A 125,059-nucleotide genomic window follows, 5' to 3' on the forward strand; every position below is an offset into this window, starting at 1 on the left:
GTGATACCCACATCAAAAAAGATAATTTGGTTGCTTACCATCACTATGAGTGTTTGTGTATGTACGAGCACTGGGGTAGTCACTGAATATATTGTTGCAAGTGTAGGGGTTGATTACTGCTGTTTTTGGCGGGGAGGTGGGCAGTCACTGCTGAATGCAGACTGAAGAGGCTGAGTCACTAGTTTTTCCATCTCCTCCCCCGTTTCTGTGTCCTTGGATGGCACCCATAGTATGAGGGCTTGTGACTTTGGGTTCTGTAAAGCTAAATTTATAAATGTTTTGACTATGCACTCCTCCCCTTGAAATATTTTTGAACTATCCATAAAAAATGTATATTCAGTTATATTATGCCTACATATATTAAGGAACCTTGGGGAGGGTAAGTTATGAAGGCACAAATTTTGAAGGCAATGCATTGTGAGGTACAATAAATATAATGTAAACACAATTTTTTTTCCTGGATGTCACTGGATTGTTTGCACACCTCCTAGGTATCTGAACACCACTTTGGGAACTACCACTCTAAAGGAAAATTTTCAACTTATAATATATCTAATTAAAAGCTGTGGACAGCTCCCTATTATTATATGCATAACATTCCCTAATAAAGCTTCTGGTTTTGTTGATATAACAGTTTTTTTCCTATTCATTGATTGTGTTACAAAAGAAAGGCGGAGTGGGTGTGGGGACTGCGTAGGGCAAGCTGTCTGGTCTCTTTTTGAGGGCACTCATCCCACAATATGGACCCCCCTCACGAACTCATCAAAGCCTGATTACCTACCAAAGACCCCATGTCCAAATACCACCACATTGTGGGCAAGGATTTCAGCACATGGCTTTCGGGGGCACACAATTCAGTCCCTCGTATGTGCACAGCCCAGTCCTTTAAAAGCTTCTCTTTCTTTATTCGTCCTTTACAGTCTTGGGTTGGGGAGCATGCGTGAACCACTCTCCAGCTCCAACTTTCATACTTCTTCCACTCTCCATTCTCACAGCATCCATTTCAACTTTGTATGTACTTTCCTAAATAGCTTTAATAACGTTTAAACATCCAAATTATCCTTCTCTCTTTTGAGTTTGTTTTTTTTTTAACCATGCTAATATTTAGTCTATACGCTTTTGTTTCCTTCCTGAAATAACTGTGTCTCTGCCAGCAGGAATCCTCCCAAGGTGGAAATTGGGGGGGAAAAGCACACATGGCAGAACCTAGAGTGCTGCCACACAGGGACTATGAAGTTTTACTGACAATAGTAGAACTTAAAGGAGAAGACTTGCCCAGGCTTACAGGATAACCCAGTCAGGCCTCTAAGACTCTGAGTGAGGCCGGACATCTTGATCACTCACTGAACCGCAGGCAAGTCGATCATCGACTCTTAGCAAATGAGCTTAGAGCTCACGATGACGGAATCGGCCCTTTGTTGACATTTCCAAGCTCCACCTCCTATCACAGGCTGGCCAGAACCTTTCCTACCTATGTCCTCCCACCCCCTCAGATGCAGGCTCCCTCCCGCCTCCCCCATCCCACCCCCTACCCCTGTCCCTCCAATTCCTGTCTCAGAGTCATTCTCACAGACTGTAGTCCGGATGGTGGCCATCTTTTCTGCCGTGCCCCTCACCTCCCAGCAGGCCCCGCTTCGAACAGTGCCCCCTCGGCGTCATTCACCTCCTCGGCCGCCATCTTGACTGAGTAGTCATCCCGAGGTGACAACTGCTCCCTTGAGGCACTGCCTGGCACGTGTCTCCTGCTATGTCTGCCCCAGGAAAGCGAGCCCCAGCCCCAGGTCATAAAGGCAGAGAAGGCGGTGGGAAAGGCAGTGACCTCAAACCCCTCAGGGTTGGGGTGGCACCTTCTAAAAGGGTGGAAGAATTTGAGGGGCCCATGGCCCGTCTGGATCTCCGGGGGCTCTCCCGAGCCCTTGGAACGGCAGATGGGCAGAAAGCCGCCCAGGCCCCAGCAGTGAAACAGCATACAGAGCTGGTAGAACAGAAAGAGTGGTGGGAGGACGAGGACGACGATGATGACGATGATGACGAATTCCTGGACGAGTTCGGGGACGAGCTGGACGATGAGTCCGAGTCTGAAGAGGATGAATACAATGTGGAAGAAGAGATAGAAGAGTCGCTAGAGGAGGAGAGAGCAGCCAAGAGGGTGCACAAGTCCATGAAGGCATCTAAGTCCAAGAGGCCCCCGAAGTCATCCCAGCCACCCGTGAGTGTCCCATGGTACAGTTTCAAACCCTGTTCCAGAATGTGGTCTATTCCTTTCTGTGCTGTATCCATTATAATGGTCATGTCCAGGGCCAGCCCCACTCAAGCCCTGTGGTGGTCAGGCACGGCTCCCAGGAGCCAGAGGACCCCGGAGAGGGGCCGGTGCCTTGGGAGAGGGAGGAGCCAGGAGAGGGACCAGCAGCGCCCCAGAAGCAGGAGGAGCCAGGAAAGGGAGCACGTGCATGTAAGTGTGGAAAGGAGGGCGAAGAGGTCCAAGAAGCCTGAGGTGAGGAGGAGCACCATGATGAAGAACCAGAGGAAGGGCGTAAAAAGGATTTGGACCCAGAAGAGGGGCAGACCTGGAGAACCCAGATCTCTGTGTAGCTTTGGGTATCACCCAACCATTCCTGACATAGTGCCTGTCATGGTTGTTATGTTTTTAAATATTTCTACACAAAATAAATAACAATTTTTTGAAAACTGGTTAAAATCTATTTAAAGGTAGACAGCTTAATGGTATTAATTTCTTTATTCTAGGTGATATACAATGCACCATGCTCTGAATGTACTTCATTCACAGCTATAGGTCCTGTGATCTCCAGCCATAAGACTTATACAGGGGGGAAATTTATCAGGCCTGGTAGCCAGGACCACTCTTGGTCAGGGTCACAGTTACCACAACAGGGGGCTAAAGCGACTGGAAGGTACACTAGCTGGGCCTTCATTATTTAGCTACAGAAATATGGTCGCTTGTACCAACTGGGAGAAAAGGCCTGTGAGAATGTGACCATTTAAAAAAGACCAAGTAAGTTAAAAGTTGTGAGTAGGCACACATTCAGTGATGGTAACTCTTTGTTCTATTGCAATTTTTTTTTTATTTCCCCAGGACTATCAGAAGAAAAGGAAATGAGTTATGTCAAGATTGTTAATCCCGAAACTGGTAATTAGGTCAACTTACATCCTGCCTATCCTTTACTTGCTTTCTTTGCTTTTTTTCTGTCTTTCTCCTAACTTTTTAACAGACATGGAAATTAGGGGCTGAGAGGTTAGGTGTGTGATTGATGGGTAGAGCACGGGCTTTTCAGGTGGAAACACTCATTAGATAAGTCCCTCGAGAAAACAAGGACGGCAAAGCATGTGTTTTTGGTGTTTGGCAAGTGGGAGAGGAGTTGGGTATGGTGAGTTGATGGAAGACCTATCTAAAGGTCTGTGCTGCAAGAGGAAAACGTGTTGAGACCTCCTGTTGGTAAAACAGGCATCCACAGGAGTGACTGTTTTCTTAGATGTAGAAAGTCACTGTTGCATGGTATTCATGTACAATTTTGAATTGTCTCTTCTTTCCTCCTACAGTTGTAAAGCGTAAAAAGAAAGGATGGAGGAAGAAGCAATGAATTTGTCCCTTGCGGATTTGAGATTGTTCTGATTTCCGGCAGCCGGTGGTCCTGCTGCGGATTTTGTCACACAAACAGTGATAATCCACGGACACCAGGCTTTCCGTTGTTCGTTAGACATATTTGACAGCATTTTTCCAGTTTAAAAATAAAAGTTTGCTTTAAATGAACATGCTGCAGTCATTTTAGCTTTAACGCTGACACACACCTGTCTCTGTAACGTTTCTTCTCGATTTGGCCCACCATGCTGCTGTCAAAAGGGATGGCTCCTAGCCGTGTTTATGTTCTTTACTGCAGCTACAAATTAATTAAAATGTCAAGTTATTAACAATTTCTATGAAGGGAGAGACGGAGGTCTAGCCTCTACTGCATTTTATGGAAAGCAAGCGGTAGCTGACCTAGCTTATCTGGAGACCAGGTGGTGCTGCTGGGAACTTGTTAGACATGCCCATTGTCAGGCCCCACTCTGGACCTGCTGAGTCAGAGTTTCTGAAGGTGGGCCAGCCATCAGAGGGGCATGTCCTTCAGGTGATTCTAAAGCACACTGAAGTTGGAGCGCTGCTGGTTGAGAGCAGCGATGGGGTGGGGGAGTTGTGAGGGACGGAGCTTCTCCCATGGCACGACCGACACTGATTCAGTATCTTGAGACTGTTTCAGGCAAACTGAACAGGACGGTAAAAGTGGCACTGGGGATGAGACTGGAATTCTCAAGGGCCTGAGACACAGAGAGGCCCTCCTTGGGGGGCCAAACATTGGGTGGTGGTACTGGAAACAAATAGCTGAGGTGACAAGCTAGTTGCAGAAAGTTAGAAACATTAAGATGCCACATGTGTGAAATTTAACAAGGTGCCAAACAGTCACATATCAGTTAATGGGTATTTTGGGAGGAATGCATGCGTGTGTAGCCTGCGTAAGGGATAAATACCTTACTAAGGATAGCAGTCACATCTTGTGGAGGGGGCAAGAGAAGAATTCAATGGGGAAAGGTGACTCTTAGTGTCCCCGGGCTGCTGTAGCAAATTACCACTGGGTAGATGGCTTAGAAGAGGATAAAATATATTCTCTCGTAGCTGAGGAGGCCTGAGTTCTCAAAGGGCAAACATCACAGATTCTACCCACTCAGTGCAGTGCTCTCTCTCAAAGTGTGAGGTCACTAGGGAATCCTGGAGCCAGGAGCACTGTTCCTCGAGGACACTGTCCCTCCAGCAGATTGCAGGGCGAAGGGGTATGCTAGATTCGCTTAAGAGCTGCCTCCCCTCCGCTGGGGATGTCCAAGTGGTGCTGCTTGGGCTCTGCACCATTGATCGCAAGCCTTGCCCTAGTCAAGTACTAGGGCTCCCTGACCTCACTCCCAGGCTGGGTCTAGATACATGGGAACTGACAGCAGTGAAATGGTTTCACTTGCCATCATGACCGCACTGGACGGAGACATCCAGTCCAGAGCACTGTTCGGTGCTAGACCACACCCTCGGCCAGTGGGTGTAATGACCCCGAGATGTCAGACTCTCTACTCACTAGTCCTTTTTCCCATTCATTCTAGATGGGGAACCAACACCCAGTTCCGTGCGATAGTCCCTCAGGTTGCTTCCTCTGACACTGGGAACGCTTGAAGCCCCCGAACCCAAGCCTCCTATGGATGGTGTGGGTCTAAGCATGCTCTCCATGGGAGACAACATCCCCGAACTGAGCCTTCTACAGAGGGTGTGGGTCCAAACAGGTCAGTGCCCTCAGAGAAACCTCTACCCTATCCTACTTTGCCCCATACCTGCAGCCCTCTCCTCCAGACCACAACCCCCTGGGGTCTTCAGCCCTCAAACACCCTGCTACTCCCAAATCTGCCTGTATCCCAGGTCCTCCTGATGCCCCTGGATGCCCCCTGATCCACAGGGCCACACTTTCAAGGGAGGGCAAGGATTACCTCCACAGAGGGTCTGCCCCCTTGTGGAGGCAGCCGGGGAGTTTGGCCCCACTTGTGCATAAACCCTGCTCTCACTGAACTTAAACAACTTCAAGTAGACCTGGGAAGGTACAGTGACAACCCTGATGATTATTATTGAACCAGAGGGTCCTACTGAGTTCCCACCAACCAGACTGACTTTTGTCAAAGGCGGCCCACCGCCCACACATTTGCCAGTGCGCTCCCGAATCGGTCATGTACTAACTGTTCATCCTGTTCAGGTGAGCCGATGACCAGCTACTTCGAAACCCAGCCTGAGACATTTCCAGGCCCATGTACCGACCTAATCAAAACATAACCCACCACCCAATTGCTTCTCCCCTCACAACAGCCAGTGTATTCACCCAGACTATTCAGCTTTGAGGGCAGAAATTTCCAAATGGACGGACGGGGAAACACCAGCACCATACCTCCCCTGGTCATTACCTCTTTCACCTCCTGCTTGTCCCCTTCTTTGGGACTATACTGGGTGTGTGGACATAGCGCCTATTTTGAGGTCCCTCCTGGGTGGACTGGATGCTGCTCTTTGGGTTTTATAGTGACAGACATGTACTTGGCTATGGCCAATACATCCTTCCCTTATCCAGTGCATCACCAATCAACGGGGACCAAACGGGTGCGACCCCTTCTCCCACTAGCAGAGAGGCTTGTTGCTCTCCTGGTAACTGTGGGAGCCACCACTGGAGGCTTCTGCCTCGGGATCCAATTCCAGTTATCCCAGGAAATAGCCGAGAATTTCCAGGAAATGGCTGCTGCCTTGACAGGGCTTCTGAGCCAATCAGACTCACTTGCTGGGCTGGCTCTTCAAAACCACAGAGCATTAGACCTCCTCACTGAGAGTGAGGGAGGACCCCGCCCATCCCTAAGGTAGGAGTGCTGTTTCTACCTCAGTCAGTCTGGCCAAGTACAGGAAGACATCCTAGACTCTGTAGATAAGATGCAAACTTTGGGCCCAGCAGCATCAAGCTAGAAATCATGGCTAATGTCCCTCCTTCTGCTAGTGGCATTTTCCCTAGTTTTACTAGTCATAGCTCTTGCCACTGCACCCCCTTTACTTAAACTCTTTATTCAGTTTCTCTCTTTCCACCTTCAGTCTTTACATCTAAGAATAATGATTCAAGATGGCTACGAATAATAATTCAAGATGGCTAAAAGCCTATTCAGACATCCTTACCCTCCATCTGTATGGAACGTCTGAATTGACCAGAACCTTCATCTGGTCATGGTGTCCCAGATCCAGGGCCTCACAGGACTTAACCAGCCAGTCACAAACCTGAAACCCCGACTGACCGAGCAGGCATTGAGACCCAGTCCATGTACACCATCCTTCCATGAGCAGGAAGGAGCCAGAACGGTCGTCACCCCAATGCCCAATGAATCGGATCCCACCTACTGCAGGGGGGAATGTTAGGTAGAAAGCTAGGCATGAGCATCCGGGGAACTGGAAGAGAAGGTTCAAGGACAAAACACCCAGTTAGGGGGTCCCACCTGAAGACAACAGAGGCTTTGCAGCATGATAAGTTCCTTGCCTATGGGGACTGTCAGGAAGGAGTTCAGTTCAGCAATGCAGGGCAATCAGATAGAGTGAGATGTGAAACCAAAGTCAAGAAGGCAAAGCAAGTTCTATTACATTCCGTAACAGTGTGGGAATAAACAATCAGAGAAGAATGCCTAAACAACCAGGGAACTTTTAACAAAATGGCAATAAGCACATACATATAAATAATCGAAAGACAATACCACCTATTCGCTGCCAACAATAGACTCCCTTTAGACATAAAGTCACACAGAGACTGAAACTGAATACATGGGAAAAGGTATTCCATGCAAACAGGAATGGAAAAAAAAAAGCTGGGGTAGCAATACTTACAGCAGCCAAAGTGGACTTCAAGGAAAAGACTACCAGGAGTTAAAGAAGGGCATTGTATAATGACTAAGGGTACATTTCAGCAAAGAGCTGTAATAACCATAAATATCTAGGCACCCAACAGTGGAGTACCTAAATATATAAGGCAAATATGAACAGACATAAAGGGAGAGATTGAGAGTAATACAATAATACTATTGACTTTACCACTCCACTTGCAGATCAATGGACAGATCATCCAGACAGAATATTAATGAGGAAACCATGAATTTGAATGACCCATTACACTAGATGGAACCAACAGATATACACAGAACACTACATCCAAACCCAATAGAGTACATATTCCTTTCAAGTGCACATGGAAACATTCTACAGAATAGATCACATATCAGGCCACAAAGCAAGTATCAGTACAATTTATGAAGAATGAAATTATATCAGGCATTTTTTCCAATTGCCACACTATGAAAATGAAAGTCAGTTACAAGAAAAAATGTAAAAGAAAAAAGCACAGATATGTGGAGGCTAAATAGCATACCACTAAATAACCAATGGGTCATCAAAGAAATCAAAGAAAAAATTAAAAAATACTTGGGGAAAAGTGAAAATAGAAATACAATGGAACAAAGACTAGGATGCAGGAAAACCAGGCCTAAGAGGGGGAGTTTAAGCAATACTGTTCTACCTCAAGAAACAAGAAACATCTCAAATAAACACTCTAACCCACCATCTGGAGGAACTAGAAAAAGAAGTATAGACAAAGACCAAAGTTAGTAGAAGAAAGAAAATAACAAAGATTAGAGTGGGAATAAATGAAATAGAGTCAAAAAAGAAAAACAATACAAAATATCAATGAAGCTAAGAGCTAGTACTTTGAAGAAATAAGCAAAATTGATAAACCTTTAGCTAGACTCATTAACAAAAAAGAGAGAAGACTCAAACAAATAAAAAATGAAAGAGAAGTTACAACCAACACCACAGAAATGCAAATGGTTGAAAGAAGGTATTATGAAAAATTATATGCCAACAAATTGGACAACTTAGAAGAAATGGATAAGTTCCTGGAAAAATCTTCCTAGACTGAACCAGGAAGAAACAGAAAACGAGTAATGAAATTGAATCAACAATCAAAATACTCCCAACAAACAAAAACCCAGGATGAGATGGCTTTACAGGTGAATTCTATGAAACATTTAAAGAAGAGTTAATACCTCTCCTACTCAAATTATTCCAAAAAACTGAAGGGGAAGGCAGTAAAGCACAGAGAAGACAAGTGATGACTGTATAGCAACTTACTATGCTGCTGGACAGTGACTGCAATGGGGTAGGGGGGCACTTGGTAATATTGGTGAGTGTTGAAACCTCAGTGTTGCTTATCTGAAACCTTCATAAGGTTGTATAGTAATGATACCTTAATTAAAAAATATATATATATATAAAGAGGAAAAGGTGGAGGGCTGATATTTTGGAAATGAAGAGTAGATGCCTCCCTTGCCCAAGGCATGGTGTGGGATAGAGCAGAACAGCCTCTGAGAATTCCTTTCAGACCCAAGATCATGTGCTGTGCCATCAGGATGCACTTTCTCACTGTGGTTGTCTCTGTAGTGACTGCACCAATCGACATCTAGCTGATTCTAAATTGGGGTAAAATAAAGAAAATTCCAAATGAAAAATAAAATTACTAACTGACCACTAAACTAATGAGGCAGAGATTTCATTGATCATTGTAGTGTAAGCCTTGACAGCTGTTTTTTCCCTTTTTCTTGGTAGTGCTGCTGTCTGACTTAAGCTTTGATTGCTGATGCACCCATTTCAAAGAGACAACCACTTCAGAGAGAAGTACCCAGAATAAACACCTTGCCAGCCACATGACTAAAGAGCCATGCCATCTCCACCACTAGGGCTCTCTTGTTTTAGAGACTGTGGTTGATTTCAGTAACTATTTGGGCCACTTGTCTTTTCTCTTCCCCATATTTTAAATTGCCACTCTTATGTATGTTTTCAATGGGCCAGTAAAAAGTGAGCGTGTGAAACCCCAGACCCCACCCTTGACTCCAATAAAAGCAGAACCTTCAGTGTGTGCACTCACTCTCTCACTGTCCTTCTCTGTCCCTCTCTCCCCCAAAGACTTCACTGTGTGGCCCTGGGTGTGCTATGTAATTTCCAGGTCTTGTAAGTAATAAACCTTTATTTTTTCAAAGTTTCTTGATGGTTGTTGCTGAAGGGCATCTTGCAGTTCATAATAAGAACAAGGGTTGGTTCAGTTGTAACACTGGTTTGCAAAGGAGTGATGTCTGTGGGTATCTCACTAGGGCCCAGATGAGTGTCGCCAGGCAATTTATAGCCCATAGCGTTACTATCAATAGGATGAGATTAGCACAAGACAACCACACATAACAAAGAAAACAGCTTTTGCAGAAATAGTTTAGAAAAGTGACTAGAAAACAAGCAAAATCCCACAATGAGCATCAGAAGCATGCCCTGAGAAGTTTTTCTTTCCAGACCTGCCACATTATAATACATAAAATGCCCATTTTTCAGCAAAAATTTATGACGCAAATTAAGGGCTCAGTCCTCCACAAGACTGCCCCACTTCAGATGCCAGCCGTATTTCAGGGGTCCCCAGGTCATCCACACTTCTGACTGACTGGCTAAAAATTCATGGGTTCCCATCACCACCTCAGGTTTGATAATTCACTAGAATGGCTCACAGAACTCAGGAAAGTGCCCTAACTATTACTGCAATTCTATTAAAAGAATGCAAACCGGGAGGGCCAGCATAAGAGGAGATGTGTAAGTCAGAGTCATGGAAGGAATGCAAAGCTTCTCTACACTCTACTTATGGAATCAGTGTGTCACCATCCCAGCAAATCAATGTGCTCATAAATTGAGAAGCTCTTCTAAACTTCAGTTTCCAAAGGTTTTAATGGGGGTCTCATTGTGTAAGCGTGGTTGATCTAATCATTGGCTACATGATTAAATTCAACTTCTAGGCTTCTCCCCTACCTAAAGATTGCATTGATCAAAAGTCCTAAGCCTCTAATTACATAGGTGGTCTTTCTGGAGGCCAGCCACCATTCCAAGTCATCTCATTAGCATAACCTCAGGTGTGATATAAGGGAGTTCATGAATAACAAAGACCCTTTCATCACTTGGAAAAATTCCAAGGGTTTTACAAGCTCTAGGCCAGGAACCTAGGACAAAAGCCAGGTAAATGCTTTCTTATACAATATCTGTGTAAAAACTTAAGAAAACATATGCAAAAATCTGTATGCTGAAAATTACAAAATTCCTATGGAAGAAACCAAAGACCTAAATAAATGTAGGGACATAAAACAAGGTTCATGAAATGGAAGACTTAATTAACATAGTAAAGATGTCAGTGCTCTCTAATGTGACCCATAGGGTAAAGCAATGCCTATACATATCTCAGGGATTTTATGATATAGTAGATATAAACAACCTTACACTAAAATGCTTGGTGAGTTTATGAGCATGTATGTGTGTGTTAGTAAATAATGAGCATGTTAATGTGCCAAGTGTGGCTGAATGTGAGAGTGTATGTAAACGATATGCAGGACAGTCTGGTGTGTAAGTGAATTTACAAGTATGTTTGCACGTGAATGAATGTGAGTGTGTGAGCAAATTAATGTTGAGTATGATCATGTGGGTGGGTGAATGTCTCAGTATATGGATGTGAGTGAATGTGTGAATAACTTGGTTTATGTGAGCATATTTAGGCATATGAGTGGATATTTTTCACATATACAATGTATGAAAGCAGGTAAATTTGAGTGTATTCATGTGTGAGAGTGAACATGTGAGTATGTGTACATGCATGTTAATGTGTCTGAGTATGAGTAAATTTGTGAGCACATTCACAAATGAATAAGTCAGAGTACATGTATCTTTATATATGTGTATGAATTTGTGAGCATGATCATTTGAGTGTGCATGCAATCATGTTCACATGAATGAGTGAAGGGGTAGACATATGTGTGGTATGTGTGAGTGAATATGTGAGCATGCAGATGTGAGTATGCCTAATTTACATAATTTGTCCCTGCTAACTTGAATGAGCGAATTGAATTATAAGTGGGTTAAGGTGAGTCAGTGAATGTGTGAGCATGTTTATTTGTGAGAGTGAATATGTGAACTTGCTTGGAGTATGTTTTTGTGACAATATTTGAATGCTGAAGTAAATGATTCTATGTGTTCATGTATACATGTGAATTTACAAGCATGTGCATGCACATTAGCATGTTTCTGTGAGTGAATGTGTATTGGATTTATTTTTGTGAACTTGTTAATGAGTGACTGTTTGAGTATTATGTGAGCAAATGAGTGTCAGTATATGTGTATGTGTATTCACTTGAGATTGAAAGTTTCAGAACTTCAGTTTCATGATGCCAGTGAGCATGTTTGTGTTTAAGTATATGTTTGACCATGTTCCTGATTGTGCATATACATAAATGTGCCCATGGGAGTGAATGGGTGATGAGAACATCTGAGTATGTTTATTTGTGTCACTGTGGGAGAGAATTTTTGAGTATGCTCATAGGATTGAATGAATGTTTGAGCATATTTGTGAGAAGGAGAGAATGTGTCAGTGTGTGTGACTGTATTTGAGTAGTTCTATGTATGTGGGTGAGTCCTTCGAAGCCAGGTTAGCAAGAATTCCCCATCCTTCATAAGTAATCAAGTTTTTCACCCCTCCCCTTGATATCTAATCAAATTCTCCCCCTACAGACACCTGTGTTAGGGTTCTCCAGAGAAACAGAAAACTAGTAAGATATAGATCTATAGCTACCTTATATATCAGTAGCAATAGACTGATATCTGTATATATCTGTATCTATGTAGCTACATTATAGATATCTATATATCTGTATTAGTATATATAATACATAAAATGTGTTGTAAGTAAGATACCTAGATATCTAAATATTATATATATATATATATATATATATATATATATATATATATATCTTACAGGTTGTTTCTCTATGATATGGGGATACAGATATAGTTATATAGATATGAGATTTATTATAGGAGTTGGCTCAGGCAATTATGGAGGTGCAGAAGTCCCACCATCTGCTACCTGCAAGCTGGAGAACCAGGAAAGCCAGTGGAGTAATTCAGTCTCGGTCTGAAGGCCTAAGAATCAGGGGAGTAAATCCCAGTTTGAGTCCAAAGGCTCCAGCACTGGGGGGCTGATGATGAAAGTCCTGGTTCAAGTCCAAAAGCCCAAGAACTAGGAGTGTCAATGTCTGAGAGCAGGAGAAGATGGATATCTCAGCTCAAGCAAAGAGAAAATTCATCCTTCTCCCACCTTTTTAATTCTATTCATGCCCTCAGTGGATTGGAATGATGACCATTTACATCAGTGAAGGCAATTTTCTTTAAACATTATGCCAATTCAAATGCTAGTCTTATGGAATCACCCTCACAGACACACCAAGAAATGTTTTCTAGCTACCTGGGCATCCCTTAGCTCAATCAAGTTGACATACAAAATTAACCAACGCAGTACCTAACCAAGTTCCTCTGAGTATTATTTTATGGTCACTGACTCCCTCACGCTCTCTGTTGGCCACAAATCCTCATCTAGCTCTGTTGTATATGGAGTTGAGTTTAATTTATTTCCTTCATTGCAACAGTCTCTGTCCCCTATAGTCTTGAATAAAGCCTTTCTTGGCTGTTAACCTCCATATGGTGCAGTTTTTTACTGACAATATGAGTGTCCCCTATAGTCTTGAATAAAGCCTTTCTTGGCTGTTAACCTCCATATGGTGCAGTTTTTTACTGACAATATGAGTGTTAGCATGTCCGTGTGACTGAAATAATGTGTATTAGGTTCATTGCTGTGAGCTAGTTAATATGTGTGTATTTATGTGAGATAATGTGAGCATGCAAGTGTAAATACATATATGTATGTTTTCTACTATGAGCGAATGTTTGAGCTTTACAGTGGATGTGAGCATGTTTGTGTACAAGTGTCTATGCAAGCATGATTTTAAGGACGGGCATGTGCAAATGGAAGTGTGAGTGGAAGCATCCGAAAGCATCAGAGGGTATATATTTGAGTCTCTGTGCAAATGAACTTGTGGGTATGATCACGAGATTCAGCGAATATATTCAAGCATGCTTATGTGAAGCAGTGAATGTGGCAGTGCACACGTGTGAATGTACACAGGCATACCCCATTTTATTGTGCTTTGCTTTATTGAGCTTCACAGATAGTAAACTTTTTTACAAATTGAAGGTTTATGTCAACCCTGCATCAGGCAGGTCTATCAGCACCATTTTTCCAACACCATTTGCTCATTTCATGTCTCTGTGTCACATTTTGGTAATTCCCAATATTTCAAGCTTTTTCATCATTATTATATTTGTTATGGTAGCCTGTGATTAGTGATTATGACTCGCTGAAATTTCACTCATGATGATGGTTAGAATATTTCAGCACTTATTTTCTACACATTTAAAAGTTTACAGTATAATGTAAGCATAACTTTTCTATGCGTCAGGAAAACAAAAAGTTCATTTGAGTCACTCTATTACAGTATTTGTTTTATTGTGGTGATCTGGAACTGAATCTACAATATCACCAAGATATACCTGCATGTGTCTTTGAATGTGATTGAATTTGTGGGCAGATTAGAGAGTGTTTAGGGGAGTGAGTTAATGTATGAGCATGTGTTAAAAGTATGTATGTCTCTGTGTGACACTGTATATGTGAGCGTGTTTATGGATGAGAGCGTTTTTTAGGTGTAAATTTCTGTGCTTAAAATGAATATTTCAGTGTGTTCATCTGTATGAATGAATTTGCAAGCCTGTGATTGCATTTAGCCTACTTGTGAGCAGTGAGGGAGAAAATGTGTTTTTTTGTGTGATCTTGTTTATGTGTGAATGTATCAGAATAACATGATTTGTGACCATGTGTGTGGGAGAGAATGTAATGGTTTTTAAGTAAATAAATGAAATTGTGAGCTTCTTGGTGAGTGTGAGCATATTCATGTGCAATTCAATATGTAAGCATGCTACTGTCTATGACAATGATATGCATGGGCAAGTGAATGTGTGGATGTGCCTGTCTAAATGAAATGAGTGTATCTGGAGTGTAAGTGAATTTGTAACCATGTCTTATGTTTTTAAGTGAATGTGTGATGATTTGAGTGAGTGAGGTAGGAGCCAGTATTTCAATATTTGAGTACTGCCATAAATGTTTGTGTGTTCAAGTGCATCCTTGAATTTGTGGCCATCTGCATGGGTGTTAGCATGTTTGTGTGAGTGAGTGTGTTATCAGGCTCATTGCTGTGAGCTTGGTAACAAGTTATTGTATTTGTGTAAGTGAAATATGAATATGTGTGTGAGTGCATGTGAGTATATTTTCTATGAGTGAATATTTGAGCTTCATAGAGATTATGAACACGTTTGCATATAAATGTCTATGTAAACATGTTTCTGATTTATAGAGTGCTAATGTGAGTGTGTAAGTGAATGTGTGGGTGGGATCATCTGAATATATATATATCTGAGTTCCTGTGTGAGTGAATCTATGGGCATGGGCATGTCATTGAGTGCATGTTTGAGATTGCTTGTGTTAAGGAGTGAATATGTCAGTATATATGTGTGAATGTATATGTGCCTGAATGAGAATGAGTTGGTGGGCAACTTTGAGAATGAGTGCTCTGTGAGTCAGTGAATGTGTGAGTGTATGTATGTGAGCACACCTAACTGTGTCAATGCATGTACAACCTGTTCATGGGTAAGAGAGTACTCTTGGATATGAATCTGCATGCTTAAAGAGAATACTTTATGTATGCTCATCTGAATAAATGCACTTGTAAGCACGATTCATATTAGCGTATTTCTGTACAGTGGATGGGTAGGTGTGTTTTCTTGTGACCTTATTAATAAGTGACTATTAGAAAAAGGTAATTTTGCCCATGTGTGGGTAAATGTGATGTTTTTCATATAAAAGAGTTAATTTGTGAGCTTCAAAGTGTGAGCATGATTGTGTGCAGTTATATTTGTGAACATCTTATTGTTTATGGCAGTGCAAACTTTCATGAATAAATGAATTTGTAGGTTTGTGCTTACAAACACAGTAAGCATGTCTGGAATATGAGTGGATTTGTAATCACTCTTATGGGTGAGTGAATGTGTGAATTTGCTCCCATCAGTAAGTGAGGTGTGGGAAACTTTGTGTAAGTATATGAATGAGTGTCTGAGGATGAATGCATGTTAATATGTGTATAGGTATAGGTATAGGTATAGGTAAAATTGTCACTATGTGAGTTTGAATAATGAATTGTGTGCATGCTAATGTTAGTAGATGAATGAACATATGGATATATGTGAGCTTATCCACTCATACAAATGCATATGTGAATATGTACATCTGAGAATGTGTTGCTATGTGTACTATGTGTTAGTATTTGAGGGTGATGTTAAATGTTTGTTGTGTGTCCAAGTTCATCCTGGCATTTGTGACCATGTACATAGATGTTAGCATGTTTTGTGAGTGGGTGAATATGTGAGTGAATACTGTTTTGAGCTAGTTAAGTTACTGTGAGCATATTTGCATGAGTAAAACATGAGCATGGACATGTGAGGACATGTGAGTGTATTTTCCTCTGTGAGTAAATGAGGCCTGAGGTGGATGTGAGCATGTTTGTGTGCGCACATCCATGTGAGCACATTCTGGATTTTGAGAATGTGAATGATGTGTAAGTGAAAGTATGAATGGGAACATCTGAGTGTATATATTTGTATCCCACTGTGAGAAAATCTGTGGGCATGGTCACTTGAACAAATATTTGAGCATGTCTGTGTGAAGCAGTGAATGTGTCAGTGTGTTCATGTGAATGCATATGTGATTTTGAATGTGAGTGAATTTTTTAGCTTGAGTGTATAAATATTTGAGCATGCTTTGTGAGTGAATGAATATGTTTGTATTTATAAGTCGGTATGTCTGTATGATGCAACCATAAGCACGAGACTGTTCATGGACAGGATTGTTTTTCTGGGTGTAAATCTGCATGTTTAAAGTGAACACTTATGTGTACTCATCTGTATAAGGGAATTTATAAGCATGTACATGCATGTTAGCATATTTCTGAGTACTGAGCCAGTAAGTTTGTTTTACAAGTGATCTTGTTAATATGTGAATGTATTTCAATAAAGTAACTTGTGAACATGTGTGTGAGTGAAGGTAACTGTAGTTATGTAATGTAATTGAATTTGTGAGCTGCTTGATGAGTGTGACTATATTTGTTTGCAGGTGAATTTATGAGTAATTGTGACAATGATAATTTGGACAGGTAACTGAATGTGTGTATTACTGCAGTGAGTATATCTGAAGTGTGAGTTAATTTGTAATCACTTTCATGAGTGTGAATGAACATGTAATTGCTCATGAGTGAGTGAAGTGTGGAAATTTTTGTGAGTGTCTGAATATGTGACCATTTGGATATGAATGCATGCATATGGCTAAATATATCAGTATACACATTTGCATAGTGAATTGCATTACTGTGAATAAGTGAATGTGTAAGCATGTGCATATATGTGAGCATTTGTCTTCTTTAGGTGAATATGTGAATTTGTACATCTCTGAGTATGTTGACATAAATGTGCGTTCAAGTGTATGTTTAAATATGTGACTGTGCATGGATGTTAGTGCACTCAAGTGAGTTAATGAATGTGTATCAGTTTATTACTGTGAATCAGGTTAATGGGTTGAGTGTATTTCTGTGAGTGAAATATGAGTTATAAGGGCATGTGTGTGTTTTCTTCTCTGAATGCATAGTTGAGTTTCATAGGTGATGTGAGTACATTTACGTGTGAGTGTCCACATGAGCATGTTTCTGATTTTCACAAAGTTAGTGTGCATGTGTGAATGGTAGCATCTGAGTATACACACTTGAGTCACCATGTAAATGAACTTGTTGGTACGGTCACGTGATTGATGTGAATGTCACCACGTCTGTGTGAAGGAGGCAATGTGCCAGTGTATGTTTGAATGTATATGTCTCTGAATATGAATGACTATGTGGACACATTACAAAGCACAAATGCTTAAACTTGTTTTGTGAGGGATGAATGTTGAGTATGTGTATGTACGTGAGTAAGTCTCTGTGTAACAATGCATGTGTGAACGAACCTCTTCATGGTGTTTTGTTGTGAGCTGTGAGCAAAATTTTGCGTTTAAGTGAATATTTTGTTGTACTCATAGTACATATGGGTTGTGAGCGTGGGCAGACAGGTTAGCGAGTTTGTGTGTAGTGAGTATACAATGGGTTTCTTTTGTTATCTTGTTTAAGTGTGAGTATATTTCAGTAAGATAATGTGTGTAAGGAAATTTAAGTGTTTAATGTATTATGTGAATTTGAGATTCTTGGTGACTACGCATGTTTGTGTGCAAGTGAATATGTCAGCATGTTTCCATTTGAGACAATGGCACTGCATGTGCAAGACAAGGTGTGACTATGGATCTATAAACCTAATATCTAGGGTGTGTGAATGAATTTTTTATCATATTCACCTGTGTGAATGTGGAATACTGCTGTGAGTCAGTGAGCTGTAGACATGTTTGTGTGAGTGAGTGAACGTACGTTTATGTGCAAATATGGGAGTATGTCTATGTATGTTAGATATTTGTCAATATGTTCATTGGAGTGAGTAAATTATAATCATGTTAATGTCAGTCAGTGTATGATCCTGTGCATATATGTGAGCATGTACATTTTTGAAAGTGAATATGTGAACTTGTACATGTCTCAGAGTATGCCTGTGGAAGGATATTTGAGTGGTGAAGTAAATGTATATATTCATGTGTATGCATTAACTTGTGAGCATATGCATGGCTGATAGCATGTTCATGTGAATGTATGACTGTGTATTATGTCCATTCTGTGAGCATATCAATGTGTATGTATACTGTGTGTTGGCAAAATGTGAGCATGTAACAGAGTGCATGTGAGTTTGTGTATTAATGAATGCTTGAACTATGTGATGAGCATAAGCCTATTTGTGTGCAAGAGTATATGTAAGCATGTTCCTGAATGTTAAAAGAGACTATGGAGGAGGGGCAGAAGATGGCGGCGTGAGTAGAGCAGCGGAAATCTCCTCCCAAAACAACATATATCTATGAAAATATAACAAAGACAACCCTTCCTAGAATAAAGACCAGAGGACACAGGACAATATCCAGACCACATCCGCACCTGAGAGAACCCAGCGCCTCGCGAAGGGGGTAAGATACAAGCCCCGGCCCCGCGGGAGCCGAGCGCCCCTCCTCCCAGCTCCCGGAGGGACAAGAGCAGGCAGAGCGGGAGGGAGACGGAGCCCAGGACTGCCGAACACCCAGCCCCAGCCATCCGGGCCAGAGTGCAGGGCGCTCGATACTAGGAAAACAGGGCAGCAAGAACAGTGAGCAGGCACTGGAGGCTGGGCGCCAGAGGACATAAGAAAAGCGCGCGACCATTTTTTTTTGCTTTTTTGCTGTTTTGTTTTGGCGAGCGCTTTTTGGAAGTCTTAAAGGGATAGGGACCCCAATACTAGGGAAACAGGGCAGAAAGACCGGTGAGCAGAGGCCTGAGGCTGGCACCGCAGAATAAAGAAAAACGAACGACCACCTTTTTTTTTTTTTTTTTAATTAAAAACTTTTTTTTTTTTTTTAATTAAAAAAATTTTTTTTTTCTTTTTTTTTTGGTGGGCGTTGTTTTGTTTTGGCGGGTGCTTTTTGGAGTTCTTAAAGGGGCAGGGCGGGTCACTTAATCCAGAGGTAGGGAATCCGGGATCTCTGGGCACCCTAACCCCTGGGCTGCAGGGAGCAGGGAGGCCCCTTGCGGAGATAAATAGCCTCCCAGCAGCTCCTGCTCCAACGCGACTCCACCATTTTGGAGTAGCTGCCCGAGCCAGGCCACGCCCACAGCAACAGCGGAGATTAACTCCATAGCAGCCGGGCAGGAAGCAGAAACCCTGTCTGCGCGCAGCTGCGCAGCACAAGGCACTAGAGGCCGCTGTTCTCCCAGGAGAGGAGGGCCACAAACCAAAAAGAAAGGAAGTCCTTCCAGCAGTCACTCGTCCCAGTTCTGCAGACTATTCCTATCACCATGAAAAGGCAAAGCTACAGGCAGACAAAGATCACAGAGACAACACCAGAGAAGGAGACAGACCTAACCAGTCTCCCTGAAAAAGAATTCAAAATAAGAATCATAAACATGCTGACAGAGATGCAGAGAAATACGCAAGAGAAATGGGATGAAGTCCGGAGGGAGATCACAGATGCCAGAAAGGAGATTGCAGAAATGAAACAAACTCTGGAAGGGTTTATAAGCAGAATGGATAGAATGCAAGAGGCCATTGATGGAATTGAAATCAGAGAACAGGAACGCATAGAAGCTGACATAGAGAGAGACAAAAGGATCTCCAGGAATGAAACAATATTAAGAGAACTGTGTGACCAATCCAAAAGGAACAATATCCGTATTATAGGGGTCCCAGAAGAAGAAGAGAGAGGAAAAGAGATGGAAAGTATCTTAGAAGAAATAATTGCTGAAAACTTCCCCACACTGGGGGAGGAAGTAATCGAACAGACCACGGAAATACACAGAACCCCCAACAGAAAGGATCCAAGAAGGGCAACACCAAGACACATAATAATTAAAATGGCAAAGATCAAGGACAAGGAAAGAGTGTTAAAGGCAGCTAGAGAGAAAAAGGTCACCTATAAAGGGAAACCCATCAGGCTAACGTCAGATTTCTCAACAGAAACCCTACAGGCCAGAAGAGAATGGCATGATATATTTAATACAATGAAACAGAAGGGCCTTGAACCAAGGATACTGTATCCAGCACGACTATCATTCAAATATGATGGTGGGATTAAACAATTCCCAGACAAACAAAAGCTGAGGGAATTTGCTTTCCACAAACCACCTCTACAGAACATCTTACAGGGACTGCTCTAGATGGGAGCACTCCTAGAAAGAGCACAGCACAAAACACCCAACATATGAAGAATCGAGGAGGAGGAACAAGAAGGGAGAGAAGAAAAGAATCTCCAGATAGTGTATATAACAGCTCAATAAGCGAGCTAAGTTAGGCAGTAAGATACTAAAGAGGCTAACCTTGAACCTTTGGTAACCACGAATTTAAAGCCTGCAATGGCAATAAGTACATATCTTTCAATAGTCACCCTAAATGTTAATGGGTTGAATGCACCAATCAAAAGACACAGAGTAACAGAATGGATAAAAAAGCAAGACCCATCTATATGCTGCTTACAAGAAACTCACCTCAAACACAAAGACATGTACAGACTAAAAGTCAAGGGATGGAAAAACATATTTCAGGCAAACAACAGCGAGAAGAAAGCAGGGGTTGCAGTACTAATATCAGACAAAATAGACTTCAAAACAAAGAAAGTAACAAGAGATAAAGAAGGACACTACATAATGATAAAGGGCTCAGTCAAACAAGAGGATATAACCATTCTAAATATATATGCACCCAACACAGGAGCACCAGCATATGTGAAACAAATACTAACAGAACTAAAGGGGGAAATAGACTGCAATGCATTCATTCTAGGAGACTTCAACACACCACTCACCCCAAAGGATAGATCCACTGGGCAGAAAATAAGTAAGGACACGGAAGCACTGAACAACACAGTAGAGCAGATGGACCTAATAGACATCTATAGAACTCTACATCCAAAAGCAGCGGGATATACATTCTTCTCAAGTGCACATGGAACATTCTCCAGAATAGACCACATACTAGGCCACAAAAAGAGCCTCAGAAAATTCCAAAAGATTGAAATCCTACCAACCAACTTTTCAGACCACAAAGGCATAAAACTAGAAAGAAACTGTACAAAGAAAGCAAAGAGGCTCACAAACACATGGAGGCTTAACAACACGCTCATAAATAATCAATGGATCAATGACCAAATCAAAATGGAGATCCAGCAATATATGGAAACAAATGACAACAACAACACTAAGCCCCAACTTCTGTGGAACACAGCAAAAGCAGTCTTAAGAGGAAAGTATATAGCAATCCAAGCATATTTAAAAAAGGAAGAGCAATCCCAAATGAATGGTCTAATGTCACAATTATCGAAATTGGAAAAAGAAGAACAGATGAGGCCTAAGGTCAGCAGAAGGAGGGACATAATAAAGATCAGAGAAGAAATCAATAAAATTGAGAAGAATAAAACAATAGCAAAAATCAATGAAACCAAGAGCTGGTTCTTCGAGAAAATAAACAAAATAGATAAGCCTCTAGCCAGACTTATTAAGAAGAAAAGAGAGTCAACACAAATCAACAGTATCAGAAACGAGAAAGGAAAAATCACGACGGACCCCACGGAAATGCAAAGAATTATTGGAGAATACTATGAAAACCTATATGCTAACAAGCTGGGAAACCTAGGAGAAATGGACAACTTCCTAGAAAAATATAACCTTCCAAGATTGACCCAGGAAGAAACAGAAAATCTAAACAGACCAATTACCAGCAACGAAATTGAAGCGGTAATCAAAAAACTACCAAAGAACAAAACCCCCGGGCCAGATGGATTTACCTCGGAATTTTATCAGACATACAGGGAAGACATAATACCCATTCTCCTTAAAGTTTTCCAAGAAATAGAAGAGGAGGGGATACTCCCAAACTCATTCTATGAAGCTAATATCACCCTAATACCAAAACCAGGCAAAGACACCACCAAAAAAGAAAACTACAGACCAATATCCCTGATGAACATAGATGCAAAAATACTCAACAAAATATTAGCAAACCGAATTCAAAAATACATCAAAAGGATCATACACCATGACCAAGTGGGATTCATCCCAGGGATGCAAGGATGGTACAACATTCGAAAGTCCATCAACATCATCCACCACATCAACAAAAAGAAAGACAAAAACCACATGATCATCTCCATAGATGCTGAAAAAGCATTTGACAAAGTTCAACATCCATTCATGTTAAAAACTCTCAGCAAAATGGGAATAGAGGGCAAGTACCTCAATGTAATAAAGGCCATCTATGATAAACCCACAGCCAACATTATATTGAACAGCGAGAAGCTGAAAGCATTTCCTCTGAGATCGGGAACTAGACAGGGATGCCCACTCTCTCCACTGTTATTTAACATAGTACTGGAGGTCCTAGCCACGGCAATCAGACAAAATAAAGAAATACAAGGAATCCAGATTGGTAAAGAAGAAGTTAAACTGTCACTATTTGCAGATGACATGATACTGTACATAAAAAACCCTAAAGACTCCACCCCAAAACTACTAGAACTGATATCGGAATACAGCAAAGTTGCAGGATGCAAAATCAACACACAGAAATCTGTGGCTTTCCTATATACTAACAATGAACCAACAGAAAGAGAAATCAGGAAAACAACTCCATTCACAATTGCATCAAAAAAAATAAAATACCTAGGAATAAACCTAACCAAAGAAGTGAAAGACTTATACTCTGAAAACTACAAGTCACTCTTAAGAGAAATTAAAGGGGACACTAACAGATGGAAACTCATCCCATGCTCGTGGCTAGGAAGAATTAATATCGTCAAAATGGCCATCCTGCCCAAAGCAATATACAGATTTGATGCAATCCCTATGAAACTACCAGCAACATTCTTCAATGAACTGGAACAAATAATTCAAAAATTCATATGGAAACACCAAAGACCCCGAATAGCCAAAGCAATCCTGAGAAAGAAGAATAAAGTAGGGGGGATTTCACTCCCCAACTTCAAGCTCTACTATAAAGCCATAGTAATCAAGACAATTTGGTACTGGCACAAGAGCAGAGCCACAGACCAATGGAACAGACTAGAGAATCCAGACATTAACCCAGACATATATGGTCAATTAATATTTGATAAAGGAGCCATGGACATACAATGGCGAAATGACAGTCTCTTCAACAGGTGGTGCTGGCAAAACTGGACAGCTACATGTAGGAGAATGAAACTGGACCATTGTCTAACCCCATATACAAAAGTAAACTCAAAATGGATCAAAGACCTGAATGTAAGCCATGAAACCATTAAACTCTTGGAAGAAAACATAGGCGAAAACCTCTTAGACATAAACATGAGTGACCTCTTCTTGAACATATCTCCCCGGGCAAGGAAAACAACAGCAAAAATGAACAAGTGGGACTATATTAAGCTGAAAAGCTTCTGTACAGCAAAAGACACCATCAATAGAACAAGAAGGATCCCTACAGTATGGGAGAATATATTTGAAAATGACACATCCGATAAAGGCTTGACGTCCAGAATATATAAGGAGCTCACACGCCTCAACAGACAAAAAACAAATAACCCAATTAAAAAATGGGCAGAGGAACTGAACAGACAGTTCTCCAAAAAAGAAATACAGATGGCCAACAGACACATGAAAAGATGCTCCACATCGCTAATCATCAGAGAAATGCAAATTAAAACTACAATGAGGTATCACCTCACACCGGTAAGGATGGCTGCCATCCAAAAGACAAACAACAACAAATGTTGGTGAGGCTGTGGAGAAAGGGGAACCCTCCTACACTGCTGGTGGGAATGTAAACTAGTTCAACCATTGTGGAAAGCAGTATGGAGGTACATCAAAATGCTCAAAACAGACTTACCATTTGACCCAGGAATTGCACTCCTAGGAATTTACCCTAAGAACGCAGCAATCAAGTTGGAGAAAGACAGATGCACCCCTATGTTTATTGCAGCACTATTTACAATAGCCAAGAATTGGAAGCAACCTAAATGTCCATCAATAGATGAATGGATAAAGAAGATGTGGTACATATACACAATGGAATACTACTCAGCCATAAGAAAAGGGCAAATCCAACCATTTGCAGCAACATGGATGGAGCTGGAGGGTGTTATGCTCAGTGAAACAAGCCAAGCGGAGAAAGAGAAATACCAAATGATTTCACTTATCTGTGGAATATAAGAACAAAGGAAAAACTGAAGGAACAAAACAGCAGCAGAATCACAGAACTCAAGAATGGACTAACAGGTACCAAAGGGAAAGGGACTGGGGAGGATGGGTGGGTAGGGAGGGATAAGGGGGGGAGAAGTAGGGGGGTATTAAGATTAACATACATGGGGGGGTAGGAGAAAAGGGAGGGCTGTACAACACAGAGAAGGCAAGTAGTGATCCTACAACATTTTGCTATGCTGATGGACAGTGACTGTGAAGGGGTTTATAGGGGAGACCTGGTATAGGGGAGAGCCTAGTAAACATAATATTCATCATGTAAGTGTAGATTAGTGATACCAAAAACAAAGCAAAAAAAAAAGGGCAGTTCCTGTGTGGTAACCTCCAACGACTTCTACACAAGGGTATAAAGGGCATATAAAAGTGTAGGCAAAGGGTCTGTTTGTGTTTATACAGAGGATCAAAGCCTAATTGGGCTACCCCGAAAATGAACTATGATACGATATGAAAAAGAACTTCCAACATCTGCACTCTCTGGAAGACTCATGCCAGAAGATGATCATCAAAAAACCCCAACAAAGATCCACGCACTGCTACAGCTGTAGATGCACTCATCCCACCAGTTCCTGGACTTGCCATGGGAATGAGGAAGGAGATATCTAAGCTGGCCTGTGCATACAGTAAAACAACAAATTTGACTGGATCTATACTGTTGGAACTCAACCAAGAATTTGGAGAAGTGCAAATTGTAGCGCTCCAAACTCTTACAACTACAGACTATTTACTGTTAAAAGAACATATGGCATGTCCCAGGAATGGGTTGTTTTAATTTGTCTGATTTCTCTCAGACTGTTCAAGTTCAGTTGGACAATATCCACCATATCATAGATAAGTTTTCACAAATGCCTAAGGTGCCTTAATGGTTTTCTTGGTTTCACTGGAGATGGCTGGTAATTACAGATATGCTTTGGTTATGTAACTATACTCCTATTATGTTAATGTGTGTGCGCAATTTAAGTAGTAGCTTAAAACCTATATATGCTGAAGTTACTCTACAAGAAGATATGTCAAAGAAATAATCAATCTTCCCATGTTTTCTTCCGTCTGCTACTTCTATAACTTTTCTTCTTCCTTCCTAATTACAACCCTTAAATAGAATTCGTGCCTCATATCAAATTTACCGAGTATCATAACTCCTCCAAGTGGTAAAGATACCTCAAGACAAATGCTGGGCATAGAAGCCACAGGGCATAAATATGCAAAGAAGTAAAAAGCTAACCTTTTCAAACAATAAGGCTTCCCTCTCACTTACCAACTTCACATTTCCCTGTATGGCCCCGGAAGATGACTGGTTAGCCAGAGACGGGTAAGATTCCTCAAGGGAGGAACAACCTAAGACAGGCACAGTCGCAGGGGGGCCATCAGGTGAGAAATTGGGGATCAACAGAGGTGAGGCTTAGAACCTCACCCCCCCTGTTCTGAGAGAAATCTTCTGCATACGTGGATGTTTTATTGCCCTGCACTAGCTTGGATTAACACATAGTCTACAGGCACACACCTGATCATCTACATTTGCTCTCTTACAACACTAAACTATGTTTTCTACCTTTATCTTGTATCTACCTACCACTTCAGCATTTTATTAAAAATAATAATAATAAAGAGAGAAATGTGGTATCCACATATAAATCAAGTATAAAAACCAAATAAGTATTCATATTTGAATTGACTGTTTAGAGTTCATAATGCATGAGCAAAACCGAAAGTTTCTGTGATGACTGCCCTTGTACTGTTCACTATGTAACTTATTCATTATGTAAGAATTTGTTCTACATGTAAGAACTTGTTTGTTATGCCTCAGAAGATTGGAGACTGACGAAAATTAGGCTTGGGGTGGATTAATGATTGTGCATTGAGCATTGACTCCCCTATACAGAATTTTATTGTCGTTAACAACCATTTGATCAATAAATATGAGAGATGCCCTCACAAAAAAAAAAAAAAAAAGACAGACTTCCAATGGTAAAATAAATAAGTAACCGGGATGTAATGTATAGCATAAGGAATATAGTCAAGATATTGTAACAGCTTGGTAGGGTGATAGCTGGAACCTAGAATTATGTATATAAATGTTCTACCACTGTGTTGTACACTTGAAACTAATGTAATGTAATACTGTGCGTCAACTACCCTTCAATAAAAAATAATTATTAAAAAAAAAAAAAACGAATTATAAATAAATAAATAAATAAATAAATAAAATAAAAAAAAAGAGACTATGAAAAGAGACTGGGTAAACTGGAGCATTGCAGTGTGTGTGCATATGTGTATTTATCTTTGTGCCCCATGAGAGAGTTTGTAATCACGGTCATGTGATTGTTTCAACTTATTCTCTTGAAGGAGTGAATGTGTCAGTGTATAGGAGCATCTCTGCATACGTGTGTCAGTGAAATTGTCAGCATGTTCGGGTTAAGTAGTCAATGTGTGACCATGTTTATGGAAGTCAGTGAAGCATATCTGCGTGAAGGTGTGAGCATGTAGGTGTAAATGTGAATGTGTCTGTATTATTGAGTTTTTAGTCAGAATGTTTATTTGGCTGAGTGAATGCTATGGGTGTTCACATGAGTGAGTGACCATGTGTGTATATATGAGCATGTACACTGTAAGTGTGACTATGTGAACATGTAAATGTCTTAGAGTGTATTTGTGTTTCAATTGTTCATATGTGAGTATTGAATAAATATTGCATGCACTCATGTATATTGTGATTTGTGAGCATGTGCATGGATGATGGCATATTCATGTAAGTGTGAAGGTTTATTGTGTTTGTTTATGTGAGCTTGTTGAAGTCTGAGTATATTGTCTGAGTGAAATGTGAGCATGTGAGTGTAAGTGCTTATGAGTCTATGTGAGTGGATGTTTGAACTTTGTGATGAGTGTGATATTCATGTGCAAGTATATATGTGAGTGCGTTCCTGATTATGAGTATATTAATGTACATGAACAGTGAGTGGGTGTGTTAGAGAATCTTAGTGTATGTGTGTGTGTGATATATTTTTTAATTTATATATATACATATAATTTACTAACATACACAGTCATATATGTATTATTTATACACATATGTAAACATTTATTCATTCATTCATTTATGACTCCATGTATGTGAATGTCAGCATGCTCATATGATGGAATCTGAGCAATGTTTGTATGAAGAAATGAATGTGTCAGTGTATGTGAATGAGTGTATCTGTGTTTGTGTGTGAGAGTGAATTCACATGCATGCTCCTGTGAATTAATGTGTGAAAGTTTTCCCTAGTTAGTGAATGTGTGTGGGGGTGCATGTCTATCAGTTACTGAGTATATATGAGCCTTTCATGGGTGAGTGTTTTATTGTGAGGAAATCTGTATAAGTGCATATTTTGTGTGTGCTTATCTGTATAACTGAATTTGTGAACATTTAGTGCATGCTAGCATATTCATGTGTGATCATTGCATACATTTGTTTTTATGTGATATTTGATATGAAAATATTTGTATAAGGGAATATGCAGAAGTACGTGTAAGTGAATACACTACATTTTTTAGTTTCAATCATTTGTAAGCTTCTTCTTAAGTGTGAGAATGTTTGTTTTGATGTGCCTATGACATGCCACAAACTTGTGGCAGAAACAGAATTCTGTATAAACTACAGATGCCCTATACATAAAAAATTTTACTGGAGTTGCACTAGTTCTAAAGACTCTTCTCTTTTAGCCTACCTACTTTGTGTATTCATTCTGAGATGTATGAAGTCTTTCTGTGTAACCTTGATTACCACTGGCATCAAAGATAAGGAAAGTAAGATGGGGTACAAATTGCAAAATTTTAAGTAATGACAGTGTTTTCGTCTAAGTCCAAAAGGACTCTGCATTCTCTCTCCCCTCAGTGATTTGACAAGTCTCCATATTTAATCTGGGGACAGCAAATCATGCAAGCAAAATCTTCCTCTAATGTGAGGTCAAACATCTTCATTCAGTTCTACAGTCTTCTCCAGAAATGGAATCAATTTAAGTTCATCGACATTTTTGTCTATAAACTGGCTTTTTATAGGGATTCTGTTAAAAAGCTGTTATGGAAAGGCTCATGGTGAGTTGTCAATTATTATAGTTTTTGAAAGATCTCTTCCAAGGATATTTAAGTCCTTTGTATAGTTTCCTTATACATAAACACAATATTCACAAAAAGGTGAGTGCCTGACAAGTTATCTTTTATAGGATCTAATATGTTCAGTAACTTACCTGCATTTACATATTAGCAGCAGTGAAGAGAATGATCTTATACATCTGAGAAATTGTGTTTAAGAATTCCCTGAAGCAAAGTCTTAATTTCACATATATCTGATAAATCTTATCTTTGAAAGGACTGGAAAAGTAAGTGTTGCATCTTCTAGCTCATTTAGACTACAGTGTACTAGGGTTTTACACAGGTTTAAAAGTGGGCAGAATTATGGTTTGCTCCTTATTTTCAACAGAAAAGCAGATTTCCTGTTTAGTTGTTCTGTTAATAATGGAACATGCTTTATGAAATGTAGGAGTCAAATACTTTCCAGTCATATTTATAGGTGGCCTCTGCAGGAGCTGATGAATAACCACTACCTAGAGTTGCTGGTGCTTAAAGGATGAGATATCCTAATGAACTGTTTCTGATGCTTCTTCTAAACTATTATTTATAAATACCTCACTTAAACTATTTGACTTGAATAAACCATGCCATTAGTTGGTTCAGTAGTGTTGGTAGTAGTCTCATCCACTTGTTCTGTATCAAGTGGTTTTACTATATCTTCAGTTTCCACAACCTGTCCTGGAGAGTCTGATTCTGATGTGTCATTTTTATTCACTGGTAAAAAAAAGTTGACAGGAAAAAATATGGTCTTCAACCATGTAGTCCTCAGCAGACTGCCAGAGGAAGGATTATATTCTAATTTTCCACTTTGTTTTATGTGTTGATTTACCATTTCATAGCCACCAACTTTCAACATATTTGTTTTTTAGTTTTTTGTCTTGTTCCTGGTGTTGATGTGATCAAATTATCCATACCATCTCTAATTCTACTGTTTTGACACATTTTCTCTCTCTTGAATGTGCTACCTTTAATGATTTTATAAATTGAAGCCAGCAAGCTGGTTTCATTCTTCGATGGATTTTCTCCTGAAGGCAGGCCATCACCAAACTGAATATTTCCTCTTTACTATGACTGTACATTGTGTTTTGATTTGACCTGATTGCTAAGAAGTTTTCCTTGTTCTTTTATGGATGTTTTATGTACAACTGAAATGACAGGAAAGTATCATCAGGCTCAGGATGGTCCTGACCATTAAATATGGGTTGTCTTTCCTGCTTAGCCTGCAGCAGCAATAGAACCAGCTTCTTTGGCCAGTTGCAATTTCTTACCTACTGACCTGCTATGCTGCACAAACAGAGGCCCACATGGAAAACCAGGCAGTTTCTTTTGACCAGTTTTTTTTCCCCACTGAATGGGCTTGTATCGCAATGCTTAAGATGTCATGTGCTGCCTTGACGTCTTTGAGCCTCATATGGCCTCAAAAGCCTACATATGACTTCCTTTGCTCTCGCCCAGTAAGGTCCCCTAGCCAGTGAGAAAGCCTTTCCACCTAGCTAGTTCTCTTTTGGGCCCGACCAGCTACTCCATCTAGTCCACAGCCTGATGGGTTTCACTTCCTTAACAGACTGTAAAATTATTCAAACCAATCACATCCTCCTGAAGGAACTAAGGGTCATCTCACCCTCTTGCTACTACAAAGCCTGCCACTCAGAGTCCATGCTTGTTCACTCTGTTTCCAAGTGCAACCCTCATGTGGCTCTGTGTGGACTGTCATGCCCTCCTTTGGGGCTGTATATTTGATTAATAAACTTGTTGTTAACTTTCTGGTGTCAGGTATTGTGGGTTTGGCCATCACATACTATTTAGGGTGGAGCATCCCTTTCTCACCAATGCGGTAAATAGGAGTAAATCAAAACCATGGTCAGACTTTCCTGTTTTTTTGCATGTCTCATTTTTTTGGGGAAACTGCACCTTTTAGACACTATATTGTAGCAACTCTGGGTACTGGCCCTTCCTCTGGTGCTTGTTATTATTATTTGTTCTTTTGTTTGTTTAGTGATTGGTTGGATTCTTTTACTGAAGTCTATCCTCCTTCTTCAAAGCATGAAACATCTGATGTTGCTGTGCAGAGAACAAAGTACAGGCTTGGATACATCTACAGGTGACCTGGGATGGCTGCTTTTTGTGGGGCTCTCTTTGATTGTTTGTTTCCCTGACCAAACTCAGCTGTTAATCACTAACTGCTGGCTATGGAATAAATTGCTCAACATACAGAGCCAATTAAATTTGGGCTCCTTTGATGGGTAGTTTTGAGGTCAGTGTTTGAGATTTGTTTGGATCCCAAGAGGGGTCTTCTTAGTTGTCCCTTTTCCTGATTGTCTCTGGTTAACTAGCTTTCCTACAGTTTAGCTTTTATTTCTAATGATTCTACCAATTTCCTCTGAATTGCTTTTAACCACAAACTCCATTATTTTTGAGAGAGCCTATATAGGTTTCAACTTCATACTTTGCTGGAAATTGATTCACTTCCTTTGGGAATTAACACTGAGCCCTGTTTTGATAGGCAAAAAACCTCTCAGCTATGGATCGCAAGCTGTGAATGGTGAGCTTTTCAATGAGTGACACCCCTGATAGGAGCTGGGCAGTCAGTTGAAAAGGGGCAGTAGTTTCAGGTCTCTTGTTCTGCCTCTTCCACTGTGGAACCTCTTACCAAGTTGGGGCTCCATATTCTCAGCGGTGCTGTATCCAAGGTAATCCTGAGTGGAGACTGCAGGGAAGATGGGAACCTTTGGACAGTACTCACCTGGAACTTAGTGTCAGCAAAAGGTAGCTGGGGACAATATGAGAAATACTGATGCTTTGCTGTTTCTGGAAAAATCCCTCAGGGAGCTGGGGGAAGAAGGAGCCCTGTTTCCTTAATTGCAGCAGTCTGGAGTGGAGTTTCTCTCTGCTTACATAAGAATGGTGAGGGAGGGTATAGGTCATGGTTCAAATGCCACAGATTTTCACTGTCTCTATCAAATTTTAGTAGATTTTCTTGAATAAATATTTCTTCACTTGATATATGCACTTAGGACCATTTCTAGACAATTTAAATGGTTAGGTGTTTTTTAAAAATAATTCTCACCATTTTTTACTGGGCAGCAGATCAAAAGAGTTCTTCCTGCTATCATGCCAGAAGTGGAACTTCTAACAATCTATATTAGTCAGTTCCTTAAATACCTCTGTGGGGAAGTTGGGGTTCCTGTGGCCAGGATCCTCACTGAACTTAAACCACCTGATGATGTAACTGGCCTGTTGCTGGGCTGCCACTTCCACACCTGTAGGCAATAAGCTATTATTGTGCTGTATAAAGGGCTCGGCCCAGTGCTCTGGGCAGAGGTAGAGACATTAGTGCTCGACCTACTGCTGGGAGAACAATCCGGGAAATAAACCCTTTCACCTCAAAGAACGTTCTACTGTCATTTCTTTGGTCACACTGAATCCATAGCAAACTTGCTGGGGGATGGAACCCATGGGCAAGGTAATTGGCAAAGTTGGCAGGGTTCATTGGTGACCAAGGAAAAAGACAGGCTGCCCTTATGGGAGGGGTGCTTCAGTGGGCTGTCCCTATGAATGGGGAGATAGTGGATTGTCACCCAATGCATATGCGGTCTGAGCTGGCTTGCCTTCTAGAGGGCTGGGCCCCACCCCAGGACTGGAGGCAAGTGGAAGTGATAGCTGAGGCAGTAAGGATAGCCCTTGGTATAGAAAGTAAGTCTTTTGAGAGACAGAGTGCCAGTGAGGCAGTGGGGACTGTGGGTTGACTGCTTCTCACATTATTAAAAAAGTCTACAGAAGAGGACACATTCCTGAAAAAGGCCCAAGAAATGGTGGCATGAGAATGTGAGCTGCAAACTGATGTGAATTCACTGAAGAAGGAAATAGCATTGATGCGAGAGGAGGCAGCACGAGAACACCAGCAGTGAGGTGCCATTGAAGAGGTGAAAGATTCCTTGCAGAACAAGATGGCAGCACTGCCAGGTGCCCTGAAGGAGGAAAAGGCCATCAAGGAAAAAGACAAACTCCTGAGGGAAGCACAGGTGGAGGTGGCACGAGAACACCAGCTGCGAAGCATTGAGGTGAAAGTAAGAGAGCTGCTGAAGACTGAGCTAGCATTGCTGCGAGGCACAGTAGAAAAGGTAAAGGATGTAGCAGAGGAGGCACTCGGGAGAGGGGAGAGAAAGGTGCCATCAGCCCTGGAAATGGAGGCATTGGGGAAGGATGAAGGGGTGGTGCCAGGGGCACTGACCCTTCCCCTATTGAAAGCACACACAGTGGTTGTAAAGAAAATAAAAACCCAGCATCCAAGAGTTCCCTAAGGAGAGGCACAGACCCTCCCCAGGTCGTAGAGAACTCTATGCTCTCCCCCTATGCTCAGGCTGAGCGGGTGGATTTGGGCTCCCGGTTTAGGCAGAAGCCTTGGAGTCAATATCAGCTTGGCTCCTGTGTCTGTGGGACTTAGGGGTGGATGGTATTGTTCTGTCGGGATCAGAGATGGGAAAGCTGGCTTCCCTGACAGTGCAGCCTGCCTTGAGGCAGTGATTATAAAATGCACATTAGACCCCAGGGAGTCACTCCCTCCTCGATTGCCTTATGGCTGCACTTCATGCTGTGTGGCCCAATCTGGGTGATCTACCATCCTCTCCTGTCAGATGGCAGATGTATGCTGAGCTCCAACAGGTGTTACAAGAGCTAGGCATAAGAAATGCCATCTGTAGACCAGAAAATCATGATTCAAATGAGGAGCCTGTTACTATAGGTATAAGAAATCTTGTGCTTCAAATGGCTTCCACATCCCTCTTTGGCCATTCTTGCCCCTCACTGAGAGCAGCCCATTAGCGAGGTTACATGTACAATAGCAGACTTAGGAGAGGCTGTAGCAATGAAGACACAGAGAGAAATAAGATCTGCTACTCATAAGAAGAATTTAAAGGGCTCCATGAAGGTTGTGAGGACCGAGATGTGGGTTTTAATATGGGCAGGAGCAGATAGAAGGAAATTAGATGGGAAGTCAAATAGGATCTTACTGGAGCTATGGCAACAACTGAAACCAGAGCAGCAGTTCCAGCCATTAAGAACAAAGAGTCAGAGGTCAGAGACAGAGCCACAAGTCTGACCTGTGTATTTGCAAGACTTACTGCTGGAGAGCGAGCCAACCTCACTTGAGCCCACACAGGAAGTGATTGGGGAACATGGTTTGACTGAGGGGAAGGTCAAGGTATCTTCCCTGAGGGACCAGGGTGCGCTGGAGGCCACCTATTGAAATAGCTATCCATTGGACCTCAGTGAACATACATTGTTTCCTGGCTCTGGTGGACACATGGGGCTGAATGTTCACTGATTTATGGTAACTCTGAGAAGTTCCCCAGGACCCCCACTATCATAGATGGATATGGGGGTAAGGCTATCAGAGTGAAACAAGCCCAAATCCTTTTGGGAATAGGGCATCTTCCCCCAAAAGCGTATAATGTGTATATATCTCCTATTCCTGAGTATATTTGGGGGATTGATATCCTGCAGGGTCTATGGTTGCAGACCACTGTAGGTGAGTTCAGACTGAGAGTATGTGCGGTGAAGGCAGTTCTGATGGGACATGCTAGGCACCCGCCCATAGCTTTGCCGTGCCTCAGTGGGTGACTAACACCAAATAATACAAACTGCCTGGAGGGCATAAAGAGATTGGAGAAACTCTCCAGGAGCTGGAAAAGGTGGGTATTTTAAAGCCCACTCATAGACCTTTCAATTACCCAGTGTAGCCAGTAAAAAAGTCAGATGGCTCCTGGAGTATGCCTGGATTACAGAGAACTGAATAAAGTCATACCCCCTATGCATGCTGCTGTCCGCTCTATTGCAGGCCTGATGGATACCCTCAGCCACGAACTAGGAACATACCATTATATGGTAGATCTTGCTAATGCCTTCTTTTCCATTAACATTGAGCAGGAAAGTCAGGAACAGTTTGCCTTCATGTGAGAATGCTGGCAATGGACTTTCACCATCCTTCCAGAGGGATACCTCCACATTCCCACCATGAACTTGTAGCCTATGACTTGGCTACATGGGAGAAACTGCCAATGGTGCAGCTGTATCATTATATTGATGATGTCATGCTCATGTCTGATTCTCTTTCAGATCTAGAAGGTGCAGCACCTAGACTGCTGCAACATTTATAGGAGAAAGGATGGGCTGTGAACAGCACCAAGGTTCAGGGACCTGGTTTGTCTGTCAAATTCTTGGGGGTTGTCTGGTCAGGTAAGACCAAAGTTATACCAGAAGCAATTACAGATAAATTCCAGGCCTTTCCTACCCCTACAACTGGAGCATTGCTACAGGAGTTTCGGGGTCTTCTAGGTTACTGGAGAGTATTTATCTCCACTTGTCAGGTTACATGTTCTGAAGCCCTTATACTGGTTGATATGAAAGGGTATCAGGTAGGACTGGAGTGAGACATGTGCGTCTGCATTTACTGCAGCAAAATGGGCTGTCTAGGCCATGCAGACCTTGAGTGTCATAACCCATCGAGGCCCTGTAAGCTGTATGTTCATGTGACTGAAGACGGTTATGGCTGGGGACTCTGGCAGTGGTTTGAATGAACTCACCAACCTATTGAATTTTAGGCACAACTCTGGAAAGGACAGAGGTGTGAAACACTTTGGTAGAAAAACAACTGTCTGGAGGATTAAAAATGGTGGTGTGAGAGGTGAGACAGAGGTTTCCTCGTAAAACTGCATATAATATGAAAATATAATTAATACAACTAATCCTGAAAGAGCAACAGGAAAGAGGACTGTGCCAGACTACATACAAATGAAGAAAAGAGGAGACCTCACAGAACAGGGTAACTTTCCAAAGCTGTGGCCCAGCGGGACCCAAGCCCTTCTCACACCCCAGCTCACCAGCAGGAGGGAGAGAAACATAGTGGGGAAGGAGTGGAGGCCTGGGACTGCTGAATACCTAATGCCGGAGATGTGCTCTGGGAGCAAAACCTGCATTTCATGGTGCTTGCATGGTACTCTTATGATTAGGGGGTTGGAAAGCTAAGATAGGCAGAATTCCTAGAAAGACTGGAAAGCAGGAATCTATATCTGGCTGTTCTGGGACAAAAGAAAGGTGGACAGTCTGAGAGACTTCCTAACAAGGAAGCCCCTAGCAAGAGGGCTGCTAAAGGGGCAATGATTGGACAGAGTTTACTGCTCAGGAGAAAGGACAGGTAGACAAAATTGTCCAGGTGCACTCTGACCAGCAGGTTGATTAGCTTTCATGATCTTCAGGTGCTCCAGCTCCCTGGCTGGCTACACAGCTCCTAGGACCCCCTCTGTGATATGCAGCCTACTTTGCCTTTCTCCCGGCCAGCCCCACCTGGCTCACAAACCGGCAAACCTTACCCTGGCATTAGGCCATCCAGAGGGAAGATCTGTCTACAGCAACGACAAATGCAAAGCATAGAGGCTTATACCTGTGTGCTCAGCCCACTGGTTCAGGCAGTGGAGACAGGCAAAGCAGCCTGGAAGCAGGAAACAGTTATTTCCTCCCCCCAGGCAACAACACCACTCCCTGCGACCCCCGACATTGCTTCAGGGGCTGAGCAGCTCCAGAGAGTAGAGCTTCTGGACACTAGAGGGTGTCATATACAAATATGAAATGCCAGAGGAACCTGGTTCAAAGTAAAATTATTAATACAACTCCTGAGAAAAATTTAAATGACATCAACCTCATGAATCTTCCTGAAAGGGAGTTCAAAATAAAAATCATTAACATGCTCATGGAGGTATGGAAAATTGTTCAAGAATTCAGAAATGAATTCCAGTCAGAGATCCAATCATTTAACAGCACAACAGAGGGTATTAAAAGCAGATTAGATACACTGGAGGAGATGATAAATGAAATAGGAACTAGAGAAGTGGAATACAAAGAAGCTGAGGCACACAGAGAAAAAAGGATCTATTAGAATGAAAGAATATTGAGAGAACTGTGTGACCAATCCAAATGGAACAATACTTGCATTATAGGGGTACCAGAAGAAGAAGAGATAAAAAAAGGGATAGAAAGTGTCTTTGAGGAGGTAATTGCTGAAAACTTCCCCAGTCTGGGTAAGGAGATAGTCTCCTAGGCCATGAAGATACACAGATCTCCCAACACAAGGGACCCAAGGAAGACAATACCAAAACATATAGTAATTAAAATGGGAAAGATCAAGGATGAGGACAGACTATAAAAAGCAGCCAGAGAGAGAAATAAGGTCACATGCAAAGGAAAGCCCATCAGGCTATCATCAGACTTCTCAGCAGAAAGCTTATAGGCCATAAGAGAGTGGTTTTCAATGATGTATCTAATGCAATGAAGCAGAAGGGCCTTTAACCAAGATTAGTTTATCCGGCAAGATTATCATTTAAATTTGAAGGAGAGATTAAATGATTTCCAGATAAGCAAAAGCTAGGAGAATTTACCTGACACAAACCATCTCTACAGTGTACTTTGGAGGGACTGCTTTAGATGGAAGTGTTCCTAAGTTTTAATGGCTGTCACCAGAGGTAATAAAACCACAGTAAAGAAAGTAGAACAGCTAATTACTAAATGAAAAATTAAATTAACTATCCCCAAAGTCAATCAAGGGATAGACAAAGAGTACAGAATATGATACCTAATATATAAAGAATGGAGGAGGAAGAAAAAAGAAGAGAAAAAAATAAAGAAACTTTAGATTGTGTTTGTAAGAGCATATTAAGTGAGTTAAGTTAGACTCTTAGATAGTTAGGAAGTTAACCTTGAACCTTTGGTAACCACGAATCTAAAGCCTGCAATGGCAATAAGTACATACCTATTGATAATCACCCTAAATGTAAATTGACTTAATGCAACAATCAAGAGACATAGTGTCACTGAATGGATAAAAAAAACAAGACCCATCTATATGCTGCCTACAAGTGACTCACTTTATACCCAAAGACATACACAGACTAAAAGTGAAGGGATGGAAAAAAATATTTCATGCAACTAATAGGGAGAAAAAAGCAGGAGCTGCAGTACTTGTATCAGACAAAATAGACTTCAAAACAAAGAAAGTCATAGGAGACGAAGAAGGACATTACAGAATAATAAAAGTGTCAATCCAACAAGAACATATAACCATTATAAATATGTACCCAACACAGGAGCGCCTGCATATGAGAAACAAATACTAACACAATTAAAGGGGAAATAGAATGCAATGCATTGATTCTAGGAGACTACAACACTCCACTCACTGTGAAGGACTGATCAACCAGACAGAAAATAAGTAAGGAGACAGAGGTATTGAACAACACATTAGAAGAGATGGACCTAGAAGACATCTACAGAACTCTACACCCTAAAGCAGCAGAATACACATTCTTCTCAAGTGCACATGAGACATTTTCAAGACTAGATCATACACTATGCCACAAAAAGAGCCTTGGTATATCCAAAAACATTGAAATTGTACCAACCAGTTAATCAGACCACAAAGGTATGAAACTAGAAATAAATTTTCAAAGAAAATGAAAAACCTCACATACATATAGAGGATTCACAACATGCTCCTAAATAAGCAATGGATCAATGACCAAATAAAAACAGAGATCAAGTAATATATGGAGACAAATGACAACAATAATTCAACACAGCAAAATCATTGGGATGCAGTGAAGCCTGTGCTAAGAGGAATGTATATTGCAATACAGGCCTACCTCAGGAAAGAACAACAATCCCACATGAGCAGTGTAAACTCACAATGAACAAAACTAGAAAAAGAGAACAAATGAGGCTCAAAGTCAGTAGAAGGAGGGACATAATAAAGATTAGAACAGAAATAAATAAATTCAAGAATAAAACAAAAGAAAGAATCAATGAAAGCAAGAGCTGGTTCTTTGACGAAATAAACAAAATAGATAAACCCATAGCCAGACTTGTCAAGAAAAAAAGAGTCAACTCACATAAACAGAATCAGAAATGCGAAAGGAAAAATCACTAAGGACACCACAGAAATACAAAGAATTATTGGAGAATACTATGAAAAATTATATGCCAATAAACTGGATAACCTAGAAGAAATTGACAACTTTCTAGAAAAATACAACATTCCAAGGATGACCCAGAAAAACACAGAAAATTTGAACAAACTAATTACCAACAATGAAATTGAACTGGTAGTCAAAAGCCTACCTAAGAACAAAAACCAGGACCAGATGGCTTCACTGCTGAATTTTATCAAAGATTTAGTGAAGACCTAGTACCCATCGCCCTTAAAGTTTTCCAAAGAGTACACGAAGAGAGAATACTTACAAACTCATTCTATGAGGCCAGCATCACTCTAATACCAAAACCAGGCAAAGATACTACAAAAAAAGAGAATTACAGACATATATCCCTGATGAACATAGATGCAAAAATACTTAACAAAATATTAGCAAACCGAATTCAAAAATATCATCTATCATGATCAAGTAGGATTTATTCCAGGTATGCAAGGATGGTACAACATTCAAAAATCCATCAATATCATCAACCACATCAACAAAAAGGACAAAAAACACATGGTCACCTCCATATATGCTGAAAAATATTTGACAAAATTCAACATCCACTCATGATGAAAGCTCTCAACAAAATGGGTATAGAGGGCAAGTACTTCAACATAATAAAGGCCATATATGAAAATCCCACAGCCAACATTATACTTAACAGTGAGAAGCTGAAAGCTTTTCTGTTAAGATCAGGAACAAGACAAGGATGCCCACTCTCCCCACTATTATTCCACATTGTTCTAGAAGTCCCTGCCACAGCAATCGGACAACACAAAGAAATAAAAGGCATCCAGATTGGTGAGGAAGAAGTCAAACTGTCCGTGTTTACAGATGACATGATATTGTACATAAAAAAACCTAAACAATCCACTCCAAAATTACTAGATCTATATTTTAATTCAGCAAATTTGCAGGATACAGAATTAATACACAGAAATCTGTGACATTACTATACACTAACAATGAACTAGCAGAGAGAGAAATCAGGAGAACAATTCCATTCACAGTTGCATCAAGAATAATAAAATACCTAGGAATAAGCCTAACCAAGGAAGTGAAAGACCTATACTCTGAAAACTTCAAGACACTCATGAGAGAAATTGAAGAATATACTAATAAATGGAAACACACCCTGTGCTCATGGATACGAAGTATTAATATTGTCAAAATGGCCATCCTGCATAAAGCAATCTATAGATTCAATGCAATTCCTATCAAATCATCAATAGCATTCTTCAACGAACTAGAGAAAATCATTCTAAAATTCATGTGGAACCACAAAAGACCCTGAATAGCCAAAGCAATCCTGAGAAGGAAGAATAAAGCTGGGAGGATTATGCTCCCCAACTTCAAGCTCTACTGCCAAGCCACAGTAATCCAGACAATTTGGTAGTGACAAAAGAAGAGACCCATAGACCCATGGAAATGACTAGAGAGCCCTGATATAAACCCAAACATATATGGTCAATTAATATATGATAAAGGAGACAAGGCCATACATTGGGGAAATGACTGCCTCTTCAGCAGCTGGTTTTGGCAAAACTGGACAGCTACATGCAAGAGAATGAAACTGGATTATTGTTTAACCCCATACACAAAAGTAAACTCGAAATGAATCAGAGACCTGAATGTAAGTCATGAAACCATAAAACTCTTAGAAGACAACATAGGCAAAAATCTCCTGAATATAAGCATGAGCAACTTCTTCCTGAACACATCTCCTCAAGCAAGGGAAACAAAAGCAAAAATGAACTCATGGGACTACATCAAACTAAAAAGTTTCTGTACAGCAAAGGACACCATCAACAGAATAAAAAGGCATGCTACAGTATGAGAGAATATATTTGTAAATGACAAATCTGACAAAGCATTAATATCCAAAATATATAAAGAATTATAACTATATAAATATATAAATATACATACCTCAACACCCAAAAAGCAAATAACCCAATTAACAAATGAGCAGAAGATATGTAGAGACAGTTCTCCAGAGAAGAAATTCAGATGGCCAACAGACACATGAAAAGATGCTCCACATCACTTATCATCGGGGATATACAAATTTAAACTACAATGAGATATCCCCTCATACCAGTAAGGATGGCCAGCATTGAAAAGACAAAGAACAATAAATGCTGGCGAGGATGCAGAGAAAGAGGAACCCTCCTACACTGCTGGTGGGAATGTAAGTTAGTTCAACCATTGTGGAAAGCAATATGGAGGTTCCTCAAAAAACTCAAAATAGAAATACCATTTGACCTGGGAATCCCACTGCTTGGAATTTACTCAAAGAATACAAGTTCTCAGATTCAGAAAGACATGTGCACCCCTATGTTTATTGCAGCACTTTTTACAATAGCCAAGATATGGAAGCAACCTAAGTGTTCATCAGTAGATGAATGGATAAAGAATAGGTGGTACATATACACAATGGAATACTATTCAGCCATAAGAAAGAAACAAATCCTACCATTTGCAACAACATGGATGGAGCTGGAGGATATTATGCTCAGTGAAATAAGCCAGGCAGAGAAAGACAGGTGCCCAAGGATTTCCCTCATTTGTGGAGTATAACAATGAAGCAAAACTGAAGGAACAAAATAGCAACAGACTCAGGGATTCCAAGAAGAGACTAATGGTTACCAAAGGGGGTGTGTGTGGGAGGGCAGGTGGGGAGAGACAGAGAAAGGGATTGAGCTGTATTATGTTTAGTACAGATACTGTGGGGGATCTCAGGGAAAACAGTGTAGCACAGAGAAGGCAAATAGGGAATCTGTGGCATCTTACTACACTAATGGACAGTGACTGCACTGGGATATGGGTGGGGACTTAATAATATGGGTAAATGTAGTAAACACATTGTTTTTTCATGTGAAACCTTCATAAGAGTGTATATCAATCATACCTTAACAAAAAATTTTTAAAAATCTGAGCCAGGGGTCTGAGACCCTCCTTTGGACAAACCAACGTTCCTTGAGTCCAGTGGCCATAGAAGACTATTGCCAGTGAGCAGCGGGCTTCCTGAGGCAGGAGTGCAAGGCAGAGGCATGGGGGTTGAGGAGACAGAAGGGCAGGGCTGTCAGGGGCATGGCCCCTCCCTCCACAGGTCACATCATCCCGCCTGGTCCCCCAGAGGGGCTCCTGGTAGCCCAACACGGGTATGTTTCTTCGGTCAAGAAACTAAGACAGGCACAGGTTCACAGGGACCATTGGGAGAGAAGGTGGTGATCCTGAAAGGGGGCCACAGACCCTGCACTCCATGCAGAGCTGGAGCCTGACCCTCTACTCCTCTTGGGCAAGATCTCCTGCCCCTGTGGATGCCTGAAGGACCAATCCTGTGGGTGCCCTGGTCCTGGCACAATGCAGGCCCCCAGTGAGGTGGCCGAGTCCCAGATTCCCACCTCATTTTCTCTCCTCTCTGGGGCCTTCAGAGGCCACCTGGAGGAAGGAAGGGAGGCAGGGATGGGGAGGCAGCCTGGAGCCTCAGCTCCAGATGTGGCTCCTTGTGGCCCTGGAGGAGGGACCCAGGGCTGTCTAGGTGGGAGCTGCCCAGGAGGAAAAAGAGGTAGGAGGGCAAGAAGGCACAAATGGAAAGAGGCTTGGCAACCTGGAACTGTCAATCCCTTCTTCCTATTTTTGGCTTTGCACAGTGCCACCAGGAAGTGCTTCCCCCAGTTCTTGCGCCTGGTAAGGTCCTACGTTCTCCATCATCTCCTCCTGACATTGACGACCACTGCCCCTGTCCTCAAGCCATTTGGGCCTTGCCTGCATTATATGTTTGTGTCACACCCTTATCCACCTTAAGGTACATGAGCTCTTGAAAGGTACATGAAAATGTCCATACAACACACATACAGAGCACACACATAGACAAAAGTTGCATATGATAGAGACTTTCCAGGGCTCCGTGATGAAGATGCCTACTATAATCCTGCCTATGGAATTCACAGGGCCCTTTCATACCTGACCTCTGACCCTCACCCTCTCCTGGGCCCATCCTTTTCCCTGATCATCCTGGGCCAGCTCCCTGGTCTCCACTGCTGACTGCCTCTTCCCTCTCCAGGATGGCCAGGAGTTACCCCCAACACTTATCGCTGGCATTGACAGATGCTACTTGAAAAAGCCCTGCAAGGTGAGGAACAGTGTCGAACAACATTTGGGGTATGGCAAGGGAGGCTTCATCAGCCCCATAGTCTCATCTCAAATGGAAGCTTCTTTAGTTCCAGGGAAGCTATAAAGGATCTGATGCACTGAGGAGTCTGGTCCTGCCATTCCTGCAGCAGTAAGTACCCCTGGGACCAGGAGGCTGGGGTGGGCAGGGACAGGAGGGGCCTCCCATGCTCAGGACTGCTCACTGCATCCTTGAAATACCATGTGGGGTCCAGACCACAGAGAGACAGACTGTCCTTCTCGCTCCCCACAGTTATTACGTGATCTATGACTGTGGAGACTGAGAAGGTCTCCTTGGCGCTTACCACGTCGAGGCCTGTTTCTCCCTGACGGTTCCCTTCCGCTCCGAGGCCCCAGCCCTGTGAGTACCACAGCTCAGACTCTGCTCTGAGGCCAGTTCCTGGGAACACCCAACTGGCCAAAGCCCCATTCCTCTTTATTCTCCCATAAGTGGCTTGTGCGAGTATGCCAAGGACAGCAGGAATATAAAGGAGCTCAAGGATCCCTGTGCATGTGTGGTGGGCAAGACTGGAGGTGCCAGGGGGATGGGACAGGCCGGTCATGGGCTTAGGGTGTGGCCGCCCCAGCCTTGGCTAGCTTCTCCTCCCCCACAGTTCTGAGGGTTCAGCTGCTGAAGCACACACAGCCTGAGGTCCTTCGCTCCCTGTGCATGTTGTCCCGAACTCAGCATGACCTCAACTCCTTAGTGATGGACATGTGGCTCCATACGGTGAGCGCCTGCCCCCTCCCTGGGGCCGGCCCAGGGAGCCTCAGGTGGGTGGTGCTGAGCACGCAGGCACTTCCCTTTCAGGAGACCATGCTCTGATTCTCTGTCAACGGGGTCTTCCAGGTAGGTGAGCCTGTGCAGGGGGCTCTCTGCAGATGCCCCATGCTTCCTCCTGTTGGGCAGGCTCTCTCTCAGAGCTCTCCCAGCTTCCCTGTCCCCTTCCCTGTCCTTCCTATTCCCGCTGTTGTTCTCCACCTCCACTCTGCCCTCAACCATCCAGGTCTGACCCGCATCCATGGCTGTCGGGCACCCACAGCTTGGGCACCAGCGACACAGGCCGTGCGAGTTTGCTGGCTCTCATCCTAGGTCTTCACCCTGTGACTTCGGGCCCAGCACCTAACCTCCCAGTTTCCTCGTTTGCACACTGGGGCTAAATGAACCCACCTCCTGGGCAGCTGTAAAAAATGAATTAAATGGGCTTGTGAAATGGTTGTCACAGGGCCTGGCACACTGTAGGGGTCCTATTGCCCTCCCCTTTCATGATGCCCTGACTCTCAGAGAACGTTTATCCCCTTCAGTGGGAATACCAAGTCTGACCCTGACTGGGGGGAACTCTGTGAGAGCGTGGGAAGCGTGCGGGCCTCTATGGGGTTTTGTTGTTTATTGCCTTTGAAGTGGAAGGAACGTCTCAGGACTCAAACCCAGGTCAGTCTGAGTCGAAAGCCCAGGCACTGCCTTTTGCCATCTTCTCTCTGAGACTCGGGTGATGGCATGGACCTCTGAACGTGGATACCCACGCAGTCTGATGTGAGCCTCCCTTTTTAGTAAGCCCTTCAATAGCTTGATCTTTCTTGAAAGGCTTTATGATCAGCTCACAGGGTAAAAGCAAAAGCCTCAAGTGGGCCTTCCTGCAAAGGCATACAAGGAACCCGATTTTCTTGGGCAACTACCGGAGAAGTGCTCTCAAGCAGCAGTTAGCAAGTTTTCCACTTGCCATGCTCAAGTCTATACTGCAATAGCTGTCTCAAGCATGTGCAAAACCGTTCCATGTTCCGTAATTGTGTCCAGTTTGCCATGCTGCAAATTGGTGGGGGAAAGGGTAAGAAGCAGAGAGGGGGAGAAGACTTCATGCTGGGATAGCCATTACTTGGTGACCCGCATTCAGCTCTCTATACCATAAACATTGCTGCATAAACCCGAACGCTGTCCTCACACATAGAATATGCAGCTATGGATCCGAGGAATTGGTGATCCCGTCAATCAGTGTCCTTGCCGCTAATTAGTTACCACATAGTTATGTCAGTATCCTTTCCTTGCTCTTTATAGATGTTTCCTCACCATTTGGTATTACTGGGGAGAACAAAATATTCAGTGCCACAGCAAAGCTGGGGGCTTTGTTATGGTTATTATTCCTGAAAATAACGGTCACTCGAACACTGGCAGTCTATGGGGCGCATATAATCAGAAGATCAAATAAACCAGAACTGACTCTACCTCTAACCTTGCCAGCTGATTGCACGTCCTTTCCTCGCCACCCTTATAACGGACACTGCTTTGTCAGTCAGTGTTGCTTAAACCAGGCATTGCTAAAGTACTAAAAGTCCCCATTGACTGAACAGCAACTGTGCCAGACACTGTGCCAAGCACTTCATGGGAGGAACTCGGTTACTCTTCATACCATGCCTGGGAAGTAAACAGTGTCATTTCACTTTTTATGTATGAAGAAACTGAACCACAAAAGAGCATCATGTGCCCAAGGTTGTACAGATAGGAAGCTGGGTAGCCAACAATCAAATATGTCTTGACTAAATTACCAGACTAGGGGCGAGGTTCTCCTACCTCTTGCCACTCAGTTTCCAGGCGCTCACTAACAAGCAGCGTAGGCGGGGACTTTCAACCTCTTTCACTCACTACTTTGAATGAGGACATTCAATACAAGGTATCAGGGAGCCACCCCATATCCTCCAGAACAGGACAAAGGCCCCTGGCATTTTCTCTTCAGGTAAACCATGTCTTTGTCAACATCCCATCTTTGTCATCCAAACTCTCAAGAACCATGGAAGGTGTGTTATTTTCCTCTCCTTGTGAGTTAAGTTAGCCTGCCACAGTTTCATAGATTCTGGAGAACACAAGAGACTTCTGGGTCAGAGAGGAAGGAACGTGCTACCCACAGAGCAGCTTGATGTTTGTGCTGTTGACCTTGCTTTCTTCTCCCCCAGTTCCCACACAGGTGCCATGCTGTCAAAAAGAAACGCAGTATAAGCCACACCAAAATAAAAGTGAAAACCTCTTAAAGTTAAAAGAATCAGGTGAGTTTAATTTTAGTGACTTTTATTTAACACAAAAGTGAACAAAAATGACAATTTCAACATGGAAACCAAGACATTGTTAGGTTTTACATTTCTTAGTAAGCCTTTTAAGTGCAGTATGGACTTTCAACACATAAGCAATATGGACAAACTACTGATCGTCCATTCTCTTTTTCTTACAAAGTCTTTGAAATGCCATCTGTTACCATTTCAACAAAGAAACAGTACACACAATTCACTTACTAGCTCTTTTAACAGGTTCGTCTTAGTCCAATGCTGTGTATTGTTGCCAAATATAGATAAAAATATTAACTATTTTTGTTCATTATTAATTTTTACATTCTTTTCTCTCAGTCTTTGAAATGCGATTTGTTACATCAGGTGGAAGCAAGAAGAATAACTCAAAATTACTTTTTACTGAGTATTTACCTTTGAAATGCATGTGTTGTCATTTCAACATGGAAACAATATAAGTATTCCATCAATTACCTTTCCATTCTTCTGTCTTACCAAGTGTGTTCTCATTTCAACAAGAGAACAGTAGGCACCAACTACTAATTATTTTTCATTCTGTTTTTGTTATGAAGTCATTAAAGTTCAGTGTGTTATTTCAACATGCAAGCAAGAGGAACAAGCAATTTTACATTCTTTTTTCTCAATGTCTTTGAAATACAGCATTTTGTCATTCTGATATGTAAGCATAAACAGATCACTCATTAATCATTTTCACTCTTTTCATACTAAATCTTTTAAATACAGTGCTACCATTTCAATAGGTAAATATAAACAACTTACATTCTTTTTTCCCTGTCTCTGACATGCAGTGTGTTATCCTTTCAACATGTAAGCAATATAAATAAACGATCAATTAGTTATTCTACATACTGTTTCTTACTAACTGTTGGATATGTGGTGTGTATTTAACACCTGGAGTACATCACATTTCAGAGTAGCCAGATTTCTAGCGCTCAGTGGCCACGTGTGGTTAGTGTGTACCATCGAGAGCACTGCAACCCTAGTGGAAGATCACAGGAAGCAAACATATGAAATAGCATATACCATGAAGGAATATTCATGCACATGGCACACTGAGACCAACAGCAAGTAAAAACCTACTTAAATAAGGAAGTAAGAGAAAACCTAGCTGAGGAGGTAACATAGTAGCCATGACCTGAGGGCTGAGCAGCTATATGTAAGGGAAAGAGTGAACAAATATCTAGGACATGGAGGCATAATTTTCCCAAATGCCCTAAGGAAGAGTGGAGAAACAGACAAAACATAGGAGCAGCTGTTACTCTGAGCGGTTTGAGATCAGGGACTTGATCTTTCTTATCACCTGGAACAGTACCTAAAGCACAATAGACACGGGGTGAGTGCATGTGAAGTAAAAGTAACTGAGCCAAGGGTCTGAGACCCGCAGAGGAAGCTAGCAGCATGAAGACACCAGCAGGCAGTGGGAGTAGTTTGTTTGGTTCCTTTCCCTTGCATAGGGTTTCTCATAAGCAACCTAAAGCTATCATACATACAAGAAGTATTCAGGGCCCTCGAGGGTGAACTTATTTGCTTCAACAACTACCACAGCCAGGGAGAGTTTCAGTTCCTGGGACTCGTGCCAAGGGCCTATAAGACGATAAATGGACCCACCCGTGTGCACAGGGAAGTGATGGTACATGACTGGGATAGCTTCCATCACGTAACCAACACTGTACTTAGCAAGCAGAAGAGGATGTAGAGGGCAATGGGCAACAGATCCACAGGAGCTTCCAAATTCCTCTCCTTCCTTCTTAGAGTTCCTCTTTCACAGAGGTCAAGAACACAGCCAATCTCCCTGAGCCTCCTTTACCCGAACAGTACAATTATACATGTCTCTACAAATTAAGCCTTCAAGCAAAACACTGAGTACTTTTGTGGCCACACATCAGTGCTGACACGACTCCTTGTACTACGGGAATCACGCAGAACGAGAAGTCCAAATCATGTCGTCCCGCTGTACTGCCTGCAGCATTGCCTTCAATTGGGCCTGCACTTCAGCCAACTGCCATTGGTTCAAACTGCCAGGAACATCCCATTGTCTGTAGCAATGGCCAGGGATGGGATAAATCACGTGCTTCAGCTCCACCAAGGATGTCAGGTGCTGCAGAACGCTCATGAGCACAGGCATTGTAATGCAGTTGAAGGCAAAGCTAAGGACACAGAGGCACAAACAGTGGCTCAGAGCTGGCAGGAGAGCAGAGAGAGTAGAATCCGTTAACACGCAATTATTTATTTGCAGATGCTGCAGGGTACCTGAGGCCCTCTCCAGCAGAGTCTGAAAGGCTCATGAGCCTCTGAGAATATCTGGTTGTGACTGAGATTCAACTGCCTTAGGTGGGTGGCCTGAGAGCTCCAAGACAGGATGGTGATATCTATGCTAGACAGACCACAGAAAGACAGATTCAGTGTCTTCAGCTGAGGTGGCAGCACTCTGCAGAGAGAAAAAAGAAAGGTTGTTTCAGAAGAATGAGTGTTGGACCAGGGCAGTGAGCTGTAAATAATACACACCTAAGGTCTAGAATAAACTAATCTGGACATATCTTATTCTGTTTGGTTTGGTTTAGTCCCACCCCAGCCCCTCCCCCGTGGTCACTTCTGTACCTATTTTGCAAGTCCTTAGTCATGTGTGCTTGACTAAGACTTGAATCAGACTAAATATACTGGTGACCACGACAAGTAACTTTCCCACTCTAAGACACATGTTCTTAATCTTTAAACTGTGCACATGAGTAATTATCATTACAGAGTGTGCTGCAGATTAAGTGAAAAAAAAATTGTATGCACAGAGTATATACATCATCATCAATGGCCACTCCTGTTCACTTACAGAACAAGGACAGGTCTGAGAAAGCAGCCAACTGAAGGCTCCCTTTGACTAGTTGCCAGATGACAGCTTCTCCATTCAGTGTCTAAGCCTTGGGGAAAACACAGGAGCAAGAGGATCTGGCAGTGTTAACTACTGTGGCCAGTCCAGGGGGATGTGCAGCAGTGTTACAGCATAAGACTTTTTTCCATATGAACGCCTCCTCTTGCTCTCTAGAGAGCTGTAGACACCACTAGGACTGAGACTTTTACTAATATACTTACAGACTCATCATAGAGTCTACACATGGTTGGCTGAATGAATGAATGCACGAATGAGCACAGCTTTCTTTTCTAATCTTGTCTTTCTCCTCACCATGAAGTACCTCTCTCTAGCCTGGCCAAATGCTAATTCCCAGCAGTTCCCATGCTGAGGTGGAAGGAGAAATACTTTATAAGGAGCTTAGGAATATCTAAGCATGCTCTGTTCTCTTCTCTTACTCATGGGGTGTGCAGGAAACCCAGGTTCCTCCCACCCGCTCACCTGAGAAGTCTGTGCAATTGATCTCTGAGGTACTGGGTAGACAAGTCGAGCCCTTGGAGGCTGTCCAGCTTCCCAAGACAGTGGAGAAAAGTTGGTATGTGTATCCCCAGAAAATATCTAAAGCGGATGTTAGACAGACTAAGGCTGTACAGGTGGGCTGTCTGAGCCAGAAGAGTCTTGACTTCCCTCAAATGAGCCTGATCCACCTGCAGGTGAGCAATGCATTGTGGATCCAGAAACTGCAGCATACTTCTGTGGGAAGATATGTCAACAATTTCCAAATCTCTGTAGCAGAGGTGCAAAGACCCAAAGCTCTGCCTGAGTTTACTCTAGAGAAAGGAAACAAATTGCTGGGTTCTTAAGGTTCCATCGAGGGAGAGGTCCACCAGTAATGCCACAGTTTCCGAGGGTGAGGGATGCTCTGACTCTGAATTATCAAATCCGTGGCACCTGACATTATGCCGGGCTTCTTCTGTTCTAAGAGTAGAGTTTTGAGAGTAAGCACAAGACCAAAAGCAGGGAGGGAATGTGGTTCTGATCTCAGGGCATATTATCCTACAGTCCAGGTCCTGCCTTAAATCTAAGAGCCTCAGTTTTGAGCCCCTGTAAGGAGAGGAGACAGAACACATGAGAGGTAGCCGATTGTAATGTAATCTCCCAAGATCAGTGTTGAGAAGAAGGCACAATACCCTTTATCCCTGGTCTTTCACAGCATATGTCATTCACCAAGAATTCCTTTCCTAAAAATTCAGTACCTTTCATTCTTTACCCCCTACTTTGTTCACCTCTGGTCTGTTTCCATATAAATGCCCATGTCCTTCTTCTATGTAATTACACTCAGGAGGTAAATTCACCCATAGTATCCTCAGTCACCTCTATTCTGTATTCAAGTCTGTGAGATGTTAGAGTCGTTAAGGTGACCCCAAGCTTTGGACCAGTAGCCCCAAAGAGATCCTACTGGCTACTTCTGGAAGACTGCTATGTAATCCCTTGTCCCAGGCTCTGGCACACTCTCCTGCTGACTCACTCTATAGCTACTGGATATAGTCTTACCAGGAATAAGAGTTCTGGGCAGAGAGGAGCTGCAGACCATCAATCATGGCTTCCAAGATGTCATAGTCTGACCCTTGTACACTCAGTGTCCCGATATGGAGACAGCGAAAGGGCCAAACCCTCACCATTGCCTTTAGTATCTCCTTATGCCTGCCCACGAAGGCAGGAATGAACAGTGGAACCAAGAGGGCTCTTGGGAGCTCATCCAGGGCATGGATAGCAGCCAGCTCATTACTCAGCAGACTCTTTGCAGCAAGCTCTAGCAGAGTGCCTGTGGGCTTCTGGTCCATCTTCTTGAACCTGCTTCAGGGTAAACAATATTTAGAAATCCTAAGAGGACATCAAAGCCTCCAATGTTAGTTACAGAAAAAATATTTATTGAATAAATATATGGTGACCTCTACTACAGGGATAGAATACAAATAGGCTTGTTTGTTTAAGTATGTGTGTGTGCACACACACCCACGATATAATGCCCCTAGAAATCACAGGTAAGTCAGCAGAATATGATGTTGACTACGGTGCTATCTTCCTCCCAATATATTTCCTCCCAAAAGGATACCGACCAATCAGAAGGAAAATGTAAATCTACACAAAAGCCACACTCTGATCATTACTTTAACATAGAAAATGTGCAAAGTTCAATGTAATTGGGAGTAACAATAATCGTGAAATTCCAGTGCACAGGCTTTCACACTCCCATCACTAGGCTTTGTGGCGTGCAAAGACAGACCTAGAAAAGCTGCAAGACATACAGAAGGAGGAAAATGGTGAGGGGCTTAAAGTTGATACAACACTGCAGCAGAATACGTCTGAAAATACCAAAACGGTGTCCTGGAAGGTGAGATCTGGACCTACAGGGAAAGGAATCTGGAATATGAGCATTTAAAGGGGTAGGGAGGGCATAAAGGTGAAGTCATTGAAAGACATAACTTCTAGGGAATAATAAAGTCAAGGAGTAAAGGAGAAGCATCCCAGGCACTTGGGTAATGGGGAAATGAAGGATTTTCCAAGACATAAGAGAACCACAAATCAGAGCAATCACAGCTTCTCCCTCCTTCACCAAAACAAAATAAATTAAGGATCTGGACTTTGCTATACTGACAAAAAATGACATCACTAAAGTAGGAGACTTGGCAAAAAAAACAAGATCATACACATGCGCAAAATGAAGGGGAATCCCATATGCAACCATTGCAAGAAAAAAGATGAGGAAAATAATTTTCACACATATGAAACAACCATGAAGCAGGAGACTGTAAGCCAACACTCCAAACAGAATTGCACTCAAGCAAGCATTTGAGGATATGAAACCTGCTTGAATAAAAATCCTTTTAAAACTACAAAAACAGAAGTGACCCAAAAACAAGTCTGAAGTTGAGATTTTCCATCCCAGTTAGAGTGTCCTTCAAATATCACAGCCTATAGAGAAAGTTTTTCAACACATAGGAACTTGAGAATTCGGCACCCCTCAGCGTTTTCTGAGGTATCTAGTAGAACAGGGCTTTGCAAACTGCACACCATTGTGCCAAATCTAGCCCATCGCTTGATTTTGTAAATAAAGTTTTGTTGGAACAAAGCCACAATCAATCATTTATGTGTTGTCTATAGACGCTTTTGCACTGCAATGGCAAGGCTGAGTAGCTTTGACAGAGACACTGTGGCCCACACACTTAAAAACATTTACTATATGCTTCTTCACAGGCTGATTGCCAAGAATCTTCTAAAAGATGAATTGGGATTCTGATCCCCTATGTGATGATGGAAAAAGTCACCAAAATATCTGATGGTGAGCATGTTACAGCTAATACCAAAATCTAGGTGGTGGAAAAGGGGGGAAGACTAATGTAAAAACGCTTCAATATTGTGAAAACACAGAAGTGGTGCAATTAAACATGAGATAAAGCAGAAGAATAGAACAAAAGGCAGTTAAACGTTTTGTCATAACGTTGTAGGTGAGTATTAAGTAATACTGGGCAGTGCAGAAGAATGGACCAGATAAAGTGTTCAGAAAACAGGGTAGTTCAGGATGAGTTTTTTAAAAGCATTTAACATGACAAAGGACACATGTTGATGATAAATGCCAACATTCACAATGAAGATGTAACACTTAGGAATATTTATACCCTAAATAACACAGCAAACACTTTTATGAAGCAAAAAGGCAAGGAGACATAGATAAAAATATGGTAAAAATGGGCGATTTAATACACCAGTCTTAGTATAAGACAGATCAACTAGTATAAAAAATTGGGACAGGATGAAGAAAATCTAAACAGCATAATAAAGTAAACTATATGTGTATATATATATATACATATGTATATATACAGTATCTATATACATATGTGTGTGTACATACTCTGATAATAGAGAATTTATTTTGTCAAAATTGATGCAAATTAAACAGGGACGGCACCATCTACTTCCATAAATTAGAAATAGACCAAATAGTCCTCTCTAATCACAAAGCAACAAAAGTTAAAATTACTAACACAAACTGAAAACAGAAAGGCTTTTCTACCAGGAAAGAGTTTCTGGTTTAAAATTTTTCTGCGTTAAAGAGGAGAATCAAATTAAAGTTACACAAACTATGTATCAGGATCTATGGGATACACATAAAGTAGTGATCAGAGGCAAATTCGGAGTGCTAAAGACTTTTACAAGAAAAAGTGGAAGAATGAAAATAAATATTGAATAGAAAAAAGAAATTCCTGGGCAACCTCTTTGCAAATAACTTTGAAAATCCATGTAAGTAGGTATTGTCCTAGAGAAATTCAGACTAACAAAATGCTAACTCTAGTGTTAAAAACCTTAAATTTGCCAATTTTCATAGAAGAAATAAAGTTATTATGCATTTACCCCCAAGTAGCATTTTGCTCAGGTGGTCTTACAGGTGAATTCCAGTAAAGTATCAAGGATGCCACAGGACCAATGGCCTCTCTATAAATTATTCAGTAACATTAGAAAGGAAGGAAAAGTCCCTAACTCCTCCTATGAAGCAAGTATGACACTGAAAGGTAAAATGTAGATATGAAATCCTAAATAAAACATTAGCAAACATCCAACAATAATACATTAAGAAACTAATACACTGTGGCCAAGTGGGATTTATTCCATTAATACAAAGTTGGCTCTATATTAGGAATTCCATTTATATCACTCACCATAGTAATATAGTTAAGGACAACCACAGCTGCTGAACAAGCCTTTGGGAAAGTTCAACAACAGTACATGTTAAGAAAAGAAAAATGCCTAGAAAATAGAAGGCAGGGGATTTTTTCTAAACATGAAAGAAGATACATAATTAATTCTTAATGCCATTATTTTATTAAATGGGGGACCACTAGAGCTAAAGAGTGGATGCCCACTCCTTCATTCCTACTCAGTCTTGTACTATAAGTATTAGTCAATTGACCAGAGAAAGCTATCAGATTTATAAGAATGGAGAACAAGAGGTAAAGCCGTCTCTGTGTGCGAATGACATTACAGTATACCTGCACATCCAACAGAAAAATGACACATTAACTGAAACAATAATCAAAATCAGTACGGGAGCAGCATATAAAGCTAACATAGAAGAATCAATAGTCTTTGTATATAACCACACAAAAACCCGGTGGGGAGAACACATCGGGAGAGAAGATCCCATCTATGACAACAACACATAAGATTAAATGTACCGGTATAAACTTAGAAAGAACATCGATACAAGGAAAGGTTTTTCCAAATGACAAGGAATTGTCATTACATCTATACAAGGAAAACTTTTTCCTTTGTGACAGTGAGTAAATGAAAAGACAGTCACTGTCCATGGGCAGAATAGTTCAACATTAAAAATATGTCAATTCTCCCTAAGTTAATTTATAGATTGAATAAAATCTCAAAAATAGTAGCAAACATTGTTATGGAGTTAGACAAGTCTATAATAAAGTTCTGACTTCCAGAAGCCCTTATACTCACACTCTGGACAATTTCACAGAGGTCTCATGGTGCTCAAGACAATGATTTCTCACTAGAAAAAATAATGCTAGCAGCTGATGATACCCTGGTGCCTGCTCAAGCCAGCATACTGAAGAAAGATCAGTCACTGAAAGACAAACTGTGGGCCCACTGGCTTCTTCTCAGCTAGTTACAGGATAAGGGCACACGACCGGTGTCCAGTTGTAACACAGAAGGAACCAAGGTTTCCCTGCAGCCCAGAAGTTTATTGATGAAGGGGGTTGGGCCACTCAGTGTTTACATGCCTGTGCCCTGCGGTCCTGCATCCTGGATGTAGTGAGGAAGACTGTCTGCTCTGCCAGCCACAGGTGATCGCATCCCAACAACATGCTGAGCCCTCTCTTCTGGATCCCTGTTGTCAAGGCCAGGGGTCAGCACTATCAGATAGACTCCACTTGTGTTCCCTGTGCCTGAGCTGACAGAATGATATGGTTTTAGGATTTCAGCATAGCAGGGGCTAAACACCTGCTGGTTGGGATGCATCAGGTTGGGAAACGTCCAGCCCAGTTTTGTCAGCTCCCCCTCAGCGACAGTAAGGCCTCCTGGGAAGTCTACCCGAGATTTCTGCGTGTCGCGAACCAAACGGCATTGCAGAAGTACATGGGTCCACTTCCTGTGAACTAGCAAAAACTATGGAAAGGAGAAGATCAAAGGGGTTTGAGAAGAAATGCACAATGCCTTTGTGCTCTCTGCTCCCCAAAGTTTAAGTTACCTGAGGTATTTCACTGACCTACACACCCATTTGGGTAAACCAATTAAGTGAGATCTGCTTGGTTTATTCTGGGGGAGGGAACGTGACCAAGCTCCCCAACAGAGTGCATGATCAAAATATGTTAAGCTCATAAATTTCTGTCTGTTAATGAGACTATGTGGCTGTAAGTGAGCTCCTGGAGTGCATCTGACCTACTAGGAGGCTCCCAGATGTTGTACGTGAGATTCTAAGGTCCACATGTTCAGGCCAATGCACCAAATTCAGGCCCACACACCCAAAGCAGCTATGTAAAGATACGAAAGTTAGAAGCTGGTCAAGTTCAGTGCTTCCATTCCAGCATGGAATATGTCCTGCAGCCTAAGTCAGCATCAGTTCCTAGGAGGGAAGTAGAGGCCTGCTTGGTAGCTTAAAGCATGAGATACACAAAGGGTTTCCTACCATAGGTCTTGGGCTGCAGTCAGACAATGACCAGGGATGAATTAGTAGGGTTGGTGGGACAGTATCTCACACACCTCAAAGTCACATATCCTAGCTGCAGATACACCTCAGAATTATGCATTCACTTCAAACTGCAAGAGGTCAACTGCAACCCTGCATATTATAGATGAGGAAACTAAGGCCAAAAGAATTTCCCAGTGATCATGCTTTTCCATTTCTATGTGGTGTGGGAGCTGACTTCCAGGGCTGTGTCCACCAGATCATCCTCCCCATTCTTGCCAACCCTTGCCACCACAACCTGGGGGGGACTCTTACCGATGATGCTATGAACACAGTTATCCTTCTTAGCAATGTTCTGGAGTTGGCCTATAAGAGATGCTGCGTTTTCACTGCTCAGGGCAGTGAAGCCCCTGTCTCTGATGCCTTGATGGATTTCCTGAGACACTTGTTCACTCACACTCAGCATCCCCTCTTCAGACCTAGTGATGAAGGACAGAAAAAAGAATGGCCCTGGAATCGCAGCAAAGCACAGAGAGCGCCATTCCTGAAGCCAGGCCCACTCAAATGAGAATCCCAGCCCCCCACCACTAGTAGACAGCAGGACACCATGTGCAGGTGAAATACCTTCACCGTTAGACTCAAGGTGCCAACCAATTCAGACACATCGCGGTACATTCCACTTCAAAGGAAAGATAAATTGGACAAGGTCTATCCTTGCACCCACTCACTATTCTTTAGTCCCATACACTTTATTTAAATACTGTTTTAAGACTTTCTTGGGTATTTTCCGTGGTTGCTTTTCCTGTTTCACCAATTAAATGGTAACTGTGTTAAGAGACCTGCACTGTGTTTCCTCTTTCCACTTTGGCTTTAGTTCTTTGTAGGCCATGAATGATCAATGAATATTATTGACCAACTGATCAGCTTCTGGACATACACAAATCAAGTGTCACCTTTTCAAGTACAGAGTGACTCATTTTTAGGAAACTGGCTCCCATACTCTCCTCTTCAGAAAGAAGGTCTGTCCCCCCACCCTCTATCCCAAGCCTCAATATGACTTATCAAAGGACACCAACAATCTTTGCAGGTGGTTCCCAAGGTCCCCTGTGTGGCTTGTCATGAAGAATGAGCAATACCACAGTTACCTGAAACTTCCTCTTGTGTCCCTAACAGCACATAGTGTTTTCAAGGCTAAGCTTAATCTATGAAGTTTACCTGCAGTTAAATTCTTCTGTCAGGGCTTTGGTTATGCACCTGAGTTTATCCACAAATGCAGATGAGCTGAATAAGACATTACCATCGAAACTTCTGGCCACTCAAAGGACTCAGGCCAGGACGGTTCACTTGTGCAACTGGGACTCCATCTCCTGCAGCCAGGTTCTGTCCATCAGCAGAGTCTGCTGAGGAAGGGAAGAGTGGGCCTTCGGGAGAGGAGAGTTTGGGTGGGGGTGTTGAATACCAAACAAGAAGGTGCAGCTTTCACACACATTCCCAACCTCAGGGACATCTTCATTGTCAGGATCCCAGGGAAGAAGGTTCAGGTAACCCTGGGATAGCACCATTGTAGAGCTGCCAGCTCTCAGTTTTCATCCGCCCAATTTGGAGATGAACAGGCTGTGCTGGAGGAGGGGGGAGGATTGGGAGAACTCGGAGATGGTGGAGTGAGTCTGCTGCTGCTTTGATCGGCCATTTTGTGGTGCAGGCAAGGACATCTACGATACATAGGAGAAATATGCAATTATCTTCAAGCTCCCAGGCTTGAAGACTAAGGCTTTTAGACACACTCTTCGTCAATAAAGAAGTGACTTTGGAGGTCTTTCTGTCTCAGGGAAACGCTCCTACTTCCTACAGCCTCTCGTCCCCTCCCCCTAATCTTTTTATTTTTAATTCAAGACCTAGAAGATACACTTATCACAGTAAGAAGGCAGACCCAAGGTCAACTCTCTCTCTCCCTCTCCCTCCCTTAAATGTTAAACATACTGGGCTGCTCGTTGAGGAGTTCCTGGGATTTATTTCCTTCATCCTAGACAGAATGTTCCTGCAGATAAGGTTGAAGGCTCCGGAGAGTACAGCTCACCATGTCCATTTCCATCACATCATGGAAGACACCGCTGTCATACGAAGCAACCAAATATTTACATTATGAGAGGAAATCTAATGTGCATGGGTGGAACCCAAGTAAGGAGTCCTAAAATCACAGTATTTTAGACTTAAAGGGGGCCTTCAGAGCAGCAGTCCTCCTCCAATTTACAAATAAAGTCACTGGCCAGGAATCCAAGGCTACCAAGCGAGTTTCTGGCAGAACTAGGGACAGATACATCTCCTGACCTTTTTGTCACCAGTCTAGAGTTCTTCCCACTGTAGCCACTCTCTCACCTCCCAGAAACAGCAGTCAGTTGAAGGAAAATGACCAAAGTCTTAACCACTATCTGGGAGTAGTTATAACGATGGTGTTGGGAGTTTCTAGCTCATTGGGCATATCACTTTACCTTTCGGGGTCTTGGTTCTTCTAGCTGCAAAACAAGGATAATCTTCACTCCCATCCCTTCAGAGGGTTTGAGTTAGGACACATAGGGGACCATCTGGGAAATCTCTAGAGGAAAGAATTACTGCACTCCAAAGTTCAACGGCATTACTTCTTAAAGGGGGTCCAAGCAATCTGAAAGTCATCCAAAGGGCCCTGAGAGACTGTCCTTGGAAAACAAAAGCCAACAGTCCAGGGAGGAACATAAGAGCTACTGGTCAGTTCTTTAGTATGGGAAAGCTAGGAGGAGCAGCTGCTACAGCATGCTATTTGGCTCAGAGTTTTCTGGCACAATGCCTAAGGCAGATTTCAGGGACAGTACATTTGGTTTCTCAGTTCAGTAACTGCACAGGATCTGTTACATTCTCTAGTTTCTGCATGGCTTCATCTCGGACTGGTGCACACAGCAGGTTCATCAGGTTGAGGATGTAGCTAAAGAGATGAGGGATATCCAGGGCCCCATGATCTGTTTCCTGCTTGAGGAGATGCATGTCCAGAGCTTCTTCAGTCTCATTTCTTATGCAGTTCTGGCGTGGCAAAAGCAGTGGTAGCAAGATCTGCCCAGAGAAGAAAATCAAGTGGAGCCAAATTGTTAGAACTCCAAACAGTCTCCGAAGGACAGCCCGTTCAAGACAAAGCATCCCACCTCATGTATTTTGGGAGTCCAGAAACTAGGTCCAACATTTTCTTCTACAGACTATTATTTTTCTCTGTTTAGGGGCTGATTATAACTTAAGGCTTCATTGGGATCAGTGATAACAGTAGTAGTGCCCAATCATTTTCTGGGCAGAATGAGATAAAGGTGTGAAAAAAAAGGGGAGATAATGGGGGCAATTTAGTAACCACAAATGTTGTTCATGTAATGGTATATTAATGATACCAAAATAAAAAATAAAAATAAAGGGGGGGTTAAAAAGAAGTGCGTGAGCCAAACATATAAAATACATACCACCACGAGGTGATGAGGCATTCTGAATGAGGGATAAGGACATCTGCAGGTTGCTCTGCTTCACAGGGCAAAGATGGGATAGGGAAAGGAACCATTAAGGGCCACTTGAAATAGCCTTTTGGCTCAAAAGTGTATGCTCCTTATGTGCAAGGGCTCTCATTCATCTAAGCACTTCCAAAACACATAAAGCATAGTGGGGATTCAGTCAAAACGTTTAATTGAATGATTGTGGGCTCAAAATATCATGACTCAACTGTTCTTCTCTATTAATCAGTGATGAGGAATGTGGTGTGTGCCTTAAAAGAATGCTGTATCTTAACCAAGGCCAGATCCCGCAACATAGTTATCTCCCCTATTGTGTTGTGCTGGGGAACGTTGCAGAGGGAGTTGTGCACTGAGATCATGACGAGCCAATGGTTGTATGCATGAGATCACCAACTGTCCTTGGATGAATTTGTGTGACTAATAAATACGAGAGGTGCCCTCTCAGCACCACTCTTGAGCTGGTATGCCTTGAGTCCCCTGGCTGGCCTACTCAGGTCTTCGATATCTCATCACATCACCTCCTTTATCTGCGGGTCGGAGATGGGGAGGAGGCCGACAAATGATATGCAGATATTTTGTGTTGTCATAGCCAGAACCCAAATTTCAAGCTTCATCTCATACAAATAAAATGAAAGCGTCTCCATATTATCTATTTAAGTAGTGGACCTTGCTCAGAAAGGAAGTATGCTACTTGGGATGTCACTATCTCCCCACAACCCAAAGTTCTGGGATGTGCAGGAACTTAACATCCACAAATGGAAGGTTGGTTACTCATCTCCTGAATTTCTTTTAGAAGTTCAAGAGCACAGGTGAAGTCGGGGGAAGTACACAATAGCTGCTCTATCAGGTGGTCCCAAAAAGCACTGGACATTTTCTCCACAAACCAGCCTTCCGGACTGCAGGAAGGATGAATGAGAAAATCACTCTTTGCCCAGAGAATTGCTATAGGATCATAATCTCCTAAATCCCAAGCAGCATTTAACATCATGAAGTACCGTTCAACTGACAGGCCAGGCACTGCATTTAAGCTTGAGCAGAGTTGGATGAACTAAGCTTAGTCTCAGATGCAAAGGCCCTAGCCACACCCTCTCAGAAGTGTACCTCAGGCTTCCTAAGAAGTTCTCTTCCTGCAGTGGGAAGAACCGTGAACCAGGGATTGAGCTCTTGAGCTCTAGCCCTGGTTCTGCATCTAACCTATATGTGTGCCTTAGCTTCCGTTTCCAAAGACACATACTTTGAAGTGGGTGGTCATTTATAAAGAATAGATCCTTTGAACTGGATGATCTTTTTACTTCAGTCTCAAAATCCAGGAAAGGATTTATTTTCCTTCTTGATAACACCTGAAAAAGTCTTACATACAGCTCAAACTCAGCAAGCAGAAAATTGAACTCACCTTCCCCTTTCACACCTGCTCCTCGTTCACGGAAACTAGAAAGCAATTTTCACCTCAAAAAATACAATAATAATGCATGCTTTTGCTAATTTGTTTATAATCAATAAAAAGACAAATGAACAAAAGTCAACATTCCTCCCCCAACACACCAATCCCATCTGTGAGATGTCACCAACTACTGTTTATCTGGTGTGTGCCAGAGTCCTTCTTAATTACTTTCCCCTTAATCCTGTGAGAGGACTTATCACTGCACAGTAACTCTCTGTCTGACTATGTCCCCTGCAGAAGCTTCCTGATGGCAAAGGCAGCATCTTGCTTGACTGTAGGTCCCCACACTCAACATTCTGCCTTCCACCCCGTGGGTCCTCAAATGTTTGTTGAAGAAATATCCAATGATGAGATTGCCCTTAAGGATCTGTAACTGTGATGAGTAGCATTGTAAGCCAAAACGTCAACCCAATCGCCAATTATTTATAAAGAACACATAACCCCAAATGCTGTTTCAACCTCTTTTCTGTGTACTTTCTACATGACTGCACTACAATAAGGCTGTAAAAAGCAAAACGATGGAAATCAAGCTCTAAACAGTATTACTTTCTCTGCTTCACTGGCCACTGTCCCCACCACGACCCCTAGCCACTTTAACAGATCCTCCCTCTCCTAGTTTCACTTTCTCTGCACCCCTGCCACAAGAAAATAAACCTAACCTGGGTTCCAGGGACCGTGAAGGTGGTAAGGAAAATGCTAGGAGACCTGTGTTTTGGTGAAAACCTCCCTCAGGGAAGCTGTGCCTGCCATGGGTACGTGTTGGCAACAGGCAAGGGCAAACTAAGCAGCGGGAAGATCAAGAGAAACACTGACAGAGCTAAGCGCTTTAGTCGTAAGATTCCCAGAGTGGCAAAAGAGAAGCGCTTAAGGTGGGAAATTAGGAAGGGTATGTTTCATCTGTTGGAACCAAGTAAGACTACTCAAACTTGAATTATAATTGATAAAAATGTTTCAAATCTGGTCAAAAGTCAACGAACCTGTGCTGGGAGGAGGAAAAGGGAAAAAAATAGAAGCATCTGTACCTGTTGAGAGGTAAAACACTCTCTTCCATGTAGAAATCTTGGTTTACCACGATTTCATGAGCAATGCTAAGCTCAGAAACTTCGCTGGCTATCTCTGTCAGATCAGTCACAGAAAGTGCTTGTGGCCAGCTCTCTGGAAAAAGGCATAGCAATTCTTAGCAGGAAACCCACCTGAGCAGAATTTCTGTTTTACTCAGAGGTTCACTTGGCCAAGTAAGGCCCCCAGATTTAGATTCATCAAGCAAATTTACACACTCACTCAATCACTCTGGTATATATATTTGAGCTTCTCTGAACTCTTTGCCCTTCAACAGCATTGGAAACTCTGAGAGAGGTCAGGCATGCGGAGAAGAGAAGTTAGCTTATGAAGGAAAAATTGAAACTGATTTCGAAGCCTTTGCTTGAAACATCAAAACAAGAAATAAAACACAGCAAAGACACAACGAGCAAGTTGTGGCCTATAAAATAAACATTTATCTAAAGGTTCCTCTTTCCACTACCCTCTTCCGACCTCTGATGAGATAGGAAGATGGACAAGGTGAGAGTCTCCTTACAGACAGCACTGCAAATCTTACTAGATGGCTCTAAAGCTGAGGCATGCTTAAAGCAAGGTTCCCAAACCTGGGGATTCCACAGGCCAACACATTTTCAAAAATACACAAATAAAAATGAGTGCCTGACAACCATATGCTAAGTTTTGTTTTTCCACGTAATGACATTAAAGTAAACAAACAAAAATCTAGCTTATCATCATCCAAACCACCATTTCATTAAAAAGTACATTTTCACATCTCAAAAGGCAGAGAGGAAACAGTCAGAATAGAGCAATCCTTTAAGTTGGATCAATTTAACTATACTTTACAAAATCGTTATACTATCTTTGCTTCATTTCACTCAAGGTTGGTGAGAACTTTGTCACACACTAGCACTGGAATTTGGGAGCCACAATTCTGAGTTCGTTATACAGACTACTTACACCCGTGATACAAAGTACATACCGTAGTTAAAACTATTACTTGGTGTACTTGGCATATACAATAAACTATGCAATAAAACCATTTTCTCACTCACTTTCAATATAGTTCCATAATTTGTTCAGAGAGAACTGTTTGTCCCCAAGATACAGGAAATCACCTGTGAGAATCCTAAAACTCTCACCAAAGACATGGTTTACTTAGGCATATTTACATCTCATTAAAAAAGTCAACAAAAGTTAGTCCCATCATTTCCCATCTCCTTTGTACCCTAATTACAAAGCTACATATGGTAAAACATACCACTGAATCAATTCATTAAGCCATTTATTTGAGAGACACTGTGAACTAGGAATTGTAGCATTCTGTTTACTAGCAGTGACCCTAAGGGGCCGCGTAAGAGAGTCATATACGATTCAGCTTAATGGATCATCATCCCAACTATTTTTCCCATTTCTGCCTTTAAGAGTTTAGATCAAGTCACTACATTTGCACAAATCAGACTGATGTTTGAGTAAGTTCACTGAAGATTATTGTAAGACATTGCAGTTTTGAGTTCCTGTGAGGTTGGCTAGTTAATGCCTATCATAAGGTGTGGAAGAGACCTCAGGCCCCTATTCAGAAAAATACTATTATTACAGATCTGAAGAACTTTACCCGAGAGCAGTGATTATTCTTATGTCAACAAAGCAACCCTGGAAAAGGACAGAACACAGTTCCAGCACTAAATAATTTGGATCCTTTCAGATCGACCGTGAATCTACCATTTGCAATCTACAAAATCAGAATACAAGAATGCAATCTATTTCCCATGCTTTCGACTAACTCCAACACTCTCAAGTCTTGTCCAACATAAGTAATTATGCTTTGTTGTTCTCTCTCTCTGGAGCCAGAAAGCCTTTTATTGTTAGTTGCCAGTGGGGGGCGTAGGTCCTATATGTAAGGATTAGAATGATGAAAAAGACAAGGAAAAGAACAATCCGAAAGAGGAGCTGCAGGAGGATGAGGAAGGAGAAGTGCAAGGTTGCAAGACCCTTGCGTGTTCCTTAAAGGCACTTAAGGCCCAGGCTGCCTAGTTCTTTAACCCACTGCTATCAAACCCTGCCCTAGGAAGTGGTAATAGAGTTCTAGACCTGCCAGGAGAGTGGCTGTCTAAGCAGAAGCTCTTGTTTTCCCGGTTCTGCACTGGTGTTTTAGGCTTACCGGCCCCACTCTCTGTTTCACTGGGATCATTCTGGAGCACTGTTTCTTCAATCCTGGGCCTCTTGATGTTATCTGGAATTGGGAGGAAAAGAAGAGACGAGTTGGTGGTGTAAGATCTGACTCTGCCCCAGGGATGGGGGAGGAAGGCTCTTAAACTACCACAATGTGCCTGCATGACTGTACCTGCTGCTCGCTGATGAGGAGGTGGCGGACAGGGGCTTCAAGGGCCTCTCCTTGGAACAGCTGGGGTCCTCAGGCAGCCCTGGCAGGGAGGAGAACTTGGGACTAGCAGGGCTTCCTTTCCTGAAGTCAAAGAAGTTTGGCGTTGGGCAAGCAGAAGAGGATATCAAGGCCCGGAGATGTACAATGACTTGCCAGAGGGCACAGTGCCCATAACTGGCCACGCTGGGAGAGGGAAGGGAGAGGGAACTTCCTCTAGTCTTGTTGCCTTTACTCAGTCTGGAAATGACCCCCTTCCTCCTCCACTTCTGCCTCAGACCCTCCTTTGGCTATGACGAGGGCGGGCGTGTGGGCTCAGGCGGCAAGAGAACCACCCCTGCCAGCACACACATACACACACACACCCCTGGGGACCCTGGTGCCTCACCTCCGGCCAGTCCTTAACCGCTTTTCCGCTCAGCTGTGCCTGCCGGTGGAGCCTCTCTTCCTCTCCAGTCCGGTCCTGGGACATACCATAGCAGCAGGGGCAGGAGGGGAGATCGGCAGGAACGGGTAGGATGGAACCACGGGCGTGATGAAACCCACCGGGCGCACACCCCTGCCTGCCAACGACGCTAGGTGGAAGAGTCCAAAACCTGAAGACAAAGGGTGACCAGTCTCCCGGGTCGTAGGATGGGGCATGACCCCAGGGTGCCGCGGAGACCAAGGGGGCAGGAAAGGCAAGCAGGACCCACCGTTGGGCGACAGAGGTGGGAGATGGAGCTTCCCCCTGAAGAGGCCTCAGGCTCATATCTTTCTCATAGGCTCGAAGCCCGTCAGAAACTTGGAATTAACCTCAAATCCTGTTCCTCCCCCACAGGCGAGGACCTGTCCAATGTTACTATCCTCTCTCCACAGAGCAGAGCAGAATTAGATAACCGTTTAGAAAGGAAAAGGAGCATTAGTGGTGTGCGTGTGTGTGTGTGTGTGTCTGTGTCTGTGTGTGTGTGTGTGTGCGTGTGACCTCATGCTGCTCATGTAGTCCTTAGAAATGAACAATCACCAAGATTACAGAATTGTGTCTTGAGGTTTTTCCTTCTAAGGGAATCCTCCACACAATGTGAAGGAGACAGGCTGTTAAACTCTCACTTTATGAGTATGGAAGCCAAGAACCATTTTAAAGGGCTGGTCATAGAAGCTGTGTGGTGAAGGGGAAAGACCATAATTCTGTGAGGGGGCCTGGAGTTTGGTTGGGGTCTCCCAACTGAAGAACTGGCATGTTTTCCATTACAATCCACCTGTGAGCCTTGGAGATCATCTAGAACCTGAGAGTGCTGGAATACACGACTTTAAGGGCCCTTAGGTTGCTCATTCTTTAATCCTAGGTTACTTTTTCACTCCATTGGCCATTTACCACAGTGATAAGAGGACACCTGGATTGGCCCATTTTGAAATTATGGACAAATATGTACATACTTTTTAAAAGATGCTTCTACACTACACTATTCCATCCTGCTTTTTTATCCTGACTTAATTTCAAAATGCACTAGCTGTTTTTTTTCTTTTTTTCATAAAACAAGACAATTTGATCACATCCTCATCCCAAACCTTGCCTTGCTAGTGTCAGAAGTGTGGATGTCTTGCACACATATGTGTTTTGAGAAAGCAAGTTATGTAGGAGAGGTCCGAGAACTTTCCAGCCTAAGGAAGCTCTACCCTACCCTCCAGGTCTAAGAGTGTCATAGGAGGGGTCATCGCCAGTAAACTTACTGCTTCACTGGGCAGCATGTAATGGTAATAAATACTAAATCTGAGTACCTTCCTCATCCTCTCCTCATACTTGGCTCAGCAAAGTCTACTGTGACACAAAGCTCAGGAGAAGCAGTTAAATATAGTTTTCTTAGTTTGAACATCACATTTTACATTCATAAAGCAGATGTGTCATTACACTAGAAGTTGATTTCTCTTTTAAAAAATCACATTTCTACTTGTTTTCTTTTTCATAAGAAAAGGTATCTAGAATAATACCAATCTGTTTCCTCACAAAAAGTTGCACTCTTAAAAAAAAAAATCTACGCATTGGTACCTAATATCCCATTAGTACAAAACTCATGTAAGTTAAACTGTCTTTAAAAAAAAGTCTGTATTTTATAGAGCAGTTATAGGTTTGCAGCAAAATTGGGCAGAAGGTACAGAAATCTCCCACTGCCCTCGGCCCCCATACATGCATAGGCTGCCCCATTATCAGCATCCCCCCTATCCGCAGAGTGCTGCATTTCTTACAATTGATTATCCTACATGGATACATTATTGTCACCCAGAGTTCATAGTTTACGTTAGGGTTCACTCTTGGTTGTTGTGCCTTCTGTGGCATTGGACAAATGTGTATAGACATGTATCCACCATTATAGTATCACACAGAGGAGTTCCACTGCCCTAAAAGTCATCTGTGCTCTGTCTACTGATCCCTTGCTTCCACCTAATCTTTGGCAGCCATTGATCTCTTTTCCAGAATGTCATATGGTTGGACTCATCCAGTAAGTAGTCTTTTCAGATTGGCTTCTTTCAGTTAAGATTCCTTCATTTCTCATCATGCCTTGATCGCTCATTACTTTTTAGCTCTGAGTAATATTCCATTGTCCAAATATACTACAGTGTATGGATCTAGTCTCATCTACTGAAGGACATCATGGTTGCTCCCAGGGTTTGGGAATTCTGAATAAAACTGCTATAAACATCTGTATGCACGTTTTCACGTGGACAGTAGTTTTCAGTTCCCTTGGGTCAATACCAAGGCATGTGAGTGCTGGATCATATGGTACGAGTATGCTGAACTTTGAGGGAAACTGCCAAACCGTCCTCCAAAGTGTCTCAGCCATTTTGCATTCCCACCAGCAATGAATGAGAGTTTCTGTTGCTCCACATCCTCATCACATTTGGTGGAGTTGCCCTTCTGGATTTTGGCCATTCTTGTAGTTGTGTGGTGGTACCTCCTTATTTTAGTTTGCTATTCCCTCCTTGCATAGGAAGGGGAACATCTTCTCATATGCTAATTTGCCGGCAGTATATTTTCTTTGGCAAGGTGTCTGTTAAGGTCTCTGGCCCAATTTTTAATCAGGTTGTTTGGGTTCTGTTTGTCGAGTTTTAAGAGTTGTTTGTATATTTTAGACAACACTCCTTTATCTGATATCTCTTGCAAATATTTCCTCCCAGTCTATGACTTGTCTTCTCATGGCACATCCTCTTGATGTTGTCCTTGGCATGGCAAAAATTTCTAGTTTTAATGTGGTACAGCTTGTCAATGATTTCTTTCATGGATTGTGTCTTTGGTGTTACATCTAAAATGACATCACCGCAACCAAGGCTGTCTAGGTTTGCTCCTATGTAATGTCATTGGAGATTTACAGTTCCACATTTTACATTTACATCTGTGATCCATTTTGACTTACTTGTATGTTCTGGGTAAGTTCTGTGTCTATATTCATTTTTTTGTTGCATGTGTATGTCCAGTTATTCCAGTACCATTTATTGTCGAAACTATCTTTTCTCCATTGTATTTATTGCCTTTGTTCCTTCATCAAAGATCAATTGACTGTATTTACATAGGTCTATTTCTGGGCTCCCCATTCTATTTCAATTTGCCAGTACCACACTGTGTGGATTAGTGTAACTTTATAGTACATCTTGACATTGGGTAGGGTATGTCTTCCAACTTTGTTCTTCTCCTTCAATACTGTCTTGGCTGTTCTGGTCCTTTTGCCTCTCCATAGAAACTTTAGGATCATTTTATCAATATCCACGAAACAACTTATGGGGTTTTTACTTAGACTGCATTGAATCTATACATCAATTTGGGAAGAACTGACATCCTCATAATACTGAGTCTTCCTATCCAAGAATATAGACCATTTCCCCATTAATTTAGCTATTCTTTGATTTCATTCCTCAGAGCTTAGTGATTTTACTCAAAGAGATGTTGCACATAGTTTGCCAGATTTATACATACTTTTTCCCTATCTGGAGTACTAATATAGATGGTATTGTTGTTCTACTTTCAAATTTCACTTGTTTATTGCTGGTATATAAGAAAGCAATTGACTTGAGTATATTAAGTTGGTATCCTGCAGCCTTGTTATAATCACTTATTAATTCCAGGAGTTTGTTGATGCTTTCAGATTTTCTTCATAGATTATCATGTCATCTGTGAAAAAAAAAGAGATAGTTTGTGCCTTCCTTCCCAATCTGTGTAGCTTCTATTTCCTTTTCTTGTCTTATGCATTGACTAGAGTATCCAGTATGAAGACTTATCTCGTTTGTTATCCTAGGGTAAAAAATTTCATCTTTTCAGTGTTGAGTGTGATGCTAGCTGTCAGATATTGCCTTTATTATGTTGAGGTGCATTCCTTCGAAACATAATTTTGTTTAGACTTTTCATTGTGAAGGTATTTTAATTCTGTCAAATGCTTTCCTGCATTTATTTAGATGATTGTGTCATTTTTGTCCTTCATTTTGTTAACGTGGTGTATCACATATTGCCTTTTGGGTGTTGACCCGTGCTTACATCCCAGGGACAAATCCTGTATTAAATGTATAGGTATAAACTTAGCAAGAACATCGATACAAGGAAAGTTTTTTCCGAATGACAAGGAATTGTCATTCCATCTATACAAGGAATACTTTTTCCTTCGTGATAGTGAGCAAATGAAAGGACAGTCACTGTCCATGGACAGAATAGTTCAACATTAAAAAGATGTCAATTCTCCCTAAGTTAATTTATAGATTGAATAAAATCTCAAAAATAGCAGCAAACATTGTTATGGAGTTAGACAAGTCGATAATAAAGTTCATAGTTTAAAAAATACAAGAATACCTAGGATATAAATGAAAAAGAAAACCTACGAGAGGGGAGGAATGATACCAGACATTCAAGCACGGTGTAAAGCCTCTGCAATTACATCATGGCACTGGTACCTGGACAGATACATAGCCCAATGGAACAGAAGAGAAAACACAGAGATGCACCCAAGTACATACGAAACTTCTAGGATTAAAAAAAGGGGGGGGCATGTAACATCACTGGGGCAAAGATGGACATTTCATAAATGGTGCTGGATCAACTGAGACATTTGGAGAAAAATAACAGTAGATTCATATCACACACCTTCCAGAAAACGAACTGCAATGGTGTTAGGGATTTAAACATAAAAAAATGAAAAGACAACAAGTTCTTGAAGAAAATATGGCGGAACTTTTCTTTAACCTCAGTGTAGGCAAAGGCTTTCTAACTGTGACTCAAATTAGGAAGCCGTGAAAGACAAGAACGATCAATTTGACTGCACAAAAACTTTTTAAATGTTTGACAAACACATCCAAAATAAATCAAAAGGAAACTGAGAAACTGGGACAGAGGACTTGCAGCATACACCATGGACAAATGGGTAATGTCCCAAATATATAGAGAACTTTTAAATATTGAAGGACAAAGGGCTAAAAGTTTTGTCAAGAAATGGGAAAATGATATGAACAGACAATTCACAAAATTATATATCCCGGTCCTCAAACACATGATGATTCAAATTTGCAATCAGACAAATGAACACTAAAACAAAAAAGTGACCCTTCACTGGGAAGACATTTCTGACTCTGAATGGTGGTAATGATTCGCATACCCAACAATTAAATGAGCAATTGAAATCAATGAGGGTGGGGGCAGGTCCCAAACTCAAATACAAAGAGCGACAAATGACTCTAACCATATTGTAAATGACTATCTTTACCACTCTGAGAGGTGAGGAAGAAAACAGCTAAGCTAAGAAACTTGGGAAAACAGTATTTTCACTGCATCCTCTGAGGCTAAAGACAAAAAGAATTCTACAAAAATACAACTTAGTAAACAGGTCTGTTTCTAACAGGGATATAGGTTAGCATTTCTGCAACTACTTTATGTGTATACGTCATGAATGAACAAACCGGTAAGCAGTGTAGATAAAGTGAGCCAGATCAGAGAAGTTACAGATAAGGCTAGAATGGATTGAAATAAGATACATCAGTATCTTTTAATATCTATACATATAGGTAGGTATAGAAATAAATATAGATGTGTCTGGAAGTGTGGGTACATACATGCAATGTATTTCCTTCTTTGTTTTGATGGACAGGGCCTAGCAGCAATGAAATCCCACTAACAATGGATGCGCACAGAAACTGGATTCTAAATGTCAGTCTCCAAGAAAAGGACCCAAGGAACCTTCCAGACGTGGTTTGATGCCAGGGCTGCAGTGGGAAAAAACACAAAATGAACATGAAAATCTTATGGTGCTGGTGTGATAAAGGATAGGGTCTGTCAGAAGAACACAGAACCAACCAAAAGGGGCTCCAGATGACCAGAGCTGGAACAATTCAAGGAACAAAATAAACAGTGACCTAATTTGACTATAACTGATACTGTATCATGGTTGTTTGGGAGTCCAGAATGATAAAAATAATTTGAATAAGTTATCTGAATCAGTAATTTGAGACAAATTTTGTAAAAAAATTCGAAATGTATAAATAAATGGGGGAGAAAGGATGGCTCTTCAGAATTCCAACAAGTAAATGTGAAAGGAATGAGGACAATAGGAAGTCAGCATTAGGTCATAACTGTTGTAGGCGAGATCCCCAGATGGATTCTAAAAGCAGTGAGGAAACGTCCGAGAAGAAACAGGTATTTTCATAGCCTCAAAGTGTTTCCTACACAAGTTGATAAAGTATTTGTCATTAACAATGGGAAAACAGCAGCATTACCTGGAGCAACATAAATGCCACCACCTCAATCAAGTGATCAAGATGAACACCAGCAGTAGCAAGTACAACATACAGACACCATGTGCCCTGAAATGATGGATGTAGAAAGGGAGCAAAATCACTTTTTCAGTATCATGGTATAAGCCTTAAAATTAAGACCCAATGATATACATGCCTTGACATCTGGGGAAAACCCAGAGGACCTCGAATGGCCTAACCACAAGTTCCCCTGCGTGTTGTTTTCCCACAAAGAAGGTTCCCTGGCCAAAGAACCCTTATTATCATGGGAACTAGGCACAGTGCCTGCTTACCCCTGAGTAGTCAGTTTCCATTCACAACCAGCCCACAGAATCATTCAAACAAGCCGATCCTCCCACGGGAACCAAGGATCACTTCAGCCTCTTGTTACTATGAAGACTGCCCCCTACAGTTCCTGGTTTTCACTCTCCAGAGCATGACACCTGTGAAGCACTACCTGGCAAGCAGCGTCCTCCTCGCCAAGGGGCTGAGTAAATGTTATTAATAAACTTCTATGGATGTCACCTGCTCAGTGTCAGGTGTCATGTGTTCGGAAACCCTCACTCATAACACTAGAATGGAAAGTCCTCCATCACCAGTGGAGGTAAACATTAATCCTTCCCCAAAATGCGTAACTTAAATCTAATGCTAAGAAAATGTTGGGCAAACCCAAATTGGCAGACATTCTATAAAATACCTGACCAGTATAGGATCTTCAAAAGTGTCAGGGCCAAGAAATAGAAGCAACCTAAGTGTCCATCAATAGATGGATAAAGAAGATGTGGTACATTTACACAATGGAATATTATTCAGCCATAAGAAGAAAACAAATCCTACCATTTGCAACAGCATGGATGGAGCTAGAGGGTATTATGCTCAGTGAAATAAGCCAGGTGGAGAAAGACAAGTACCAAATGATTTCACTCATATGTGGAGTATAAGAACAAAGAAAAACTGAAGGAACAAAACAGCAGCAGAATCACAGAACCCAAGAATGGACTAATGGTTACCAAAGGGAAAGGGACTGGGGAGGAGGGGTGGGAAGGGAGGGATAAGGGTGGGGAAAAAGAAAGGGGGCCTTATGATTAGCATGTATAATGTGGGGGGGGCATAGGGAGGGCTGTGCAACACAGAGAAGACAAGTAGTGATTCTACAACATCTTACTACACTGATGGACAGTGACTGTAATGGAGTTTGTGGGGAGGACTTGGTGAAGGGGGGAGTCTAGCAACCATAATGTTCTTCATGTAATTTTAGATTAATGATAATAAAATGAATTTTTAAAAAAAGCATCAGGGCTATGAAAGACCCAGAAAGATTGAGGAACCGTCAGCCTGGAGGAGACAAAGGAGAAACGATGGCCAGATGCCCTGGCAGTATCCTGAATGGGATCCTGGAATAGGAAAAGTACATTAGTGGGACAACCGGTGAAATTAAAATAAAGTATCTCGTTTGTTAATAGTATTACATCAATGTTAATTTCCTGGTTTTGCTCATCCTTCCTTGGTGTTGTAAACTGTTAACATTAGGGAAATCTGGGTAAAGATGCTCTGTGCCATTTTTTGCGACCTTAACATGCATCTAAAATTACTCATAATAAGGAATTAAAATATACAAGGTCAATGGTTAAAGACATGGTCAGTCTATAAATCACATGGTTTAATAATACTTGGACAGCTGAAACACAGCAAGGAAGACAGTAGGATAAATGTTCACAGCATGTCACCCATTAAAAAATGAATTCAAACTGCTTTGTGAGCCCATTTTAAGGAATGAAGCTGCATTCATGCCCAGGATGTACCTGAATACTTACTTATTTGATCTCCACCGGAGAAAAGCATTTTAAATATAAAAGAAGTGAAACACAATAGAAAGAGAAGTATATATACATATATACAATTCAATATTTACAATTTAAGGTTTTAAGGTCTGGGGCCTTGCCCAGTTCGTCAACATTTACTGGTGATGTACTAGATAAGGGAAAGATGTATTGGCCATAGCCAAGGACATGAGGACATGTCTGTCACTATAAAAGCCAAAGAGTAGCATCCAGTCCACCCTGGAGGGACCTCAAAATAGGCGCTATGTCCACACACCCAGTATAGTCCCAAAGAAGGGGACAAGCAGGAGGTGAAAGAGGTAATGACCAGGGGAGTGCTGGTGTTTCCCCGTCCATCCATTTGGAAATTTCTGCCCTCAAAGCTGAATAGTCTGGGTGAATACACTGGCTGTTGTGAGGGGAGAAGCAATTGGGTGGTGGGTTATGTTTTGATTAGGTCGGTACATGGGCCTGGAAATGTCTCAGGCTGGGTTTCGAAGTAGCTGGTCATCGGCTCACCTGAACAGGATGAACAGTTAGTACATGACCGATTCGGGAGCGCACTGGCAAATGTGTGGGCGGTGGGCCGCCTTTGACATAAGTCAGTCTGGTTGGTGGGAACTCAGTAGGACCCTCTGGTTCAATAATAATCATCAGGGTTGTCACTGTACCTTCCCAGGTCTACTTGAAGTTGTTTAAGTTCAGTGAGAGCAGGGTTTATGCACAAGTGGGGCCAAACTCCCCGGCTGCCTCCACAAGGGGGCAGACCCTCTGTGGAGGTAATCCTTGCCCTCCCTTGAAAGTGTGGCCCTGTGGATCAGGGGGCATCCAGGGGCATCAGGAGGACCTGGGATACAGGCAGATTTGGGAGTAGCAGGGTGTTTGAGGGCTGAAGACCCCAGGGGGTTGTGGTCTGGAGGAGAGGGCTGCAGGTATGGGGCAAAGTAGGATAGGGTAGAGGTTTCTCTGAGGGCACTGACCTGTTTGGACCCACACCCTCTGTAGAAGGCTCAGTTCGGGGATGTTGTCTCCCATGGAGAGCATGCTTAGACCCACACCATCCATAGGAGGCTTGGGTTCGGGGGCTTCAAGCGTTCCCAGTGTCAGAGGAAGCAACCTGAGGGACTATCGCACGGAACTGGGTGTTGGTTCCCCATCTAGAATGAATGGGAAGAAGGACTAGTGAGTAGAGAGTCTGACATCTCGGGGTCATTACACCCACTGGCCGAGGGTGTGGTCTAGCACCGAACAGTGCTCTGGACTGGATGTCTCCATCCAGTGCGGTCATGATGGCAAGTGAAACCATTTCACTGCTGTCAGTTCCCATGTATCTAGACCCAGCCTGGGAGTGAGGTCAGGGAGCCCTAGTACTTGACTAGGGCAAGGCTTGCGATCAATGGTGCAGAGCCCAAGCAGCACCACTTGGACATCCCCAGCGGAGGGGAGGCAGCTCTTAAGCGAATCTAGCATACCCCTTCGCCCTGCAATCTGCTGGAGGGACAGTGTCCTCGAGGAACAGTGCTCCTGGCTCCAGGATTCCCTAGTGACCTCACACTTTGAGAGAGAGCACTGCACTGAGTGGGTAGAATCTGTGATGTTTGCCCTTTGAGAACTCAGGCCTCCTCAGCTACGAGAGAATATATTTTATCCTCTTCGAAGCCACCTACTCAGTGGTAATTTGTTATAGCAGCCCGGGGACAGTAAGCGTCACCCTTCCCCATTGAATTCTTCTCTTGCCCCCTCCACAAGATGTGACTGCTATCCTTAATAAGGTATTTATCCCTTACGCAGGCTACACACGCATGCATTCCTCCCAAAAAACCCGTTAACTGATATGTGACTGTTCGGCACCTTCTTAATTTTCACATACATGGCGTCTTAATGTTTCTAACCTTCTGGAACTAGCTTCTCCCCTCACCCATTTGTTTCCACTGCCACCATCCAATGTTTGGCCCCCCAAGGAGGGCTTCTCTGTGTCTCTGGCCTCTGAGAATTCCAGTCTCATCCCCAGCGCCGCTTTTACTTTCCTGTTCAGTTCACCTGAAACAGTCTCAAGAGCCATCCTTTTCAAAGGCAGCAAGGTGGGCCAAATCGAGAAGAAAAGATAGAGAGGCAGGTTTGCATCAGTGTTATAACTAAAATGACTGCAGCATATTCATTTCAAGCAAACTTTATTTTTAACTTGGACAAATGCTGTCAAATATATCTAACAAACATAACAGAAGGTCAGGTTTCAGTGGATTATCACTGTTTGTGTGATGAAATCTGCAGCAGGGCCACGGCTGCCAAAAAGCAGAACAATCTCAAATCCACAAGGGACAAATTCGTTGCTTCTTCCTCCATCCTTTTTTTCTGTTTTACAACTGTAGGATGAAAGAAGAGACAATTAACAATTGTACACGAATACTGTGCAACAGTGACTTTCTACATCTAAGTAAACAGTCACTCCTGTGGATGCCTGTTTTACCAACAGGTTTCAACACGTTTTCCTCTTGCAACACAGACCTTTAGATATGTCTTCCATCCTCCCACCATAACCAACTCCTCTCCCACTTGCCAAACACCAAAAACGCGTGCTTTGCCATCCTAGTTTTCTCGAGGGACTTACCTAATGAGTGTTTCCACCTCAAAAGCCCGTGCTCTACCCATCAATCACACTCCTAACCTCCCATCCCCTCAGTTTCCAAGTCTGTTAAACAGTTAGGAGAAAGACAGAAAAAGGCAAAGAAAGCAAGCAAGGAAAGGATAGGGAGGATGTAAGTCGAACTAATTACCAGTTTAATGATTAACGATCCTGCCATAACTGATGTCCTATTCTTCTGACTGTCCTGGGGAAATACAAGAAAGTTGCAATTGAACAAAGAGTTACCATCACTGAATGAGTGCCCACTCCCAATTTTTAACTGACTATGTCTTTGTAAGGGGTCACATTCTCCCAGGCCTTTTCTCCCAATTGGTGCAAGAGACCATATTTCTGTAGCTAAATAATGAAGGCCCACCTAGTGTACCTTCCAGTCACTTTAGCCACCTGTTGTGGTAACTGTGACCCTGACCAAGAGTGGTCCTGGCTACCAGGCCTGATAAATTTCCCCCCTGTACTGTGCAACACAGAGAAGACAAGTAGTGATTTTACAGCATCTTACTACGCAGATGGACATTGACTGGGAAGGGGTATGTGGGGGGGACTTGGTGAAGGGGGGAGCCTAGTAAACATAATGTTCTTCATGTAATTGTAGATTAATGATACCAAATTTTAAAAAATAATAAAATAAAAATTTCCCCCCTGTACAAGTCTTATGGCTAGAGATCACAGGACCTGTAGCTGTGAATGAAGTACGTTCAGAATATGGTGCATTGTGTAGATCACCTACAATACAGGAATTAGCAACATTAAGCTGTTTCCTAACTAGATTTTAACCAGTTTGCAAAAAGTTGTTATTTATTTTGTGTAGAAATATTTAAATATGTAGCAACCATGACAGGCGTTATGTCAGGAATGGTTGGGTGATACACAAAGCTACACAGAGATACCTGGGTTCTCTGGGTCTGCCCCTCTGCTGGTTCCAAATCCTTTTTGCGCCCTTCCTCTGGTTCTTCATCATGGTGCTCCTCCTCACCTCCGGCTTCTTGGACCTCTTCGCCCTCCTTTCCACACTTACATGCATGTGCTCCCTTTCCTGGCTCCTCCTGCTTCTGGGGCGCTGCTGGTCCCTCTCTTGGCTTCTCCCTCTCCAAAGGCACCCATCCCTCTCCGGGGTCCTCAGGCTCCTGGGAGCCGTGCCTGACCACCACAGGGCTTGAGTGGGGCTGGCCCTGGACATGACTGTTATAATGGATATGGCGTAGAAAGGCATAGACCACATTCTGGAACAGGGCCCGAAACTGTACCATGGGACACTCACGGGTGCCTGGGATGACTTCGAGGGCCTCTTGGACTTGGATGCCTTCGTGGACTTCTGCACCCTCTCGGCTGTTCTCTCGCGACTCTTCTCTCTCTTCATCCTCATTATAGTCGTCCTCTTCAGACTCGGACTCATCCTCCGTCTCGTCCCCAGACTCATCCAGGAATTCGTCATCATCTTCATCATCGTCACCTTCATCGTGGTCCACCGCAACCTCCCTGCACTCTTCCTGTTCTACCAGCTCTGCATGCCGGTTCTCTGCTGTGTTCTGGGCAGCTTTCTGCCCATCTTCTGCCTTTGCAAGGGCTCGGGAGAGCTCCTGGGGAGCCACGAGGGCTGTGGGCCCCTCAAATTCTTCCATCCCTTCAGAAGCTGACAGCCCGACCCTGAGGGGTGTGGGGTCGCTGCCTTTCCCACCGTCTTCTCTGCCTTTCCCATCTGGGGCCGGGGCTCGCTTCCCTGGGGCCGACATGGCAGGAGGCACGTGCCAGTCAGTGCCTCATTCGGAGCACTTGTCAGGCTGATGTGACAATCTTGGTCAAGATGGCGGCCGAGGAGGTGACTGCCGCTGAGGGGGCATTGTTGGGAGCGGGGCCTGCTGGGAGGTGCAGGGCGTGGCTGAGAGGATGGCCGCAGATGGGACCACAGTCTGTGAACTAGAGTCTGAGACAGGAAGTGGAGGGACGGGTGATTGGGAAGGGTCGGGGAGACGGGAGGGAGCCTGCGTCTGAGGGGGTGGGACGAGGTGGGAAAGGTTAAGGCAGGCCGGAAACGGGAGGTGGAGCTTGGAAATGTCAACAAAGGGCCGCTTCCGTCATCGCGAGCTCTAAGCTCATTTGCCTAGAGGCGATGATTGACTTGCCCGTGGTCCAATGAGTGATCAAGATGTCCAGCTTCCCTCATAGCTTTGGAGTTCTGAGTCCTGTCTTAACTTACCATTGTTAGCAAAGCTACCTGTGTGGCGAAGTCTTGAATTGTGCAAACTATGATTTGTTCTGCAATTTTCACCTGGGGACAGCTTATGCCAGTAGAGACCAGTTTTGTTTTGTTTTTAACTTGTATTGATCAAATATCAGCAATGGTAAAAACCTCCCATAAGAGGGAGATACAGAATTTGGAGTTTTTGCCATTATTAAAACTTTGAAATGAAGCATACAAAGTTGGAATTGATCCAATAAGAATAGAGGTTTGAAGCAGTGCTAAAACCAGGAGTTAGATGAACATTGACAAATTGATGTTGAGCCTCCAAGGAATGAATAAAGGAAGATGGTATTTCTTTAAAGGTAACCATGACAGACATTGAAAAGAGCAGGCTTCCTGGCATTGTTTGTGAGTAACTAGTCTAAGACTTCCTGTGAATTCAGCCCTCCTAAGACAAGACCTCAAGCATAAATAATTCTTAAAATTATAGAGAAATAAAACAATTTCATTCTTCTGAAAAGAAGGATATTTTTAACTCTGAAAATGCTTTTTGTAAAAAACAAAGCATAACAAATGATTTAAGAAATACCACATTTCAGAAAACAATTACTGATACATCCCTTTCATCACTCCAAACAAATTTCAATGTTTTCCATTTTGCTCTGGTCCCACAAAAGAACAGAACATGATGTCTTAAACCATTGGCTTCAATCTAGAATGAAATATAGAAAAGTTCTAAACCAATTCCCTCATAACTAGAACAAAAATGAGTCATACTCCCAATCTGGAGTCTACATTTGGTTTCATCAGTTGCTCCCTGATGTGACACTGGTGTATTCCATATCATTTTTAGTTTTCTGTTTTATCACCTGTCAAGTTAGGGAAATGGTACCCAAGCTACCTCATAAGGTTGTTCTGAGAATCAAATAAGGCAATAGGGATGAAAGAATTTTTCAGAGTTTCATATGTTATATTATACATGTATAAATTATATCAATAATATCTTTGTCCCATTCTTGAATTATATGAGAAAAGCTTTTGATTAGTCTCTTGGGCCTTCAGAATAGAATTAACGCTTTAATTTGATTTTGGAGGAATCCATTTTTTCCCAGATACATGGGGTTTAATCACAAATTCTCTGGCTGATACTGTTAAAAATGATGAGTTGGCTTTAATTTTAAGTAGCTTGGGGAAATCAGTATCTCAAAGAGATATTTAGACTCCCATGTTCATTGCAGTATTACTGACAATAGTAAAGATATGAAAACAACCTAGGTGTTTGTTGACAGGAGAATGGATAAAGAAAATGTGTATGTATATATATATATATGTATATATATATATATATATATATGTATATATATATATATGTAATGAAATATTATTCAGCTATAAAAAAGAAGAAAATCCTGCCATTGTGATAACATAGACAAACCCAGAGGGCATTATTACACTAAATGAAATAAGCCAGGAAGGGAAAAAAAATGTTGTATGTTTTCACTAACATGTGGAATATAAAGAAGTCTAACTCTTATAAACAGTAAAATGGTGGTTTTCCAGGGGCTGAGGGGTGGTAGAATGGGGAAATGTTGTTCAAAGGATATAAATGTTCAGTTTTAGGATGAGTGACTTCTGGGAATTTACTGCACAGAATGGTAATGGTTATTAATACTGACTTGTATACTTGAAATTTGTTAAAAGAGCAAATCTTAAGTGTTCTTACCACAAAACAAAGATAGCATCTATGTGAAGTGATGGATATGTTAATTAACTTGATCATGGTGATCATTTCACAATGTACACCTTATATACATACAATTTTGTTTATCAGTTATACCTCAACAAACATGGAAACATGAACAAAAGAACATTGCTGGGTCTGAAAAAAAGATGCCACATTCCCAGGAAAACAGAGTCTCAAAATGTAGCTGGGAGAAAAGGCTGAATGTGAGGTGGATATATAACTAAAGTATTTTTCCATGCAATAACTGACTACCAACTATAGCTGAAAGAATCGGGAGAGGTCAGAGAGGTTGGACTTTTCTCTGGAAAGGTGGAGGAGGGTATACAAGGCAGATTTCAAAAGATAGGCAGCAGACCCCCCGGTGGCTGGGATAGTTTTCATTCTGCCCCTTCAAATGGCCTTGTCCTCTCAGAGCATCTGTGACTCTCTCTCTCTGCAAGAAGGGAATTTTAGTACAGATTTCACCTTGTACTTCTGTGGTAACAACTGGTGAAACAATCTTGGTTCAGCTGTTTTTTGGGAATCTGGTGCTGATCTCAACTCACAGGACATGTGGTCAGGAAGCAGGAAAGAATATGAACTAGGGAAATGCAGAGGGAACTGAAACATGCAAACAAGATGAAACATGTATCTTTCCTTTCTCTCACTGGAACCCACGTAAGACTTTGTCTAGTTTCAAACCATGAATGACCTGCAGGAGAAGTGGAACCCTTGTCACAAAGTCCCTCTTAAACCTGGCCCAGAAATAGAGAAGCTGGAGGACTATGACCCCAGCAATTGGTGCTGTGAGCCTGGCTACAGCTATTGCCAAGGAGAGGAAGTACCACATGCACAAAAAAGTGAGTGATCCACAGCAGGGCTCTGAACCTTCTTCATCATCCTTCCAAAAGTCAATCATGGTTACTGTTTCATTTCTGCTTTCCAAATCTTAGGTAACATTTTATGGTGGCCAACCCTAACTGGAAAAATGCAAAGGAAAGAATTCTGGGAAACATGATTTGCCTTGGCTAGACTTGACACATTACAGAGCTTTCAGAGTCCAGCCCTTGTCAACTTGGCACCCAAACACACTTCTACCTGAAGAAAAGAGCAAAGTCATGCTTCCATCTATCATGATGCAACTATCTCATGTAAACTGAAAAAAATGCTAGCCCTTTACATAAAAGAAGATACAAAGTCCATTTATCTGTCTTGAGTGATGTTCATTCTTCCTCTCAGTCCCCTTTGGTATCTTGTAACTTGTACGTGGAAATCAAAATTAACCACAATTAGCACATCTGTTGTAAATAGGAAAGAAGAGAGGAAAAGGAAGGTACAAGAAAAACGGTAAATACAAATACAGACATATTTTTCTACCAAAATAAGGAAGAAAGTCTCATGATTATTACAGTCCTAGCTTTTACAATTGGTCTGGTGGTATTCTGGTGTCTTCAACTGTCTTCTTCCACTACCCATTCCATATTCTCATTGCCCTCAGCAAGCCCCTTAGCTGGTCAAGATTCCTTGCCTGGTGGAATGAGCCAGTTCTTCATTCCTGGAGCCATTAGCCATAATGGGCCATTAGCGGTCCTGTTTGTGTGGATTGCTGAAATTTCCATCGACTTTAGTCACAGGACATGGGAGTACTAAGAGACATCCCTGGAAAACTCTCACATTACAAACCCTCATTTTGTGTAATAGTGAAATTCCCTCTTAGTCAGGATCTTTCATCCCAACCAATACTGTAACCCCCATCTTTCCCTGTTGCTTCAGTATCATGAGTAACTGATGGTGGCAATCTCAACTACAAGTTCAGTGGAATCATTGTTGCATCCCATGATGGGAGTGTCCATCCATTTTGAAGTAAGATATTTGGGCAAGGAGAGCCTAGTTCATGGGGATGGGAAGCAAGAATTGTACTAGTGGATTAGTAGGGGACTAATGAGAGGGTCCATACACTTTTTCACTCCTTGATTTCCCAGCCTGTGAATCCAGGCTATGGGAGAAGCAGCACCATATTTTGGATGCTGATTTAGACCATACACCACATCATGGAGGACACTGTCTGCCCTTTTAGAAGTTGTCATCTAGCTGGCTCTGGAACTGAGTCATCACAAGGCCATTCCACTCTCTATTAGGCCAGCTGCTTCAGGGTGGTGGGAGACATGGTCAGTCCAGTGAATTTCATGAGTATTAGCCCATTGCCATATTTTTTTTTGGTGTGAAATTAGTTTTTTGGTCAGAAGGGATGCTATGTAGAATACTATGGTGATGGATATGGTGGTTCATAATTCTTTAGATAGTAGTTTTAGCAGAAGCATTTCAGGCAAGGAATACAAAGCTGAACCTATATTCAGAATCAGTGTCTATTCCTGTGAGAACACAACAATGCCCATTCTATGATAGAAGTGACCCAACACAATCAAGTGAAATCCAGGTAGTTTGCTAGTCCCCCTGAGAATTGGGGCCACATTGTGTTGATATCTGATGTAGCCGTATCCACATTAGCCATGTTAAGTGGTTGGTGGTCTGTATTTCTGAGCCGATGCATGACCTCCATCCCAGCTGGCATGGCCACTTTCTTCAGGAACCCATTCAACCAAAACAGGGGTGTTTGGGGAAAAATGCAAACTGGCATCCACAGAATTAATCATCTTATTCGCCTAATTGTTAAACTTTAACTCCGCTAATGTTGCTCTTTGGTGAGCATTCAAATAGGACACAAATACCTTTGCATCATGTTCCCATTTGCAGAGGTCTACACACGCGCTTCTTTCCCATTTATCACCTGGTGTACAATCATGTCACTTCCAATGGACATCCAGATAAGCCATTAACAATGGTAGATTCATTAAGTGTGCCACCACATCTCCTTCAATGCAAAATGAGCAAGATTCTTTGGCATTTTATGCAGTCATATCCTCCAGTAAATGTCTTTTCGCTTATGGTTATCCAATTGCAGTTACTGTAGTTTAGATCCATGAACTCTGACTAATATAGACATTGCTATGAGGGATTAGGTTTCATTCAATAAAATTTAAGGAAATTATGGAGCTTTGAACTTTATTATCTGGTTTGGTAAGGGTAAAGGCGGTTGTAACCCCAATTTATACTATAGAAGGGGAATATGAAATGAAATAAAATACAAAGCAGCTAATTAAGTGGCCCTCTGAAATACTGAGCCTTTTGAAGGCCTGGCTTTTGAGGATGTCACTGCTGCCTTAGAAATGTCTGAAGGTTGTAAGAAATTCAAATATAGTGGAGTGAGGTGAAAGGTTTTGATGGCGCTGGAAAGCTTAAGAAAAAGAATGATATGCTCAAATCCCTAACTTCCTGGCTGAAGTGCTCCAATAAAATACTGAAACCAGTCTATAGGCAGATAGAATTTCTTATCTAATGCAGCCAGAGGGCTAGTTAGCCAAATCCTGTAGTCAGCACCTGAGCCTGTGAATTACCAAATTACAGAATCAATTGATTCCCTAGCATGGACAGGTCACTTTTGTCCAATTTAGTCACTGAAATAAAAAGCATGTGAACTCAAGAATAAGAAAATTGAGAGAATTAAAAGAACTTCAAGCCCAAAATGTCTGCTGAGCCTCCCCTTGCTGACAGAAAGTTCTTCTTTGTCCAGTAAGATTGTTTCTCTTTTGCTCAAATACCCAGTAATTCCCTTGCTTGGGAAACTTAAATTACAAGAAGAAGCTAATTTTCATAATGCTACCACCTCACACCCATAATGTTTCCAGACCTGTAACTAGAGTAAGATACCATCAGTTACTCCAAACTGGGGTGAAGGATCAAATATCAATTCAAAAGTGGCAAGAAAATATTTATACATTAAAAGAACTTGGAACTGTGGAACTTTGAACTGTAGAATTTCTAAAGCAAAATTCTAAGGGATTTGCATGGGAATGGATTATGATGATGTTCATCCAAAGAGGAGATACTTAATTTTAGATCTGATTAAATTTATTGATATGGGTATATTTCTTAGAGATTCTGTATTCAATGTAATGGCTCTGGCACCTTTACACAAGACTGAATTTATTGTTTTAAAGGAGATCTTATACATTAGCAGTTAATCAATTTCACCTTAGGAAGAATGCATTTCTAGAAAAGCAGAACTAAATGGTAGTTGGGAATGTAGGCGAGGCAGAGTGCAGAGACTCTGGAGACTAGGGGTGGGTAAGAGAATCAAGGTATTGGATGAAAGGAAGAGAATTAACAGTTGCTGGATCCTGGCTTCATGCCTTATGTAGGAGCTTCAGACACCACCTCTAAATTTCACTTGGCACTCCCAATAACCACATGATGTGGGCCCTGCAGAAATGAGGAGACTGAGGTTCAGGGATATTAAGTAACTTGGTCCAATTATACAGTTACCACATAGCAAAGACCTGACAGGAGCACAGGACTCCAGCGCACAGAACAGGGGAGTCTACGGGGGGAAGGCTACTTCTCTCACATGTCAGTGCCAGATCCTGCAGTTTGGACCTACAGGCAAAGCTCAGCTGAATTAGATGCAGCAGAAAAAAAGCTGTGCCATTGTCGGACTATGCCACCAGAGGGCACAGGTTCGGAAGGTCTCTTTACAGACAGTCTGCCTGTTTCTTCAGCAGCAACTATCTATAGCCAAGAGAGCAGACTGTGTGTTGGAACCTGGAGTGAGCCCGGACTGGCCTCAGCGTTGGTACACCTGAGTTTTCTGCTGCCTTACTGTGAGACACATGCACCAGTGACTGTCTCATGTGTGATATGTGTCCTTTCCTGTTCAGTTTGGGCAGTGGGTACCAGGTGGTTAGAAAGATCCTGTGGATCCAGGACTGATATTCAGCATTCACCTCTGAAACCCCAGTGTTGAGTGTGGTACTTTTCACATAATAGAAGCTTTGTCTATGTTTGGTTGAGAAGAAACAATGTCACAGCACAATCACCCTCTGTCTAGTCACTGCCTTGCCAAAATCCCCCAGTGGGATTCTAATGCCCTCAGTACGAAGTCTGCATTATTTAACCTGGCTGTAGTCTAGGTTTATCTCAACCTTGCCTCTGTTTCCCCAGCCCCCAACCCTTACTCAGCATATACACATCCTTAATGTAGTCCTGAAGCAGTCAGTATCTGAAATTACATGTTTCATATCACTCCTTGCACGTGGTAAATGCCCAATAACCAGGAGTTGCTGCTTACTACTACTACTACTAGAGCTAGAAACTGGCAGGGGCAAGGTTGAATGCGCGTCTCGTAAGTCCGGTGCTCTTTGCTACCACTGCTTCTTGGCAGCACACAGTTCAGTACACAGTGAATACTGGATAGTGAAATCTTCGATTCCAATGTCTGTGGTTACTTTCTGAATCCTGTTTTGGAGTCCTGTGGCCTCAGAAATGACACAGGGGATTTAAGTGACCAGAGGACAGGACTGCTTTTCCCTTGAGCAGGCATAAATGTGTGCAACATCAGAAGTCCAAAATGAGAAGCTACCTCTGACATCATCTCCTCCAAGCCAACGCGTAAATGATTTCTACAGCACCTATTAGAGAGGCTCACCCAGTCTCTGTCGGTATGCCACCTTCCCTCAAGAGGCTGCCTAGCCCAACACTGTTTGTCCCTGGTGAATAGAATAGTGTTCATCCTGCCGCCTCTTGGCATTTTCACCCATGGGCCTCATCTTGCTTGCTGAAAGGACACATGTCCTGGTATGACCCTGGATACCACCAACTCTGACAATCCTCTTTCTCTTGTGCTATAGATGAAGGATCCTACAGCCAAAGCGATCATTCAAAGTCCCATGTTTATCATTTTTCACTTTGTTCCTTTTGGCCTTGGTTTCATACATTGGCTTTGAAAATATCCCAGGGTTAATTCAAGGGTTAATGAGTAACTAAGAGTGCTCTACTTTTGCAATACAGGGTATGTTATAAAGATGGAGAGATTTTGCTTTCTGAGAGATGCAAGTGGCTCCTTCAGCACATGCTGTAAGTACTTTTTTTCTCCTTGGGAACTTTGAACTTACTTTATCAGTAAGCCAGAATTCCATATAACCATGTGCTCCAAATTCCTAGCTCCAAAGGCCGAGGTCTAAGTGTGGTCATCTGATAATTGACCTTCTACCAGACTCTGTGACTTACAGCCAGAGGATTCTGGTGAAAAATTGGAGATTGGATAGAGTGATAGAGGCAGTGAGGTGAGGTGGGAGAAATAGGAAGCAGTGCAGCCTGCTAGCAGCTGGTGAAGTAGCTCAGGTCATGGACTGTGGCAGTGGCAGTAGAAAGGAGAAGTTTTGTAAAGTATTTAGAAGGTAGTACTCACAGGGCAGCACCATGACTCATTAGATGTGGTGAAAGAGAATGAAGGAAGCCCCTGGGATTACTCCCAGGTTTCTGACCTGGAAATCTCAGCAGATAGTGATGTGGAATGAAGATGAAGCATAAAGTTGGAGGGCTAGGGAGATGATGTCTTTGCTTTTGGAAACTTTGCCGTTTCCAAATTGGAACTGACATACGTGTAGAACATTCTGGTGGATTTATCCAGTAAGCAGCTGGACAAATGGCTGGGAATGCAGAAAAGAAATCTGGACTACAATGTGTGGTCTTGTTTGATGGCAACTGAGTTCTTGGGACAGCATGAGATCACTCAGGAAGAAAATGGAGGGCTGAGGAAGGAGTCCTGCTCTGACTCCCTGTGTTTCTTCCTGCTGATCAGTCATGGATATTACAGCTAATTTCCCTTTCTCCACAGCCACGCACTCTTCCAGGCTCAGAGAATCTCTCATCATATTTTCTGGCTTCCGCTCTAATAATCAAAAAAATAACATGAGTGAGAGTAATCATAATAGTGTTAAGATGTCCTGCAATTTAGAAATGACTATTTAGATGATACTGATAGATCTGAAATGCAAAAAGTTATACTTTCATCTTCCTGTTGTTTTGCAATACTCCCGTGGCTTCCATGTTTTGCATGAATGCATTAATTTCAGCTCTTGAACGTGTACATTGTTCCATAAACCACCACCCTTCCATTCCAACTAAGCATATCTTATGAAAATGATCTCTATCTCTTTCCCAAAGAAAAGTACAGGCACTCTCTAATCTCATCTCTTACAGATTTTATCTTAAGAAAAATGCCAAATTAAAAAAAACTCAAAACTCAAATCTAAAAAAAAAAATTAAGCAAGAGTGCTAGATTTCTCTTTTTCTCTAAGGATTCCTCACTCTCCAAAAGGCTGCCTCTGGCTCAAATAAAATTCAATTTCCATAAATTTAATTTACTGAGTTTTCATATGCCAGTATTACATCTAAATGACAGTCCACGCCAGTATTCCTGTGGCCCCAGAAAGCCACCTCTCCTACTCCTCGCTCCTGTTAGATGTGTCATTAGTTTTTCAGAGGAGAGCAGCTTCCACACGGCCCCCGGTGAGTACACCCTTAAATATTTTCTATTGTTTGCTAATCATGATGGGGGGTTATTGTATGTTCTGGCTCAGAGTTTTCATCCAGCTAAGATGCCCCAATGGTTCTCTCACTTCATGTCTTATAGATTACCTTCCTTCCAAAATGCCACTGTTCCTCTATCTGGCTCTCTTGCTGCTTGGGCTGCATTGTGCACCACCTAACAGCTCTGAAGGCAAAGTAACTACCTGCCATTCCCCCCAACAAAATGTCACTCTTTATAAGATGTCATCCATCAATGCTGACTTTGCATTCAACCTGTACCGGAGGTTCACTGTGGAGACCCCAGACCGGAACATCTTCTTATCCCCCGTGAGCATTTCTGCAGCTTTGGCCATGCTTTCCCTTGGGGCCCGCTCCAGCACCCAAACTCAAATCCTGGAAAGCTTGGGGTTCAACCTCACGGACACTCCAGTGACAGAGATCGAACAGGGCTTCCAGCACCTGATCTGTTCACTGAATTTTCCAAAGAAAGAGCTAGAGTTACAGATGGGAAATGTTCTCTTCATTGGGAAGCAGCTGAAACCACTGGCAAAGTTCTTGAACGATGTCAATAGCCTCTATGAGACTGAAGTCTTTTCTACCGACTTCTCCAATGTTTCTATAGCCCAGCAGGAGATCAACAGTCATGTGGAGAAGCAAACCAAGGGGAAAGTTGTGGGCATCATCCAAGATCTCAAATCGGATACCATCATGGTCCTGGTTAACTATATCCACTTTAAAGGTACAGCTCTGAGATACACTTTTCGAGTTCAGTGTTCCTGTATTTGGTGCAGCACTGGGTGGAGCTCATGGTCTCTTCTCACTGGCATTACTAGGTGTCCCTCATACCAGTGACCTGCTCTACTGGACATAGCTCTGTGTAGTTTTGGATCTTCCAGGAGGGACTCAACTCTGCAAACGAGCCGAGGACATTTCTAGGGAGAGGGCACTTTCAGAGATGTGAGTGACAATGGTATAAATATCCTGCTCACATCAGCTAGAAAATCATGGTTTTAAAAAGATTTGGTGAGGTAGGACAAGCTTACAGTTGGCAGGGAAACAGATTTGGGCTTAAGCCCTACCGTGACTCTCACTGGCTGTACATTCTTGGGCATTTTACATAAATGTTTCTATCATGTACTATGCACCCACTATGTACCAAGCATCATGCTACATGTATGGTTTACACACATTGTAATCCTCACAAGTGCCCAGGTTCACAAGGTTAATGAGTTTCAGAGCTGGTATTCCCACCCAAGTTTGTCTGATTCTATAGCTGGTGCTTGTAGCAACAAGAAACATGTGACTCTTTTCTGAAGGTGCTGTGCCCAAATGATTTCTCCTGGTTCTACAGCACATGTCAGCCATGTTTGGTGGAGGAGTGAACAATTCTTGGCCAGAGACCACACACTTGTAGATGGATAAAATGGAAGAACAGATCTGTTGTCTCATTTCACCCTGTGTTTTGGATGTGCTTATACCTTTTTGCAGAAGAGGAAATTGTGGCTTTGATGGGTTTAGTGTAAGTATAGTGGTTTTGAACACAGATGGAACATCTGTTGAACATGGAGTCCAACAGCCCTGGGTGTGACTCCTGACTTCTGCTACTGGCTAGCAGGGAGACAGTGTAAAGTCACTTTATCTCCCTGATCCTTAGTCACTCACTTGTCTAACTGGTTGACAGTAGGTCCCTACATTTGTGGTGATCTTAATTACTAGATGAGATGACTGATGGAAAACCTTACATTAGCACTAATTCTGGCTAAAACAAACAACAACTCTCTTCTCTCTTTATTTTAAGCCCAGTGGGCAAGTCCTTTTGATCCATCCAAGACAGAAGAGGGTTCCAGCTTCTTAGTGGACAAGACCACAATGGTTCAAGTGCCCATGATGCACCAGATGGAACAGTACTATCACCTGGTGGATGCAGAGCTGAACTGCACAGTGCTGCAAATGGATTACAGCAAGAATGCTCTGGCACTCTTTGTCCTTCCCAAGGAGGGCCAGATGGAGTGGGTGGAAGGGGCCATGTCATCTAAAACTCTGAAGAAGTGGAGCCGCTTACTGAATAAGGGGTAAATATTTAGATGATATGACCAGTGGAGAGTGGGCAGAATGGTATCGGTGAGACTGAGTTCCCAGAAACACAGAAGCAGAGTCACCCTGAACCGCTTACCAGCTGCATGATGACCACTAAAGTATAGCAAGAGCATACTCAGTGCCAGTCCCTTTGCTGGGCAGTATACATCATTTTGTTAAGCACACAAACAAATCTGCAAATGAGATAGTACCATAGGCAATTTTCAAATAAGAAGTCAAGTCTGGAAAAATAAAATGAACTCTTCAAAGTTCGCCAACTAGTAAACTGATGCCTTCCCAAAAGTCAACTAGAACTTGGGGGATGGGTAGGATTTTGATATTAAGAGAGGAATGGGCAGTCACACAGGTCTGGGAGTGTTATATGGAAATCTATGAAATTCCTTAAGTGCTACCCATTGACATTCATGCCACTGGCTCCCCAACCTCAGAGATGTTTCTTTTTTATTATAAGTGAGTCACATGTCTCTCCTTCCAGTGTTGCAGTTCAGCGTTGACTGAACCAGAGCTCTTTCCTGCCGGGATAACTTCTGAGGGTTTTGGTGCTATGACCTGCATAGCAATGGTTGTGAGTACAGGGGGAGAGCAGAATCCAATATAATATAGTGGCAGAGAGAAGGAGGGAAACATGAGCTTGATGTGCTGATAGACGTATGTTCTCTCCTCATTTCCCCACAGATAGATTGACTTGTTTGTTCCAAAGTTTTCCATTTCGGCCACATATGACCTTGGAGCCATCCTTCTGAAGATGGGCATCCAGGATGCTTTTGCTGATGATGCTGATTTTTCTGCACTCACAGGGGACAAAGGTCTTAAACTTTCCAAGGTAAGTTGGTTAATTAGATTCCTTAAACATATGAGCTGGAAGAGCCATTGATAGTTAGTTAATTTAATTATCTTATTTTATCAGTGAGGATTCTGATGCCTAGAAAGGCTGACTGACTCATCCTAGGCCAGATTGACTCCAGGGTCCTTCTCTTTATCCCCAAACAAGTCACTGTAACTGTTACTTCTATCTCTGAGTTTCATGTCCTAAAATTATCCTGATAGAAGAACGTAATGATCAGAATTGACGCGGGTGAGATATGCTTCCAGAAGAAGTGACGGGGTGGGGGAAAGCTTAAGAAGGAACTTCTAGAGGCAGAAAGCTGTAGAGAAACAGGTGGTTTCCTGAGAGCTAGCTCTCGGATCACCAGAGATTCATTAACTATACTTAGCCAAGTAGCCTTCATATTCAAGCACCATTAGCACAATACAGCTAAAGAGGTAGCCCCATCCTTCCTTTTCCTTTCCTGCTTCCAAACAGGTCCAAAGACTTTTCCTGTTTCTTCAGGGAGTCATTAGTGTTTGTTATCTGCCCCCACAGGCTGCTCACAAGGCTCTGCTGCACATTGGTGAAAAGGGAACCGAAGCTGTAGCTGTCCCTGAAGTTAGATTCCTGGATCAGCCTGAGATAACTCCCCTTCATCCTATCATTCAATTTGATAGATCCTTCCTGTTGCTGATTTTGGAGAAAAACACCAGGAGCATTCTCTTTCTAGGGAAAGTTGTGGACCCAACGGAAGTGTAGTTGGGAAAAAGGCTGTTGGCTAATTGCATGTGTTTATTGAAAAGGGAAATAAATAAATTGTATAACCTAATGTGATCGATGTGGGCTTGGATGTGTTTTCCTTTGTGCAGGGGTAGAGATTGGACCCTAGCTAAACTACATGGGGTGTGAAAGAATCGCTCCTGTAAGCAAATATTCAGATAGTCAGTAAGTGACTCATTAGTCAAAGCACAGGAAGGCCCCATATTCTTTTACTTCGTCAGAATAATTCTCACATTAGTTAGCTCCAAAGAATTTGGGCCAGCAAATATTCCTTCTCTGCCCTCTGGGGAGTAGTTGAAATGCAGGTCATGCCCTCATATCCCAGTATTCCAATAACAAGATCAATGAAATATAAAACAACAAAGATATAGTGGTTTATATGAGAACGTATTAACAGCCCTCCTTTCATCCTATCAGAACAGTTCTTTTGTCTCCTTGCCAGAACTGCCATTGGTGAATTGTAAAAAGGTGCTTTGATTATGGTGCTGAGTCGCAGACTGAGCTACTGCTAGGGATGTGGCTTTGTGACCTAACAAGCATGAGACAAAAGAGCAAGAGAGGCAGAAATCAGCTTCCCTATATATGCCCACCCTCCCTTCCTCCAAAAAAAAAAGTTTCCTTATTGCTAATTTATAAGCCAGAAGTGGAGAATGAATATTCATTTGTATCATATCTCACAGCCCTTCTTTTTCTATATCCTAATCAGACTCCTTTCTAAATGTTGCACCCCTTTCCCACTTGTTGCAGTACAAATCTGTCTTTTTGTCTCTACTCCCACTGAAGTTTGATGACTCCTTTTCCCCAGATCCTTCAACAACTTTCTCTTGCTTTTGCATGCCATCCCACCCCACCCACCAAACTAGATTTCATCTCAGGCAATATGTATTCAAAGCCCCAGTATTAGAATTCAGTACACATATACAGCACAGTGAGTTTTACTGGTGTAGTATCTGAAATTTTAGCCCTAAGGTGAAATTCTTCAGTGACAAGGAAATAATATGTGCACAAGTACTTTTGCAATATTGTGCTTCCAGATTGAAATAAATATGTATGTTTAGAAAGGTATGTAGTCCACAGATATTCTACTATTTTCTTATTAGACCTATTTGCATGGAGGCTTAGTTCCGTAGGTATAGTTTACATTTTGGTTTTATAGATAAATAATTGAAAGCCCAGAGAGGGAAAGTGACTTGTGGTACCAAAAATTCATTGCTAACATGGAGTTTGGTTTCACTGAAGTTACATTAAAATCCTGGCTTTGCTACTTGTACTGTTTTATTATTTTTGACAAGGTATTTTAACTCTATACCTCATCTGTAAAATGGGAACACTTATAATATCCAGATCATCAGCATTTTGTAAACATTCCATGCTCCTTGTTAAATACTAGTCGTTATTCCTGTTGGTGAGCATCAGGCAGTGGGCTGATGTCAGAGTACAAAAGAACAGTGTTATGGATCATAGGGAATTTACCAACTCTATTTACCCATCTCCATTGTGATAGAATTATAGCCACCTGGCTTCCCTACTGTTCTCACAAGTACAGCTACCGCTACTGTAGTTTGTGTACCACATTCATAAATGAATAAAATGTTAAATTTTGGTTGGAATTTGGTAAAATTCAAGATGAAAGTTTTCATAAACAAATTTATAGATCCTCTGAAAAATCCTTAGGCTTTCTTGAAAGTTCTGTGGACTGCAGATTAAAAACACTGCCTTGGCAGAAAAATTGGATGGAAAAGACCTTGATATCTAAATACCCACATAAAGAGAGCTACCCACTGACCTAAAATGCTTATCCCAAATAATTAGGTGACCAGAAATAAATTTATATCTTCTTTAAAAAATGGATTTATTGCTGAGTCTACTTACTAAGCAGCCTGGCTGTGTTAGTCTGATCAGGCTGCCATAACAAAATACCACAAACTGGTTGGCTTAAACAAAAGACATTTATTTTCTCACAGTTCTGGGGGCTAGAAATCTATGATCGAAGTGCTGAAAAGTTCCATTTCCGGTGAGATCTTTCTTTCTGGTTGAAGCTTCTGTGCTACATCCTCACATGGCCTTTCCTCCAATGTGTATGTACGTGGAGAGGGAGAGTGAGCTCTCGGGTATCTCCTCTTATAAAGATACTAGTCTTATCAGGTCAGGGTCCCACTCTGATGACCTAATTTAACTTTAATTATTTCCTTACTCCAAATGTAGCCACACTGAGGGTTAGCAATCTCAGCATTCAGTCCATACTACTAACCTTACTCCAAGTAATAGAGAAATTGGTAGCACTTGTGAGGATGTTGCAGGTTATATTCTCTAGAAAGCAGCCTCTGAAACATTTTTTAGTTTATTATATAGGATGTTTATTAGGGAGTGTCCCTGGGATTAATACCTTGAAATGTCTAAGCCTTCACACACACACACACACACACACACACACACACCTCAGTCGGTCACTGGGTATGGGCCAGATGTTTCTCTGAAACCGAGACTGTCCTTAAAGGGGCTAAAAGCTGAAGACTTTCTACTGACAGGACCCCTAGAATCTGGAACAAGAAGTCTTTCCTTGAAGAGCAATCTGTATGGTGCACTTCCATGCTCAACACAGCCTACACCTTATGCTGCTGAAATCTATTTCTTTCGTATATACCCAGGAAGCAGATTCTTCAGGCTTCTCCACTATCCATTCTAGAGTTCTCCCTTAGCTGATTTCTGTTGCTCATCTGGTGACATGACTGAGACCCTCATCCCTGACAAGTGTTGAGCCACTGGTTACCATACTCTTCTCTGGCCAAGGTTACTGCACATGTACATTTCCCATCAAAATTAGGCAAAGGGTTACCAAGAAGTATGCATGTGGATTTCATGAGTGTCAAGCATATTCATCTTGCCCTGTTTCGTAATGACATCTCTTCATTCTGATGATTAAGGTCAATTGCTCTTATCTTGATGTGTGATAGAGTCACATTTATTTATTTTTTTCTATGTTTGACTGATGACATCTTTTAAGCCTTACTTTTCCCTCTTCCCCTTGTACCCCACATCTTGGCTGGCAAGCTGATAAGAAAGCCAAGGTGTTCCCTCCTTTGGTGCCAATGGTAGGTTCAAATCACATAGGCCCCTGCTTGCATAAAGAACTCCGCACCCCCTAATCACCATAAAAACCTTAAGCCAGTTTCCTTTCCCTGCTATTTTAAGCCATGTTTGGACCAGTTAGGAAGCATGTCCTACTTTTCTGAAAAAAGCCTCATTATGTAAGTAATAACACTTTAACACTCATTGTGTGCGTGTATGACATCACCATTCTTGATATTGGAACCAAATTCAGGCAGGGGTCCATACTGTAGGATAGCCACAACAGATGGTGATTCCTCTTCCTGTCTGTTATTCTCTGAAGAGAGAAATCCTAAAGTTATCAGGCAGCATCCATAGCTTATACTTCAATGGGACTTTTGCTGAGTTTCATGGCAGAAGTGTTTGCCCTTTGGGGATCATGATCTGGAATAATGTGATTAGTTCCTGTGGTAGACTAAATAATGACCCCCGAAGTTATCTACCTAATTTACAGAACCTGTGAATGTTAGTTTTGCATGGTAAAAGGGCCTTAGCAGGTGTAAGAAAGTTAAGGAACTTGAGATGGGGAGTTTATTCTGGATTATTCAGGTAAGCCTTAAAGGCAATCGGAAGTGTCCCTTAAAAAGAGAAGCAGTGGGATATTTGACCACAGGAGAAGATGATGTGATGGTGAAAGCAGAGAGAAATTTGAAGATGCTATGTTGCTGGCTTTGAAGATGAACCGAGAGGCTGTGAGCCAATGAATGCAGGGAATACAGCACTAGAAGCTAGAAAAGGCAAGGAAATAGATTATCCCCTACATTGTTTGGATAGAGTACACACCTGCTGACATCTTGATTTTGATCCATTAAAACTATTTTGATCCTCCAGAACTATAAAAATATACATTTCTGTTTTAAGCCACTACATTTGTGGTACATTGTTTAAGCAGCCATAGGAAACTAATATACTTAATACCAATGAAATATGAGCAAAAATGTTACCAGGACTACATTGCAATTTGTAAGGCCCCTAGTTGTTATAGAAACCATGTATTCCTTCTTCCATAAAATTATATTTCATGACTGTATTGGTATAAAGATAAATATAATCCATGCTTAATTCACTATTATGTGTTCATTATTATGTTCATTTTGTTTTCTGTTTATAAAAGAAATTAAAATTAAACCTTTCTTATGGACCCGCTAAAATATCATGACCCCTAGACCCTGTGATTACTGTGCCTAATGGATCCATCAGTGATGTATGCCATTTCTGAACCATGGAGGTTGTGGTGCTGGTGTACCCTCTCTACTTTTTCTTTTTTGGAAGAGGTGTCTCAGATCCCCACAGCTGGCTCTGAAAAAGGTTATGTTTTCTCTGAGTCACCGCATGAGAAAAGTTACCGTCTGCCAAAGAATACCCACATTGTACTGTTACATGAGTAGAAAATAAACTTCTATTCTTTTAAGTCACAGAAACATTGGGATGTACTTGTAACAGCAGCTAACATTATGCTAAAGAATACAGAGATTGGTACTTTGAAGTGGAATTATCCTATAACAAAAACGCACAACATACGGTTTTGGCATAACAGTCAAGTTGTATGAATTGAGAAAGTTGACATTGGATACTAGAGATATGGAGATCCAAGTGCAGTGACAAATATTGGGTGAATTTATCATCCATGATCACTTGGAATGCAGACCAAATACCTACTAAGCCTGAAGATACAGGAAGACAGACTGCATAATAGAATAGTGATAGTGTATATTGATTGTTACTTGCTGCATTTAGCAAGATGTGTTGAGAAAGGGATACACATCACAAAAATTACCTGGTTTGAGATTAACCACAGAAAGCAATAGAGTGAGTCTTAGTCTCTCAGGCTGCCATAACAAATTAACAGAAACTAGGTGGCTTAAACAACAGAAATTAAATTCATCACAGTTTTGGAGGCTAGAAGGCCCAGATCAAGGTAAAGTAGGGTCAGTTTTTGGTGAGTACTCTCTTTCTGACTTGCACACAGTTTCTTTCTCTGTCCTGACATGGATTTCCCTTGATTTCACAAGAGAAATCAGAAAATACTATGAGATGAATGAAAATGAAAAAAAAAGATATACCAAAACTTATGAGATGCTGCAAAATGAATACTTAGAGGGAAACTTATATCTGTAAACACTAAGATTACATAAGGAGAAATATCCCAGTAACTTACTTTCTGCCTTAAGAAATTAGAAAAAAAAGGGAAAACTAAGCCCAAAGCAAGCAGAAGGAAAGGAAAAATAAAGATTAGGTCAGACATAAACAAAGTTTAGAAAAGCAAGACAACAGAAAGGATCACCCAAACCAAAAGTTTGCTCCTTGAAAAGATCAATAATATTAACATGCTATTGGTTGACTGACCAGGAGAAAATAACCAAATTACTAAAATGTGAAATGAAAGTGGGAACATTATTACTGACTTTACAGTAATAAAAAGAATTGTAATAGAATACTCTGAACTATTGTATGCCAACACTTAGGTTACCTAGATTAAATGGAAAAATTTGTAGAAAGATGCAATCTATAACAACCAACCCAAGGAGAAATATAAAATATGAATGAACTATAACAAATAAAAAGATTGAATCAATAATTTAAAAATTTCCAAAAATAAATACCCAAGGCCAGATGGTTTTACTGGTAAATTCTACAAAATGTTTACAAAAGAATTAAAATAAGTTATTCTCAAACTCTTGCAAATATATATAATAAGAAGGAATATGACCTATCTCATTCTATTAGGCCAGTATTGCCTTGATACCAAGGCCAAACAAAGACATCATAGAAAAAGAAAACAAAATACCAATACATCTTATGTATAGAGATGCAAATATCCTCAACAAAACACTAGTAAACTGAATCCAGCAGCATATTTAGGGTATTATACACCATGCCTATGTAAGATTTATCCTAGGAAATCAATGGTGGTTCAGCATACCAAAATCAATCAGTGTAACACTATACTAATATGATGAAGGGAAAAGCACAATATGATCTCAATAGTTGAAGAGAAAATGTTAGAAAAATGGAAAACGTTTCCATGATAAAAAAGTCAATAAGCTAGGGACAAAAGGGTACTTCCTCAACATAATAAAGGAATTTTATTAAAAACCCAACGCCAGTACTATACTCAATGATGAAAATATGGCAGCATTTCTCCTAAGATCAGGAATAAAACAAAGATGCCCAGCCTCACCTCTTCTATTAATTATTTCACTGGAAGTTCCAGCCAAAGCAATTATGCAAGAAATAGAAAAAAATGTCACTGAAATTAGAATGGAGGAAAAATACTATTTATATTTGCAGATGGCATGATCTTATATAAAAGAAGCCTGAAGAATCCACAAGAAACTATTAGAGCTAGTAAATGAATTCAGCAGTGTTGTAGGATACAAAATCAATAAACAAAAATCAAGCGCATATCTATACCAGAATCATTGCCCCAGCCATCTCACTCTGGAGCCTCTGTTATTTGCTAGGACCCTTACTTGTTTCCTGGGAAATAATAGGAATAAGGGCAGTGCCAGCAGTACTGGTATCTTTCCAAAGTTATTTCCTGCTGCAGCAAGAGGCCACCCACAAAGTAAATAGAAAGCAATAAACAAAAGCAGTCAGAATGCTTTATCAGTTTTTGAAGAGGAGCCATGAGCTTCCAAGAAGCCAGTTGGGAAGCTGAAACTTGGTATCAGAGCCCCGACATTTCTATCAGAAGGTGGGGGATCACAAATCCTCTTAATGATGCATTCAGTCACTCATTCATTCAACAGACATTCATGGAAGGCCTGCCATGTGTCAGGATCTGTTCCAACAAAACGAAACAAGAATCTTCATGGAGCTTACATTCCAAGTGTGGAGAGACAAACAGTAAACTAAATAAGTAAAATAAACTATGTCTTACATGGTGAAAAGTACTATGGAGAACAATAAAGCAGGAAACAAGGCAAGTACAGCAATTCAGATATAATGGTAACTGTAGGTTGGAGAAGTAAGGGTTACTCTTTCTGTTTGATATACCACATTTCCCAGAAGTGAAGATAAAATGCCTCCACAAGGTCTAAGTTGATTTTTGCTCCCCCTATCACTTATTTATTTCGTTGCAAGTTATTAACTTTGCCAAGTATGATTTTGCAAGGGCTTGTCTCAATCTGCAGCCCTCTTCCCCCATCCTGTGAGACAACTATCTTATTTACTTTCCATCTCCCTACTGCCCATCCAGTAGTCCTGCTTTTGCTGACTGTGGGCCCAGGACAAGAATAACTCCCCTGATGTTGCTCCTCCTATTCCCTGCCTCTTATCCACTTTCTTATTTTTTCAAGAAACTTGAGTAATATCACAAGTGTGAGTTTTGAAGTCAGAGGAACCTGAGTTTAAACCTTGGTTCTACCACTTACTGACTATGGGAACTTTGGACAATCATTTAATTCCTGAATAACATGAAATGGCTCTAATGTTAGGGAAACAATCTGAAGTTGTTGTATAGATTGAGAGATTGGCACCAGAACACAAATCAGTGCAACTCTTCTCAGGCACGGTATCCAAGGGCTCAGATCAGCCACGAATTAAAGTGTGAGTATACCACTGAACAGTGAAGCCTGACTGCTAATGTGCTCATGAAAAGAAGAGTGGAGAGTGGAAGAAGGAAGTCATAAATTCTATACATGATCTCGAGACCAGCTGCAGAACTGAGGGCTTTGGTTTGTACAAATGGGTTCTTTCTCCAGGTCATAGGTTTATACCTATATATTTTAATTGATATGTATTGTCTTTGCTCCAAAACTGTACATAAACTGTTATGGTGGCTAAATTTAGTCTATAGGTTGAAGAATATTGAACTATAATCACAATGAATCTAGAGGAGGTATCAGCATTCCCCAGAGATCTTGGAATTGGACTTCAGTGAAGTGACTGAGGAGATCTTGGCAAGTGACAGAATTTGGTTTGTGTTGTATATGAAACGATTGTATCTTTTTAGGCAGCGACAATTTTTGAAGTGTATGAGATGAAAGCTTTGGGCAGCCGTAAGCATGGATTCTAATAGATACATACTGTTTTGTAGCAATCCACCATCAACTTTCCCCTTCCTGATTTCTTTTTAAAAACTGCCCTTGCCTTTTATGTTAAGTCTACTTAAATAAAGGCAATGCTCTGCTCTAACCAAGAGGTAGACACATTCTGACTGAAGTTAGGATAATCTAATGCCGTGTGTCCAGATTTTGCATCTTAATTATAGGGACAAAAAGACTATTAAATGTCTGAGGTCTAGTCAAAAATCCTGTTGTACCCTAATCAGACCAATCATGCCACACCACCACTTTTGGTTATTCCTAACCCAACTTTTCAGTTTCCTATTGGTCCCTTGAGCCCTTAATGTTATTATAACATTATTATATATATATATATATATATATATAAAATGCTTAAGTTTGGCTGAGTTGTTTTCTATTTTTCCTAACTTTTAAAGAATTTCAGTAGAAAGACCATATATAATAAACCAATGATATACATGGGTAGTAGCACCAGAGCATGGGTTTAAATTCTGATCCCACCACTTACTCAAACGGTCTGGGCCTCACTATTTGTGGAAAGGAGATGACAAAAATGGCACCTCAATCATGCAGTTATTGTATTGTAAGTGCCCAATAAATGTTATCTTTTACTATTATGTAACTGATTACATTTTCCTAAATATTCCTACCCTTTTTTCCCTCACTACTGTGTTATACGGAGGAATACCCTGTTGTATGGGCAGTTCCCACACATGGAGTTTTATTATGCAGATTGGAATAATAAGTAGAGCTGCAAAACTGAGAGACCTTAAAAAAGGTTAGCTCAATTCACATCAGAAAGGACCAGGAGCTACTCCTAGGCAAAGGTGAATATTTCAAATTAATTTTCAGTGATTTTTGGCTTTTGACCTGGAGTCTTTTGAATATAACATTTTTATGTAACTGAGGAGAGATAACAAGTTTTACTTTGTATTGATTAAAATTAGGTCTATGTGCGATGTGGAGGCATGTTCTTCCTCTGATCTTGTCACTGAGAGCTTGAGCTGAAGCATTCTGTTATATCACCTCTGCTCAATAACTTGTTTTCTAAGCAATGTTGGTGAATACCTTCTCTATCTATGCTCATTTCCCTATTGTTTTCTGTAATCACCAACACACATATAGTTAAATTTTTTACCTGAATAGTCCCTATGGCTCATAACTCACTAGCCTGCCTGGGAGTTCTAAAGCATTTTGTCAGTAAAAGTAAAGCATTTGTCAGTTAAATAAAACTAGTGTTTACTTTGAAAACACTGAGGACCTTTAAACTCTCACCATTAAGCACTTTACCCCTTTTGCATCTGGCAACATCAAGTTTTGCTTCAGACAGGGTTCAAATGCCTCTCTGGTGCTAGAGCAGGATGACCTGAGAAAAATCTCTGCTTTTATTATAAGCGACTTTAACTATTAGAGGGACATCTTTTCCTGTTGCTTACCCTAATTTATGTTCCCAGAATTTACTAATTCTGAGGGAGCCTAGATTTATTCAGCCGTGGATATTTCTCTTTCTAGGACTGCAACCCATTTACTCCTCAAAAATGCTGTATGTGTAGGGAGAGGATTTGAAAATCAACTACATTTTTCATATTCAGGCACACATGCAAAGCATTTAACATTAGTTGACCCTGAGTAATGGGGTTTAGAAATGTGGATGTTGGGTTTTTAATTTTTATTTCATACATTTCATTTTTAAAAATTAAGGAACGTGTGACACTTTTACAGCTATACATTTTTTAAAGCTATAGATCCTTCCTTCTGAAGCCATTTTATTAGGACATCTATGATAATAATAGTTAATATATTTAGGTATTTTTATCCAGATTAAATTCCAAGGTCATTCATGACAATGATTTTCTTGCCTATGTCCTTGGCTCTTCTTACCCTTTTTTCATTTTGTACACTTATAAGGGAAAGTGCAACTTTAATAAAGTCCAAACTTCTACCATGCCTGCACGTGAAAAGATGGGGAAAATAAAGCTAGCAATAATAAATTAATGACTGCACACTTGAAGTATATTTTTAATGCTGCCAAATATCTTATTACTTGTTTCGAATCCATTAAATCTGCCATCCACCCAGGTGACTCAATGTCATCTTACCATCTCCCTCAGCCTCACTCTCAGTTGATAACTTTGCTTCTTATTCTGCGGAGAAATCAAAATAATTACAGGGGAATTTTCATGTACTCTTATCACTACTTCCATCCACTTAGCAGCATCTACACCCATATACTCTAACTTACTGCTTATTACAAAGATAATATTTCCTTACTCTTCTCTAAAATCAATCTTTTTTTTGCACCAGATCATATATTCTATTTATTACTTTTGATTAAGCTCTAGCTTTTCTTTCTTCTGACTCTCATAAAATCATCTTTTTTTGCTCTTTAGTGGATACAAATTTCCTTTATTTCTTCCATCATAAAGAAGAATATTACTTGATTTCATGTCCCTTTTAACTGACACCACATTCTTACTTCCAAGGCAAATCTTAAAAATTTATTAATACCTGATGTGTCCAGTTCCTCTCTTCCTCTCATCCCATTCTTTATCCACCACTTCATGAAATGTGAATACACACTCACATTTAATTATAATTCGCTTGCAGTGGAATAATTATATTGATAGTGTACATTTTACTGAGTTTTCACAAAGGTACACACCCTTGAAATCCATCTTCAAGTGGAGATATAACACATTTGCATCTATCCAGGAAGTTTCCTCATGTCCTTTTGCCATCAATCTTCATCTCGAACAGTTGTTTCCATTTCCACAGTTACAGATTAGTTTAAACTGTTCTTAAATTAAATATAAATATACTCAATAGACCACAGACAGTTTCTTTTAGGTCTAGCTTCTTTAGCTCTGTATTTTCAGGCCTGAAATTCCATGGGTGGCCTTAATGTTTTTGAGACTCACAGTGCCCCAAATTGTTAGTTTGAGTTCTTCTCCTTTCACCATGTATGCTCCCCAACCAGCAGGTAAAATTCCCCACCTGGATAGTCCCCTGTTAGCAGGACCAGCTGCAACCCTACGTGATCCTCAACCTAAGGGATTTTACTTCCCTGGCAGCCCATGAAACTATCCAAACAAGATACAGTTTAGTTTAAGGGTACTGTTTTTTACATAACTGTATTATAAATATTTTTCATATAATGCCTATATAATTGTATAGTAATGATTTTGGATTCGAGTAGATGTCTCTCTGCCTGTTTGAATTCAAATTTCTGTAATGGGTGACAATGTCTTATTTAGTTTGTAGCACCAGGCCTCACATACATAATAAATGCTCAATACATACTGATTTTTTTGAATAATTAAATTTGATTCAAACATTGTGTCTGAATAGTAGGTTGCATGGAGTGATTATAGGTTATGAGGATGGAAAATAAAGTGCTGGCTCACCTCCAAAACTTTTGAGGAGTGTGCTAGGAACTTTGAAACTAATTTAGTAACCTTATTAGGGTATCATCATATTATTTCAGCAGGGAGAGTGTGCAGGCCTAGACTCTCATGAAAGCACTGAATTTACTTCTTTATTCCCTAGAAATCATTCAGCATATGCCTTTCTCTGGCAAGAGAAAAGCACCATTATTTTCCTAATGGGAATGTACATTTTTAGTTTGCAATAGTGGAATGCAGTTGCATAGAAATATTCCTGTTGAAAATAAACTATGCATGGCTAATTTTTTAGTTTAATCAATTGTAGAGGCATTGTATGCATATATAAAAATACATATATATGTACATATATGAAAGCTCATTATATAGGGCTCTTTAGGTACTCTATTTTATCCTGACTGTGCTTTATTAAAAACCTTTAGAAACTCTAATGATGCTGCCTCTCTCATTCCTGTTACTGGTAATTTCTGTCTTCTCTCTTTCATTTTTGATCAATTAATGGTAACTCAAAACACCAGCTTGTTTTCATTGACTTCTATTGTTTTTTGATTTTCTATTTCATTGTTTTCTATTCTGACTTTTTTTCTGCTTAATTTGGATTTAATTTTCTCTTCTTTTTTTCTGGTTTCTTAAAGAGAATTTGAGGTCATTGATATGAGACTGCTTGCCTGCAAAGGGCCAGACAGTACTTATTTTGGGCTTTGTGGACTGTATGTTCTGTGTTGCAACTTCTCAACTCTGCCATTGTAGTGCAAACATGATTAGACAATACATAAATGAATGGATATGGTTCTATTCTACTAAAACTTTATTTATGGAAACAGATGGATGAAAAGCTGCATTTGCCTGTGGGCTACAGTTTGCTGACTGGTAGTCTATGGGTTAGGTTGAGAAGATGATCATTTAGATTCTTCTTAAGTTAGAATTGAAGGTAGGCAAAACTTCAGCTTTAATTAGATTGGGTTCATCTGTGAAGAGCCCAACTTCCAGACTCTTGCACCATAGTTACTCTTTTGATTTTGTGAGTATTTGATTTGTGAGGTGTTTAGGTATAGTTTCCAATAATTTTTGCCTTTGGATTCAAGTTTGCACAGCCCAGAATTCAAGCACTGCAGGAATATCCTTACTGCAATTTTCCCTTTCTTCTAGCAGCTCTTCCAGTAACATCATTTGGGAAAATATTCATGATGAGTTTGTGGAATGAATTATTGGAACACACAATTTCTTATTGTTTCTGAGACTTGTACAGTTTGCAACATGTCCTGCCAGTCCACACTGTTGTCTAACACTTGGCACACTTCTCATGAGTTGGCAAAACCTCTCCATCTACGGAAGGCCTGATCTTTCATTATCGTATCCCTATCAGCCCCTGCCCTCATCTATGGGGGCTGTCATAACTCTTTGCTTACCTAAGAAGGGCTCATTACTCTCTGCACTTCGGTACATCTAGTCTTTCTGTGACTTCTATTGCTAGTTACAAAAGAGAAAATAGCTTTCCCATTTTTCTATTACCCTAAAAAAAAAAAGTTCCATTCTCTCAGAAATCTAAAGTTTCTCTTTCATCACTTTACCAAAATTGCTATCGTAAGTGTCACTAATGGCCTCTATGGTGCTAAATCCTATTAAATTCACAGTCTTCATATTGATTGACCTAGCGACAGCATTTTATACAATGGGTTTAACCTTCTCTTTGATCAACATTTTTTCCTTCATTTCCAGGATCATTCTCATACTTTTCCTCCAACCTCATTGGCAGCTCTTTCTCACTGCCCTTTCTAGTTTCTTCTGTTCTCCCTAACCTTTTAACATTGACATCTAAGATTCAGCCCTTATTCATTTTCTCTATCTACACTCATTCCCTTAGTTATGTCCAGTCTTATGGCTTTAAATGCCATCCATATGCTGAAGACACCAAAATTCGTATCTTCTCTCCATCTCTCTCCCAAACACTATATTCAACTGCCTTCTTGATAGCTGTTTGAATGTCGTTTATACATCTCAACTCAGCTTACACCTTTTAGTCTTCTAACTGATATTAGGTTCACCCAGAGACTTTCCCATCTTAGTTAATAGAAACTCTATTTTTTTCAGTTGCACAGCACAAAACCATGAGGTTCACTACTGACCTCTTTCTTTTTCTCACAACCCATATCCATTCTACCGGCAAATATTGTGGCTCTAATTTCAAAAATATATCCAGAATTCAACCATTTCTCACCACCTACACTGCTACCACTCTGGTACAACCATTTTCTCTTCCTGGGTTATTGAATTAGCCTCCTAATTCCCCTCTTTCCATCTTTAACCATGCCCCCGCTACCACACATGCAAGTTATATTCAACATGGTTTCCAGACTGATCTTTCTACAACATAGATTAGATTATGTAGCTATTCTGCTCAAAAACCCTCCAATAGATTCACATTTTCCTTAGACAAAACGCAGTCTTTATCCACAAACGTCTTCATGTTCTCTCCGTTCTACCTGCTGTTCTCTAGCTGACTTCCTCTCCTAGTGTTAGCGTCCTTTAATATCTCTATTCCATCCACAATGGCCTCCCTATTGTTCCTTAAATATGCCAAACACACTCTTACTTTAGGATGTTTGCTCTGGCTCTTCCCTCTGCGTAGAATGTTTTCCCCGAGATCCTTGCTTGACTAAGGCTTTCACTTCCTTCAAATCTTTGCTCAAAAGCCAACTTCTCAATGAGACCTATCACTACAAAACTAACAGTGCAAACTGCTTCTTTTCTGACTTAAAAAAAGCTTTGATATGCTGCAATATGGATGAATCTTTAGAACATGATGCTATGTGAAATAAACCAGTTAAAAAAAGACAAATCCTGCACCATTCCACTTACATGATGTATCCAAAGTAGCCAAATTCTTAGAAAGAGAAAGTAGAATGCTGGTTACCAGATGCTGTAGTGAGAGGGAAAAGGGGACTTGTTCAATGGATATGGAGTTTCAGTTTTGAAAGGTGAAAAAGTTCTAGAGATCTGTTGCACAACAATAGGCAAATAGCTAATGCTACTGTACTGTACATTCAAGATGGTAAATTTTGTTATGTTTTTTAATCAAAATAAAAAGAGAAAAACAAAGTCAACTGAAAGTAAAAATAAAATAAAATCTAATAAATTAAAGAGAAAAAAAATTAATGTCAACTTTTGGTTTGAGTTGGGACATATAAAGAGCTTCGAAGTTATTATTCTCACACTTATAAAAAGAAGAAAGGTAGAGAAACTGAAAACTTTTCTTGTACTGTTCTTGGACTTATCAGAGACCTGAGTTAGGGCAAATGTCACCCTGAAATCTGTAGAGAGAGGAGAATCCAGAGTCACAACCAAGTTCTTCCTTCCTGGAGCAGAAGCCTAGTAGGAAGACACAAATGGTAATTTTGACTATGGAATAACATGAGAGTGGGAAACTTCTGGGAGCAATAGTCTTAGGGGTGCCCTACACTTTTGATGGTTTTACCTTTCTCATGATCTACTTATCATGGTGAAGAACCAAACACACACACAAGCAAAGAAACAAAACCCTGAATTTTGACTCTGGCAGGGAGAGAGGAAAAGTAACCATTATCAAGATCTACTCTCCAGTCAGCCTTTGCCAGAGTTTTATCCCACTTGATGGAAGAGAACTTTCCCTAGTTTAGCTCCCTCCACATTTCCTATCTTATGTAATGTGGAGAAAGCTGTAAATACTTGTAAAGGTCACAGTCCAGGAATTCAGACCCACTAAAATATTGATATTTAATCACAAGATTATAAAGCTCTTCTGTTCTCCAGCACCTAACCACCACACCCATTATAATAATAATGTATTATAGCTGAAGAAGCTGCAATAGACAGACTATACCTATAGAAGAGTTCTTAGGCAATCCCAAAGACAACAAAGGATATAAAAGCAAGGGAACTGGAGGAACTTGAAGCTTCTGACATCTACAAATACTATAAATATTAAACATAGCTAAACTCCTAATCAGATTAACATAAAAACTCATCTTAAGGGCCTATTTATCTCACTTGCTATTATCTGATACAGTGTCTCTGTCTTTCAATACGAAAAATTACAAATCATGCTAAAAAGCAAGAAAAGGCACAGTACAAAGAGACGGAGCACATCAGAAGGCTGGAAGGTCAGGGCGGGGGTAGGGAAGAACCAAGGAACAAGCACAATAAACAGAAAGTAGTTACAAATGTGATCGATAGTATTCTATATCAATAGTCACTATAAATGTTCATAGTATAAATGCACCAATTAAAATACATAAATGGTCAGAGTAGATAGAAAAATGGGATCTGACTAAATATTGCCTACAAGAAACCCACTTTAAATAAAAAGACTCAGGTTAAAAGTTAAGGGATGAAGGAAGATACACACTAATGAAAAGAAAGCTGAGATAGCTGTTAATTTCAGACAAAAGCAGACACTTTTGATTTTTTAAAGAAAGCAGATTGTTTTATTAAAAACAGACTTCAGAACAATGAAAATTATTAGGGATAAAGAGGCTCATTACATATGATAAAAGGGTCAATTGTCCAAGAAGACATAATCCCCGGTATATATGCATTTAACAGCAAAGCATCAAAAATATGATACGCAAAAAATGATAGAACTGAAAACAGACAAGTCCACTGTTATATTCAGAGGCCTGAAAACTATCCATCATTGATACATCAAGTGTGCAAAAAATCAGTAAGAATATAGTAGACTTGAATAGCACATACAACTTGATTAAATTGACATTAAAATAATACTCCCAACAACTGTAGAATACACATACTTCTCAAGCTCACATGGAGTATTTACTATGGTAGAACACATTCTGGGTCACAAAATACACCCTAACAAATTTAAAATCAGAAATCATGCAAAGTGTGTTTTAATGATAAAGTGGAATTAAACTAGTAATCAAGACCAGCAAGAAAACTGCGAAACCCTCAAATACTTGGAGACTATACAACACACTTCTAAGTAAAACAGGGGTTGAAAAAGAAGTCTCAAGGGAACTTTTAAAATATTCTGAGCTAAATTAAAAATGAAAGTGCAAATTATCAAAATTTTGGTATGCTGCAGAAGCAGTGCTTATGGAGAATTTATAGCATTAAACTCATGTATTATAACAGAGCAAAGATCTAATATCAGTAAACTAAGCTTCCACCGTAGGAACCAAAAAGAAGAGCAGCTTAAGCCTAAGCAAGCAGAAAAAATAAATAATAGACATTGGAGCAGAAATTTTTAAAAAATGGAAAGAGGAAGCAAATAGAAAAAAATCAATGAAACCAAAAGCTGGTTCTTAGGAAAGAGGAATACATTTGATAAATGTCTAGCAAGGCTAACCATAAAAAAGAAAAAAGACACAAATAACCAATATGTGAAATGAAAGAGGTCATTACTACTAATCCCATGAACACTTAAAGATAATAAAAGAATACTAGGAACAACTCTATGCCTACAGATTTGAAAGCTTAGATGAAATGGGCCAATTTCCAGAAAAACACAAACTAAAAAGCTTGCACATGGAGAAATAGATCATCTTAATATGCCAATATCTATTGAAAAGACTGAAGCAATAATTAATGGCCTTCCAAAAAATAAATTACCAAGCCCAAATGGTTTCCCCTGGTGGATTCTACCAAACATTTAAGAGAGAAATGACACCAGTTTGCCACAATCTATCCCAGAAAATAGAAGCAGAAGGAATGTTTACTAAGTCATTCTATGATGCTAGTATTGCCCTAATACTAGAATGAGATAGAGACATTACAAGAAAGGAGAACTATAGACCAATATCTATCATGAACATAGATGCAAAAATCTTCAATAAAATAATAAGAAATCCAACACAACATTATATAAAAAGAATTATTGGCCACTGCCAATTGGGATTTATTACAGGTGTGCAAATTTGATTTAGCAATTAAACATTGATATACTCCACCACATCAACAGGCTAAAGAAGATAAATCATATGATTATATCAAATGATGAAGAAAAAGCTTTTGACAAAACCCAACTTCCATTCAAGATAAAAAATCTCAGCAAAATAGGAATAGAGAGGAATATCTTCAACTTCATAATGAACATCTACTAAAAACCTCTAGCTAACAGTATACTTAACAGTAAGAAACTGTACCCTTTTGCTCTAGTATTAGGAACAAAGTGATGATATCCTGTCCCACCACTCCTATTCAACATCATACTGGAAGTCTTGGCTGGTGGAATAAAGCAAGAAAATGAAGTGAGAAATTCATACACTGGGAAGGAAGAAATAAAACATTCTTTTAAAAAATATTGTTTTTGTAGAAAATTCCATGGAATTGACAAAAAAAATTTCTGGAAATAATGTTAGTATAGAAAGGTCATAAACTTCAAGGTTAATATACAAAAAAATCAATTGCTTTCCTAAATACCTGCAATGAACAATTGGGATCTGAAATTTCAAAGTATCATTTATAATAGCACCAAATAAAATGAAATACTTAGGTATAAGTCTAAAAATATATGTGTAGGCTCTATGTGGAAAACTATAAAAAATATGTGTGAGTTCTATGTGGAAAACTACAAAACACTGATGAAAGAAACCAAAAAAAAAAAAAAACAGAAAATCCAAATAAACGGAGAGACATTCTGTGTTCATAGATTAGAGGACTTGATATTACCCAAGGTGGCATTCATCTCATCATGATCAATAAATTTGATGAAATTCCCATCAAAATCTCAGCAAGTTGTAGATATCAACAAAGTGATTCAAAATCTTATATGGAAATTCAAAATACCTAGAAGAGCCAGCAAAGAAGAATAGGAACAAATTTGGAAGACACAAACTACCCAATTTCAAGATATGCTATAAAGCTACAGTAAACAAGACCATATGGTACTGGCAAAATGATGGATGCATAGTTCAGTTGTGGGATTGATGGGGTTAATACATAATTCAAGTAAGGTAGAAATCAAATGTATAAGCACACATGACTTGATTGTTTTTCCCACACACTCTGTTGATGTGTAATCAAGGACTGAGTGATGAGGACCAAAGCAGTTCTCATGGCTCGGAGCCACCTCCACACAGTTTTAGTATCCTTGAGAAGCATCGCGTCCTTGGGCTAGACTCAAGGCCGGATAATGATGTTTGAGTTCATTGTAAGTTCATTTATTCAGTAAATACGAGAAATGCCTTCTTGGCATTGCTTTTGAGCTGTTACGCCTTGAGCCCCCGTCTGGTCCTTCCAGGTCTCCTGAAACTCATCGCATCTCCTCCCTTGTCTGTGGCTTAGAGGCAGGGAGGGGACCGACCCCAGTGGAAGGGAATTGAGAGACCAAAAATGGACCCACACAAACATAATCAACTGACCTTTGACAAAAAGCAGATAATTCTATGGAGCAAGGACAGTCTTTCAACAAATGGTGCTGTAACAACTGGAGGTCTACATGCAAAAATATGAAGTTACACACCAAACTTGCACCTTTCACAAGACTTGACTCAATGGATCATAGATCTACATCTAAATTTCAAAACTAGACTTCTGAAAGAAAATATTGGAAAAATCTAGGAGACCTTGAGTTTGGTGGCGAGTTGTTGTTAGAACTGACAACAAAATCCATGTAAAAATAAATTGATGATCTGGAATTTAATAATTTTAAAACTTCTGCTCTGCAAAAGGCACCATTAAGAGAATGAAAACACAAGCCACAGACTGGGAAAAATATTTGCACCATCATATCTGATAAAGGACTTAAATCCAATACAAAAAATGCTGAAAACACAAAATAAGGAAAGAAGCAACACAACTGAAAATGGACAAAGATCTAAACAGATACCTTACCAAAGAAAATACACAGATGGCAAATAAGCATATGAAAAGATGCTCAACATCATATGGCATCAGGGAATTGAAAATTAATGTAATGCCAATACAAACCTATTAGAATGGCTGCAACACTGACATCATCAAATGCTGACAAGGTGGTAGATAAGTTAAGTACACTCATCATTTATGGTATGCATACAAAATGGTACAGCCACTTTTCAAGGCATTTTGGCAATTTCTTACAAAGGTAAACAGTCTTATCATAGGACATAGCAATTGATCTTCAGTGTATTTACTTAACTGATTTGAAAACTTATGTCCACACAAAAACTTACATGTAAGTATTTATAGCCACTGTATTCAGAATTGCCCCAAACCAGAATCAACTAAGATGTCTTTACATAGGTGAATGAATAAACTGTGGTACAACCGTACAGTGGAATATAATTGAGTGATAAAAAAAGATAATGAAACTATGAAAAGACATGATTGAATTTTAAATGCATATCACTAGGTAAAAGAAGCCAGTCTAACAAGGCCACATAGTATTTGATCTCAAGTTATATGACATTCTGGAAAAGGCAAAACTATAGAAACAGTAAAAATATCAGTAATTATCAGGAGTTAAGGAGGAAGGGGAATTGAATAGATACAGTATAGATTTTTAAGGTAGTGAAACTATCCTGTATGATACTGTGATATTGGATATATAACATTCCCCATTTTTCAAAATCCATAGAAATTTACAGCACAAAAACTGAATCTTACAGTACACAAATTTAAAAATCATTTAGAAAGTTGGAGGACCCCATGAAGGCATGCAGACCATGAAAAGAGAACCTAACTGTATTACAAATATATGAAACAACTTTACTTTAGAGTTTTGGTTGGGAAAAGGGCTGACCTAAGTAATTCTGGAAAAGACTGGAGTTTGTTTGATAAAAGGTGAAGTGAAATTCATATTAGCATTATACTGTAGGTGATAAAGTTTTTTACCATGGGTGTATGGCTTAACAATTCTGAAACCACTATGCATGTACACTGGAATTGAACAAATAAGTAAATGGGTGGAGAATGGAGGTGAGGAACTAAATTTCTCATTGTTGGACAAAAAGTTAGAGATCAACAAGGAGAGGAGGCTAGAATGACCCTTATGTTAAAAGACCAAAATTGGACACATCATCATACACTCATGGTTAGCTCAATATTGATACAGATGTTACATATAGAAACTTTTATAGATATGTGTACATACACTGGTTAGTGTACACACACGTTTCCTTGCTTTGTCAGCTGAGAGGGTCTAGAAGCCATGACACTTCAGTAGCAATAAGTGCACTTAGTGCCCAAATCCTGGTTTCTATTACTAGTCTCTAAAAGAGGATCCAGAGCTTCTTGGAGCAATGGATGATTATAGAAATGGGATGGAAAATATACAAGTTGAGCCTTGAACCTCTTGTAATGCCAAAAAGTAAAGAACTGCTCAAAATAAGCACAATGTTGGGAGTGTGTTAATAATACATAGAAGCCAGATGAAAAATCTTTCAATGACCAATGCTGGAAAAATTTGAGCAACAGAATAAGTAAAGTAGCATTTAATTATAACTCAAAGCATAAAATTAATATCCATGAGTTCATACTGATATAAATAAATGATTTAATAAGTAAATACATAGTGGGAGAATAGACAGATAGCCTATGCAGTAGAATTCCAAATAATCTATGTAGATACTCTGCCCTCAAGAAAGTGGAGCATAAATCTCTGTCCTTAAGTGCAGGCTGCACATAGTGACTCCCTTCCAGAGAGTATTGGACGGAAAGAGGAAAAGAAAGGTAAGTTTACAATGGAGAAATCTGACGAAAGTTCCTTTATCCAGGTGTTCAAGGTCAACATCAACAGTGATGTAAGGTTGATTGTATGATCCTTGATATATGATAAAAATGGTGCTTAAACTCTGTTGTGTTCCTCACAAAGTTCATAACCTTAGTCTAATCATGGCATAAGAAAAATATCAATTGAGAGACAATCTAAATAAATAAATACCTGACCAGTACTCCTGAAAACTATGTCATCAAAAACAAGGAATCTGAGACACTGTCACAGCTAAGAGGAGCCAAAGAGACATGGTGAATAAACATACTGTGATATCCTGGGTGGGACTCTGGAAAAGAAAAAAGACATTAGGAAAAAACTGAGGAAATCTGAATAAATTATGAGTTTGTTAATAATGTTTCAATATTGTTTCAGTAAATGCAGTAAATGTACCATACTAATGTTAGATATTAATAATAGGAGAAATTGGGTGTGCATGTATGGAAACTATACTATCTTATTCATTTATCAATCCATTTATACTATCTTATCTATCTTATCTCTGTAAATCTAAATTATTATAAAACTAAAGTTTATTTTTAAAAATGAACTTTATTGAGGTATGACTTAATTGGATCAATTTAAAAGATATGAATAGACTTAAAATAAGGATTTTTTAAGGTCATTGTAGATTCATATGCAGTTGTAATAATACAGAGAAAATCCATGCCCCCTCTACCCAGATTCCCATAGGGATAATATCTTGCAAAATTATAACACAACATCACAACCAGAGTATTAACACTGATATAGCTAAGGTACAGAATAGCTCTATCACCACAAAGGTACCTAGGTGAGGGGAGGTAAAGGATGGAGAAGAATGCGGTTACAAAAGGGCAATGGGAATGATCTTGTGTTGATGGAACTGCTTTGTATCTTGACTGCGTCAATGTAAGTATTCTGGTTGGGATATTGCAAGATATCACAAGGTATTACCACTGGAGATAACATGGTAAAATGTACACAGGATCTCCCTATATTATTTCCTGCTGGTATTTTCAATCCACCTTAATCCTATTCTATGTCTTCTTTCTTCTCATAGAATTTATCATAATCTGACATTCTATATAATTCATATATTTATTATACTTATTTTTTACTTTTGTGCCTAACAGAGTATAATTTTCATGAAAGCCTGAATATTTTTATATTTTGTTCCTGATATTTCCCAAGTGCCCATAACCAAGCCAGGCTATATTACGAGTTCAAAAATACTTGTTTAGTAAAGTAAAGATTATAAACATATCACTGTGTTTCCTGATGGTATGCCCAGTCCTGAAGGGTGTTTCCCTCCAAGAGCTCAAGTCTGAACTGCATGGTGTCTCATATTCCTCTTGTCCTGTTGGCAATGAGTTAGCTCTTCTAATACTAACATAGCTCTCCGTGGGTCTACCTATAGGCTGCTGTTCCTAGGGTCCCACCTTTCATGAGCATATTCTTGTGGATTCCTAAGAGTGGTTTCTTAGATGGTCTGCATCTTGAACTAAACCTCTGCTTTTAGTCAGCATTAGCTGCCAAGCACTCTGCCTCTCAAACTTTGTTTGCTACCTATTTGAGAAGAAAATATGGGCGTCTTTAAACCTTGACTCCCAAAGTTTTCAATAAGCCTCAAATTAATGCACACTTTCTGCTTTCTCAAAATTTATAGCTTCCTCTTTAAGACAACCAAAGAAGCTGTATACTTGTCCAACTCATGCTCTGGGATCAACTTCCTCAAGTTATAGGGCTACAGATACATCATGTGCTGGAGCTAGGGTACCCTGCCATTGGGATTCTATCTTCCAATATACGAACCCTGCGACAGCTGTACTCTTACTCAGCATCCTACTGTACAAGAAAACATGTCTATTATTCACTGCTTCCAATTCTTTTCCTAATATTTTGTCTTGAATCAACTCCAATCGGATTTTTATCACTGTAAGTCCATTGAAAACATTCTAGTCAATATTGCTTAGGACCTCTTAAGTTACTAAATCCAATGGCTAATTCCCAGTTTTTGTCTTACTTGACCTATTTGTATTTGACATAGTTGCGCACTACACCCTCCTGGAAATAATTTTTTGTCTTGACTATTGGGACACTACACATTCACCAGCATCTAGAAGAGAGCATCGCAAATATTAGGTATTCAAGAAAAGTTGGTGAATTTCAAATCATGCTCTGCCTAGACTGCTTTCAAGGCTGTTTTTACCTGGACATGTGTCACACCCTGAATTCATCCATTCTCACCATTGTTGTCTTGCCGCCGCTGCACAGACTTGGGTGATTGCTATTGCTGACTGACCCTCTTCACCTAGTTGCTGCTCCTGCCACTTGGGGAAACTTCTCCAATGCTCACTTCATGGATGTCCTGTCTGTTCACATGCCACTGGTCATTTATTTATGGAACGTCAGCACTCCAGAGCACAACTCAAGAGTTTGCCTGAGTCATTATCTGCAACGTGATAGTATACTTTCAATATAATTATTTGTTATAATCACTTCTTGGGCTTAAGATTCTTGGAACCATAAGGAAATCCCTTTTTAGCACATCTTTGTGTTGATTTAGAAAAGCTTATTGTAAATATGCAAGGAACTCTTGTGCTATATAATTTAGTTCTATGCTCACAGCTATTTCTTCTTCAAGGACACAAAGGTGCTTCTTGGGTGTGGGGTCAAGGTGGGTCCAGTCATCTTGGACTGACTATGCCTTAATGTTGTTAGAATGCCATAAACTGTACCAATATTTATTGTTCTTTAACTTCAATCACTATTGCACGGTTGACTCATGCTGTCAGACTCTACATTCTTCCATGTTGAATTCACTTGCAGTGCCCTGCAGTCTCTTCTCTCATGCCTTCCTCATTCAGTTTTTCAGATGTGCATCTATGCAGAGCATGTAAACCTTTAGTGTACAAAGTAAAATTCTTTGCTAGGAGGTGAATTGCATCTAATAAGGGCCTTTGTGAAAGATGACATTACTGAGGTCTAGTCAACACAGACTCAGTCTTCTCCATGTATCTGTCAGGTGTGTCTAGGAAGATATCTATATGGCAAAGTGAAAGAAGGTCTAATTTCATGGAGTAAGGGTGTTTTTATCTCAGGAAGTTTGTGTCCCGCAGTATCAAAGAAAAATGAACCTTTGAGTATCTCCTCAGCTGTATTTTGGGAAACATCATTGGAGCCTCTCTGGGAAAGCAGTGCTCTGGCACAATCAATAGGGTCTGAGGCCTGCCTGCATTCCTGGCCTCTAGTTCTCCATTTGAAAAACACTTTATCCTTATGATAGTTGGGATTAGGATCTGCTGCCAGGGACTAAGAAACTCAAAATGGCAGTTTTGAATACTTGAGAAATACTTGAGAAATGTATTTTTCTCATGTAAAAGTCTGGAGTTTCACACTTCAGAGGTGGTATGGCAGCTCTAATCAATGCAATCCTTGAGAACTTAAGCTCCTCTAGCTCACTCTCCACCTTGCTGATCGTGGCTCTCATCCTTAGGTCTGAAGCATCAGCTGCATTCCAGGCAACAGGACAGAGGAAAGGATGAAGAAAAAGGCACAAAGTACAAACTTCAGCACTTTTAGAAAGAAGGTCGTTGGAAGTGATCACATGACAATTCTGCTTTCATCTCACTGGCCAGAACTTAATCACATATCATAAGTGGGGAGGCTCAGAAATTTATTCTTTATTATGGGAAGCTACATTTCCAGCTAAAAATACTGATACTTGGCTGGCTGATTGAATCTAAGAGCCATACCAAGCTTGAAAAGAATGGGTATTAGGATCTGTCTGCCACAAATCTGCTCAGTTAGGCTCCCTTTCAGTTACAAATATGTGTAGCACACTTAGTATTTATAGGTATGCGTGTGTGTGTGTGTGTGTGTATTGTAGTGGTAGTCTTTATAGGAAAGGTGGCACGAAATATGACAGTGGTTAAAAATATGGACTTGGTTCTGATTAATTTTGCTGTGAATCTAAAGTTACTCTAAAAAATAAAGCGTATTAAAAAAAACAAGAACTTGAGTCAGCAGACCTCAGATAAACGCTGATTTTTCCATGTGCAAGCTCTATCTATATCTTGTACAAGTTATTTCACCTCCCTGAACCTCAGTTTACCATTTGTGAAGCAGAAATAACACCAACTCTTCAGATTACTGCAATTTTAATCAATTATATATATATAAATTGTTTAAGCATGGTATTCAATACAAAGTTCAATTTTTATTGTTTTGTTATTTATTATTTGTTATATATATTATTCTATTATTATTTTGTTATTTAGACACACATATAATTATTCACACAAAAACTTACCCATATATCTACATGGGAGCTGTTAAAACAATAGTTTCAAAATTGTTGTAGTATTGTATATCAATTTTCAAAGAGATGGTGTGGTTTTCTGGAATGGCCCTAAAGTCAGGAGAGCTGACAACCTTGGGAAATTCACTTACTATTTTCCCTCCCTCCCTCCCTCCCTTCCTTCTCTCTGTCTCTCCCACTCTTTCTGTCTTTGTATTGTGGTATTAAGGATCATGAAAGATAATAGGAATGCAGGTATAGAGTACTTCCTTAGCATCCTTGGCCTCTATACATTACATGTTAGTAGCATCCACCTCACTCATTTGTGAAAATGAAAATGGTCTCTAAATATTGCCAAATGTCACCTAGGGGGTAAAATTGCCCCCAGTTGAGAACCACTACTCTAGGCAATAAGATATTTTTTAAAAATGAATGATAGAGTTATCAATTTATAATGTGAACCACTTACAAAACTTAGGGCATTTTTCCTTTCTAGTCTCCTGGTGTGTAAAGTTATGTCTTCCAGTAATCACAGATGTATAGTGGAATGCCAAAGGAAATGCCAGAAGTTGGAATTGTCTTTTTCTTTCTTTCTTTTTTACTTTTTATTCCCATGACTATTTTATAACTGAACATGTGTACCTTTTTATCCTCTTCACCTATTTCACCCATCCCTCAGTCCCCCTCTCCTATGGCAGCCACTAGTTTGTTCTCTGTGTTTATGAGTCTATTTCTTTTTCTTTGTTCATATTGTTTTATTTCTTAGATTCAAAACATAAGTGAAATCATATGGTATTTCTTTCTCTGTCTTATTTCACTTAGCATAATACCCTCTAGGTCATCTGTGTTATTGCAAATGGCAACATTTCATTCTTTCTTATGAATGAGTAATATTCCATTGTGTATATATACCACACCTTCTTTATCCATTCATCTATTGATGAACACAGGTTGCTTCCATATCTTGGCTATTTTAAATAATTCTGAAATAAACATAAGAGTGCATATGTCTTTTCAAGTTAGTGATATTTGTTTTTTGGGTAAAATCCCAAATGTAGAATTCCTGGGTTCAGGAAGCTGGAATTATAAATAAAAAAGGCAACATTCTGTAATACTGAAATTTTTATATGTTCTGCAAAATTCCAATTGTTTTAAATAATCTTGTATGAACTGAAATAATGAAACTGAATGTCATTTATGTGTCCCATCCCTGGGCCTTCTTTTTTTGAAAAATTACTGAAGTATAGTCGACATATAATATATTAGTTTCAGGTGTACAACATAGCAGTTCGACACTTATACACATTACAAAATGCTCACCACTAGTGTAGTTGCCATCTGTTGCCATACAAGTCATTACAAACTTTCAGTTATAAAATAAATAAGTCATGGGGATGAAAAGTATAGCATAGGGAATATAGCCCCTAAGCCTTGTAAGTGACCTCATCTTGCCTTTCAACACCTTAGCTTCTGAATACCATTTTAAGCAAGGGAGGAAATTTTGGGAGGAAGATACTCCTGAATTTTTGTCATTATTCTTGGGGAACTCCCAAGAACATCATTATACCTATTTTCATAAAATAATTGAATTTATGCCTTACGTTTCTCATACTTGAGCCTATAGCCCCACTTAGTGGCTAGTATGGTTCATAGGAAAAGCAAATTTAAGAGCAGTTTTCCTAAATCTAGTAGAAATATTTCTATTTTCTGATTTTGTTAAAACGCTTTCTTCATCAAGTGCAGCAGAACTATAATCCAAATACCAAACAGTTGTAGTTTCATCTCAGGGAAAAATCATATTCCCCCTTGATAGATATTACTTACATTAGAGGCCTAAGCTCAGGTGTTCAGGTGAGGGGATTGTTGTCTTTCTCATGCTAAGCAGCAATTAGACCAAAGTAGAGGAGTCAAGGGCAAAGAACAGCTAGTAATAGGATACAGAAGCTTTGCAGAGAGGAGGGTGATGGTGACACTAAGACACGCCACGCAGAGTTTATAAAAACATATTTTGAGGGGAGAGGGCTTTATTATTTTATAATTAAAGTAATACATGCACAATAGAAACAATTCGGAAAATTATGAAGAATAAGGTAGTATACAGGCGTACCTCTATGTAGATACTTACTTTTTATATTTTGGAGTGTGTGAGGGTGTGTGTGTGTGTGTATGTGCAAGCTCCACAGCTCCATGTTTTTCTCTCCGAGATCAATAGATAAAATTACACTGAAGATTCATTTTAATTACAATTAAGGAACACAATATTCATTATTTATTTGATGACTTTTTTATAGTTGAAAAATAGTAAGTGAGGATAACCAAACATTCTAAGAGAACACGGATAAAAAATGAAAAATAGATATTTCGCCCACTCAAACACCATTTTTTTTCCTCAGATGCAATATTTGTTAGTGTTATTTTGTAATACAATAGACAATATAAATACTATAATTTTTAAATTATACTATGTACATATTTGCCCCTTGCATTGTCCCTTTAATGAATCTGAGAGATTTTTACATACGGCCCACATAGATATGTTCTGTTTTTGTTAATGGCGTATTTTCTGCTGTATGGATTTACCATACTTTATCGACTGGAGATTCAGTGGTTTTCTCCCTAGAACAGTGCTTTATTATAACCAATCTTGAAACAAACATCTTTGTACAGATACTTATGTGCATGTGTGAGTACATCTCTAGTTTATATTTCTAGAAGTAAAAATGCTGGATCAAAGGGAATGTATGTGCTGAAAGCTACTGTCAAATTGCCTTGCAAAGAGATTGCAACAATAGCGCATACAAGTGGCATAGTATCAAAATCTTTAAACTTTGCTATCTTACAGATAAAAAATGATATTTTGGTTTTCTTTGGGTAAATTCCCAGAAGAAGAATTGTTGGGTCCTATGGTAAGTGTATTTTTAGCTCTTTGATGTAGTGATGGGGTAACTACACTTACTGCGGTGAGCATTTAGCAATGTATAGAATTATCAAACCACTATGTTGTACACCTGAAACCAATAAAACATTGTGCATCAACTACATTCGAATATATATAAATAAATAAATATGATTAGTTCAACCAAAAAAGGTGGATTATGGGAATTGGAGGAGCTGATGCATTTAATTGCAAAATTAAGTAAATTCAACATAAAAAAGTGGTATCTTGGTTCTCATTTCTATTTCTTTCATTGTAAGTGGGTCAAACATATTTTTAGTAAGTTTTAAGTTATTCATATTTCTTTTGATGATCATATTATTCATGTCTTTAGCCTATTTTTAACCTATTGGGTTTGTCTTAGTTTGGCTTCTTCTGAAAGTAGAACTTGATATAAGGACTTGGGTTCAGATAGTTTATTTGAGAGATGATCTCAGAAAGCAGGAGTTGGAGAGCTGGTAGAGTGAGACAGAAAGGGAAAAGTGTGGGATCAATGGGCTTAATATATAAATCAAGTAATATAGAAATCAAATGTATGAAGATATGTGACTTGATTGTCTCTCCTACGACCTCTGATGTTTGGTCAAGGACAGAGTGATTAAAGCCATAAAAAGTTCCTACAGCTCGTGACTGTCCTCACATGGTTTCGGTGTCCTTGAGGAGTGTCCCGCCCTTGGGCTGGACTCAAGGATAGATAATGATCATGTGCTGAATCCCCTACTCAGATTTCTTCAGATGTTCATTTACTCAATAAATATGAGGAGTGCCTTCTTGGCATCGCTCTTGAGCTGTTACACCTTGAGTCCCCTGGCTGGTCTGTTCAGGCCTTCGGTATCTCATCACTTCACCTCCTTAATCTGAGGGTCGGAGACAGGGAGGAGGCCGACAGAAAAGAAGGCAATAAAAGGATGCATGATGCATTGGTTAGGTCACTTAAAGTCTTGGGAACAAGGTGGAGCAGACTCACTTCTCCCTGACTCTTCCCATGAGGTACAACTATAAACTCTGAATTTGTAATGCACGTGGCAACCAAGGGCGAACTCTGAAAGGTGGTAAGAGGAAGGCAAAGTGGTTTGGGACTCCCAGGACTAGAGAAACAACGCAGTGGTAAGGTTTTTTTTTTTATTTAAGTTTTTCTAACCCCCAACTGAGTAACAAGGTAGCCCAGATAGGCTCATTTTTCCCCCGGATCTAATGAGAGCTCCTATGACAATACCAGACAAGCCTAACCCCCACCAGAAAAAGAGATTTATTGGGAGCCTCATGAGGAATAAGTAGTCAAGGAGGCACTCTCCTTCCCCACTGAACTGGACACCCCAATCCCACACAGGTAGATACTGGGGCAACTTTGGCAACACCTGCAAGAGGGGCTCCATCACAACAGTCAGCTCATCCTAGAAATCTTTGTCTCCATTGGCATAAGACTCCCCTTCCCCACCCGGAGATACTAGGGCATTAGTAGAGGAATTCCTACAACAATAAGTGCCAAGCCAGAGAAGTACTCACCATCATCCACAGACAGAGGAAAACATGCCAGAACAAACCACTGCCAGAGAAGCCTCTTTGGCTCAATAGCCTGAGACTCCCCTCCCCCACTTAGCAACACCAGGCACCCAGGCCTAGGGAAACATCTTCTGCCACACTGGCAACTACCTGTGGGAGCTTCAGCAGCACCAAATAAACCAGGCAGACAAAACGATACTGCAAAGCCTCTGAAAATAATAAAGTGTCTTTGTAACCACAGACCGCAAAAGTAGACAAGGACCTGGGTGCTAAAGCTAGGCAGGGTGCCTGCCTGCTCAGATAAAAAATGTAAATGGGAGTATTTAACATAATCAATAAAATATGGAGGAAACAACATAAATCTGTCTTACCAACAACTCGGGAAATTAAAACTTGAATAAGAAAAGATAATCAACAGATAGTAAGTCAAATGTTGGAATCACCTGGACAATAGCACCATAGTAGCAAAAGACATCTTTTGTATTTGTCTCCCTCTGCATAACTTTGGCATCCATCTGTGAGCAAAGTTGCCTCTGTGGGTGTGGTGGGATTCAGCACCAAACGCCAAGGGACCTGGGAGGATTCTCATCCACTTGTGCATTAGGCAAACAGACCTTCACACTGGTTGCAGTGAGCCGGCTCCAGTCCCTCTTGGCTGTGGTCTGGGAGCACATGGAGAACACTGACTTGGGAAGACAGCTATGTATAAGAGCCTTTGTGGAAGTTTAGATTTCCAGAGGAGAAATTCCCTCACTCCCTTGGAGCAAAACAAAAAGAAAAACAAAGACAAAACATTAACAGTGAGTTTGGACACAGTGCAATAGGTAAGAGAAAAAACTTGACTTTTCTAGTATCACTCTTACAAGGCAGCACAGCTTAGGGTTAAATGAATCTGACCATGATTTCTCTCACGGGAGAAAGGGAGAATGGGTGGGTGAACACCTGGTTTCCCCAGCTTTGTGGAACACTGCCAGAGACTCATTTCTCTCTCAGGGCATCCAGAGTATTAACTTGGGAGCTCTATCACTGGGGCGGGGGTGGGTAGGAGCAGATCTGGGGAGCAGCGTATGAGTGATTCCTCCAGCGAATTAAAGGGATACAGCTCCTGCTGACTGCATTCTGGACTTCATCAGCCCACGCACTTCAGGGAAAATCTCACCTGCAGATCTCCCTGACTGGCCCACAGGCACTCCCAGGGCACTGCATACTCAATCCAAACCTTCCCCAACTCTGCGGCTGGCTCCCTGCCAGCCGCAATGAGAGCAAGATTTGGAAGACTAGGGAACATGAACAGAAAGCAGGCCAGGGTCTGTAGGCAAGGGAGAAAGTATAAAATTGAGCTGTACTGCCACCTTCAAGAAAACAAGAGAGGCTATCAGCAGTTGGCCTGCTGAGTTGTATGAAGAACCCATGAGAAAAAGTTGTCTCAGTGCCAAAACATTGTTGATACGTTAAATAAAAAAAGACTGGGTAGAACTGCCATTGTATTAAACAATGTAAAGGTCATTGGCGACTTTGACACGAGCTCATTTCTCCCTGAGAAGAGCTCTTTAGCTCTTTCCATGGAATGGTAGGGATGAAAGTCTGATTAGAATTAATATAAAACTGAGTTGGGAAAGAATTGCAGAAAATCTGTTCGATACATGGGTGGACAAGATGATCAGAAACATTGTTTTTATTTTCTCAGTCAAGTAGGAATGCAGATCATTAGGTGAGGATGAAAATGAAGGAAGAGATTTTAGAGGATTAAAGACAGAGGACAAAATATGAATTTTTCATCTTCTTAGGTGTGAGTAGGAAGAGTGAGCAGACTAAGAAAATGTATAAGTTACTGGGTGGCACTGGCAGCCTACTGGTGGTTTTCAGTTATGAATTAATAATGAGACCAGTGAAGCACAGTTGTGTATTTTCAGTAGCCACAATTAGCTGCCCTGACATGTGTGTGGAGAAGATGAAGAGTTCAATTCAAGGAAACTGGTGATTTTGCCAAGTGAAAGAAAGGAAATGGAGTTAAGGGTCCATGCAAAGGATTGATTATGTTGACACACCATAAAATCTTAGCTGAGTAAGTAAGGGACTGAGAAAGTTTCTGGGTAAGGGTAAAGGGCAGTCAAAAGGTGTTAAGATCAATGGATTGTGGGTCCATATGAGGTCAAAGAAATTTTGAAGTCCAGTGATAGAGGAAGTCAACTGGAAATACGAAGGTGGTGGTCTGAGAGCGGGATAACTGAAACGGAGCTTATGACAAAGTATAGTTAATGGTAATGATATGGACTAGTGAGTATTACTGTGGGAATTGGTGGCTGAGATAATGTCAAGTTTATTGGGATAGGAAGGTATGGATAACAGGTGGAAGGATAATGACAGAATCATTTAAGTAGATATTAACTTTATCAAGAATTAGAAGCAGAGCTGGATGAAATGAGAGCCAGCCAGTATTAAAGTTTTTAAGGAATGAGGAGGAATGATGTCAGGGTCTATACATGACTGTAACAAGGACGATTAAAGGGTAGTGTAGTCTGATACCAAGAGATTCAAAGGTGGAGGCTATCAAGAGAAATAGAGGGGCAGTGATTTAGATGGGGCAGTTGTCTGGAAGGAGCAAAAGGACACCCAGGAGAGAATCAGGGTGCTTAGGACGGGATTCTTACAGGTCAATTAGAAATGACTAGGAGTTTCTGGACTTCATCATCATAGTAATAATAGTGCCTCATTTTTTAAAAGTTTTCATTTCTTTGATTACCTTAAAGTAGATTTTTTTTTCATATGTAGGGGACTGAATAACTAATTGTGTTCTTAATTTGTTCTCACTGAGTTTCTTCTCTCCAAGTTTATGGAAGATTCCTTTGTCTTGGGCAGATACAGATTGTCTCAAAATCTTTTCTTGGATTTTCTTAAAACCTAAATTCTTTGATACAACTATGTTATGTCATTCTCACAAAGGGAAGGGAAAGAGGTAGTTACATTTTATATAGGATGAGGTGGGACCAGAAGTACAAAAGCTTAGAGGGAGAAAGAGTTTCACTTGGAAGAGGAAACATTATGAGGAACTGTCGTTACTAAAGCGGGAGGGACCCATGTCCACCCAGCACCCAAGGAGGGAGTGTCACCACAGTGGACATGACTCTAGGTATCTGGAATTCTTGTTTTGACAATGATTTCCATAGCCACACATGACACAGAAGTGTCAGGGTTACTGTAAGAGATTAGGTAAGCAAGAAGCGTATCAATGTTGAATAGCATAGATTGTAGACCAGTGGGGTAACCCATGAATTTTTCTGATCTTTGTACAATGGTAATAGATGAGTGAAGGTCTAAATGACAGTTAAGATTAAGTTTCCTCTCAAAGTGGTGGGATAAGAGTCAGAGTTCAAAAAATGATTTTTTGTTTGTTTTGGTTTGGTTTTTGCACACTCAGGTTTGTGAAGTAAAATTCATGCTTTTTACAGTCAAATGAAGTGCCTATTTTCCCAGCCTATCACATAATATTAATTTTATTTATAGAGATTTTCAGTTTTGTTTTGCTTTGAACTTCCTTATATTCATTTCTATCTTGACTTGTGAGATGCAACTTTGCAGTATTGTACACTTGCCTGTAGACTTTTGGAAAGATGGTCCCGTTTGGCATGAATTTTAATGGCTACCTGTCCACCTGCTAGTCACACACAATCTTTAAGCTACTAAAAAACTACATTCAGGGACTGCCTGGAACTTGATTCATCTGTTTACAGGAATGTAATTTAAAGTTTGGGGATCAAAATATATATCAACAATCTTTGATGATCCCTTAAATTTGTCTCAGGATGGTACAACATATGGTCAATTTAGTGAAAAATAATCACTTTCAAACCAAATATTTGTACAAAATAGCCAGTTGAGTGGCTTCCTTTGGGACTGTTTTTATGTTATTAAACAATCTGTCATTACTCACGAACCTTGGGTAATTACTAAAGGAGCATAGAAGTTCCTTATGTGTTGCTTTTAAAAGGAAACAAAACTTAAAAACACACCATTATAATTTTAATTTTATTTTTACCTGTCCTTTGTTTTAGTTCAGGTTAGTAAGTAAAATCATTTGAAATTATCCAGAATAGGTCATTACCTTTTGGTCACTAGAACACAGATAGTACTTTAATGAAACAAATGGATTTGTGATTTTTAATTTTAAGCTGTTTTAAATTAAATAGCACTAATGACAAGGCAATAAAGGCCCATTTCTTCCTTTCAACTAAGGTTTTCATTGAGCCTTTGCTTTATGTTTAACACAAAACGAGGCAGTGTGATGTGGTGTGGTAAAGCTGTAAGAAAAAGTTAATCCTAAACCTGATTTTGTATTCATTTATGAAGTAGGCTGTGGGCTAGGTTCTGAAAATATAAAGCTGTAGAATCAATTTTATTCCTTCAGGAACTATTCTTTTTGAATCAATTGACGTGGTTATGAACAACATAGAATGTGACATGTGACAAAGTTTTCTGAAACGTGTCTGGCTTTAATTCATTAGCTGCCTCTATTCAATTTTTGAAGTTAAAGACTAGCCACGCTCAATGGTTTTATTATCTTCAGGAACCTGAGTATCCTTAAGTGAGGGCTAATGGCCCTATAAATAAGAAGTGCTATTATATTGGATATCACAGTGTTGGAAAAAGATTCAGTTAATAGACTTGCAGTATTGGGAGTCTGTAAACCCACTGGTCCCTTGTCCCTTTGAGAGTGATAATGTTACTAATAGCAATTTCCTCTCATGACCTACCCTGTCCCCATGCTTTGGTAAAGGGTCTCTAGGATAATGCCCTCTCTCTCAACCTTGAGGCATCACTCTGCCCGATCTAATTCCAATCTGTGGTGATATTTTTTAACTTTGGCTCATAACACTGTCCCTTAAGGCAGCTGAAGTCTGGGGCCTGTGTATCAAACTGAATGAGTCAGTTTGATTGTAATGAAGCACTTTGAATTTAGCCTGGACAAGCCTGTTGCATCCAGGTAACACAACTCCTGAATGCCTGGCTACAACTGACAAATTAGCACCACACCCAGCTGGCCCTAATGGGAAAGTCTGATAAACATCTCTCCAGAATGTTCTGAGACAATAGGATAGTCATGGGACCATGC

General features: G+C 40.8%; 1 protein-coding gene, 1 long non-coding RNA gene and 3 pseudogenes across 2 annotated transcripts; 2 read left to right on the forward strand and 3 right to left on the reverse strand.

Moving 5' to 3' along the window:
- LOC130681804 (RPA-related protein RADX-like) overlaps nt 1-1,678 on the reverse strand; it is a 13,988-nt pseudogene extending 12,310 nt beyond the window's left edge.
- Nucleotides 1,679-3,092: 1,414 nt separating this feature from the next.
- On the forward strand, nt 3,093-3,769 carry LOC130681847 (uncharacterized). Its single transcript, XR_008995045.1, has 2 exons — nt 3,093-3,148; nt 3,559-3,769. It is a non-coding gene; the product is annotated as an uncharacterized LOC130681847 (long non-coding RNA).
- A 24,603-nt stretch (nt 3,770-28,372) lies between these two features.
- On the reverse strand, nt 28,373-29,716 carry LOC130681805 (CTD small phosphatase-like protein 2; annotated as a pseudogene).
- A 24,919-nt stretch (nt 29,717-54,635) lies between these two features.
- On the reverse strand, nt 54,636-72,997 carry LOC118909155 (T-complex protein 11 X-linked protein 2-like; annotated as a pseudogene).
- Nucleotides 72,998-85,473: 12,476 nt separating this feature from the next.
- Nucleotides 85,474-90,003, forward strand: SERPINA7 (serpin family A member 7). Its single transcript, XM_036925002.2, is given in 5 exon segments — nt 85,474-86,296; nt 86,421-87,056; nt 88,116-88,389; nt 89,090-89,237; nt 89,778-90,003. Coding segments are annotated over 5 exon segments (1,395 nt in total). The 5' UTR covers nt 85,474-86,163; the 3' UTR covers nt 89,982-90,003.
- Nucleotides 90,004-125,059: the final 35,056 nt, after the last annotated feature.

Source organism: Manis pentadactyla, chromosome X (assembly GCF_030020395.1).
Source record: "Manis pentadactyla isolate mManPen7 chromosome X, mManPen7.hap1, whole genome shotgun sequence".
Lineage (NCBI taxonomy): Eukaryota > Metazoa > Chordata > Mammalia > Pholidota > Manidae > Manis > Manis pentadactyla.